At 38.2% G+C, this 144,179-nt stretch overlaps 4 protein-coding genes and 1 long non-coding RNA gene across 9 annotated transcripts; 1 reads left to right on the plus strand and 4 right to left on the minus strand.

Moving 5' to 3' along the window:
* Window positions 1-2,524: 2,524 nt before the first annotated feature.
* On the minus strand, window positions 2,525-3,977 carry LOC122040207 (protein TIFY 10b-like). Its single transcript, XM_042599550.1, has 5 exons — window positions 3,667-3,977; window positions 3,436-3,583; window positions 3,089-3,336; window positions 2,911-2,968; window positions 2,525-2,827 (listed from the first exon to the last, which is right to left on the minus strand). The coding sequence occupies exons 1-5, from the start codon at window positions 3,797-3,799 to the stop codon at window positions 2,713-2,715; spliced, it is 702 nt and encodes a 233-aa protein (XP_042455484.1). The 5' UTR covers window positions 3,800-3,977; the 3' UTR covers window positions 2,525-2,712.
* A 46,591-nt stretch (window positions 3,978-50,568) lies between these two features.
* On the minus strand, window positions 50,569-69,175 carry LOC122042886 (probable nucleoside diphosphate kinase 5). Of its 2 annotated transcripts, none has more exons than XM_042603274.1 (5): window positions 68,987-69,175; window positions 58,312-58,536; window positions 57,135-57,242; window positions 50,927-51,036; window positions 50,569-50,772 (listed from the first exon to the last, which is right to left on the minus strand). In XM_042603274.1, exons 1-5 carry the CDS (start codon window positions 69,034-69,036, stop codon window positions 50,648-50,650), a joined length of 618 nt encoding a protein of 205 aa, XP_042459208.1. In that variant the 5' UTR covers window positions 69,037-69,175; the 3' UTR covers window positions 50,569-50,647. The 2 variants fall into 2 exon arrangements, with proteins under 2 accessions (XP_042459208.1, XP_042459207.1); XM_042603273.1 differs by having other exon boundaries at window positions 58,312-58,545.
* A 17,998-nt stretch (window positions 69,176-87,173) lies between these two features.
* LOC122044170 lies at window positions 87,174-94,491 on the minus strand. Its single transcript, XM_042604702.1, has 5 exons — window positions 93,481-94,491; window positions 91,431-93,387; window positions 91,140-91,210; window positions 90,956-91,059; window positions 87,174-87,366 (listed from the first exon to the last, which is right to left on the minus strand). The coding sequence occupies exons 1-5, from the start codon at window positions 94,489-94,491 to the stop codon at window positions 87,174-87,176; spliced, it is 3,336 nt and encodes a 1,111-aa protein (XP_042460636.1).
* Window positions 94,492-103,258: 8,767 nt separating this feature from the next.
* LOC122040208 lies at window positions 103,259-106,065 on the plus strand. Of its 4 annotated transcripts, none has more exons than XR_006128549.1 (6): window positions 103,259-103,382; window positions 103,742-103,811; window positions 103,914-104,000; window positions 104,446-104,536; window positions 104,756-104,904; window positions 105,867-106,065. It is a non-coding gene; the product is annotated as an uncharacterized LOC122040208 (long non-coding RNA). The 4 variants fall into 4 exon arrangements; XR_006128547.1 differs by having other exon boundaries at window positions 103,281-103,377; XR_006128546.1 differs by having other exon boundaries at window positions 103,281-103,377; window positions 104,848-104,904.
* Window positions 106,066-126,462: 20,397 nt separating this feature from the next.
* On the minus strand, window positions 126,463-127,753 carry LOC122040209 (transcription factor bHLH167-like). The gene is made up of 3 exons (XM_042599552.1): window positions 127,446-127,753; window positions 126,998-127,321; window positions 126,463-126,912 (listed from the first exon to the last, which is right to left on the minus strand). Exons 1-3 carry the CDS (start codon window positions 127,590-127,592, stop codon window positions 126,844-126,846), a joined length of 540 nt encoding a protein of 179 aa, XP_042455486.1. The 5' UTR covers window positions 127,593-127,753; the 3' UTR covers window positions 126,463-126,843.
* Window positions 127,754-144,179: the final 16,426 nt, after the last annotated feature.

The raw sequence follows: 144,179 nt of genomic DNA on the forward strand, positions 1-144,179 counted from the left end.
AAAGATCTCCACCCTATATGGTCTTGGGGCTCAGGCGAGAGTTGTATATGATCAGGCGATGGCTCCTAGGGCCAGGGGTCGTCCCAGCACATCATCGAGTGCATCCGAATCATCTGCTAGAGTAGACGTCTTAGAACAGGAAAACGCAGATTTAAAGACTCGACTCTCGACCTTGGAGGCTGAATTTCGAGCAGAGCGGCAATCCCGATTGGATTTTGAGAAAATTGGGCGGGATATGCAGGCCTTCTTGGATCAAATGAGTGCAACGCCGCATCGTTTTGCCTCTCAGGAGACTCAAGACCCTAATAATCCTCCTGATCCATAGATTGTGATAGGTATCTTGATGTTTAACTTTTTAAGTTTTTTTTTTCACTAATGAAACTATGTCTAACATTGTATTATATCTTTTCAGGAACGTTGATGTCTATACAACACCATCATCATATAACCAAACTAGCTTTCAGGTATGTAAAATAAATTCATATTATTAAATTTAATATGTTACTCATAATTGTGAATTAGTTTATTCTTTGTTTTATTAGTAATCTATCGTATTAACATTTTTGCAGGATTGATTACTACTTGCTAGCTTAGGATTGGATTTTCTTTGCTAGATGGTGTTGCATTGTGTTTTTAAATTTCAGATGTTGTAGTACTATACAATCAGGTGTTTATGGTTGGAGATGTTTGGATATTTATCTTTGTTTTTTGATTGGATATTTAGTTTAAGTTTTGTGCTTGGATTAAGTTTTTTGTATGAATGTATTGTTATTTGGTGAGTTTTGTGTTGTTTGTATGTGATGGTTTAGATTATTATAAAATATAAACAAGGATGACTGCAAGAATAAAATTGTGCTGCTGAAATCTCTAGGTATTAGAGACGGAATTTTAAAATTTCGTCTCTAATTTCTCCATGGAAAATACTCTTATAATGATATCTAGCGACGGAACTTTAATTTTCTGTCGCTGATTGCCCTGAAATTGTTTGAAATGTCGATGCCTTGTGACGGAATATTTAAGTTCCGTCTCTAATTAGAGACGGAATATTTAAGTTTCGTCTCTAATTAGAGACGGAACATTTAAGGTCCGTCTCTAATTAGAGACGGAATTTAAATCTCGTCTCTAATTAGAGACGGAATTTAAATGTTCTGTCTCTAATTAGAGATGTAATTTTAATCAAATCAAGGAGAGGATTTAATTGTTAGCGACTGATGATTAAATTCCCGTCTCTAATATTTTAGAGACGGAATATATATTTCGTCGCTAAAGTTAGAGATGGAATATATATTCCGTTTCTAATTAGCGACGGAATTTATATTCCGTCTCTAAATACAATCATCGACACAATTTGTATCGACGCAATGATTCCGTCGCTACTCAGTCGCTAAACTAGTTTAGCGACGGAATTTTCCGTCTCTAATGCAAAATTTTTTTGTAGTGTTTAGAGACGATTGATTAAATTCTCATGGATTTAAATTTCACAGTAGAACAGTAAAATTTTTTTCCACAATTGAGTTCATTTATTTTGTTGTTGAAAATTATTTGTGTTTATATAACTCAATTTGAATTGTTCAGGTAACAAATTATATTAAATAATTCATCATTAAAGAATCACTTCTTTCTAAATTTGAAGTCGTGAGCAGCATTTAGCATGCAATCAAAACAAAGCTATAGGATAGATTTAAGCCTCATCAACTCAGACCTCATATCGTTTAAATTCAGAATCAGCCCTAGATCTGTAAAATGTTTAGATATATTACATGATGCGTACGTAAATTCTACGATCGTTTGATGAGGAACATAGGATTTTATTGAAATACCTTGAGGAAAACGTGACCTATATATTCAGAGTAGGGTGCAGGTTGTCTTTCACCATCGAAAATGAAGGGCATCTTGCATGCAAGTTAGGTGACCACATGAAGAGCTTGCCTTTACACTAAAGTAGGATATTAATGTTCTAGCAGCAGTTTTGCATGCAAGTGATCAAAACGTTGTCTCATCAACTAGATTTTGCTGCAAACGCAATCATTCTATAAATTCCTTTGCATTGGAACTTCTCTATGCTTCGTCAAAAAGCAATTTCACATAGGGACAAATGCAAGAAAAGAATCGTCTAGGTGTAGATCTCAGTACTGGATGAGTGAGTGGTTCAAGTACCTTGCCAAACTTTTTTTAAATTTTTTATTTGAAAAAATATAAAATCTGTGAGACAGACACGCTATTATTCATATCGTATTGAAAAAAAAAAGAGGCAAAAATATCACGTCCTAGTGCCTAACACCTGCTATGAACATTATACCTTGTATCGTCTTCTTTGTGCCTAGCATTTGCTTGGCTAATGGCTATGATGTCCAAATTTAAAAGCTATTCTAAAGTTATCTTTGTTCAAAATTTAGAGATTCTCAAGGATTGCACTTCATTATCACTTGACTCGTATTGAGCATCAGTGGCCCTGTTCTCAATATATGACACCGAATAAAAATTTCAAAAAATAAAAAAAGAGAATATAGTAAAATGTCCCTTCCATTGTTCATAATTTAACGGCTCGTCCTCAATGAGAAATAAGAACATTCCATCAAGAAGTTCTTACAAAAATATAGGTTATATCAAGAGAAACAGGTAGTATATAATTAATACAAGATCCATAAACGCAGAGAAATAAAGCATGAAGATGCATATATATATGAAAAAACTAAGCTCATCCTAATATAATTAATGCCTGCTATTTGCCGTGCCAAGGTTGAGCCAGGATTGGCTGGATTCAGGATCGGCCTCAATGGCTGATGCAGGAAATCCACGGATTTGATAGGGTGCCTTAGCGCAGATCCTGCAAAAGAGTGGGAAAAACGGATTTATGATGAGCAAAGACTAAGCATGCACGAGGTTTGTCAGCAAATTAAACATACACACCTGTACTTCCTCTTCTCTAAGAATCTATGCAGGGAGTTCCTTCTGGCTAAGGGCATGTCTGCAACCCATGATCAAAAAAATATATTTCATTGGGCATTCTTTTCATATTGATTTCAAAACCTTCAGATTTGCTGATCATGGCATGACCAAATGCATGATTCCAAGATTGAATAATTACCCGATTCAATGGCCATGGACAGGCTAACTTGCAACGTCGCCGCCACCGGAGCAGCAGAGGAAGCCGGTAGAGAAGTTGAGTCAAGCTTGGGATGGCAATCCGCAGTGGAGAAACAAAAGTGTTGAGCTCCAATAGTATTCACTTTGCGTGCCATATGCATCAGATTCTTGGCTTTGTCTTGTGGATAATCGTCGAAAACCAGTACTCTGCCACCATAGAAGATGGTCAGCTGTCCCTTGGGCGTCAGCCTATAACAGTTAAACAAATTTTGATCTCCTTAACCTTTTTCAACGGCCATATCATATATATGAAATGAAATACTCGAGGCACGAATTAATCCAGCTCACTTGATTTCTGAATCAAAACCATAGTTATGGGGAAAGAGATCCGTCGATTTCAGAGGCTCTCTTTTTTGATGGTTCTCAGTTTGGTCTTCTCGAGACGCACCGACTCCAGGCAGCAAGTTCATGGTCGCTGTGGGTGCCAAAGATTTACCTAAAAACGTACGCCATATGTTTAACAACTAATCTGCGTTGTTCGAGTCATAAATCTGACGAAGAAGAAGAAGAAAATCTGACCTACTGGAGCCATGGGAAGAGCGAGACCGCGGAGGCTGCCCATCTCCTTCAAGTACTGGCTCAACAACCTGCATGTCTTAGAGAATTTGGGTTTCTGTCCCTTGTTACTCACCGTCGTCCTCTGATCCACCATCTCCCCGCTAGTTCGTTCGTGACTCGATCATTTCGGTTCCAGATTCCATATATCGGCAATACCGCAGGGTTCAAGCTGATTTATGACAATAACCCTGTGGCTGATGAGAAGCAGGGCACAGTGGAAAGAGATCGGAGAGGGAGTACTCGAGAATCACGTGGATTTTTTTTTGAAGTGGAAGGGATTAAAACAATGTCCAAAAGCAAGCAGCACGTTTTGGTTGCTTTAGCAGACAGAATCCAGCAGACAATAAGGAATGGGGTGGCTGCTCCTGCTGGCTGGGCGTATAAATTTTGCCATCATCTGGTCTGGATTCACGAGTTGAATGCAAGCCAGAGGCAATTAATTAATGCAAATCTACGCATGCATAAGTTCATTATCGACTTAAAAGATTGGATTTGATTACTTTGCCAGATTAAGAATTTTCTTTTCAAATTTGGCAAATTGAGGTTTGATCATGTGTTCGATTGAATCTTAACAAAGGAAAATGTATTGAGGTATGATGTTTACTTTTATTAACACAAACCGCTCAAATCCATCAGGTCTAAGCAATGTGGGCCATCTATGTGTCTAAAGAAGATATATTGATGTGTTTGACTATTCATGCTCACATTTTATAATTGGGTGGCCGAACTTTGACGTGTAATCTATTTAATCTAAACTCCAGTTGAGTTTAGGTCAAAATTTGACAACACATAATCTATACAGTGGTAAAAGATGATTTGTCCACCCTCAACTTCTTCATAAGTCCGTCCCTATATTAACACAAAAAGATAAATCATTGATGATTATTAGTCTTGGATAGTTGACCTATATAAATTGATTGAAGGAGGTCACTCATTAATAAACAAAAATAAATTATTAAATATAAATAATATACAAATTATTTTATAAATTATATATTTATAACTAATATATTAAATTTTATAAAGGTATATTATCTATAAAAGAATCATAAATATGTTGACGCATTTATGACCCGACCTACCTTGTTTATTTGTTAATTATAAACAATTCAATCCATTTATGATCTAATTAAGTGTATTTACCTCAAGCACACTGCACATAGTTGCAAAATTATAGATATTGTATACTTTTGCCACCCGACCTTAGCCTAGACCTCTTACTGATAGAAAGACTAAAAGTAAAGACTAAATTTTCATAAGACAATCTCGTTATTAACATATATCAGAAATAAATAAAATACTACTGCATTTGATGAAGTTGGAGTTTCTCTAAAAGCTAGTTGTTTAAAGTTAGTTCTAAGTTTGTTTAAATTTTAAAAGATTGCTTAGACTTATTTGGGAGTTTGTTTATGTTGGTGAAATTGGGGAGATTGTGGTTCAATTGATTTCTAAGAATTTGACTCGAGTGGGAGGCTATAATTATATATGTAAGCATACGTAGTTGGACCGGTGACTTGAGTTGGATGGGTTCTAATGTTGATGGCAAAACCACCGATATATTTTTAAGTTTGACAAAAATTAATTTGGTATGGCTGATCTGACGTCAAATTTGCATATGCAAGATCTTGATAATAACTGTAAATGCAATTTAAAAGGTAAGGTCTTCATAAGTATAAAGCCTGGGAGGTTTAGCTCTTAGCAAAAGTCCAATAAGTCAAGGATAATAAAATGTTTGACAAGAAGTCATAGTGGTGGAACTTTCTAACAAGTGAAGACCCGATAGGTTAGGAATGATCTGGATGTTTGGCAAGAAGTCCTACAGAGTTAATTCCTCATAAGTGAAGTCCCAATAGATTAAAATGAACCAATTGTTTAACGAGAAGTTCTAGGGATGAAGCCTCCTCATATATGGAAGTCTTGGAGTTGGGACTCTTGGGAGTTTGGAGTCCTAGAAATGGATCTCTTGATAGGCTCAACCAATGCCGGAGCTAGGATTTGTAGCCTGCCCAGGCTACAAATGTCCTCCAAAGAGGCTAAAAACTCTCTTTTTCTACTTGGGAATTAAAAATCAATGCAATCAATAGATAAAATTAATACAACTTTAACTAGCACCTCGGGTTACAGCCTGGGTATCCTTAAGCCTGACTGGTTCAACACAATGTGAGATTCATCTGTGTCTGAAGAGATGTAGGCTTATTGAAGATCAGATGGTTAGCTAAAGGAGTCGTGAATAGCGCTTAACGCATGCAATTATGATTCTAATCACTCTTGCTAATTACTTCAGCAAGGTCATACAAGTTAGCACAACATAATTAAAATATACAAACAAGCAAGCATACCAAATCACTAACATAAGGCATTTATATGGTTTGATAGTCTGTAATCTCCTATCCTACGACCTATGATATGCTGGTGAATCACTCTTGTAAAGTCACTATTTTTCTCCTTCTTAATTAACTATCAAAGGTGGATAAATCTCTTACAATCTCAATGAATACAAAGGAATTACAAGGAGAATGAATAGAATAAATACAAGGCTCTAAGGGTGTTTAACCAACATAATTTCAACATCTCTTAAACTTCCAAATAAACTTCCTTTTATAGCCTTTGAATATTTTGATGTAAGTTTGTCCACCACTTAGCAGTTGACTGATCTATTGCCATAAGTTGTCTGCTCTTCTCAATTCGACCGTTTGTCACATTGCTCCCAATTGCTTTCCAAATGAACATTAGTTAACTGAAGACTTTTCAGCACTCAATTGATCCTATCCTAATCCCATCAATCGACTATCAAATTGATAGCTACAAATAAAACCATTATATGTTCACTAGCTCCTTAGACCCAATAGATCGTCTAGCGATGGAATACACATTCCAATTTAAACTCTGAATCCATTTGAGTATTATGTTTCTTAGTCACCAGTCGGCTAGTCTGCAATACCAATTGATTAATAAATCCTGATTACGACCTCTTAAGGTCGATTCTGCCTTATTAGTTGAGTCCACCCTTCTCCCCCATAAGTACAACTCATTCAACCAGTGACCCTACCTTGAAGCTCCTCTTCCTTCAGTCTCCACATCCTTGATGTATTCAAGCTCACGACTCCTATTCCTATTATCCTTAATGTCTTTGCCTTTGAAGTATGCTAGCTTCCTTCGGTTCTCATCCTTGATACCTTAATGCTCCTTGTCTTGTAGTTCCTCGGATGTGTAGGATCATTGCAATGCTAGGGCATGAAGAGCACACAGTCATTTCTCTCACGATATCATAGATGTAAGATGTAGCTAATACAAACACAATTAAATAACAACTAGAAAATGAGCAAACACACTAAACATAGAGAATACCAGATTTAACATGGTTCACAATCCTTAAGGCCGTAATGTCCATGTTTTAAGAGTCTTAGTAAAAAACCAATAATTTTCTCCTTTTCAACCTCAACCAAAGGCGGATGAACTTAGTTTCTTTTTTGTCTTACAAAGGATATAACAGTGAGAGTCAAGGGAAAATAGAAAAAAATATATATTTTACTAAGCTTGTCGCAGTAAGATGATCTCAATCTCCTTGCTGAGATGATTCTGATACAATCCTTCTCTGCATACATGAGCTGGAAGAAGGATGAAAGAGCGTTAGAGAACTAGATTTGTTGAAGAACGATCATAGGTTGTTTGAGAAATTATTTCTCATGAAAATCAGTAGTTTCGAAACTTTATGCTTACCACCATCACTCCATTGAATGTACACCTTTAGTCGACTAATATATATATCCATGATATGGTCAATATCACAAGATATATATGATATGTTTGTATCTTCAAGATCCTCATTAATCACCTCTCGTAATAACATCCAGTCGACTCCATACCAATCAATTTATTCCACAATTGACCTTTGAGTTTTCTATTTGATCCATTTGGTCTTCCGTTGAATCCCATAGTTGAGTGAGGATTCTTTTGTTTTCTCTAGAGTAGCGTTGGTGGACTTTCCGAGTCAACTTAAAAACTCTTTGTTTGCTTAGTTTTTATATTAGTTGACTTTACAAGTGACCTAGTAAGTGTTTGCCACATATAAAACTATGAATTCAAATAAAGTTGTGGTTATTGTCAACAATGACGGAGCCAGGAATAGTTTTTATATTAGTTGACTTTACAAGTGATCTAGCAACTGTTTGCCCCATATAAAACTATGAATTCAAATAAAGTTGTGGTTATTGTCATTGTCAACAATGACGGAGCCAGAATAGTAGTCCGCCCGGACTAAAAAGGTCATCTGAATGGGTCCCCGGGCTAAAAATTCTTTCTTTCCATTTGAAAATTCAAAATGCATGGTGTGAATGGGTCAAATTAACTTAATCATCAACTAGCCCCCGGAGCTACATCGCGGGTAAGCTAATGCATGGCTCTGTCATTGATTGTCAATTGATAGCATATGACCACTAATTGATGTTGGTGTCAGAGTTGACCAAATTGATGAAACTCGATTGACCAAGTTCGAGTTGACACTTATTGAGTTTTGATATTTGAGCAATTTGGTGAGCATGTTTGTGAAATTTGGTGAGCATATGTGAGCAATATGATAGTTGATTGAGTGAGATGTCAAGTAGGTCAAAGTTGATCGGATATTTGACGGTGTCGAAATCCAACAAAGAGTTGACATGAGAAGAGAAGTCCAAGTTAATAATGACTGACCAGATATTTGGCATAGATAGGGTAGTTCAAGTGGGTCATAGTTGACCACTTGATAGTCGGAAGTCGAACAGGGAGTTAGCATGAGGTGTTGAGTCTAAGTGGATCATAGAAGATCAGACGCTTGGTGTGTGATGGATGGAAGTCTAAGTAGATCATGATTAACCTGACACTTAACAGCTGGAAGTCTAACAAGGAGCCAGTAAGGGAGAAATCCAAGTGGATCATAGAGGATCAGACACTTGACATAAGATGTAAAGTTAGACACTTGGCATAAGATAAGAAGTACAAGTGGACCATGAAAAAATAAACACTTAGCAATGAAATCCTAACTGATCAACAGTGACCTGATGTTAGGCATGAAATGAGAAGTCTAAACAGAGAGTTTGGAACTAAACCACTCAATTTAACTCCTCGGGTACCAATCGATTACTAGAATCCAACAATAGATTATTGGCATTGTAGCATAAAACAGTAGGCTCCGTAATCAATTCTAGCAATCAATTGCTAGCACTTTAGCTGCAACTAAAGAGTTTGGAACTCGTTCCAGCAATAAAGTGTTCAGCTCTTAGCTAACCCACAAGCACTTCAATTGCTAAGTGTTTAGCTCCCAGTTGACTCTCTTGAACTTCACCTAATTCCCAACTAGGTTTGCCTAGTTTCCAATTAGGTTTTCCATCGTTTAGCCCCGTTAGAACTTTCATTGCTTAGTTTTCAACTATGTCTTCCACCGCCTAATCTCGCTAGGATTTCCATTGTATAGTTCCCAATTAGGTCTTTCACTACCTAGCCTCCTAGGACTTTTATTGCCTGGCTGTCAACTAGGACTTTCCTTTGTCTAGTCCCACTAGGACTTTCACTATCTAATTCTCAACTAGGACTTTCCTTTGTCTAGTTTCACTAGGACTTTTACCACCTAATTTCTAACTAGGACTTCCCTTTGTCCAATCCTCCTAGAACTTTCCACCAACCACTAAATATCTAAATTTATTTGGACTTCTACTCACTTCTAAGTTTCAAGTTAACCTTAATGTACTTGAACTTGTTCCTTAACGTACTTGAACTTGAAACTCATCTTGATCAACCCTAATGAAGTTCCTTTAAATATATTCTTCAAATTAAATCATCAAAATCTTAGAGGTCAATTACATGAACATTAAAATAAGGTGTTTGGAAAGAAAACAGATGGCAGTGTTACCAAGGTTGATCCACTAAAGGGTCATAGAACATAAGTAGGAGTCAAGGTTCTAAAACATGCAAAATCTATAATATTGTTGTGTCTATTGCTATTTTTATTAGCTTTTTATATATATTTTCACTTTGCACGATCCTAAACAATTTGATGCTTGGCATTAATTAGTCAATTGATGATAACACCAGCTGAGTAGTGTTTTACCATTAGTGGACTGCTTACTTGATTTGATTATAATGATAATATTAAGTTTACCAGTGGGATCATCAATGGACTGGTTAGCTGTTACAAGTTGACCGATGTACAACAATTGATTAGGCCGTCAAAAACATTAAGTTCTTATTTGGTCCCAAGTCAACTCAACAATTGACTCTTATTGATCAATTAATAATCGATTCCTACAATCCAACGATCAACCAATACTTTAACTATGACCAATTTTAAGTTCGATTATTGTGCCTTAAATGAGAGTCTACTCCTCACTCTCAATTTACATCGTCCTTCGGGCTTCTTTAGTGTATCATTGCTCCAAATCTCCTCGTCCACTGTCGAATATTCATGTCATCCTTCTCTAATTTCATGGACCTTGAGTAGTCTTCCCCTATGTCTTGGCCATTTGCACTAATAACTAGTAGTCATCTGTGTTTTACCTCCTCTGTGTTGGTCTAGGGACGGATTGACGGAGGCACTGAGGGCGAGCGAATTACCTTTTGCCACATGGACCTTGAGTAGTCCAATCACGAAACCATAGCTGATCCAAGTCTCCATGTGTGTTTGCATTTAAGCCCTGAAAATGGACCTTAAGCCATCGAGTCACCCAACTCTGCCCCCGCCAAGTCTTCATGTGTTAGTATTATGTCATGCATTACTTCATACACATGTTTCATCAAGATACTCCTAACTTAAACTTGCCTAAACTGTTAAAACCATGATTACTCTTGATCAATAAGGCATGATCACGCCATTAAAATTAAATAAGAATTAGTAAAAGCTTTACCTAAAATATTGTATCATAAGGATAAATTATGTGATGCTAATAAAAAGATAAATAAACTAGAATTAGTTACAAATCTAAGAACATAGTAAGTACTATAAGACGCTTAGTATTAATACATTTAGTATTAATAGATAATCATGATATTTTATCATTTAATAACAATAAGTATGGCTTAATTATTGTTAACAACTATAGTAAATTTGCTTGGGTAATTTTTTAAATCCTTATAAATTGTATTTAAAAAGTAGAAACAAAATCTGAATACCTAGAGATCATGATGGAGAATTTAAAATTATTGATTTTGATAAATTTTATAAAGATAAAGTCTATATCCATGAATTTCTTTACCTAAAACATCACAACAAAATAGTGTTAAAGAGTCTTCTCTTTGGAGATATTACCAAAGATAGGAACTTTACTGAATTTGAAAAATACCAAAATTAAATTGACTTCGAGATGACTTGAACTGATGAGCTGTTTGGGATGTCTGAGCCACCTAAAAGGTTGAATTGTCTTGTATGACCGAGCCAAGCTATGCTACCGAGTGCCTAACTGATCAAGTCCGACCTAGCCGAGTGTCGAGCTAGGTCGAGTGCCGAGGTAAGCCGAGGTAAGTCTAGTTCTTGAGAGTTGTTGAGCTAGCTAAGTGCTAAGTTGTTGAGTGCCTAAGTTGGCCGAGTTGCCGAGCTGGCTTAGTTGTCGAGCTAGCAGAGTCATCAAGTCACTGAGTTTACCGAGTCGCTAAGTGCTCGAGATGAGCTATCGAGTGCTTGAGCTAATGGTAGAGTCCAAACAAGAAGGCTACGTCCTCTTTGAATGCGAACAGGAAGGGCATATGGCCAAGCAGTGTCCAAACAAGATCAGTCTTCCTCAGCCACAGCCGATTCAGTATGGAGGCCAGCCAGCTCAGTTACATCAGATGCAGGCCGCGTTAGATGGTCCACATATCAGCCAGGGCAGATTAGAAGCTCCTCCAGCTATGACCAATGCGAGGATTTACTCACTCACCAGAGAGGACGTAGCAAATGCCTCGACAGTTGTTACAGGTCAGATTAGTATTTTTCAGCAAATAACAACTGTCTTATTCGATACTGGGGCAACCCATTCTTATATAGCCAGGGCATTCGCAAACAAGTTAGCAATACCTCCAGAGGTACTCAGTAGTCAGTTTCTGACGACATTACCTTCGGAAGAAATTATGGCATCTACGCACTGGCTCAGAGCAGTATCAGTTACTATAGTAGACAGAGAGCTCTTTTGCAATCTGATAGTGCTAGATATGACTGACTACGATGTCATCTTTGGAATGGACTTCCTGATCAGATATGGTGCTTCCATAGAGTGCCGTAAACAGAAAGTCGTATTCCAACCTGAAGCAGAAGCACAGTTTGAATACATCGGGGAACCAAGGAGAAAGGCCAAGAAGTTTCTCTCAGCTCTGAAGGCACAGAGGTTGATGGATTCAGGATGTACGGGGTTCTTAGCACACGTAGTCAGTACCAGTCACAACAGCTAGCAGAGGTCCGAGTCGTATGTGACTACCCAGCAGTCTTCCCTGAAGAGTTACCAGGCCTAGCACCAGACAGGGAGATCGAATTTGAGATAGAGCTCATCCCCGGTACAAATCCTATCTCCAAAGCACCTTACCGCATGGCTCCAGCAGAACTGAAAGAACTTCATGAGCAACTACAGGAGCTGCTTGACAAAGGCTTCATACGCCCTAGTCACTCACCATGGGGAGCACCTGTATTATTCGTGAAGAAGAAGGACGGGAGCATGCGCCTGTACATAGATTACAGAGCACTGAACCAAGTCACAATCAAGAACAGGTATCCTCTTCCCAGAATAGATGACCTGTTTGATCAGCTAAAGGGAGCAGCAGTGTTCTCTAAAATAGACCTCAGATCAGGTTATCATTAGGTGAAAGTCAAGGAAGGGGATATACCCAAGACAACATTCAGGACTAGATACGGACATTACAAGTTTGTAGTCATGCCCTTTGACATGACAAATGCTCCAGGTACTTTCATGGACCTCATAAACAGGGTATTCAGAGAATATTTAGATAAGTTCGTTATCGTGTTCATCGATGACATTCTTATCTATTCAGGAACTCAGGAAGAACACGCATAACACCTGAAAATAGTATTGCAGACCCTTCAGCAGAATCAGCTGTACGCCAAGTTCACAAAATGTGAATTTTGGCTAGGTCAGGTGTCCTTCCTGGGTCACATCATCTCAAAAGATGGTATCATGGTAGACCCCAGTAAGATAGAAGCTGTGAGCAACTGGAAAAGACCCAAGAATGCCAGTGAGATCAGAAGCTTTCTGGGATTAGCAGGTTACTACAGGAAATTCGTAGAGGACTTCTCCAGGATAGCCTCCCCACTGACAGAAAGAACAGAAAGTTTCAGTGGACCTAGGACTGTGAGAACAGTTTCAGCGAGCTGAAAAAGAGATTGACCAGTGCACCTATTCTAGCTCTACCAGAGAACACAGACAGCTTCGACATTTATAGTGATGCCTCTAAGTTGGGACTAGGAGCAGTGCTGATGCAAGATGGCAAGGTGATCGCTTACGCCTCCAGACAACTCAAGGATTATGAGAAGAACTATCCTACTCATGACCTTGAGTTTGCAGCAGTAGTATTCGCTCTCAAAATTTGGAGACATTACTTGTATATAGCTCAGTGCAGAGTGTATACAGATCATCAAAGTCTGAAGTACTTCTTCACTCAGAAGGATCTGAATATCCGACAGCGCAGATGGCTAGAGCTGGTCAAAGACTACGACATAGATATCCTCTACCACCCAGGAAAAGTGAATAGGGTAGCAGACGCCCTCAGCAGGAAGTCCAGCGCTACCCTATTATCTCTAGCAGCCATGTCACCGCCCCTACAGAAGGAGATCTCATATTTCGGTCTCGAGCTCATAGTCGGACAGCTCTCTACTATGACATTAGAGTCTACCTTGCTCGGTGACATCCAGACAGCTCAGGAGCAGGATCCTGAAATTCAGAAAATCAAGCAAGGGATAGCAGAATCAGGAGGTGGAGAGTTCAGAGTGTCCAATAGCGGGGTAGTGTACTTTGGCGACAGACTCTGTGTTCCAGATCAGGAGGAACTACGGAGGCAAATTCTAGATGAGGCTCACAAGACTCCTTATGCGATGCATCCTGGTTCCACCAAAATGTACCAAGACTTGAAGAAACGATTTTGGTGGCCTGGGATGAAGAGGGACATCGCTAGATATGTCAGCACCTGTCTGACCTGTCAGAGGGTCAAGGCAGAACATCAGAGACTAGGAGGAGTTCTACAGCCTATTCAGATTCCAGAATGGAAGTGGGAAGACATTTCTATGGATTTTATAGTGGGACTACCCAGAACCACGAATGGTTTCGACACCATCTGGGTAATAGTCGACAGGTTGACTAAATCAGCCCACTTCCTAGCTATCAGAATATCCTATTCCATGGAGCAGCTAGCTCAGTTGTATCTCAAGGAGATCGTCAGGCTGCATGGAGTCCCACGAACCATTATTTCAGACAGAGACAGTAGGTTCACCTCACACTTCTGGGAGTGTGTACAAACAGCTTTGGGCACGAAGTTAAAATTTAGCACAGCTTTCCATCCTCAGACAGATGGTCAGACGGAGCGAGTAAATCAGGTACTCGAAGATATGCTCCGAGCATGTGCCCTAGACTTCAAGGGAAGTTGGTGCAAATATCTGAGCTTAGCAGAATTTGTATACAACAACAGCTATCAGGCCACTATCGGCATGGCACCTTACGAGGCTCTCTATGGGCGGAGGTGTAGATCTCCAATCTGCTGGTATGAGAGTGGTGAACAGAAAGAACTAGAACTTCAGACAGATCTAGTGGCAGATACCACAGCAGCTATACAGCAGATCCGCCAGAGGATAGAGACAGCTCAGAGCCGCCAGAAAAGCTATGCTGATACACGACGCAGACCTTTAGAGTTCTCAGTTGGGGATTCAGTGTTCCTCAGAGTAGCTCCCATGAAGGGAGTAATGCGGTTTGGGAAAAAGGGCAAGCTAAGTCCCAGATATGTGGGACCATACCTTATCAGCAGAAGAGTGGGCAAGGTAGCATACGAGCTAGAGCTACCCCAGGAAATGTCAGCTGTCCACAATGTATTTCATGTTTCTATACTGAAGAAGCATATCCCAGATGCCACCCAGGTGATTGAGCCCCAGTCGGTACAGATCCGCGAAGATCTCAGCTATGATAGTCGGCCTATTCAGATAATAGACCGAGCAGTTAAGAAATTGCGGAACAAGGAGGTACCATTAGTCAAAGTTATTTGGTGAAATCACACAGCAGAAGAGGCAACTTGGGAGACAGAGGCCAGCATGAGACAGAAGTACCCAGAGTTATTCTAAGTTCGAGGACGAACTTTTTATAAGGTATGGGGGATTGTAATGCCCGAAAATTCTCAAAACTATATTAGAAATATTCTATAATTATTCTGGAATTTTTAGATATTTTTTCGAAATTTTTAGAGTAGCAGAAGTAGCAAAAATAAATAGAAAATGAAAACGGCCTAAGCGGGGATTGAACCCGAGACCTATGACTTAGGGATAATGCTAGTAATCAGTTGAACCCAGCAGGGCCGTGCTGAAAGGAAAGAGAACCAATAAAATTTATATTGGAGTTGGGCGAATTAATTCTTTAATATAAATAGGAAAATTAATAAGTGAGGAGAGGATTGGGATCGTGATTTCTCCTCACCCTAGCCCTCACGCGCCCCCTTCTATTCTCCCTCCTTCTCTCGGCGCCAACCACAAGGAAGCCTAGGGTTTCATCCCTAGGGCCCTAGGAGCACATTCCGGCGACGACTTTGACACGAGGACGTTCCCCTCCGCGAGAGGAATGAGAAGACGCGAGAAGATCGTCGAAAGGATCATCTCCTCCGGAAATCTAGCGATTAGAATCGTAAGAAATTACGAATAGGAGGTAAGAAACCCCTCACCTGCAGTATAAGTAGCTTTCGTTTGATTGCATGCCTTTAGTTTAGCTATATGCAGATTTTTTTTTTGGCACCCAGGGGGTGTTTAAACCCTCCTCACAGATTAGGGATCTAGATGAGCACCTCTAGATGGGCCAGACACGTTGTTCTCCTTCAGTTGGAGGCTCTAGACGTTGTCGGGTGCCTAGAGGTGGTCTCCCTATTAGAGGGGAGAGTTGGAGCACACCAAGTGTTCGACAAAATGATTAGTGTAGCTAAATATCATCTCAGATATTTTTAATAGCTCAGTTAAATGCATTAGTAGCATTTAAATCAGTATATTAGTCTAGTTTCAGCTTACATGGAACTACGGTCCAATGGGTGGGCTCCCACAGTCGCCTCTAGATTTAGATAACCTAGCTCTAGATTCAGATAACCTAGAAACAGCAAAATAAGCAATTAGTAGCTATATTCAGTATTTTATTTTCAGTGGCACTGTACTGGATTAGATATCCATTGGGTTGGGCTCCCACAGTCGTCCCTAGGTTCAGACAACCTAGTAACCCTACTAAATTCGGGACTTGCAAACCCGGGTCTAGTTAGGGATGCGCGCACAGCAAAGTACAGTTGTCGGGCCCACTAGCAACATGATTATGTATTTTCACTTATTATGATAATAGCTTTCAAACTCATAATCTAGTTATGTGATTATAGTTTAAGATCAGCACTAGTTCAGTTTTAACTCAGTTTTAGTTTCAGTTTAGTTTCTCTTAGTTGATACCATGAGATAGCTCCATGCCTAGATTTTATTATGCATGCCATGTTTCAGTGTTTATGCCATGTAACTCCAGTATGCCATGCTTTAACAAATTCAGTGCATGTTTTCAAATAGCATTCTTTAAAAACATGATTGCATCGTTGCATGTTTTTGTGAGGTAGATGGTTTCTTACTAAGCTTAAAGCTTACAGATACTATTTTTCCTTATATTGCAGATAAGGGTAAAGGAAAGATGGACTAGCAGAGGAAGCTGGAGGTCAATGCAGTGATGGTGTGTGTGGCAGGAACTTGGAATGAAGATCCTTAGGGAGTTTAGCAAATTAAGAACTTAGTTTCTTTTCTTAAGTACTTTTATGCACTTTTAGACCTTAGAATGCTTAAACCATGGAAGATTTGTTTAAATTGTTAGTAATTATGTTGGAATGCTAGTTAATAGATGCTAGAACTTATTTCCATTGATTTTAGAACTCTTATATGAGATTTTGGCACGAACTAGTGCTGAAATCAGGGTTCTGATTCGAAATCAGAACCCAGATCGGTCTACAGACCGATCAGAGTTTGGGTTGTGCCGCTGGATCGGTCAGCTAACCGATCCAGTCGCGAATAGAGAGTTGGCGTAGGTTGTGGATCGGTCAGCCGACCGATCCAGATGCGAACAGTGAGTACCGAAGCTGACTGATCGGTCAGCCGACCGATCAGTGAGTCACTGGATCGGTCTGCCGACCGATCAGTGTACTCCTGGATCAGTCGGTAGACCGATCCAGACGCATACAGAAGCGAAATAGCTTATGGATCGGTCAGCCGACCGATCCAGAGCTTCCTTCCGTGCCAGTATCAAAGCTGGATCGATCCGACAGCCCAATCGACCCATGGATCGATTGAAATGCCTGATTACAGCTAGCAGGACATCCGAGAGGCATAGATTATCTTCCCTAGCATGTGTACAACTCCTAGGTACACCTAGAATATTAGGTTCAGATTTTACAGTAATCAGTTTAGCAAAATTTTAATCAATCCAGATTTCCGCAATAGTAATTTAGCACAGCATAATGTAGCGATCGGCCTTACAGCTTAGTTAGTAGAAGGTGGGTCGTTACAGTTTAAGGAAATCATCTCTGATTTGGAATCCATGGAAGTAAAGTATGGTGAGGAAGACTTAGCCTTGATTTTACTGTGTTCGCTGCCTACTTCATATGCGACTTTCAGAGATATAATTTTATACACTCGTGATTCCATAACACTGGATGAGGTGTATGATGCTTTGCTGTCTAAGGAGAAGATGGATAAGCTCATAGGTGGATCAGAGGCAAAGAGCGAGAGTCTAGTTGCTTGAGGGAGACCTCATGAGAGAAGTTTAGGTGGTGATTCCCGGGGCAGGTTGAAGTCTAGGAACAACAAGGACAAGACGTCTCAATATTGTAAGAAGAAAGGTCACATTAAGTTAGAGTGTTACAAGCTGCAAAATAAGAACAATAGATTTGAGCAGAAGGGAAAACAGCCAGAGAAATCTTGCGTTGCTGATGTTGTTGAAGACTATAGTGATGGAGAACTTCTAGTCGCATTTGATGGCGACTCTAGATCTAGAGAGGAATGGATTTTGGATTCCGGATGTACATTTCATGTGTCCCAATCGGGACTGGTTTGCTACATATGAAATTGTCTCAAAAGGCATTGTGTTGATGGGAAACAATTCCTCTTGTAAGATGCTGGTATTGGATTAGTCAGGGTGAAGATGTTTGATGGAGTCATTCGAACCTTGGCTATGTTGGAGTGTATACTGAAAGCCTAAGCTTTTGTAAACATTTGTTTTGAATAAAGAATCACATTTGGTCAAATTATCTACATTTGTTTGTAGTTGTTCAATTAATTTATATTGTAGATAACATAGTATGTGGTGTCACATGCAGAAGATGATGTTATCAGTACCTTATAAATTATAAATAGTAGCTCACGACCAAAATGGAAAGGAACAAACCATTAGAAGGTCGTAGTGTAATTAGATATTAGTTTATCTTAACTATATAATTACACTAGTACACTTAGAGTGTATTGAGTAGGACCATTTGAGGTCATTTCTTTTATATTAATCCTAATATAATAACAAGCACATATATTTGATATTTATTTCTTTAATTTATCAATGGGTGAGATTTAGTTCGATGAATCAATAAGCCCGATAAGTTGGGAAATGATATCACTTATAGTGTGTGTTGTTGATTATAGAAGGAAATTGTGTCCTACAGATACTAGGTTGATAATGTCCCCAAGAGGAGCTCATAAGGATTGTCATGTTAAACCCTGCAGGTGGACTTAGTCCGACATAACGATAAGGTTGAGTGGTACTACTCTTGGACTACGATATTAATTAAATGAGTTGTCAGTAACTCACTTAATTAGTGGACATTGGATATCTTAAACACAGGGAGACTAACACACTCATAATAAGAAGGAGCCCAAAAATGTAATTTGGGATTGGTACGGTAGTTCAATAATAGTTCTCTAGTGGAATGAATTATTATTGATAAAATTAAGTTGTGTGTTAACACGGATGCTTAATTTTATCGGGAGACCAAAACCAATTCCTCCTCTCGGTCCCTATCGTAGCCTCTTATTTATAGAGTACTATACCTACCTATACCCACCTTCTATACCCACCTAAAGGGGGTTGGCCAAGCTAGCTTGGGAATCAAGCTAGGGCCGGCCTAAGCATGGTTTATGGGTGGCCGGCCCTAGCTTGAACCCAAGCTAGAGGGGGCCGACCCTAATGAAATAAAAAAGAATTTTAATTTTAATTTTTTCTTATGTGGAAGATATAATTTATTGGAGAGAATTAAAATTAAAATATCTCTTCTACAAAGATTAAGAAAAGAGATTAGATCTCTTTCCTTATTTGTAGATTGGAAAGATATTTTATTTTTCTTCTTTATAAATTATTCACATGTTGAAAAATAAAAATTATAGAAATTTCTTTTTATCAACCATGAAGGGATTTTGAAGAGAAATTTTATTTTTAAAATTTCCGGAAACAAATTAGGAAGTTTTAATTTGTTGATTGAAACTCTCCTAATTTGCCCCTTTTGATGTGGCCGGCCAAGACATGGAGTTTTAAGAAATTTTGTTTAATTTTTCTTAATTAATTCATGTCAAGGAAAATTAAGGAAATTTTATTGTAATTAAATTTCCTAATTTACCAAGGCTAAGGAATATAAAAGAGGGGGTTGGGGTGCCTTCATGAGACACAACCTCTATTATTTTTCTCCCTCTCTTATTCCTTGGTGTGGCTGGCCATCCTCTCCCTCTCTTCCTCTTTGTGGTGGTCGAATCCTTCATCTCCCTTGGAGCTCTTGTGGTGGCCGGATACTACTTGGAGAAAAAGAAGAAGAAGAAGGAGAGAAAGCTTGCATCCCTTGGAGCTTGGTTGGTGTTTTTTTTCTTCATCCTTGGTGAAGCTATTTTGTTTTGGCCGAACCTAGCTAGGAGGAGAAGAAGGTGCATTGGTGGTTTCTCATCTCGGAAGATCGTTGCCCACACAACGTCCGAGGTTAGAAGAGGAATACGGTAGAAGATCAAGAGGTCTTTCTAGAAGGTATAACTAGTAATTTTTCCTTTCCGCATCATACTAGTTATTTTTGGAAATAATATCAAATACAAGAGGCATGCGATTCTAGTATTTCGAATATGTTTTTTGATGTTGTGTTCTTTTGTTTTTTCTTTTCCTTGTGATTTGATTGTTCCTTTCGGTTAACCTAAAGTTATTTTAGGAAATTAAATATTAGCTTTCCATAAAAGGTTTTGTCTAGTCGGTGGTGGTTGCTCCCATATCCAAGAAGGTCATGTGCCTCGCCACGTCAGTAATGGGAACCAATTATGGAAATTAATATTTAATGGAATTAATAACTTAGGTGATTTGGATCGAACGTGTTAAGTTCCGCAGGAGATCCAAGTCAAAACCTAAAAGAACAAATAAATTAAGTTTTGGATCTAACGTGTTAAGTTCCACAGGCGATCCAAAATTTAATTTAAAAGAACACATGGTAGCTAGGAAAAGGTTCAGACCTTTGTACAAAATTTTTGTACAGTGGAACCTCTAGGTTTTCCGAGTAGCAACCAACAATTGGTATCAGAGCTAGGGTTTTGCCTCTGTGTATTTGGTATTAGTTTAATTATGCACATGTCATACATAATTTAGGCAGGATAATAGTAGGATGTACTAACTTTGTGGATGCAGGATCCAACTATTATGGCTTATAGTTTTATGTGTGTGATTGGACCCTTGGACATGTCAAGGGCATTTATATGTGTGTGCATGATTGTATTATAAAATACAGCAGGAGCTGTATTTAGTTTTATTAAGATTTTATTTTTGATCTAGATACATGTACATTCATTTTATGGAATATAGGATCAAAATTGTAAAATTCTATTTATGTCGCGGATCGAATCTTGCAAAGCGTGGAACCTTCTGAGGACCAGAGGCGCAGCGGAACAAGGAGCAAGATGGATGCAACAGCTAGACCCGGTGGCGGTGGCCAAATATGGCAGCAGCTTGGGATGACAACACACGGAGGACAACTATAGATAAAAGCCATAATAGTTGAAAATTAGATTTTCTATTTATTGCTTTTATATTGTGCTGTGTGTGCATGTTAGTATACATGTTTAGTAGGCTAGCATAGTTAAAATTCCTCATTTATAAATAACTAAGTGGGAGAGGGATTTTAAGTAAATCCCATGGTCTCCATTACTGGTTTGTAAGTGATGGAAACAAGTTTGCGCGTTAGCTCTGAGTGCCTTCCTCCATATCGGATGAGCTTGTTTGTGGATCACTAGAATAGACTTCCATTTTTGGATGACTATAGGAAGTTAATTAAGAGCGTGTGATCTTCCCCATCGGAAGGGGCATAATCTTATTAATGGACTTAGTGTCAAGTAATGGTATACACTTAGGCACATCTAATAGTATCCTCCCCATCGGAGTCACTGCTATTATTTGTGTGACCAAAGGATACCAACTATTAATTTTATTTGTCAAAAAGTTAGGTTGACAAGATAATAAAATTAATGGGTTAAAACCCTCCTTTTACAAATGTTGAATTTGTATACGTCCACACTATCGTGGCATATAAAATTCACGGTGTTTTGGGGTGTTGGTTAATTTAAAATAGTATTGTTTGAGGAATCAATATTATTCTAAATTTAGAATTCTGACCAAAAGTTATTTTTGATTCTTAGGATGACTTTCAACCCACTATCCATCATACTTCAACAGAATAGACTTACTGGACCTAATTACATAGATTGGAAAAGGAACCTGGACATTGTTCTTACTGCTGAAAGCTATAAATTTGTACTGACTGAGCCTTGCCCTGAAGCACCTACTGGTGAATCTACCCAAAAAGAGATTGAATATCATAGGAAATGGGTAAAAGCAGATGAGATGGCGCGGTGTTACATTTTGGCTTCAATGTCAAATGTATTGCAACATCAGTATCAAGATTTACCAACAGCTTATGATATTATGAACAATCTCAAGGAACTCTTTGGTCATCAGGATAGGGCTTCTAGGCAAGAAACTATGAGAAAGATAATGACAGCCACCATGCAAGAGGGTACTCCTGTAAGGGATCATATCCTAAAGATAATGGCTTATCTGAACGAGATACAGATCCTTGGAGGAGAAATTGATGGGGAAACCCAGATCGATATGATCCTCCAAACGCTACCTAGAAGTTTTGAGCAGTTCCGCCTAAATTATAATATGAATAAAAGGATTTATTCATTAGCGGAACTACTGACAGAACTTCAAGCAGCGGAAGGATTATTTTGTCACAATTCTCAAATTCACTATGCTGAAAATGGTTCTACTTCTAAACCGAGAGGAAAGAAGAAGAAGAAACAAGCTGGCTCAGCAAAGAAAGTGAATAAATCTCATAGTACAGGATTTAAAGCTGGAGTGAAGAAGCTGAAGGGCAAGTGCTTCATCTGCAAGCAGTCAGGGCATTGGAAGGCAGACTGCCCTCGTAGGAATCAGAACAACAAAGGTATATCTCATGCTCTAGTTGTTGAAACATGTTTAGCGGTGTTATCTACCAGTACCTGGTGTGTAGATACGGGAGCCACTGATCATGTCTGCAATTCCTTGTAAGGGTTCCAGGAAACCCGACGACTATCTGAAGGAGAGATTACCGTCTACATGGGCAATGCTACTAAGGTGGCAGCTGTTGTAGTGGGAGACATCTACTTATCTTTTAGTAGAAATAGAAATTTGATTTTAAGAAATTGTCTTTATGTACCCAGTTTTAGAAAGAATTTAATTTCAGTTTCTAAACTGTTTTTAGATGGATATTCAGTTTCCTTTAGTAACGATGTAGTTATTAAGAGAAATAAAGTGATTATCTGTTCTGGTGCATTAGTTGACAATTTGTATACTTTAAATCCAATTTCTCCCACAAAGCAAAACATGGAAATTTATAACTCATCTTCTAACTCAAATAAGAGAAAAGAACCTTCGGTAATGAACCAAGCATATCTTTGGCATCTAAGGCTTGGTCATATTAACTTAAGTAGGATTCAGAGGCTTATAGCCGATGGACTTTTGGGTTCATTAGAGTTGGAAAATTTTCCAACTTGTGAATCTTGCTTGGAAGGTAAAATGACCAAGAGGCCTTTCAAGGCCAAGGGGTATAGAGCCAAAGAAGTGTTAGAATTGATTCATTCTGATTTGTGTAGTCCTATGTCTGTCCAAGCAAGACGTGGTTTTGAATATTTTGTCTCTTTTATAGATGATTATTCAAGATACAGATACATTTACCTAATGCGCCGCAAGTCTGAGTGCTTTGATAAGTTCAAAGAATACAAGGCAGATGTGGAGAAACGACTAGGTAAAAGTATCAAGACACTACGATCTGATTGTGGTGGTGAATACCTCTTAGGAGAGTTTAGGAATTACTTATCAGAGGCCGGGATTCAATCCCAATTGTCTGCACCTGGAACACCCTAACAGAATGGTGTAACAGAATGAAGGAATAGGACTCTTATGGAGATGGTTAGATCGATGATGAGTTATTCAGAATTACCAAATTCGTTTTGGGGATATGCTCTGGAAACAACAGTATACGTTCTGAACTTAGTACCTTCTAAATCAGTTTCTTCTACTCCCACAGAATTGTGGAATGAGCGAAAACCCAGTCTAAGACATATTCAGATTTGGGGTAGTCCAGCACATGTGCTGAAACCAAATGCTGATAAGTTAGAATCTCGTGCAAAAGTTCGAGTGTTTGTAGGATATCCCAGAGGAACGAAAGGTGGTTTATTTTATAGTCCTAAAGACCAGAAGGTCATTGTTAGCACCAATGCCCAGTTTTTAGAAGAAGACTATATAATGGATCACAAGCTCAGAAGTAAAGTTGTTTTAGAAGAACTAAGAGAGGACACGTCTACTTTAGTACCAACAGTACAAGATGAAGTACCACAAGAGACTGCAACACGTGTCACACATGATACACAACCACAGATAGTGCCTTGTCGTAGTGGGAGGGTTGTAAGGTAGCCTGAGAGATTCATATTTTTGGGAGAGTCTTCGAACTTGATCTCGGGTAAATATGAACCTGATCCCCGGACATATGACGAAGCACTCCAAGATATAGATGCAGCATCTTGGCAAAAGGCGATGAATTCTGAAATAGAGTCTATGTACTCTAATAAGGTCTGGGAGCTTGTAGAACCACCTGATGGTGTAAAAGCCGTTGGATGCAAGTGGATCTACAAAAGGAAAAGAGGGACAGACGGGAAGGTAGAAACTTTCAAAGCAAGGCTTGTTGCGAAAGGGTACACTCAGAAAGACGGAATCGATTATGAGGAAACCTTTTCACCGGTAGCCATGCTTAAGCCTATCCGGATACTCTTATCCATTGCTGCTCATATGGATTATGAGATTTGGCAAATGGATGTCAAGACAGCTTTCCTTAATGGAAGTCTTGAAGAGAACATCCATATGAAGCAACCAGAAGGGTTCATTGAAAAAGACAAAGAGCATCTAGTATGTAAGCTCAATCGGTCCATTTATGGACTGAAGCAAGCTTCAAGATCTTGGAACATCCGGTTTAATGAAGTAATCCAGTCATATGGATTTATTCAAAGTCCGGATGAGTCTTGTGTATATAAGAAGTATAACGGAAACGTGGTGGTATTTCTTGTACTATACGTAGATGATATTTTGTTAATTGGCAACAATGTCAAGGTATTATCAAACGTAAGGGTATGGTTGTCCAAACAATTTGATATGAAGGACTTAGGAGAGTGTGCACACATTCTTGGGATCAAAGTTATAAAGGATCGCAAGAAAAGAATGTTGTGTCTGTCCCAAGCTTCATATATAGATACAGTCCTTGCTCATTTTAGCATGCAGGATTCCAAGAAAGGATTCTTACCTTTTAGGCATGGAATAGCTCTATCAAAAGAGATGTCTCCAAAGACATCAAAAGAGATAGAAGACATGAAAACGGTTCCTTATGCTTCAGCTGTAGGAAACCTTATGTATGCAATGCTATGTACGAGACCTGATATATGTTTTGCCGTGGACATGGTTAGCAGATATTAGAGTAACCCTGGACAAAGACATTGGACTGTGGTAAAGCATATATTAAAGTACCTGAGAAGGACTAGAGATTATATGCTAGTTTACCAAGCAAACGATTTACTCCCTATGTGTTACACGGATTCAGATTTCCAATCAGATAGGGACAGTAGTAAGTCTACATCAGACTATGTGTTTACTTTAGGAGGTGGAGCCATTTCATGGAGGAGTGTTAAGCAGAAATACGTTTCGGACTCAACCATGGAAGCTGAGTATGTAGCAGCCTCTGAGGCAGCTAAAGAAGCAGTATGGCTCAGGAACTTTCTAATGGACCTAGATGTGATTCCTGGTTTGCCCAAAATCATCACAATTTATTGTGATAATAGCGGTGCAGTTGTAAACTCGAAGGAACCACGAGCTCATAAGGCAAGTAAACATATAGAGCGCAAGTACCACCTGATACGAGATATCGTGAAACGAGGAGAAGTTGTCATCGCCAAGATTGCATCAGCGGATAACCTGGCAGATCCTTTCACTAAGGCCCTTCCGGCAAAAGCTTTTGATCGACATGTGGAGGGAATGGGAATCAGATGTATGGTAGAAGATATGCCAGCTTAGTCATTAGTATAAGTGGGAGATTGTTGGAATGTATACTGAAAGCCTAAGCTTTTGTAAACATTTGTTTTGAATAAAGAATCACATTTGGTCAAATTATCTACATTTGTTTATAGTTGTTCAATTAATTTATATTGTAGATAACATAGTATGTGGTGTCACATGCAGAAGATGATTTTATTAGTACCTTATAAATTATAAACAGTAGCTCACGACCAAAATGGAAAGGAACAAACCATTAGAAGGTCGTAGTGTAATTAGGTATTAGTTTATCTTAACTATATAATTACACTAGTACACTTAGAGTGTATTGAGTAAGACCATTTGAGGTCATTTCTTTTATACTGACTTTATAAAGGAACAAAGACTTTAGTTATTATGGAAGTGTGTGCTCTTAATCCTAATATAATAACAAGCACATATATTTGATATTTATTTCTTTAATTTATCAATGGGTGAGATTTAGTTCGATAAATCAATAAGCCCGATAAGTTGGGAAATGATATCACTTATAGTGTGTGTTGTTGATTATAGAAAGAAACTGTGTCCTAGAGATACTAGGTTGATAATGTCCCCAAGAGGAGCTCATAAGGATTGTCATGTTAAATCCTGCAGGTGGACTTAGTCCGACATGACGATAAGGTTGAGTGGTACTACTCTTGAACTAAGATATTAATTAAATGAGTTGTCAGTAACTCACTTAATTAGTGGACATTCGATATCTTAAACACAGGGAGACTAACACACTCACAATAAGAAGGAGCCCAAAAATGTAATTTGGGATTGGTGCGGTAGTTCAATAATAGTTCTCTAGTGGAATGAATTATTATTGATAAAATTAAGTTGTGTGTTCGGGGCGAACACGGGATGCTTAATTTTATCGGGAGACCAAAACCAATTCCTCCTCTCGGTCTCTATCGTAGTCTCTTATTTATAGAGTACTATACCCACCTGTACCCCCACCTTCTATACCCACCTAAAGGGGGTTGGCCAAGCTAGCTTGGGAATCAAGCTAGGGCCGGCCTAAGCATGGTTTATGGGTGGCCGGCCCTAGCTTGAACCCAAGCTAGAGGGGGCCGGCCGTAATGAAATAAAAAAGAATTTTAATTTTATTTTTTTCTTATGTGGAAGATATAATTTATTGGAGAGAATTAAAATTAAAATATCTCTTCTACAAAAGATTAAGAAAAGAGATTAGATCTCTTTCCTTATTTGTAGATTGGAAAGATATTTTATTTTTCTTTTTTATAAATTATTCACATGTTGAAAAGTTAAAATTATAGAAATTTCTTTTTATCAACCATGAAGGGATTTTGAAGAGAAATTTTTTAAAAAAAATTTCCGGAAACAAATTAGGAAGTTTTAATTTGTTGATTGAAACTCTCCTAATTTGCCCGTTTTGATGTGGCCGACCAAGACATGGAGTTTTAAGAAATTTTGTTTAATTTTTCTTAATTAATTCATGTCAAGGAAAATTAAAAAAAATATTGTAATTAAATTTCTTAATTTACCAAGGCTAAGGAATATAAAAGAGGGGGTTGGAGTGCCTTCATGAGACACAACCTCTATTATTTTTCTCCCTCTCTTATTCCTTGGTGTGGCCGGCCATCCTCTCCCTCTCTTCCTCTTTGTGGTGGCCAAATCCTTCATCTCCCTTGGAGCTCTTGTGGTGGCCGGATACTACTTGGAGAAGAAGAAGAAGAAGGAGAGAAAGCTTGCATCCCTTGGAGCTTGGTTGGTGTTTTTTTTCTTCATCCTTGGTGAAGCTATTTTGTTTTGGCCGAACCTAGCTAGGAGGAGAAGAAGGTGCATTGGTGGTTTCTCATCTCGGAAGATCGTTGCCCACACAACGTCCGAGGTTAGAAGAGGAATACGGTAGAAGATCAAGAGGTCTTTCTAGAAGGTATAACTAGTAATTTTTCCTTTCCGCATCATACTAGTTATTTTTGGAAATAATATCAAATACAAGAGGCATGCGATTCTAGTATTTCGAATATGTTTTTTGATGTTGTGTTCTTTTGTTTTTTCTTTTCCTTGTGATTTGATTGTTCCTTTTAGTTAACCTAAAGTTATTTTAGGAAATTAAATATTAGCTTTCCATAAAAGGTTTTGTCTAGTCGGTGGTGGTTGCTCCCATATCCAAGAAGGTCATGTGTCTCGCCACGTCAGTACTGGGAACCAATTATGGAAATTAATATTTAATGGAATTAATAACTTAGGTGATTTGGATCGAATGTGTTAAGTTCCGCAGGAGATCCAAGTCAAAACCTAAAAGAACAAATAGATTAAGTTTTGGATCAAACGTGTTAAGTTCCGTAGGCGATCCAAAATTTAATTTAAAAGAACACATGGTAGCTAGGAAAAGGTTCAGACCTTTGTACAAAATTTTTATACAGTGGAACCTCTAGGTTTTTCGAGTAGCAACCAACAGGCTAATGTAATGCACGTTCTAGATATGAAGAGAAATCTTATCTCTCTAAGTACCCTTGATTCTAAAATGTATAAGTACACTGGTGGTGGAATTCTAGAGGTCAACAGAGGATCTCTTGTAGTGATGAAGGGGATCAGAAGAGCTACTAGTTTATACGTTCTTCATGGTTGTACAGTTACAAGTGACACTGTTGTCGCTAGTTCATCTATGTTTGATTCTGATGTCATGAGACTTTGGCATATGCGTCTTGGTCACATGAGTGAGAATGGAATGATCGAATTGAGCAAACGAGGACTTCTTGGCGGTCATAGTATTACGAAGCTGAAGTTTTGTGATCAATGTGTTCTTGGGACGCATAAGAGAGTCAAGTTTTCAGTGGGCATCCACAACACAAAGGGGACACTTGATTACATACATTCTAATCTTTGGGGGCCATCGAGAGTGCCATCTAAGGGTGGCGCGTTCTACATGTTGATGATTATTAATGATTTCTCCAGGAAGGTTTCGGCATTTTTCTTGAAAAAGAAGAGTGATGTTTTAACTACTTTCAAGGAGTGGAAGATCATGATTGAGAAGTAGACAAGGAGACAAGTGAAGTGTCTTCTAATTGATAATGACTTAGAGTTTTATTCTGATGAGTTTAATGCCTTATGTAGATCTACAGGAATTGTAAGGCACAACACAGTTCGTAGCAATCCTCAACAGAATGGCATAGCAGAGAGGATGAATCAAACTTTGATGGAGGTGTGTTGTATGCATCTCAATGTTGTATGAATCAAACTTCAAGTCTTTCTGGGTCGAGACAGCTGCATATGTGTGTCATCTTGTCAACTGCTCTTGTAACGACCACCCTTCTTACTACTACTACTACTCTCTAAGGATGACCGTTACTTAACTACTAATTCTACTTAACCGGTATGATTAAAAATCACATGGAAACCCTATCGAAAAATTTCGACAGAATCTCCCCTGTACCGGTGACCATATTCAATAATACATGCAATATATACTCAGCCACAAGCGGCTGGAACACATATCAATCAATCACGCAGTATAATAAATCCAAAATAAAGAAAACAATACCACAACTCATCACACCATATCACAATTCATCTACTATGTCCTAATCACATCAGAATAACAAATACTATCTCAAATACTCCTAATATAGCAAAAGACAATGGAAACTAAAATAAAACTTCTTTCCTAGTCCCAAGGCTTCCAGAGTCCTGGCATCACACATCCTTCGAACACCTCCTTGTCGCCTTCCTTTCTATATCTTTTCCTTTCCTGTATCTGCAGTAAGAGGAAATGCAATCTATAAGCAAAATTTGCTTAGTGAGCGCTATCTAACTCACAAAATCTCGAATGTGCATGTATACGACAAGAACTAGAAACTATATGCTCTAAAAAGAAATAAAGCATAAACATAACTGCTCATGTCAAACGAATAGCAAAGAAAAGCTAAGGAATCTACTCATGTAATTCTAATAGCTAATCATGCTGCTCACCTAATAGGTAAACATGAAAAACTACTCATCTACTAGATAAACATGGTAGAATAAAGAACTAAACTTACTGATTTTTAGAACTATATGAAACTTATTTCATTTGTTCTAAACTTAATCTTTAATACTTTATGTTTATGTAAAACTCGTTTTACTTGTTCAAAAACTTATACTTATAATACTTCAAAATAATAATCAACTTCTTCTTGGGCCCGGCAACTGTACTTGCTATGCGCGCATCCCTAACTAGACCCAAGATAGCTGGTCCCGAATCTAGTAGGGTTTACTTGGTTATCTAAACCTAGGGACCGACTATGGGAGCCCAGCCCAAGGACTACTGAGAGTCCTGCATACTAGGTTATCTAAACCTAGGGACCGACTATGGGAGCCCAGCCCAAGGACTACTGAGAGTCCTGCATACTAGGTTATCTAAACCTAGGGACCGATTATGGGAGCCCAGCCCAAGAACTACTGAGAGTCCAGTACAGTACCACTGATAAAAGTAAAATACTTACTATCTTTTAATACTTCTAATATATAATGCCTTGACATTTTAATAAGCACATTGTGTGCCAAAATCCCTAAAGTCTTGACTTTGGGATCTACTTAAGGCCTTGGCCTTTTTCTTTCTTTCCTTTATCTTTCTTATACTTTTCTTATAAAAGAATGTCTCTTACAAAACTAAAATGTTTAAACAAATTTTAACACTGAAATGCTTAAACAAAAATCTGTATACAAAGCATAACATAAATCTGCATGCAAAGCTTAACAAAAATCTGCATATTAAGCTTATCTAAAATTTGCATACTAAGCTTAACAAAATCTGAATACTAAGCTTATCTAAAATCTGCAAGCAATACTTATAAAAGTCTGTATATCATACAAGCTTAAACTAAATCTAAAACTTGTTGGAATTAAAACCTTAAATCTTGCTACAACAGAGATAAAGAAAGAGAGCAAAGAATGCATGATACTCAATAATCTCTAGCTATTCCAATGCTAAACCAACAAAACTGAATCTGTTTAAGGTCACAAGCAACCTAAAAGCATAGAACTATCTTATACTAAAAAGAACTAAAAACAATTGAAACATTGCATACTATACTTGTATAAATCTGCTCATGTTATTCCAATAGCAAGGAATCTAAAAATCCGCACATGTTTAGCTAAGGGTAAATGAATTCTGCACACTAAAATGCTGCACATGCTCACAAATAACAGTAAACAAAAAGCTGTAGACTGTATTCTATCACTCTTAACTAGTTTCTTAAGGCTTCATTTCATATGTATCTTTTCTTTGTGACTTAAATTTCCACTAAACATATTTCCTGCATCTCTCTATCTTCTTTTCGTGTTTCATATCAACTAATACAAGAACACAAAGCCATCACCGAAAACCAAACACAATCATCCAAATCTGGATCAAGAGATTGAACAAAACCCTTGCGCAGAACCAGGGACAACCATTGAATCTTCCTGCTATCTTACGAAAAGAAGCGCTCATCAATACCTAAAAGGAGATATACTTGCTTCAAACTCACCCAAACTTGTCCAAGAAATCCAGCTATCAAGAAGAAGCAAGGTCCACCGCTGGAACCAAATACCAGGAACTTACCAAATTCTAACCGGAAATTCCACATCAAGGAGAAACAAATTCCACATTGAAACTCATTCTAAAACTCACCAAATTCATAACACAATTCCGAAACCAAACTATAGAAGAAGAACTTCATCAAATACGAACTTCAAATCCCAAATCTGTTTAAATATTCGGAGCCAACCCCAGGTGTCAAAACCCAAAACACTTCATGGCAGAAACTCAAACAAACAAGGAAACATCAAAACGAAATCGGAACTACTCTTACTGCAGGTGAGTGAGCAACTCACCTTGTTCTTTAACTTACAACCGAGAAGATGGCTGCTAGGGTTTCGGATAGGTGAAAGTTTCAGCTCTTCTTTGTGCCCGCGCGCTCTCCTTGCCGAGAGAAACTCGGACTTGTGAAGAATCCGCGAGGAGGGAGCTCGCCAGCCGCCGGAAAACAATCCCTAGCCGCTGCTGCGTTTCCGCCCGAGAGAAGCGCCGTCGCGTGAAGGAGGAGAAGAGAGAATCGGGTTTTCGGCCGCAGAGGAGGAAAACCTAGGTTTTCTTTTAAAACCCCGGCTTTATTATTAACTACTCCTTAAATATGTTTCTCTTCCTATTAGGTTAACAAAACGAGCGTAGCTCGGCTGGTCGGATGCGTCCGGTTAGGTCAGGTTCGACTCGAGGTCACGGGTTCGAGCCTCGCTTTCAACGGTTTTTGTCAAAATTTCTTTCTTTTTGTCTTCTTTTTGTAAACATACTAAACGATCTCCAAAAATTACATAAAAATACTCTAAAAATCTCTAGAATATTTTAAAGGTATTTCTAAATATTTTTATGGACTTTTAGAACTTGAAATAGGGAAAATTGGGTCGTTACAGCTCTCCCTCAACTACGATCGACGATCAATAAGGAAACTCCACAAGAAGTATGGTCCGGTTCTCCTTCCAGTTATTCTAACTTGAAGATTTTTGGATATCCAACCTATGCTCATGTTGAAAATGGAAAGTTGGAACCTCATTCAGTGAAGTGTGTGTTCATTGGATTCAAGCAAGGAGTGAAGGGATACAAGCTTTAGTGTTTAGAGACTAGAAAGGTCGTCATTAGTAGAGATGTCATGTTTGATGAGATTAATATACTTCATGATTCTCCATCCAAAACTCTATCAGAAACAAGCAAGCTTCAGTCAAGCATGCTGGAGGTGGAGCTTGAGGTTGAATCAGAATCTACAGTAGAGCCTACCTTGTTGGTACAGGAAGCACCAGACGATCAAACCTATATTTTAATAATGGCAAAGGATTCAAAAGTTAAGATGTCTTATTGTCTAGCAAATGTGATTGAGCTTGCAGGAAAGTCCTAGTAGATTCTAGGCAGGTGGAAAATCCTAGGGGGAGGTAACCCTAGGTCCTAGGAGCTAGTAACCCTAAGTTATGGAAAATCCTAAAGGGAGGTAACTCTAGGTTCTAAGAGGTGGTAATCCTAGGTTATGAAAAACCCTAGGGGTGACAACCTTAGGTCCTAGGGGGTGGTAACCCTAGGTGATGGAAAGTCCTAACTGCAGTTAGGCTGGTGGAAAACCCTAGGGGGTGGTAACCCTAGGTCCTAGGGGGCGGTAACCCTAGGTAATGGAAAGTCCTAGCTACGGTTAGGTAGGTGGAAAACCCTAGGGGGTGATAACCCTAGGCAGAAAGTCAAGTCAGTCTGGAGGACCGGTTTGGTAATAGGTATCTTCTCCTGAGATGAATAAGTGAGGATGCATTCCTCGTTGAGGGAACAGTAAGCGTCGGTTCGACCTAGGATTTTCGGAGGAAATCCGAAGTCAGAATCGGGTAGTCCGAAGGTTGTCAAGTTATTGATTTATATATCATTTGCTATTTTATTTAACTCTATTTTGTAGGAAACTAATAATTGTGCATGGTTAGTTTCGACTTTGATCGGTAGATCGAACCGGGGATCGGTCGATCGAACTTCTAAGCAAGTAGATAGATTTCTAGCCAGATGATCGGGTTTGACCAAAGATCAGTCGACTGACTAGTGGATATATGGTGACTGAGGTTAGGCCAGATTGATCGGATCAGACCAGATAAGCCAGCAAGGACAGTGGGATCGGTCGACCAAATGAGGACTCATCTGAAGCTGAATCTGGACGGGAATGGACTGATTCAGGCAGGATTGGTCGACCAAACCAGGGGATCGGTCAACCAATCAGCAATGAGTCAAACCTAATCCCGAGATCAGTGGATCTGGATCAGGCCCAGCTTGTCTATTTAAGGAGGGCTCGACCAATTGCTTCGACAACACAATTTCTGAGATCAAGAACAAATAACTACTGCTCTCTTCAATGCTACTCTGACAACCGATAAAAGATTTCTAATTCTATTGTTGTTGGTAACTTTGTTATATTGTACTTCAAGTTTTGTAATATTTATTCAAACTATTAGTGATTTCTCACCGAAAGCGATCAACGATCACAATCCTTAGAGTAGAAGTCGTCACAGGCTCCGAACCAAGTAAAAGAAATTGTGTTAGCATTGTTTTTGTCTTGTTCTTTATTCGGCTGCGTTACTTTGAGTTTTCTGAAATGAGTGAAAAAGTCACGAGTGCTATTTGCCCCCCCCCCCCTCTAACATGTCATCCATCTTACATACCTCAGATTCTATGGATGTTGCTAGTTCCTCCTTGCATACACCTCCACTATATTCCATTACAAGAGATATACCTCGAAGGGAAAATATCAAGGCTCCAAAGAGATTCACAGAAACTGGTTTGGTAGCTTACACTTTGAATGTGGCTAAAGAAATTGATTCTAGTGAAGAACTTGCAACGTATTCAGAGGTAGTTAGCAGCAACAACTCTAATAAGTGGATGATTGCTATGTAGAAAGAAATGGAATGACTTCACAAGAATGATACATGGGATCTAGTGAAAATATCCAAGGATAAGAAGGTTGTGAGATGCAAGTGGGTGTTTAAGATGAAAGAAGCCACACCAGGTGTCGAAGATGCTACGTACAAGTTGAGACTTGTTGCGAAAGGCTACCACTAGATTCCAAGTGTTGACTTCACTGACGTGTTCTCCCTTGTTGTGAAGCACAGTTTGGTTCATGCTTTACTTGGTATTGCGGCCTTACACGATCTTGAGCTTGAATAGTTGGATGTGAAAATTGCATTTTTACACGGAGAACTTGAGGAAGACATCTACATGCAACAACCAAAGGGTTTCATAGGAAAGGAAGATTGTGTTTATCCGCTGAAGAAGTCCCTTTATAGCTTCAAACAGTCACTAAGGCAGTGATACAAGAGGTTTGATGCTTTTATTGTTGGATCGATACACACGTGAGAAGGGGGTGAATCATGAGGTTTTTAAAAACTTGTTTTATCATTTTAAAAACATGAGTACTCACAGCGGAAAGTACTTATGAATTTGAAAATAACAAACACAAGAAAGCACGGTCGATTTACTTGGTTCAGAGCCTTCGGCAACTCCTACTCTAAGACCTAAGTCCCGCAGACCTATCGACGGGTAATCCACTAAAAGCCTCTTCTGGTACCTCCGGAAGAAGGAATTAAATACAAATAAGATCGGAGAAGTGTAACAGACTACACTTTCAGTTTGTAGAATTTAAGTACAATAAAAATCTTGTTACCGATAGGTAGGGATCAAAGTGAGAGCTTTTGTGTGTCAGTGTTGTTCTGCCAGCCACGATCAAAAGTCCTCAAAGTAGTCATTGGGTGTAATAGAGTCACAGTAGGAGCTTGGAGTAGTCAGAATCTCAAATGGTCGCATAGTAGCTCATATAGAAGGTTGTCTATGATGCTTGGTCAAGACTAACTTATATAGGCCATGGAAGGCGCCTTCCATAGGCGTGGAAGGTGCCTCCAATGGGATAAATCCTATCTTGAATAGCGCGCTCCTTATCTGCAATGATGTTCAAATTTCATCCTACGGAAGGTGCTCTCAAGGCATGGAAGGCGCCTTCCTTCACCTTGAAGGTGCCTTCAGGTATTGTTCATCCAAAGGCTTTTTGTTCCTTTTATCCTGCAAGTTGTGTTAGTTCAAATCTAAAATATTTAACCTGCAAAACAAAGTTAGTGCAATCATAATAAGAAGTAGTAATTATTTTCTATTCTCCCAGGACTAAGAACTAGTCAAGATCTCAGTTTAGGGTTCCCAAATGGACCTAAACTAGATCGACTTCTACTGTCCCCTCAACCGAGACGTGTCCTTACTAAGTTACTCTCCTCTAGTGACTTACCTTTATTTACCAGTTGTCCGATCCACAGACCCTATTGAACTTCCTGCTAGATATCTGGTCAGTCCGTCTACCTATCTAGGCTTCTCGCTAGATATTCGATCGGCCCATCGACCTATCTAGACTTCTTGCCAGATATCTAGTCGCCCGTCGACTTATCTGGACTTCCTATCAGATATTTGGTCGACTTGTTGACCTATCTGGAATTCGTCAGATTGTTAACTCCTGCACACTAGGTGAAATGGTTAGACAACAAAACACCTAACTTAACTTACTTATCATTTATCAAAACCTGAGTTAGACTGTTAGTGCAAACTATATCAACAATCTCTCCCTTTTTGATGCAATGACAACCTGGGTTAAGTTAGGAAAAAATATGCAAAATAAGTATAGAGAATGATTTTTAAGTTTATTCTTATTTTTTTTTATTCTCTAACTTAAACCCTAACCCTCCTCCTTGGGCATTCATCAAAAAACATGAGTAGATAAATGAGTCAAGAAATGTGCTTAAGTAAAGCAGTTAGTGAAAGTAATAAACTTTGGAAATATATATAAAAAAAACATTCAGGATTACTGGGGGAAAGAGATAAAGAATTTTCAACTTTTTAAAACACAAATCATTTGAAAAACTAGATTTGCAATACACTGTTTGTAAAGTAGTTTAAAAGAATTTACTAAGTGAAATCAGATTATTTTTGAACACAGTTTTAAAAGGTTTGTGAAATATAAAAAAAAACTTTTCAAAGCATTTTGAAAAATATTTTGCAGAGTATGTTAAAAATTTTCAAAGTGTATTTAAAAACTAGTGTTAAAATATTTTTCAAAGTTTTGAAGTTTGATACTGGGTTTTAAAAGTTAACATTTACTAAAGTTTTAAAGTTTAAATAACTTTTAAGAAACTTTCAAAGTAATTTTCAAATATACTAACTTTTCAAAAAAAAATAGCGTAATTGTGGTTTGGAAAGTACTTTGCAAAATATATTTCAAAAATAATAAGCTTTGAAGAATTTCAGAATAAGGAAATTTAAAGTATAATTTGAAAATATTTTCAAATTTTCTAAGAATTTATAGAATTATTTTCATCCATAGTTTCAAAAGGGTTGGCAAAAAAAAAAAAGACTTTTGTAAAAAAAAAAATATTCAAAACCTTTCCAAGGTATCAGAGGTTTTAGCAAGCTAAGGATTTTTCAAAGATTTCTTTAAAAAATATTTAAGGTAACTTTGAGGTTTAAGATTTTAAAGTTTCATAAAAATTTTGAAGTAATGCAAAACATTTAGATTTTCAAAATAAATAAGAATTTTGAACACAGTTTAACTTCAAAAATAAAGTTGACATTATTCTTCAAATATCCTCCCCCTTGACCTAATATTATTTGAAAAATGTAAACATCTAGAAATTATCCTTACAATTCTAACCGGTAGTTACTAACTAACTATCAGAAGATAGTAGTATTCACTTGGTTAGTCAAGTTAAGTAAATTTATTCAATTAGTGTTTGACTAAAATGGATTACTTAGTCTGATCACTGTAGTATTTGGTATTTTTCTTCTAGGCTTATGTTGATGCACTGATATAAGCATCTTAAGTCCAGATAATCTGCCTATGCATCTCACGTCATTCTAAGTTTAGAAATACACGATCAAGGTAGACTTATTATGTTTGTGAGATGCTCAAGTCCTAAATGTTGGACCCCGTGGTGTTTTGATGCGATCAACCAAGTTGGTTAGGTCCTGCTTTCTGTTTGATCCCTGTGTCTGAGTGTGCAGGAGCTTAGGAGCACAGGAAGTCGAGTGAAAGATGCAACTAGTGAGAAGGACGACACGGGAAGATAGCCGACGGACTCGGTGTGTCCGAAGGACGAGAGAGCTGTGGAAGAGTACACCGGTGGGCGAGAAGAACGTGTGCAACGTTTGAGGGACGTTAAGCCGGGGAGGAAAACTTCTCGAGGAGAAGGCTGAGAATTGGGTTCGGGTGAGCTCTATTCTGGTTGGCCGTAATCACCCAAAAGATCGGAACGTCGGAAGTCAAAGGAAAGGAGAAAGTAGGCTGAAAATAAAGCTCAAGGCGCCTTAAACCAGTGCTGGAGGCGCCTCCACCTTGGAGGCGCCTGAAACAGCATTGGAGGTGCCTCCACATTGGAGACGCCTTCAATCTGGTTTGAGGCGCCTCTGACTGGTCAAAATGACCGTTTGCGCTGCGGATAAAGTTTTATCCGCTGACCGAGCTGGAGGCGCCTTGAACCTTGTTGGAGGCGCCTTAGACCCTCGGGATAGATTTTCCAGGAGCTATATAAAGGCCCCTAGAGCTAGAAAATATTGAACAACTCAAGCAATCAACTGTGTAGTCTTTCCTAGCAATAGTTCTAAGCTTCCAAAGTGTAAAAGGCTTTTCCGCCTTCAAAGAAGGGGATTTTTCTAGTGTGCATTTCTCATCGCCTTTGATTAACAACCTTCTTGGTTGTAACCAGGTTAACTCCCGATCTTCTCTGCCCTTCGGTTTAGCTTTATTGTTTTAGTTATTTTATTATTTACTATTACTTTTATTTTGAGTTGAAAACTCTGAGGAGGGTATATTTTTTTTTCAGAAGCAATTAACCCCCTCTTGCCGATCTCCGCTGCACCTACACTAAATCTATAGGAACATACTTTCTATGGATTTGATCTAGACTAAGGCTAAAATTTATTTTGAAAAACTAAGGAAATGGAAATTTGTTTTTGAAAAATATAGGTAAGGATTTTTCCTTAGAATTTACAAATCATTTGAAAACTAGTTTTGAAAACAGCATGCCTAGTCTATATGAGCTTATTCAAAAATGACAAAAGTAGACAATTATATTGAGCCAGTCAATTGAGTGTACATAGTATGATAGGGTGCTAGATATAATCAGGTACTAGAAACATAGTCAAGTCTCATCATCATCGGCTAGAGGAGGTGGGGGCTGCTCAGGCACTCGCAAAGCCCGAAGAATCTGTTGAAATCCGACGATCATCTCCTCCTAAAGAGAGGAGAATCCCTCTGAGATCGACTGCCAGATCTATGCGAAAGACTCCTCAAGTTGAGCAAGTCGATCCTTGACAGATAGTGAAGTCGACAACTGAGTCGAGGTCGAGGGATGGGTTGAAGAAGGTCCAAAGAGCTCCTCAGTCATGAATGTCAGTAACTCCACTCCCTTGGCCAGAATAATAGGTGGAAAATCATTCTCGGCCTCGGCTGGAGCATTTAGCTATGGTCCTACTCTCCAAGCTAGTCCTCCATGAGCGGTGATGTCTATATGCACTAATGCAAGCTGACGCTGACTGATCTCATCATATGTGCTAAGGGAGGTGGTCGTGCCCTGGGTCATATCTACCCTTATGGTCGAGAATATATATGTCAGTATGTGACAATAGGGCATATGAACCTTTCACCTAGTGACGAGATTGGATGCATGTATGACATTCTGAAACATGTGTAATGCACTGTCGATGTCTAAACTCTGGCATAATTCATATAGAAAGAAGGAATGGGATGGCCGCATCATTGCAACATCGAGGATGTAATCGGCAGAATACAGGTGGTCAGGACTCTATATAGGACGTACTCCTGGCCTCTAAGGGAGAGTGACCTAAAGTCAGTCATAGTAGATAGTCTCTCCTCTCCCAAAAAATACATGTAAATAGTATCTAGTGTAATATGGGAGTAGAGTTTGCCAAACAGCAAATCCCTACTAGGGTAACCCAAAAATGGACATGCATTCTTCCTAAGTCCTAAACTGTCATATAATAGAGTGGGGGATAAGCTAAAGTCCTTTCCACCAACTCTGGTAGAATAAGTCAAATCATCAATTTTAACCAGATTGTTATAAAATTGGGTACACAGGTCTAGGTTTACTGAATAACTACAATAAACAAGTCTATCTAACTGATAATAGCTAATGACCTCAATGGTAGTGCATAGTACTTAGTAAAAAATGACCTACTCAGAAATCTAGACTTAAGTGCAATATATGTATGCTATAAAAAGTCTAGCCTAAGTCGCTCAGAGGGAAATCTAGCATCAGTGGATAGGGTGCTACTCGAAGTATAGGCAACATTTTGTCATTTCCGAGGAGGCATTGTTGATGTTTGGGATGAAAAAAAATGAAGAATATGGAGGAGATCGCCACCGGAAGAAGCGTGAATGAAGAAGAGAAACGCGAGCAGATTAGTCTCCGTTTGCTGTGAAAAGTTGGGTTGAAGACACCTTCATGTCGATAGAAGGCGCCTTTAGTAGATTATAGAAGGCACCTTCAGTGGCGCAATTTTTTAAAAAAATTTTTAATATTAGTTTTAATTTTAAATTTAATTTATTTGAATTTAATTTATTAGAATTTACTTTAATTTTAATTTTAATTTTAATTTTTTTAATTTTTTTAATTTTAATTTTTAATTTCTTCGTCATTTCACCCAGTCTAAATTTTCAGAAAAATGGATCCTATAATTTTGTGAAATGAGTTAAATTAAATTTTAGGATTTGATTTAACTTTGTGTTAAATTCAAGTTTAACCTTGGGTTCAACAAGTAGACATTCTTTGGATAAATTTCTAAGCTATGGTGAGTCACCTGGGCATCATTAGAGAAAACATGCGTTCGAAATTTTTTAAATAGTCCTGCCCACTGAATTTAATACAAAACTTGGTCTAACCATTTAGGATTAATAAGGGGTAGCTTCGGCTAATTCCACTAAGCCAAATACATCAGGTCGAAGTCATATCTTCCTAGACATGCATAGGCAGAGCTTCCCTAACATACTATCATCCAAAACATTTCTAGTACCGTTTATCAAGTTAAATTGTTATCCCTATTTAAGCTAGTCCTGATTACCCTACTAGGTAAACTATTATTTTGGCTGTGTCAATTAATTTGGAGTCTCCCCCTAGATTATTGAGCTTGGGTTTTAAGTTTTGGATTTATGTCAATTTGTTTTATAATTATAATAAACTTGGCTATAGTTTGAGTGTAGTTTAGCCTTTGTTGTTTTAGGTTGATTCGATTTTGTTTTATTTCTTTGGTTTGATTTTATTTCAATTTTCGAGGTTGAAATTGAGTTATTTGATTTATTTATATAGTGAATTTATTTTTAGGTACATAGTATTGATTAAGTTCTACTTGCGTGGTTAAGCACGCTTTCAGAACCCATACCTTGATTTGATTTTTATTTTGATTAACTAAAGATATAAAAGATCTGTTAGTTAAGCTAGACTTGAATCCGAGTCTGGACTTATTGTATATAGCTCTTTGTGATCCAAGTATCATGTCCATATAGTTGGATCTGGTTGTAAATTTCTCTAATAGTTGTTTTAGTTCAAGTACTTTACTTTTCAACCTGGAATTGTCCTCCTCATGTTTTGCAACTTGAGTCGGGATTTCAAGTTGAATCGGCTTAGCTGTTGAGTTTAGTTGTTCATTAAGTGATTTATATTCTTTATTTAGTTCACTTATTTGATTTTCATAAATAGTTAATTTCCTATTTAAGCATGCAATGATTTTAAAAAACTTTTTGCTTAAATTAAATTCTACCTCATCGGAACCTTCGAAAATAAGTACAAACTCGTGGCTTGATTCGGGTTCCAACCAGTCTTCCGATTCACTTTCTGATTTCAATCTATATGCGATCAGTGCGAGATAGTTGTTGTGCCATGGTTTGTCGTTGTCTGATTCCCAGCAGACGATTCATCCCAGGTCTCATTGAGGGCTTTTTTTCTTCTTGATATTCGGGTAGTCGGTCTTGTAGTTCCCCTTCTTGTTGCATCCAAAGCATGTAATGTTTGTCTTGTTGTTGGATTTAGAAGAGGAGTTTATCTTCTGCAGGTCCTTTTCGGTGAAGTTTTTCTTTCTCTTGATGAACATTTTTCTTACCTGGTTCACTAGGTATTCTTGATCATCTGAATCTAAGTCAAACTCGATTTCAGGTTCTAGTTTAGTTCGAATTTCTTTTAATGTTCTTGCAACAAGAGCAATACATTTCTCGGGTTTGGTGTTAGTCTATTCGTATTTCAATTTAAATAAATTCTTCAAAATTTTATAGGCATCTACGATGGATACCCATAGTGCATTTTGAGGAATGACATTTAGGGCATACCTGATCAAGTCTTGGTTTTCCATCTGATGGCCGATTATGTGAAGCCTGTTGAGGAAATCTTTTATCCTCGCGTGTAACTGATTGGCAGATTCTCCTTCCTACATTTTAATATTAAATAGTTTATTTAAAAATAAATCCCTTTTAGTTACCTTTGCATCGTTGGTTCCCTCGTGTAGTTCAGTGAGCTTGTCCCATAGCTCCTTCGCGTTTTCATGTGGGCTGACGTGGTTTAGCTCCTCTTTTGTTAATCCGCACTGGATTGTGTTGAGGGTCTTTAAGTCGATCTAGGTCTTCTTCTTCATTTCTGGATTCCAATTTTCCGGATCTATTGGAATTCTAGTGTTCTAGTCGATTGGCGCCTTGTATCCTTTAGTGACGCTGAACCATTGGTCGAAGTTGGTCTTTAGGTACACCTCTATTAATTTCTTCCAATATGAAAAATCATCTCAATTGAAAAGTGGTGGATGGATGGTGTTGTATCCTTCGTTTTGGGCCATTTAGAACAGAAAAGAACAACTAAAGAAGGTACCAAGACTTGATATTGGATTAGCAGCGTTTGAGAAATAAGATGAAATATCGAAGAACTTGAGTGGTGTTGCACCAATTTTGAGTTAAAACTGAACGAGAAAAACTAAAATTCATAAATAAACCGATTCTCCCTGGCTCGATTGGTGGTTGCACCAATTCAAAACAGAACCCGCTCTAATACGACTTGTTGGATCGATACACATGTGAGAGAGGGGGGGGGGGGTGAATCATGAGGTTTTCAAAAACTTGGTTTATCGTTTTAAAAACACTAGTGCGCACAACTGAAAGTACTTACAAATTTAAAAATAATAGACACAAGAAAGCACGGTCGATTTACTTGGTTCCGGAGCCTTCGACGACTCCTACTCCAAGATCTAGTTCCCGTGGACCTATAGATGGGTAATCCACTAAAGGCCTTTTCTGGTACCTCCGGAAGAGAGAATCAAATACAAAGAAGATCGGAGAAGTTTAACAGACTGCACTTTTTGTTTGTAGAATTTAAGTACAATAAAAACTTTGTTATCGACAGGTAGGGATCGAAGTGAGAGCTTTCGTGTGTCGGTGTTGTTCTGCCGGCAATGATCAGAAGTCCTCAGAGCAGTGGTCGGGCGCAGCAGTGTCGCAGCAGGAGCCTGGAGCAGTTGGAATCTCAAATGGTCTTGTAATAGCTCATATAGAAGGTCTTCTATGATGCTTGGTCGAGACTGACTTATATAGGCCATGGAAGGTGTCTTTCATAGGCATGGAAGGCGCCTCCAATGGGATAAATCCTATCTCCAATAGCGCACTCCTTATCTGCGATGATGTCCAAATTTTATCCTACGGAAGGCGCCTTCAAGGCATGGAAGGCACCTTCCATGAACAGTGAGAAGGTGCCTTCAGGTACTGTTCATCCGAAGGCTTTTTGCTCCTTTTATCCTATAAGTTGTGTTAGTCTAAATCTAAAATATTTGACCAGCAAAACAAAGTTAACACAGTCATAATAAGAAGTAGTAATTAGTTCATATCCTCCCAAGACTAGGAACATTCCAAACTTTTCAAGTAATTATTTTATGTATTTTTGTTGATATACATAATTATCTTCTTTAGTTTGTTTGATTTATAAGCCTAAGAGAAATGTTAATTCACCTACTAAACTCATTTCAAATTCTTATTCTATTAAAGTTATAAATTCTTATAAAAATTTTGAGTTTGTTAATCTAAAAATGATGTCATCTATGTATACTTGAGTTATAAAAATATCCAACTCATGGTTTTTTACGAAAAGGATTGAGTCGACTCATCCTTGATTGACTCCTTTGGATGTTAGATATGTCGATAATCTTTTGTACCAGACCCTAAGTGTTTGTTTTATACTGTATAATATTTTCTTCAATTTGAATACATGGTTAGGATGATCTATACTTAAAACCCAGGTGGTTGGCCTAAATAAACTTCTTCTTTGATTAGTTTGTTTAAGAAGGTGGATTTATAACATCCATTTGGTAGAGCTTGAATCCTTTATTTATTGCATAACTTAATAATATTCTAATAGATTCAAGTCTGGCTACTAGAGTGTAGGTTTTATCATAGTCAAGTCATTTTACTTAACTAAACTCTTTAGCTACTAGTCTTGCTTTATTTCTAATAGTTTCACCTTTTTCATTTAGTTTATTCCTAAAGTGGGTGTGGAATAGTCTTCTGTGCTACAACTATGTTTTCTCTTGTTGTGTCAAGTGACATAAGTGAGGAACTAGCTAGGTTGATTGCATAGATATTATTTTACCCAAATCTCTTAAGTTTAATGTTAAGGTTGTCTATGTGCTATATCAATTATTCAGATGATAGAAACTTAACTTTATTACTAAAAAAATCATGTAATTAATTGATACTAAGTAAATTAAACTTAAAGTGTTCAACAAGTAATACTTTTTGAATTATGAAATTAGATTCGAGTTCAATGTTACCTATTCTGATTATGTTAAGTTTGTCGTTGTTTCCAAAGGCAATCATTTCAAGGCTCTTGAATTTTAGTTTAGTGAATTTGGTGTGATCCCTAGTCATGTGTTTGGAGTATCTAATATCCAGTATCCAATTAGATTCCTAAAAAAGTAGGAGTTGTTATTAATCATTAATTAAGTTTGAGACATTAATTTTTAGTTAAGTTTAATTTATGTTTTGGATTAGGTTTAATTTTGAATTTAAGTTAAGTTTAGATTAGGTTTAATTTTAAATTAAGTTGAGTTTAGATTATGTTTAATTTTGAATTTAAGTTTAATTATTCATCTCACCTTGTCTAAGTTTTCAACCAAAGTAATATTATAATTTTTGTGAGATAAGTTAGGTTATTTTTCAAGGGCTATTTTAACTTATGATAGATTCAAGTGTAGCTTTGAGTCCACTAAGCAAGCTTCCTTGAATAAGCTTTCATGCTATGGTAAGTCGCTTGAACATCATTAGAGTAACCACGTGTTATAGACAAAACTTTTCAATTAGTCTCACTCAGAGGACTTAGTACTAAACCTTGGTATTAACAAGTTAGAACTATCCATAATTTATCTAGTCCTAGTTAACTAAGTGGGTAGGTTATGTTTTCAGGTTCCAACTAATTTGGTTCCTCCCCCTAAATCATAGAATCTTTGTTTTGTATTTATGTAATGAATTTCACTTTTTGGTACATAGTATTAATTTCATCCTATATGCTTGGTTAGGTAAGCTTTTAGAACTCATGCTTTGGTTTGCTTTTTATTTTGACTGACAAGTAAAATGAATGTTTTATTAGTTGAGCTAGATTTATATCTGAGTCCAGACTTATTATATACAGTTTTTTGGGATTCAGTTATCATATCTAGATATTTGGATCTTGTGGTGAATTTTTCTAGAAATTCTCTAAATTTCTCAACTTCACATTTCAAGATGAAATTCTTTTCCTCAAGTTTTGTAACTTGAGTTGAGTTTCCATTTTAAACTTGTTCAGTTGAGGAATTTAAGTTAAGATGTTCCTTAAGGTCATGATTTTTCTTAAACAACAATTTAACTTGTTCTTCAAATTTAGTTAATTTATTGCTTAAGTATACAATGATTTTAAAAAAACTTTGCAGTTAATTTAAATTCTATCTCATTAGATCCTTCTGAAATGGATATGGATCCATAGCTTGACTCGTACTCGGAGTCATAATCTTGATATGATTTGCTTTCTGACTCGAGTCGGTTGCCATTAGTGTGAGGTAGTTTGCTAGCTTTAGCTCCTCAATGCCTGACTCTTCTAAAGAGGACTCGTCCTAGGTGGCTTGGAGTACCTTCTTCCTTTTTGTCTTCTTGGACTTTTCTTCTTTCATATTTGGATACTCAGACTTGAAGTGACCCTTCTTGTTGTTGCATCCAAAGCATGTGATGTTCGCCTTTACATTATTGGATGTAGACTTTAATCATCTTCTGTAAATCCTTCTTGGTGAAGTTTTCCTTCTTTCTAGTGAATATCTTCCTTATCAAACTTACTAGTTGTTCTTCTTCATCTAATCCTAAGTCGGACATGTCTTTTGGCTCAGGTTTGGTTTTTCTCTTCACCTCCTTTTGAGTTAGTTTGTTCATGCAATTTTAATTCACAAAATAATTTATCTAATTTTAATTTTAAAAGATTCCTCAAAACTTTATAATCATCTACTATAGATGCCCATAGAGTATTTTGAGAAATGAGTTCAAGACATACCTTATTATATCCATGTTTTCCAACTAGTGGCTGATCAAGTGGAGTCCGTTGAGGATGCCCTTAATCCTTGCGTGCAATTAACTTATTGTTTCTCCGACCTACATTTTTATGTTAAATAAATTATTAAATAAAAAGTCATGTTTAGTTACCTTGGCATTGTTTGTACCCTCGTGTAGTTTAATTAGCTTGTCTCAAAGCTCCTTCGAATAATCAAATGGTCTAACTCGATTGAGTTCTCATTTGTCACCGACATTGTAGGGTGTTCAATGCCTTTGAGTCAACTTGGGCCTTCTCCTCATTTCTGAATTCCACTTTTCTAGGTCTAGTGACACATCTATTACATCATCTATTGAATCTGTGTACCCTCATTAAATGTTGAACCACTAATCGATGTTGGTCTTTAAGTACACCTCTATTCTCCTTTTTCAGTAAGGAAAGTCATCTTCGTTAAAGAGTGGAGGACAAGCAGTATTGTATCTCTTGCTTTGAGCCATGTAGAGAAAAAAGATCTTTTAAAAAAATATCCAAAGAAATTTTCAAGACTAAGTCTTGGGATAAGTAGTGCGATATAAAAAAAAAAAAAGATAAAGGCGAAAAATAACTCGAGTAGTTTTGCACAAATTTTGAACAATTATAGAAAAATAAAAGATTTATCAGAAGAGATGAGTGCATCAATTTTGACTTAAGGTGAAAATCTAAAAAAACCAAAAAAATGTAAGAATAAAAATTGCTCGATTGGTTGTTGCATCAATTCAAAGCGACTCTACTCTGATACCCATTATATGATCGAAATAAATGAGAGAGGGGGGGGAGGGGGAATCTCTTTTTTTTTTTTAACTTTTCTTTTTGTCTTTTTAAAATATTTTCAGAAATCGAGTACGCGGCAGAAAAATAAAAAACTACGAATTGTACAAAAGAGAAAGTGTACTTTTATTTTTACCTGGTTTGTAGTCCCAGTGACTACTACTCCAAGGCTCATGATCCCTTGGACCGTTTCAATTGAGCAAACCACTAAAATCTCTTTCAAAGAACATTCGGACAAAGAGGTCGAATACAAAAATAAGGAAAGTATGTACTACACTTTCCTATGCAATTATAATAAGAATAACAAAAAGAACAATCTTTTATTAACAATAATTTTGGTTGACAGTCGAAGCTCAAATTCGATACGTTCTTGCTGTAGTAGTTGAGCGTAGCAAAGTCGCAACAAGCAATTAGGTGAAAGCAATGTAGCAGAATTAACTTAAAAGCTTGTACATAATTGATGATGAGAGCACTAGTCGAAGACTTATTTTATAGGGTATTGGGGTGCCTCAGTATATCCAGGGCGCCTCCATGAATGTTGATCTAATTCGAGAAGTTCGACCTTTATCTACTTGGAGGTGCCCTCACTAAGGTGCCTTTAATGCCCCAACCTAAGGCACCTCCATTGATCTAGGGCGTCTCTTGCATTGAACTTTTATCCTCGAATCTTATCTTCTCTAGGGCGCCTCCAATCATCCTAGATGCCTCCAATCCTTCACTCAGGGCGGCTCTAATCAACTGAGGTGCCCTAAACATTGTTCATTCCAGCTTGATTTTTCACCTCAAGCTCCTATAAAATTGATTTAGTCCAAGTAACAAAAATACCTACAAAACAAAGTTAACACATATAATAAAAATTATGAATTAGATCTTGTCTAACACAATCAAAATCTAGTCTTGGTCTCAACTTAGATTTTCAAAATGGATATAAATTGCACCAACGCTTATAGTCTCATTGGGACTTTGGGACTTGTCCTCACTGAATCTTTCTCCTCCAGTTGCTTACTTTCACTTACAATTTACAAACTTACTTGATGTATGATCCACCAAGTCTTCCTGCCAAATGCCTCAACTAGATTTTAGCCAATGGTCAGGTCATGTTAGCCCAACCGGACTTCCTACCAAATATCAAGTTCTCTTTGACCTATCTGGGCTTATCTAGTCCTCCTGACCTAATTGGACTTCAGCCTTGTGTCCACTCTTTTAGACTCGTTAAGTCTTTCATCTTGCACACTTGATCCACATATTACAAAATAAATAATCTAATTTTAATATTTTGTCATGCATCAAAATCTGAATTTAATAATTATTGTTGACTACATGAACAATTAGTACACAGGAGACTGCCTTGGTGACTACCTTGATGATAGGAGTTGCTTTTGTGAGAAGTCGCAGTAGCATTTGTTCTTCACATGCAATCCAATCAAGCAGCTATGGAAGAGAATCAGATGTTGGTTGCAGATAAGAATATTTCTCCTCCAATTACTTACTTTCACTTATCATTTATAGACTTACTTGATGTATGGCCCATCAAGTCTTGCTACCAAATGCCTCAATTGGATTTCAGCCAATGGTCAGGTCATGTTAGCCCAACTGGACTTCCTACCAAATATCAAGTTCTCTTTGACCTATCTGGGCTTATCTAGTCCTCTTGACCAAACTGGGCTTCAGCCTTGTGTCTACTCTTTTAGACCCGTTAAGTCTTTCAACCTGCACACTTGATCCGCATATTAGAAAATATATAATCTAATTTTAACTTTTTATCATGCATCAAAATCCGAGTTTGATAATTAATGTTAACTACACCAACAGGTAGTCAGCCCCGGTCCTTCGACTTAGGAGGCCCGGGGCGAAAAAATAAAATGAGGTCTAAAATAAATTTTTAATAATATACAATTCATCTACAACGATTTTTTCTAGTATTTCTATTTACAAAATTGTTATAATATTATCAGTTTCAAGATTTTTCAAAATGTCTTTCTCAATACATAAAATTGTGAATCCAGTTAATTTTTCTTGCGACATTGGCGATCTCATATATGTTTTCAATAATTTTAATTTTAAAAAACTCCTTTCATCCGATGCTACCATAACAGGCATAGTCAAGTTGAAAGCGCATAGCCGGGACACTAACCCCAGGCAATGACACCCCGAGGATCGAACTCTGGACTTTTCGGCCACGAAACCATGCGCCCCCAGCTATGCTACGCCCTAGGGACAACATGCATAGTCAACAAGATTCTATAAGTAATTGCAACATTTGGATAACAATTTATACTTTGAACAAATTCAAGAATATCAACTGTAGATATTACTACATTTGTAATATTTTTTAATTCGATAAATAATTCATCTAACTTAACATCTGATGAGTTAGAGTAGATTTTAGATTGACACAACATTTTCACAATTCATCATCGTCCAAATTTCTTAACATTTTTGAATCAAATATATTTTCAAAAGTTTTCATTTGCTCAAATCTACATTTTAAAGAAGCAAACGTCATGCCCACAATCACAACAAAATAATCAATTCTAAAAGACTCTGGTAGTGAAATTTCATCGTCCTCTCTTTCATTAAATTATTTTTTCCTAAAAATATATGATGCAAGACTTTTAGTAATAGTCAAACTTGCAACAAAACCATCATTCCTATACTTTTCAAAAAAATAAGATTATGCCTTCCAATTGTTTCATGGGAGCCCCAAATCCCTAATTTTTCATTTATTTACCACTTTACAAATTGCAACCTAAAAGGAAAAAAGAAAAAGACAATACCAAAATGTTCTAAAATATGAATTTGGGTCCATCCACCCAAGGCCCCAACTACATACCTAAAATACATAATATTAAAAAAAAAATTTGGGTCCTCCCAAATTCTGGGTCCAGGGCCATCGTCCAATATCGTCCTCCTCCAAGATCGGCCCTGCAGGTAGTACACAGGAGACTGCCTACCAAGGATAGGACGGACTATCGTGATGATAGGAGTTGCTTTTGTGAGAAGTCACAGTAGCATGTGTTCTGGAGTTGCTTTTGTGAGAAGTCACAGCAGCATGTGTTCTTCACATGTGACCCAATCAATTGTGGTAAAAAAAAAGATGAATATGTTCGTCCTTAGTGCCTCCGTCAATCCATCCCAGAATCAACATAGAGGAGATAAATCATGGACGGCTACTAGCCTTTAGAATAATGACTAGCACATGAGAGAGATATTTAACTAGACTTTGTCGAGATTCGAACCCCAGATCTCATTATGACAACATCTCATGTCATTAGACTCATCCGAGGGGACACATGGGATCCAATCAAGCAATTATGGAGGAGACAGGAGACATAGATGCTGAGAATTTTCGAACTCCACTATCGTGGGACCAACAATTTGATGAAGGCGCGGCACCTTAACATTTCATCCATAATCCACTATGTATAGATCACAAGAAATTATTCTGTGTTCGAGGATACTAGATTTGATGTAGAGATGATTCTAAAATAAATTACAAATTCATATATATCAGGACATCTACTTAGATATCATACTTCATCAGACATAAGTAGCTATTATTTGTTTTTCATAAAAAATATCAAATATTGTATTTGATGAAAATAATAATGTCACTCTAATAAAAAAGAAAGATGTAAAATGGAAACTTAATAAAAAAAATAATAATTACAAGTAAAGAAGAATATATAAAAAAAATCTGAAAAGAAATAACAGAAAACAATCAAGAAAATTTAAGAGCAGCCGCAACACTTAAAATGAATCCTAAACATCTTGCAGAACAAGTTATAAATCATATAAATTATGGAATAAATACAAGATCTTTCCGAAATCAAGTTAACAAATTTTCTTTTATGTCACAAATAGAACCAAAAACAAATAACATATCACTTGATCAAAATTAAATTATAGTAAAGCTGGAAGAATTAATCCAATTTAAAAGAAATCAAATATCAAAATTAATCCATATAACTTAAAAAGACTTAATTATGTTGAAACTATACTAACATGTTTAATATCAATACATATGCTTTAGCATTTGCTACATAAAAATTGATTAAAATCTACCAAATAGATATAAAATTTAAATTTTAAATGATTATATTAAACATAATGAATATATAGAATATCCTAAAAATGCATAAAAAAAAAAAAAAACCCAATATAACTTAAAATAAGTATCTTGTGCTTTATCAATTACTTAGTATCTAAGAAATTTAAGAAACTAATACATTTAAAAAAATTCAGAGTTCATCATGCTCAACAGTTATATGTGGCAAAAGGCGATTCGTTTGCCTCCGATGCTCCCACCAATCCGTCTCTAGACCAATATAAAGCTCAACAGCAGCAGCAGCAGCAGCACCAGCACCTGCATGAAGAAGAGAATTCAGATTATCATTATTTAAGAACGTCAGTGAATCCAAAGGTACCAATTAATTTTTAAAAACAGATGGAGAATTAATAAATTTCTGTTAAGGAAATTGAAACATATGCACAATTAGCCAGTATTAAGTAGAACAAACCAGCTGAGATATCTCCGAAGAAAAATAAAATTTCTCTGGCAGCAGCTAAAGCCGAATCTGAACCATGAACACAATTTCTCTGAGCACTTGATCCGCACATAGCCCTAATGCTGAAAATTGAACTTAAAGTAAGACGACAATCTTTTGAAACTTAAGTTAGGAATTAGAATTTGGCATGGCAAATGATGAGATAAAAAAGATGGTTAAGCATGTTGACATTTCATGACTATATGGATTCTTAACCGATTATGTGAAGAGGAGTCTTGGCGCAACAATAAAATTGTTACCATGTGACCAAAAAGTCACGGTTTGAATCCTGAAAACAACCTCTTGCAAAAAGCAGGGTAAAGCTGCATACAATGGATCCTTCCCCAGGATCCCACATGACGGGAGCTTCATACACCGGACTACCCTTTTTATAGGGTTAATGTTTAAATATGTCACTTTTAACAAATTTATCATATACTTCAAAAATAACTAATTCATCACATATTTTGTGACTTGTAATAAACACATTACGTTTTGTTAAAAATAGCTAATCTAACCTACCATGTACCATATAAAAACCTAATAAACTTTTCACCCAACAAAATCTTGTTTAGGAATATGTCAATTGATGATACAGAAAAATATCGATATAACATAGCAAAGGCATATTTAGAAGGATGATTAGGTATAGCATAGTAAATAACGTAGGATACTTCATGAATTAACAGTTGTTAACAAAATTTTACCATTATAATAGATTTATTAAAAGCTGTAAAGTACAAGAAAACGAAAAAAAAAAGTAAAAGTATCTCATTTGGTGGATGGTTCTAGTAAGTACATATCATGGGGCAAACAATAAACTAAGATAGAGAGAAATGTATCAGAATGCATAGTGTTAGAATTCACAGCTCTTCTATTTGATGATGAACTCAAATTTTTTGGTAGGCAATTTGATTCGGTTGAGCCAAATTGTGGTTAGTAATAACAGGCCAACCAAGAAGTTATTAATAAAAAGTGTTGAGATCGCACCGCAACAATAGCGAAGAATCACCAAGAAGAAAATCGAAGAAGAATCAGAAGAAAAGAGAAGAGAGAAGAAAAGAGAAGAGAGACGAAAAGATTTTATCGTGATTCAACAGTGTGCCTACTCCACAAAACAGCCAAGAAGCTCTATTAGAATTTTCTCTACATTCTTTTAGGGTTACAATAATCTTATTTATACAACCCAAAACACCTTACATGGTATTTTAGACCCAAAATACCATGTATTATATGAAATCTAGAAAATCCCGCAATTTTCTCGACGTCTCCAGAATGGGGCACGATTGTGCCTCGACCATGCCCTAGGCTGTCCCAAACGAGGCACGGCTAGGCGCCCTAGGCTGCTTTTCCTGAATGAGGCACAGCCATGACATAGGTTGTTTTCCCAGATAGGGCACGGCCAGACCGTGCCCTGACTTGCTCGTTCCAACATATCCAGACACGGGTCGACCGTTCCCACCGAGCACGATTAGACCATACCCTATGCCACGACCGTGTTTCTTCAAGCTCATCGAAGACCCGAAGTCGTCATGCCCTGGCCTTGCTTCCCAACACAGTCGTGCCCGGCTTCAACTCCATATGAGTTATTTCGAACAATCTCTAGCTTGATGAATATCCACTCCTTTAGAGAAACACAAGCATCTGAGAAGACTTCCACCAAGAACGTTGAGTTAGGTTGCAATCCTCTAGCAACTAGAGAAACATATACACAAGCATCTGAGAAGACTTCCACCAAGAACACCGAGTTAGGCTGCAATCCTCTAGCAACTAAAGAAATAGATCAAGTTCAAGCAATGCTTGAACTTTTTTATGGTAACTAACTTTATGAACGTATATGCAAGTACAATCTCCCCGGAAGAAATCAACTCTCTGATCTTGTGAAACCTCACATCAATATATCTGGTTCTTGCATGATACACCTGATTCTTCACCAAATAGATAGCACTCTAGTTATCACAATATAACCTAACTCCACCTTTGTTGAAAACTCAATTCTCCGATTAACCTTCTAAGTCATAACTCTTCCTTGGCTGCTTCAGCTACTGTCATGTATTATGACTTAATGATGTACAATGAAACTATAGGTTATATCATGACTTCCAACAAATATGTCCTCCCACCACAGTAAACACATATCTGATAGTAAATCTTCTGTCATTCATATCTCCTACATAGTTTGCATTCACATATCATGTAATTGAAATATCCCCTGTTGTATGTTAAACTCAATGTCATATTCTGTAGTATTTCTCAAGTATTTAAAAATCCATTTAACTGCATCCCAATATCGTCGACCAGGATTTGAAAGAAACTTACTATACTAACAGCTTGCGCCAAATCAAGTCTTGTACAACCATAGCATATATCAAACAACCAACTACACTGACATAGAGAACTTTTGACATGTCTTGGATCTTTTTATCTGTGTGGACTGTATAAGAGATAATTTGAAATGATGCGCTAGAGGTGTACTTATAGTCTATCCAACACCTTCTCAACATGGCTCCACTGAGATAGCCATAATCTCCCAAAGACTCTTTCTCTCTATATCTCCATCCCAAGAATTTTCTTGACTACACTGAAATCCTTCATGTCAAATTCCTTGTAAGTAGGTTCTTTAATTTGATGACTTCATACTCTTCGCAGCAATCAACATGTCATCCATATATAGTAACAGGAAGATGAGTGAATCGTCGTTAAGACTCCTCACGTAAATACAGCAGTCATACTCACATCTTGTGTACCAATTTTGAACCATTTAGGAGTTAAAATGCTTGTACCACTGTCTTGGAGATTGTTTTAGCCCATAAAGTGACTACTTCAACTTTCAAACTAAGTACTCCTGTCCAGGCTGACAAAAATCTTGTAGTTATGACATATAAATTTGCTCTTCCAAATCACCATGAAGAAATGTTGTTTTCACATTCTTTTGCTCCAATTGCAAATTATGATGTGCTACCAAGGCCAACACCTGTATGATAGATGTATGTCTGACCATCGAAGAAAATATCTCATCATAGTCAATTCCCTTCCTCTATGAATAGCCTTTTGCTACTAGCCGAGCCTTGAACTTCCCTTCCTCCTTTTCTCAGAAAGCTTCTTTCTTCTTATACATGTTATAATCCTCTTCCCTTCAAGAAGTTTAGTTTGTATGCAATGACTCTATCTCCTTTGTCATAGCACTCATCCACTTATCCTTCTTTGAGCTGTGTACCACATCCTGAAAAGTTGTAGGATATCCGCTACTAGTGAGAAGTGCATAAGATACCAAGTCCTCAAAATCATACCTCGTATATGGTTTGATTATATGCTCTATGTGCTTTGAACTATCACCATCAAAATCATGGATTCCTAGCTCCACTTGTACAACATCCTTGTTGTTGTTGTTTTCTGGGATTTGCCTCTCTTCCCCTTGAGTACCACATCTTTGATGACCACCTTGTTTACCTTCGAATTCCAAAGCTTGAAGTCTTTCACCCCTTTTTGATAACCCAAAAAGATTTACTGTCTACACTTTGCGTCCAATTTTGATCTATCTTCACTAGAAACGTGCAGGTAGGCTGGATATCCAAACACTCTCAGATTAGAGTAATCAACTGAATTTCCCATCCATACCTCCTTTGCTACTTTGTCATCTAGTGCTGCCCTTGGTGATCGACTGATCAAGAAGCACATCATGTTTACTGTCTCTACCCAAAAGTTCTTCGCAAGACACCTGAGACATCAAGCTCTTTCCTTTTTGCTACACCATTTCACTGTGGTGTCCTATAAACTGTGAAGTGTCTCTGTGGTGTCCTATAAACTGTGAAGTGTCTCTTGATACCTTGCTACTCACAAAATTACTGGAACTTTATCCGATCTCTTCCAATCTGGTTCTCTATATTTTTCCACATCTTGAGCTATGACAAAATTTTTCTAACTCGTGACTCATGAATTACACCCAGACTTTTTGTGAGTAGTCGCCAATGAAACAATATATAAAAGTCCACCACGAGGTGTTGCACTGGTAAGTCCTAGAGATTTGTATAAACATAGTCGAGAATGTCCTCCGTCTTATGTGTGGTTGTCTTGAATTGTACTCTACTTTGTTTTCCAAAAACACAATATTTGCAAAACTCAATCTTGCACGTCTTGACACCTTTCAATAAATTTCTTTTATGAAGTTCTAGTATTCCACACTCATTCATGTAACTTAGCCGCATATGCCACAAGAGTGTTCCCTGCTAGTTTATGTCATTTCATCACCGTCAGAGTACCTTTATTGATCTTCATTACTCCGCTTGCAGATTTGTAAATACAACCACTACCATCCAAGTGTGCCCAATGAAATACAGTTCTTCCTCACATCTAGTACATATCTAACATTATTCAACGTCTTGACTACACTATCAAATATTTTGATTCTGACATTCTCTATTACAATGACTCTGCAAAATGCATTGTTACCCATCAGAATAGAACCAGAATTCACCAATTTGTAAGTGTCGAATCAATCTTTGTTAGGTGTCATGTGATAAGAACATGCTGAATCCAAGATCCAAGATTCTATTAATTGCTCTAAACTGACGAAACTGAAAGTATATTGTCATCGTCACTCTCTAAATTTTCTTCTTCCACTATGTTTACAGACTTCAATGAACTATCTTTACTCTCTACATTTGCTTTCTTACTCTCTGGACAATCTCTTTTAATATGGCCATTCACCCCGCACTTGTAACACGTGATCACCTTCTTCTTTCTCGATTTAGATCAGGTCTTATTATCATTGCCCGACCCATATTGAGTCTTGCTCCTGCCACGTTCTTGATTACCTCACCACAAGTCCTTCACCTTGCGAATTCTCATTGCTAGCTTTCTTCTGCTAATGAAAACCCAACAACGCCCTTGTGACCTCCTCCAGCTTGAGGATTTCCTTTCGCCACATCATAAATGTAACCAAATTCTCGTATGTAGGAGACGACGGTAGACACCTTGTATTCATCTTCGATCTTCACATCAACTCGTTTCAGATCACTTACAATTTGATTGAAAACATTGATCTATGCCCTCTGTCATCTTAAGCCAAACAACTTTTGCTTAAGGTAGAGCTTGTTCGTCAACGACTTGGACATGTAACGACCTTCTAGTTTCTACCAAACTAACACTGGTGATCGTCGCCACCGCCTTTGCCTATAGTTCCTCCCAATCTGGCCTTTCCATCACTTCGGGTTTCTTTTTGTCTAATGCCTTCACCATACCTTCGCACCAACAAATCCTTAATCCTCCTCTACCATAATCTAAAATTTCTAGTTCCGTCGAACTTCACCATGTCGAATTTTATAACAGAGAACCAGACATAATGCCTTGACTCTGATACCACTTATTGAGATTGCAGCACAACAATAGTGAAGAACTACGAAGAAGAATATAAAGATCGAAAGAAAAGAGAGATGAAAAGATTTTACCATGGTTCAGGGGTGTGTCTACTCCACAAAATGGCCAAGAAGCTCTATTAGAATTTTCTCTACATTCTTTTAAGGTTACAATGATCTTAATTATACAACCCAAAAACCCTACATGTTATTTTAGACCCAAAATATCATGTATTACACGAAATCTAGAAAATCCCACAATTTTTCCAGCATCTCCCGATCGAGGCACGACCGTACCCTAGGCTGCTTTTCTTGAATGAGGCATGGCTAGTTCGTGCCATAGCCATGTCCTAGGCTGCTTTTCTCGGACAGGGAATGGTCAAGCCATCCCCCTAGGCACGTCCGTGCCTTGGCTTGCCAGCTCCAACAGATCTGGACACGGTAGCATAGCCATGCCCGACACCACGACCATGTTTCTCCGAGCTCGTTGAAGACCCGAAGCCATCACACCCTGGCCTTGCTTCCCAACACGGTCGTGCTCGGCTTCACTCCATACGAGCCATCTCTAACAAAAAGGCAATAGGAAGTGGATAACAATACTTTTCTCAGCCATTCTTCTAGTGGATAAATTAAAGAATCGAGTAATAGGGAATTACTAGTAGGTGATCAAGAGAGAAGATAATAGGAAGATTGGTGTAACTTTTCATTAGCTTGCATCTCATCAAATATCCAATAAGCTAATCTAGTTTTACAATAAATGCCTATCATTATAAGTTGACATGATCAATTTCTTTTGAAGCTGAAGTTTAGTTTTAAGAATAATCTACCTGTGTGGGTGGGAAACTCTAGCTTTGCCTGCATCTGTTGGACCAATCAGAGCACGCCATTCTGAGATACCATTAGTCTTCTCAATAACCATAGCAAGCACTGGACCACTAAAGATTAATATCAAATTATACAGTGAAATATTGGCAAAATGATAACCATAATGTATTTAGGTACAATCACAAAAGGAAAATTGGATTGCTAGTGTTCAAACATCTTTAGAGAATCAAATGACCCTGGTTGAAAAGAATTAAGAGGAAATTTGAAGCCATGAGAAACAGCACATGAGCATGCTAAGGACAAGTCAGTGATAGTAAATTATTTATATACTCAGAAGTATCTACTCATGTATGAACAAGTGGTAAAAGGCGATTCGCTCGCCCCCAGCGCCTCCTTCAGCCCGCCCCAGGACCAACACGAAGGAGGTAAATCACAATAACTGGAGAAGCTAGTGCGCAGGGGAAGAGATATCTCTTCAGGACCAAGGAATTACGCCCTGACTACCCGGAAATTCAAACCCACGCTCTCAATTGGCAAGCTTCTACGTACTAACCACTCTAGCTAAGCCCGTGGGGGCTACTCATGTATGAACAAGAACTAGCACTGTGTTGGTTGCTATATGTCCCAATTAATAATTAATTTAATATGGGAGGAAAAGGATGCAACTAGGAAAGAAAAATTCAATCATAAATAGAAAAAACTGATGCATGAGAATTAAATATGTATTTGGTTCCAGTGAACTAACAAAACCTACTACGAAACTGAACAAAAAAACAATTCACAAAGATTGGAAGATATGAAGTGACAAATCAAAGTAGTAGAGCGAAAGATGAGAAATTAGACATAAATTGCATTTCAAATCATCAACAAAGGAACATGACTGGAACTCCGTTTTTGCAGAAGTGGTCAATGTAATAAGTGATTAAAGCTCAGCACTTAAGTGCTTTCAGAACTGAGAATGTTCCAACTGCATCCATCAATCTCTCAGGTAGAAGCTTTTATGTTTGAAATGCATGCTTGACAACTTAAAATAATAAACTAAAATGCAGCATTATGTTCCTTTCGGGATAAATACTTTATTCAATGAAAACAATTAATAGTCGTGGAACAAAAAGAGGAGAAAATGTTTCAATTCTTATAGGCGGCATACAGTGGCTTGAATTCTTTACAATTAAATACCTTGTCATATACTCAACAAGATTTGGGAAGAAGCTCTTTGCTGAATGTTCGGAGTAGAAAAGTGTTGCATTTTCCACAACAAGTTGGACCATCAACTCTTGGACAATGAAGAATCCATTTTCCAAAATTACCTGTTTTATCCTATCTGTGAAGTTCCCGTAGATTCCATCTGGTTTTATCATAGCCAAAGTTCTTTCCCCTTTTAAAGCCATGAAGCTGGTGGACCTAAAATTACTCAAAAAAATGCAAGTTCCATGTTGATACAGACACCAACAAGCTATATATTAAAATATAGTTATACACAAAGACCAATTAGATTAAGAACTACTACAATAGTTCTTGACACAATATCTCATCAGAAATGAAAAACAATGTCCTCTGTTAAGGAGGGGAAAAAAGAACTATAAGAAAGAAGGTAAGGCAAATATTAGTAATAATTACATAAACAAGAGTCTAATTACTAATATTTGTTTTACCTTCTTTCTTATTTTGCAAAAAGATGGAAGATTTTAGACGTAACAATACATTGAAGTAGAAGAGGAATCAAAATCCCAAACAAGAAGAAAACCACAAATAGGCAAACAAGTAATTATTGATGGACGAGCTCCCTGCATAAATAAGCTTAAAACCTAAAACAATGACAAACATCCAAACATATATCCCTTTCTAAGTTAGAAAGTAACCATGAGAACAAATTGGTTATCAAATCCTCAATCCCTACCTCTAAGACTGATAGCCAAGTATGGGCATCCAGATTGTTTGTTTAGAGTCAAAACTCATACCTCAGTGTCAAGCAGGACACTAGGAACGTGCAGGGTGCTCCATGATTCAGTATAGAGGAGTCACCACCTGTCTTCTATGCCCAACTGTAGGCACTATGGGAGTGATTATATTAAAATGAAGTTTCCTTTCAAATAGCAACTAGCAAGTCATCATGGAGTTGAATGGGCTCTGGACTGTTTTCAACAAAAATGAAAAATGAAAACTATGTCCACAAACAATAGAGGGACAAGGGGGGCAAGATTAATTTAGCCAGATGGTTGGGGAAAACACAACTTGATGTTGACCAAGATTGAACTTTGTCTTTGTCAAATTATCCAGATTCTAAAATATTAAAATATACATGTGCATAATCCACAACTTGATGTTCGGCAAGCTTGACCTTTGTCTTTGTCAAATCATCCCAATCCTAAAATATTAAAATATACAACATGTGCATATTCCACAATAGAGGACTCAATTACAGACTTCTGAATGATAAATCTGAAAACAATATTCAGAGTGAAAGTTAAGGAGCTATGAATCCGAGCAAAAAAACTTTCTTTTCAATGGAAAATATATCTGTTCAACCTAATTGAAGAGCCAATTGATAATACCCTCAGTTCAAGTGACACCCAAACCAGTCCAGACATGCTAAAGTGTCAACTCCAACCATTGTTCCACAAAAAAACCTCAACAGATGTCACTATACACTTGTCAGACATAAAAGACAACAAATTAAAAGGGCAGCCCGATACACAAAATTTCTGCCAAAGCAAGTCCCAAGGAAGGATCGGACCACATTATGTCGTTTGTACACAGTCTAATTCTGCATTGAGTCTCCATGGCTCGAACTCGTGACCAACAAGTCACACAGCAACAACTTTACCGTTGCGCCAAGGCTTCCCTTCAAAAGACATAACAAAATAAATCACATATGAATCTCCTACACCAATGAATGCTCATGTGTCATTAAAATGAAGACTCTGACCTATATACCCTAGCCATAGAAACTTGCATTAAGGCACAGAAAGTCCACTAAGACAACAATTGGCATACAATTCGAAACATAGCCCCATTTGTCAAGTAGGTCACCTTGAGGCTTTGCTCAGCAACCCCATATATCCCCTTATTTAAAAGAATTGTGTATGAGTCTCCACATCTGTCCCCCTTTTTTGACCTCAAATCTTTGTCTAACATAAGCATAGAAATGCAATTTCACTAGGACATTCTCAACATTCTCTTTTTCTTGGCAAATCCAAGTATCTCTCCTACTTTCTCTTACCACAATGAGATATCGCAATAGCAATCCAAACCTTGCCTGAGACTAGGATGAATATTGAGGTGTTATTAAATGATCATATAATATATTTGTCAACTTAAATTGACCCACGAGTTTTACACCAATAGGGCTCGACTTATGCATTGTCAACTGAGAAAGTTGCTAGGTAGAATCTGTCTTAATTTTAATTATTTATTAAGATAGGGTGTCTACTCTTAAAGCTAAAAAAGATTCACTAATATTACGAATAGATGGATTTCACAGTCTAATATTTCTATCGCATATTAGCTATATTTGAATTTTTACTAAGTAATGATTGTGTGATTATATAGATACTCACTCGGGGAAGCATATTATCTTGCAAACCTTTGGATCCTTGTTTGGTGTGTATTCAAGGTGGGTGAATTGACTTCTTAATTTCTTATTAATGAACCATTGTATATGAATTCAATCGTGAAAAAAAATTATATCTATATTAGACCAGCATCAGAAATTTTCTAAAAGTAGGTGCATAACTTTACAAGACAGTCATTTCTGTATTCTCATAATTTATTCTTCTGTTATAGAATGGATAATTCTGATTTGACCTATACTTCAATTTGTAATAAGTCTAGCCATGTTAAGCCAAATTAGATCAGATGTCATTTTTGTTGGATGTGTACTTAGTTTATTCCCTATTAGCATCTTAACTATCCTTGTAGAACTCATTGCATTAAACCAAAGCTATATAAGAGGGATGTTTGATGCATTGAATAAAAATATAGGAGAGGAGAAAAAGAAGAAATTTAATTTCATCCAATTATTTCATTTTATTTCCAACCAAATGAATAGAGGGAAAAGAAATTTGATAAAATGACATTATTTTCTTCTTTTTGGTTATGTGCAAATAAGCAAAATGGGTGAAAGTGGTGGAAGTCTTTTCTTTTCCATACTTAAAATTGCTTAGTTTCTCTCCTGCATCCTATCCCTTAAATAGTCACGGCATAATGTGGTTGACCACATTTGTTGCAAATCAAAAGTTCTGGTTTAGTTTTGATGTTTCCGAAAAAAAGGGCTGGATTTGTTAGTGTTGGCTTGAAGCATGCCATATGTCTAGGGTATTCAGTTTCCTGTGGAGACGGGAAATAGCTAAGGGAAAATATGGAAAAAATGGATACCAGAAGAATTTTGTAATTTATGATTCTTTGGAGGGAAGGCAAGAGTGCAGGAAAGTTTAGTTTCTTAAAATTGATTGTTTAAATCATTAAAAAAAACAATTGAATAGATTTATCAAAAAAAAATCTCAGTCAATTATCTGAACAGTTATACCAATGCTTTTGTCCGATTGGCACAACCATCAAGAAGTTAGTGAAACTTTTCCATAGCCTCTTCTTTCCATCAGTCTTTGACCAAGGAAAATTTTAAGGATTTATTAAATTACTCAAATCTCTACGACATTTCAAATTTTTTTTGTAGTTATAATGTAAATTATAAAATACATATCATGGATTGAAATATCGAGCCGTGCCGCCCGAAACGGGCAGTATTTACCGTTCCGGCACAGGATCGGCACCGGTACATATCGGCACCGCGACCGCGAGTCTGTTGCGAGGTTGCGACAGCCTCATGAGGTCACGGAGGGTGCCACAACCTCGCAACGACCCTTCGTCCCCTATGAAGGGCCTCATGGCTGGCCTCTGCCGGGGTGCGGCGGCTGCCCTCCACCGGGGCGCAACGGTTGCTACACCTCTAAGGTAGCCCTCCACGAGGGGCATGGAGGGTGCATGGTCCCCACGGCGGCCGCCCGCAGGCTCATGGGCTTACGGAGAAGAAAAAGAAAATAAATTAAACGGAAACTTAGAATAATAATTTCAATCAACTCCCAGCTATGAATATGATAATCTAAATATGCCTCAGGGGAAATGGTGCAGCAGCAGGACACCTTCTTAGTTTCCTAGGCATTCAAAGATCGAATCTCAACCTCAACGAACTAACGAATGAGTTTCCCTTAATGGATAGTAGACCTAAGAATATTAAACTGATGGACCGTCCGTTGTGAGCACTTCCTAATTTGCCCTGATGGCCGATGGGAAACTTCCGTGAGGCCGAGCCGCTCACCCCAGGATTAGTCAGCGTAAGGTGGATACCTGGTGTCAATTGAGATAATCTAAATAGGCTTTATCAAAGCCTAATAAAATTATCCCATTAATTTAATGTATATTTTATTTATTTATTTTATTTTTAAAAATATATAATAAATTATTTATTTATCTATTTACTATATAGAGATGGAATGATTTCGTATTTTTTATTTTTTAAAAAATTATTTTATTTTTACTTTTTGTAGTTTAAGTTTTTTAATATTTAGATTAAATTTTTTTATTTTAAACTAACATATCTATATTTAAAAAATACCGAAACCATATCGGCACTGCAAATACAATACCGAAACCGTATCATTCTGGTCATAAATCGAAACTTTAATACAGCTTGAGATTTTAAACCATCCCTATATATAATTTAATATATTGCAATAAGTATTTATTTTAAAAAAACGAATACATGATACTTAGGGGGTGTTTGGTTGATGGGTTTGGGAATGAGGGAATGGAATGATAGTAAAAGATAGTGTTTGGATTGTGGATTTGGGAATGACATTTTGGGAATGATTACTAGATTTATGGGAATCAACCAAACTCATATAACTTGATGGGTTTCATTTTCATTCCTATTCCCATTTCATCCTACTATCAAACTCATACCCATAGTGATTCCCATCATTTAACCAAACGCCCCCTTAATCAACAACAACAATCAAATCTTTATCCCACTAAATGGGGTTGACTATATGAATTCTCCTACACCATTGAGTTCAATCTCCTACTATATTCTCATCTATATTTAAATGAATTTTATCTATTATTACTATTCAAATCTTCTTTGATCTCCCCCTGCTCGATTAATATGCATATTTGTCGTTCTCTTATATCGCCTAATTGAAGTATTTATTAGTCGGCATCGCCTAATTGAAGTATTTATTAGTCGGCTAAGTACGTATCTATATCATCTTAAATGCATCTCTCAATCTTAACATCCTCATCTCTGCGACTCTCATCTATTTCTCGAGTGTTCACTTCATAACCCAACATTCAACTTCATATAACATAATAGGTGTAATCACTTTTTGTAAAACTTCCATTTAAGCTTTAAAAGTACCCTACGATCACAAAAAAACACATAACACCCTCCTCCATTTCAATTATTCTACTTGTATCTTATGTAAAACAAATCTATCAACCACTCCATCATTTTACAAAAAACGATCCTAGATACTTAAAACTTTCAATTACACATAACTTGTCATCTCTTATCTTAACAATTGTTTTATTACGTTTACTATTACAAAACTTAAATTTCATATAGTTTGTCTTTACTAAGTCTAAAATCTTTCACTTCTAATGTCTCCCTCTAAAATTCAAACTTAGTATTTACTTTTTTACGTATCTCGTAGACCAAAACAATGTCATCTATAAACAACATGTATCATCATAATGTGTGTTGGAAATATTTAGTGAATTCATCCATAACTAGTGTAAAAAAATAGATTAGAGTGGATCCTTGATGTAACTCTATTTTTATAGAAAATGGTTAGATTAATCCGCTTGGAGTCTTCACTCTTGTCATTGCATCCTCATGCATGTTCTTAATTATTTTAATATATGTTATGCTAATATCTTTCTTTTCTAAATTCTCTAGATAATTTTCCTTAAAACTCTTTCATAAGTTTTTTCTAGGTTAATAAATACTATGTATATTTTTTTTGATATTTTTTAATTAGTTGTCTGAGAAAATATATAACTTTCATCGTCAACCATTCAAGCATGAATCTCCTTAATTTTTTTGTATCACTCTTCCCAAAGTGTCATGGTATGGTTCATTAGCTTAATATTCATATAATTTGCACAATTTTGTACATATCTTTTCTTTTTATATAAGGAACTAAAGTATTTACTCTTTAGCATTTTCTTCATTTTCAATATCAAGCTAAATAATTTTGTAAGTCATTCAATATACTACTTCCCTAGGCACTTCCATGTTTATATTGGAATATTTAATCCAACTATTTTTTCATTTTTCATCTCATTTAATGCATATACTATCTTGAAATTTGAATTCTCTAATAAAAAATTAAATTTTTATACTTCTATAACCTACTTGAATTTCCTAAACCCTAACCTAGACCTATTAGTGCATGGAACACCACATGATTGAATCTACATTTTGATATATGGCAAAAGAATTTAAAATTAGGTTATGTGTGATTTGTTGTGTATGTCAAGTGTGCAAAACTTATGAAAGATTTGGTAGGTCAGATGACCAAATACCAAGCAAGAAGGAAAAACCCTAATGGGTTAGTAGGATTGGACACTAGGCAGTGAAAGTCTTGATTAGAGAGGAAAGCAAGAGGCAGAAGCCCTGATGGGTCCAGGAGATGGGACATCAGACAACAGAAGTCTTAATGGATCAATAGGCAGACAGCTGGACCAGATATCTAACAAGGTAAGTCTTGGGTAACTAGACAAGCGAAGCTCAGAGAGACCACATGGAAGGTGATGAGGAGAGAATCTCTTTTCTAGGACGAGGGTAGTCTTGTAGGTAGGTGCAAGCTTGATGGAGAAACCACTCGGTGTTTCGAAGTCAAGATGGACAATTGTGATTGTTCAAAGCTTAGTTCTAGTTATATATGTCTTGTGGATTAACTTTGTGTTGCAGGAAGCTAACTAAAGTTGACCAATCAAACTTGGAAGGTCTAAGCGATGGAATCATGTCCGAGCAAGCTGATGTTCCAAATGATCAGAAGCGATCTGGGCAACTTGATGCCCAAAATGAGTCTTCAGTCAAATAAAAGATGACTTGGAGGACCACGTTATGGTTCAAGCGACCGAAAGCAGATTCCAACCGCATGATGACCAAGTCATAAGGATAAGACTTGACACATAAGCTTCTGGGAGATCAAAAGTGACTTCCAAACAACAAAAGATAAGTACTGTTGAATGAGTAGAAGATACAGGCTGAGCTAGGGGTACCCGAAAGGGTCTTCTAGGCACCCGGAGCACTAGTATAATTAGGGGTAGATGGGGGGCCTCTCAACATCATCAATTCAAAATATCTAATACTTATTATGTTGTTCCAAAGTGTGTTGCCCGGTTAAAGTTCCCATTAGGCAACCTTGCTTCTAGTTTGAAATTTTTATTTGTTGTCTAATTCTTTCTATCTAACTTGTATTTGATTATTGTTCTCATATCATATATATCTCATCAAATATTTGTAAAGATTTCTCCACCTCTAGAAGAGTTTTGTTAAAGGAGAAGATTAGAGAGATTATTCAAGACTGATCCACCTAATGGATTAATACATCGTGGATGTAACAACCCTGGGGGTTGTGAAGTACATTAAATCGACGTGTCCATTTTAATTTCCACTGCATTATACTCTGTGTTTAATAGTGTTCTAAAAATCGTCCTAGGCGGCCGCCTAGGCGCTAGGCGCCAGCCGCACTGAAAACATGCTAGTTGGCCAGCCTAGATGCCTAGGCGGGATTAGGCAATCCTAAGCGCCGACTAATCAATCAAATTGTCTAGGCGCCGCGGAAATAGTGCGGGGTTTTCATGATTATGATTTTTTTTTTGGTTTGGACTTTTAAATTTAAAGCCCTATTAAAAAAAACTGAAATGTAACATTGAGTTTGTGTCCGATGATGATATTGAATTTGTGTCTGATGAAAAATAAGTTGTTGAAAATTATGGAAAAGAAGTAAAATAAATTTGTGATATTTTATTAGTTGTGTAATTTTGAACTCATTTTAAATTTGATGTTATTGTTTTGGAGTTATAGAATGTGATTTATTATGTAATTTATGTTGATACCGTGGAATCCGCCTAGCGACCCCTAGTCCTTGCCTAGGTGACATAGGCACTAAGTGTTGGTCTAATGCTGAACTTGCACCTAGAGAATTTTAGAACCTATTTTTAGTAGTGTTCTAAAAATCGAATTAGGCGGCCGTCTAAGTGTTGCCTAGACGCCAGGCGCCAGCCAACTGCACCAAAAACATGTTGGTCGGCCAGCATAGACGGCCTAAGCGCCTAGGCAAGATTAGGCAACTCTAGGCGCCAACTAATCGGTCCAATCATCTAGGCGTCATGGAAATAGTACAGGGTTTTCATGATTTATTTTAGTTTGGCCTTTTAAATTTAAAACCCAATTAAAAAAAAAACTAAAACGTAATCTTAAGTTTGTGTCAGATGATATTATTGAGTTTGTTTCCGATGAAAAATAAATTGTTGAAAATTATGGAGAAGAAGTAGAATAAGTTTGTGAGATTTTATTAGTTCTATAATTTTGAACTCATTTTAAATTTGATGTTATTATGTTGGAGTTATAAAATGTGATTTATTATGTAATTTATGTTGATATCGTGGAATCTGCCTAGCGACGCCTAGTCCCTGCCTAGGCGGCCTAGGCACTAGGCACTATCTGGTGGACGACTAGCGCCTAGCAAATTTTAGAACCTTGGTGTTTAGTAGTGTTCTAAAAATTGGCATAGGTGGTCACCTAGATGCTAGGCGCCAGCCAGCCGCACTAAAAACATGCTAGTTGGCCAGCTTAGGCGGGATTAGGCGGCCCTAGGCACTGACTAATCGGTTGAATCATCTAGACACCGCGGAAATAGTGCAGGGTTTTCATGATTTTTTTAGTTTGGACTTTTAAATTTAAAGCCCAATTAAAAAAACTAAAATGTAACCATTGAGTTTGTGGCCGATGATGATATTGAGTTTGTGTCAAATGAAAAATAAGTTGTTAAAAATTATGGAGAAGAAGTAGAATAAATTTTTGATATTTTATTAGTTGTGTAATTTTGAACTCATTTTAAATTTGATGTTATTATGTTGGAGTTATAGAATGTAATTTATTATGTAATTTTTTGTTGATACCGTGGAATCCACCTAGCAACGCCTAGTCCTCACCTAGGCGGCCTAGGCACTAGGCGCTGGTTTAGCGCTCGACGCCCGACTAGCTCCTAGCGAATTTTAAAACCTCGATTAACACGTTGGCTGAGAAAGGGATATTCTTGTGTATGTTGGGTATGCATCCCCCACACGTCTAAACGATTATCCTACCTCCTCCTAAAAGTCTGACTGCTCCTACAAAGTTCCGATCCTATAGCCATTTGCCCTTCCTACCTTGTCTCGACTCTTGAGTCTCTGCGTACTAGTATTTGCTAAGAATGACCTCTTCTACTATCACCGAGACTATTTGGCCTATCTTCTCCGCCCTTAGTGAGGATGGCTGGAGGTTGTCGTGTAATAGATAAAATCTTTGGATCTTCACGATTACCTCTTCCCATATTCTCCATCTCAACAATGTCATTTGATGTTGCTGAAAAACTCAGCAACTGCAATTTCAAGGAACAACAAGGAGAGGTTTGGAAATGTTGAATCCATACCAAAGAGAGACTTCCTCGTAGGCCCCTCTTCCCTATTTAGAGCATTCGCTCAATCCCATCCTCTCAGAAGGATCTGATTTCTTCGGGCACGCCCACTTATTTCGCGATGTGGCCCTATCCTTTGATAATATTATATTCCTATCTCCCAATACTAGCGGGATGCCCTAATAGGCATTACTTAAGGTGGCCTGGCCCTCACCTACGAGTCCCCTTTGGATCAAGACCTCCCAAGCTGAGACCTTTCAAGGCCTCGAGGATGAGATCCCTTTATGTCGAGACCTTCTGAGGCCTTTGGGTTGAGACCCCTCTAGGGCAAACATTTCGAGACCTTACCAGGGAGACCCCTCGAGACCTCTAGGCTGAGATCCCTACGGGTCCAGACTCACCCTATGCTTCGAGCTATCTATGTCCCTTGACTTCCCTGGCTTGCTGCAATGTGCATCCCAACTTATATAGTTTCATTTACTAATTAGAAACTTACTCAACTGAGTCCTTAACTATTTAAGCTAAATAAGTTCAAAAGTAGAAAGAGCAGCCTTACTCTACCACTACACTCGATTTGGTCAAGACGAATCTCTTTTTGTTTTCTAAGATACTAGATTGACTCTAAGAAGAACATAATATTTTGATGTTGATCTACTATGCGGAACTCTCCGACTGCTCGTAGTTTGTTGCAAAGAAACAAGTAGCAAAGCTTGACTCTGCCGATCCCCCTTTGAGTGAGAGCGAGTGGAAGTCTAGCGCATAGCACCTTCTCTGAACTTGAGTTTCGTATGTATAGGATAGCTAGCCCAACCAGCACACTTAGATAGTTGGCGTAATGATATAGGAGATCCCTTCGTAAAGCATTCTTAAGAGTACTCCAAGTAGTTCCATTGCATCTCTTTCACTGAACCCTCTCCATCACCACCAATACTCGCAATGGACCACAAAGAGTACTACTCGTAGCTCCATCGTACTAACAAACTGTTTATTGTATGTAGAGCAAGATTAAAAAAAATGAAATCTTTATGAAATCACAAATTCAACACATCAGAAACTATTTAAAGTTCATCCAATGCAGCAATAAAGGTCATAATGGAAAACGACTATGACAATTGACCTTGTCACGCTCGATTTGTTTACGGTAGTTCAAGTTTGAGTAGGCTTACTGAAAGCAGAGAACGATGGTGAAGACGAGGAAGGGTGGGAACCTTCTCATCGGGAGTGGGAGACGGCAGATCAGGGTAGATCGTTGAACTTCGCCTTTCAGAGGAAGGGTGCGGGCAGAACAAGAGGCAGAGAGGGCGCAGCCGTTTCAGGTCGTCGGCGTCCATGAGTTTGTTTTACAAAGCCCGAATGTGATCAAGATACGGTGAAATGGATGGATCCATATGGGACTGGGGACCAGAATCGTAACTAATCCTGGACGTCCAAGCATTCGAGGGAACCAAATCCACCCCGTCCAGTTGACGATCATTTATCAATTCTTGCTCTGAATTTTTGGGGAGCACAAATTCAGTAATTCGGATGTGTAAGGCATCTTTGAGATGAATTTAGATCGTCCGATCGACAACAAAATATGGAGATCGAGAAATTTCGAGACAGAGGATCCGAATTACAAATTCAGTCGTTCATTTTATTTTTAAAAAAATAATAATTGAAACGGTCCTTTTTTTTTATTTTTTTTTAGTTATCAATCCGATTTATAAAAAAAATGTATTGATCATTCAGACAAATTAAAAAATATTAATTATCAGCCCAGTATCAATCTATGTTAAAAAAAATTATTTATTAATTAGTCTAAATCAATACTTAAATATTAGAAAAGAATTAAATATTCTAAAAGAAATTGTGAAAGTGCTCTAAAAGGACCTCTTATCCTTCTTCTCATCAAACGACAATTTCAATACAACGCATTATTTTATTTTATTTTATTTTATCTTTAAAAATTTTTATTTTAATACTTTAACTTTATTTAAAATTATTATAACATATAACAGTTTAAATTATTTATAGTAAGTTTGATCAAAATTAAATTGAAATGATTTTAATTAAATTAGAGTAATTTTAATCAAGTTGAAAAAAATGAATAATAATATTCCACATATAGTAACTTTGATGAAATAAGAATAATTTTATTTTACATTGTAATAATTTTAACTAAACTTATTAAATACAAAAAAAATGGTATTTTTAAGATAAAATAAGATAGGTCATTATTTTGATATTTTTCAAATTGAGATTATCTTTTAGCTATAATAAAGGACGTCTATTGGTAGATAATTAGTATTAATGGGGAACCAACTTCAAATTTTGAAATTTTTTTACAATATTGTACGTGTAAGGTAGAAAGTTGTAATTTGATGAGTGAAAATAATAACTAGTTTGTAATTTTCTTTATAAAAAATTAAAGTGAAATGACTATATTCGCCCCAATCAATGTGAATTATCCAAATAGTTTTTCTAAAATTAATTTCAATTTTTAGAAGTTAAATTAGAATAAATAAGTTCAAACTTTCAAAATTATTTTAAAGACTTAAAATAAAATTTTCAACAATTCAAAATGTGCATGGCAATTACACTAGAGTAGCAACTCGATCAAGCTTAATTTGTGTTTCAAATTACTCACAGCTCGATCTGATTTAGGTCACTGTGTTCAACATAACTTGATGAGGGTTAGCTCATGTCATATCAGGCACAACTTCTCTCAGGACAGACAAGAGTGGTGGCTCGACCTTTTGATCTAATTAAACATGGCGAAGGAACTAATCATCCTCCGCCGAACATAGATCGATGTTGGACGATACTTTATCCTCTCAGAACGGTCTAGTGACTAGCACATGATTTATTACCACTATAACGACTGGAGTTCGAATCTCGGCATAACCGAGGTAAATGATTCCCTCATGTACTTGTCACTATTCCAAAAATTAGTAGTCATTCATGATTTACTTCCTCCGTATTGACCTTGGGACGGATTGACGGGACTACTAGGGATGAGCATAGTCACATTTTACCACCATGTTAGGTGATACTTCAATCTGACCCTCGTACAAAAGAGATGAAGGGATAGTTTTAAAAGTCAAAAACTTCCAAAAAATCAAAATATCCCTATTTAAAATAAAATAATTAATTTATAAGGTATTTTGGTCAATTTTAGTCTAAAAATACTAGGTAACCCTTAAACAAATTAAAAACGTATATTTTCCTTATAAACATCCTCAGTTTCATCTCTCATTCATTATCCAAATAACTTTCATTCTCTCGTTCACATAATCACAATTCATTTCCTCATCACTTTCTAAACTCACATCCCTTCTAATTTTATTACTAATTTCTACCATTTCAATACTTACTATTTAGTCTCTCTAGTTAATCCTTATAATTTCTCATGGGAGATGGATCGTAATCATAGCACTATTGTGACAAAGCATCTTTTCATAAAAAAGGAGTTTCTCGTAGGCTAGCGCGCGAAAAAGGAAGGTTGTGATCGACCTCGGACAATTGATTTATCTATAAAATTTATTCACTTTGATTAATCAGATAATTCATATGGTCAACTATGAATAGAGCAGAGCATTCTGTGATTGAAAATAGCAATTAGATCGATCATAAATAATGGTCTGGTCGATCATGAACCAAGAGGGGGCGGAAGCAAGCTCGTCAGAGTGAATGACATAGCTACACAAAGAATTTGCTTTCTCTTGTTAATTGTTTAGCAAGGGCACACACATTGAGATAAATAGATAACTAAAACATAATAAGAAAATATAATTATTTATTTGGCTCATAATCTCTTAGGGTTGTCATATCCAAGGCCTATGCACATGTCATCTATCTTTCTCATCTTCGATAGCATGTTAGAGGTAGAGAAATCTCTTACGACGTTTGAGAATAAAATATGAGGAAATAGAAAAAAGAATACTATAATTTCAACTTTGGTCATAGTTGTGTGTTACTTTGAACACAAGCTCCTTGTCTCCTTTTATAGCCATTGGTCAAGTGCTAACATGACAAATTCAGTTGCCCGAAAATTGCTGACGTGGTAGGTTGATCTCATCCATAAAGAGGTCTTCCCTACATCGTTTTTGTTGACATGTCATCCTTTTAATTACCTGAACTCCCTTCTTGTCAACTAAAACCCGATCAACTCAAATCTCTACTTTGGATAGTCTTCCACATGACATCCAGCCGTCTGATCCTACTCTCCAATAGCCTGATCTCGTTAACATTGAATTTGCATTGTTGGATCAATTTCCATGTGGCTTTCGACACCCGATCCAAATTCGACGATAACCTATCCAAAATGGATAATAGATATCATTGTGCATTGATGGATCAATTTCCATGTGGCTTTCGACACCCGATCCAAATTCGACGATAACCTATCCAAAATGGATAATAGATATCATTGTGCATTGATTGACCAAATTTGTTAGTTCAGTTGATCAAAATAATCAAGGACTCTGAAGTCACTGACATAGCAACTGTCTAGTCAGTCAAACTATTTCCTACTTCAACTAGACATGATCAGGGAGGCTTATAACGTTGAGGGAATTGTGGAGACCACGTGGTGTATCTAGGTCATGATCAATATGAATTTTGGTTAGTCTGAGTCAAGATAAAATTTGGGCTAAATTGGTCTAACTCAAGGTGAGTACAGGTCAAGTTGGATTGATGTTGATGCAAGAAATGTCATATAATCGAACTTAAGTTTTGATATTGACAAAAGGTCAAAGTTAAGTCTTGTTGCATTCTAACGTGTTGATCAAACTTGTAGGAGAGTCCTAGTTGAAGCTAGATAAAAAAAGTCTTAGTTGAGCATAAGTAGGGAAATCTTGGTCAGAAGGACTAGGCAAGAAAGTCATGGTTGGAGGGACTAGGCAGAAAGACTTCGCAGATCGAGGAAATCAGGAGACGAAGCCCTAGGGTCGAGGACATATAGTCCAAACAGGTCAAGTAGACCAATGTTTGACATCAGATAAACTCTCCCGAATAGAGTAGTGAGTACGTGCTCTCAGAAAGAGAGCAGTAGGTGTTAGTCAAACCTAAGATTTCATGGGAAACCTAAAGTTGAGACCGAACAACTCGAAGAGTTGTCAATCATAATCTTATTATATCTGTGCTAATACACTGTGATACAAGAAGCAAATTATGAGAGCTGACAGAAAAAAGGAGGTCCAATCACCCTAATCAGTTCCAGGCAAGGATAAATATGGTGCAGATAGCTTCGATAAGGTGCTGTCATGTTAGCTGTGTTGGAGTGTATACTAAAAGCCTAGCTTTTGTATATACATTTATAAGAATCGCATTGGTCAAGTGTCTACATTTGTATATACCAAATGTAGATGCTCAATTAATTTATATTGTAGATAACATGGTGTGTGGTGTCACACACAGAGGATCATGTTATCAGTACCTTATAAATTATAAACAGTAGCTCATGACCAAGATGGAAAGGAACAAACCATTGGAAGGTCGTAGTGTAATTAGGTATTAGTTTATCTTAACTATATAATTACACTAGTACACTTAGAGTGTATTGAGTAGGACCATTAGAGGTCGTTTCTTTTATACTGACTTTATAAAGGAACAAAGACCTCAATTATTATGGAAGTGTGTGCTCTTAATCCTAATATAATAACAAGCACATATATTTGATATTTATTTCTTTAATTTATCAATGGGTGAGATTTAGTTCGATAAATCAATAAGTCCGATAAGTTGGGAAATGATATCACTTATAGTGTGTGTTGTTGATTATAGAAGGAAACTGTGTCCTAGTGATCTAGGTTGATAATGTCCCCAAGAGGAGCTCATAAAGATTGTCATGTTAAACCCTGCAGGTGGACTTAGTCTGATATGACGATAAGGTTGAGTGGTACTATTCTTGGACTAAGATATTAATTAAATGAGTTGTCAGTAACTCACTTAATTAGTGGGCATTCGACATCTTAAACATAGGGAGACTAACACACTCATAATAAGAAGGAGCCCAAAATGTAATTTGGGATTGGTGCGGTAGTTCAATAATAGTTCTTTAGTGGAATGAATTATTATTGATGAAATTAAGTTGTGTGTTCGGGGCGAACACGGGAAGCTTAATTTCATCGGGAGACCAAAACCAATTCTTCCTCTCGGTCCCTATCGTAGCCTCTTGTATATAGAGATTTATACCCACCACATACCCACCTTCTTACCCAACCAATAGGGGCCGGTCAAGTCTAATGCTATGTTTACTCTAGAGTGTGGATGAGGAAAAGAAAGGAATCAACGATAGAAAGTTATCATTGGAGGAAGAGAAAAGAAAGGGTGAAGAAATCTTTTCCTTTGCACAATTGTTTACCTTGATAGAGGAAGGAGAATACTTGTGATGTAATTTTGTAAATAAAAAAGGATGCATGCGTCATTTTTTTGGTACATAGTATAATTTTGTAAGTTAAAAAGGCTACATGCGTCATTTTTTTTGTTATATGGTGTAATTTTGTGAATGCAAAAGGGGTACATGCGTCATTTTTTTCCCATCCGCTGCTTTCCGTCCGATTTTGAGGTGATCGATTTTGACTCCAAAATTATCCGCTGATGGATTGCGTTACTTTTCCTTCGAAAAATTTTAATGAAGTAAACGACGGAAATTTTTCCACCGTGGAAACTTTTCCTTAATTTTACTTTCCACTCTCCCAAGTAAACAGAGCCTAAAGGTTGAGCCTTAAGGTGGCCGGCCAATAGCTTGGAGCCCAAGCTTAGGTGGCCAGCCACATCATATTAAAAAGGATTTTTTATTAAAATTATTTCTTATGTGGATATCATGGTTTTAAAAGAGAGTTTGAAATTTAAATCTTTCCTTTTATAGTTTTCTACAAAAGATTAAGAAAAGATTTGAAATCTTTCCTTATTTGTAGATTGAAAGGTAGATTTTAATTTTGAGAAAACTTTCCTTTTTTAACCATGTTCATGATTTAAAAGAGAGTTTAAAAATTATATATTCTCTTTTATAAGTTTCTACAAAAGATTAAGAAAAGATTTGATATTTTTCCTTATTTTTAGATTGAAAGGAGATTTTAATTTTTAGAGATAACTTTCCTTTTGGAAATCATCCACATTTAAAAGAAATATTTTAATTTATAAAATTTCCTTTTTATAATCCACGGGAAAAATTATTGGAGAAATTTTTATAAATTTCCGGAGACAAATTAGGAAGTTTTAATTCTTGTGTTAATTAAAACTTTCCTTATTTTGGAGATTAGTGGTCGGCCATTATTTTAATGAGAAGAAAATTATTTTTTAATTAAAATAAATTTTCCTTTTCATGGCAAAAGAATTAAGTTTTTATTAAAATTTCCTTATTTGCCAAGACCAAGGATTATAAAAGAGGAGGTAGAGGTGCCTTCATGGTAAACAACTCTATTCTTTTCTTCCTCTCTTTTCTTCCTTGGTGTGGCCGGCCCCTCCTCTTTTCTCTCCTCTCCTTATTGTGGCCGAATCTTCCTTGTTGGTGGAGTTGCTTTGGTGGACGGATCAAGCAAGGAGAAGAAGGAGAGAAAGGAAGCCTAGTCTCTAGCATCCTTTGGAGCTTGGTGGTGGTGGCCGAACCTCATCCTCTCTTGGAGTCTTGTGGTGGCCGAACCTTGCAAGGAAGAAGAAGGTGCTTGGTGGTTCTCATCTCGGAAGATCGTTACTCACACAACGTCCGAGGTTAGAAGAGGAATACGGTAGAAGATCAAGAGGTTATTTTTGCTTACAAAGAAAGGTATAACTAGTAATTATTTTTCGCACCATACTAGTTTTCTTTGTATAGTTATTTATGGAAATACCAAACACAAGAGGCATATGATTCTAGAGTTTTCGAAATAGTTTTTTTTTCGAGTTTGTGTTTTCTTCTTTTTCGAATTTGTGATTCGATTATTCTTTTTGGTTAACCTAGAGTTATTTAAGGAAATAAATATTAGCTTTCCTTAAAAGGCTTTGCCTAGGCGGTGGTGGTTGCTCCCATATCCAAGAAGGTCATGTGCCTCGCCATGCAGTCCTGGAAGCCAATTTTGGAAATTAATATTTATGGAATTAATAACTTAGGTAGATTTGAATCAATAGTGTTAAGTTCCGCTTGCGATTCAAATCTAAACCATTAAGAACAGATAAGTTAAATTTGGAATCAATGATGTTAAGTTCCGTCTGCGATTTCTAATTTAACTTCTAAAGAACACAATAGGTTATTTAAGGAAAGGTTCGACACTAGTACAAAAAAATTTTGTACAGTGGAACCGGTATGTTTTCCTAGGACTAACCAACAAGCTGGTTAGGCATCTAAAAAGGATCCATGCACTTGGATTTCCTGAGTTAGCATCGAAGTAGAATCAGTGCTAGAGGCGCCTGGATCGCCCTATAAAAGAAGGCTCAAATAGCACCTTAATGATAATCTTTCTAACACTTCAATTGCTTTGTTACACTTTCGAAACTCCAACACTTTGCTGCACTTAAGCCTCAACAACATGACAATAATAATAATAATAATATTATTATTATTATTATTGATCCGGTGGTAAGAATCCGGAACCCCATAACGAGGGGTCAACACCACGGGGAGGTCAAAGGGCCCAGTAGCCCGCCGGAGAAGGACGAGCCGACCGGATTTGGAAGAAAGGGACATCTGGTAGTAAAAGGCACCCTGGTAAGGACCAGGGTTCCGACGCTCAATGAGACAGTACATAATGACCGAGCGGAGGGACGTGCCGCCCGGCCGACGCAGGGAATTAAGGCCGTCCGGACGCCGTTCTTCGCCCGGTCAGCCGGGCGATGTGTAAAGGAAGGGAACACCCTCTAACAGCCGTCAAGTCGCATGGCTACGTCATACTCCCAGTCTGGTAACGGGGTGTCCTATTGTCCCATCGAAGACATGCTCGGACTGTAGCAGTATGGTGTCAGGTAAGCTCTCTGACAAGTGCATACCGAAGTATGGGTTGCTGACACGTCTACACCTCGGTGAACGTGCATTAGTTCTCTCCTCGCTCTATAAATAGAGCCTCTTACTTCGCCACCGGTACGCGCAAGAAACATCTCTGGAGCCACCCTTTTACACTGTTTGCTTGCCTGACTTGAGCGTCGGAGGGTCGCCGCCGGGAACCTTTCCCGGCCCGACTTCTGTGCAGGTTCGCCGGAGCTTCGCGTGACCCGACGGAGGCCTACGCCATCGACTAGAAGCGCGCCACGTGCCCAGCGTCCTTTGGTTCGGCGATTCAGACAGGATCAATTTGGCGCCATCTGTGGGAACGCTCCTGCATCCGATCGGAAATAATGGACGAGGCTGGACGACAACACATGGTGACGCTTTCAAACGAGAAACTCGATGCTCTGATCGAGACAAGGGCCGCCAAGCTCGTAGAGCAAAAACAGAAAGCTGCATCCGAGCGGCCGGAGCAGCAAGCAACATCAGCATCTGGTGGCCAAGCGGAAGCACCACCTGCCACCGTCGCATTTCATCGGGCCCTGTTCCGCACCCCTGAAGCCGTACCAACTCACAGAGATAGGGGGTCTTCTTCGGATGAAATGCCTAGACGAGATGACAGGAAGGGGAAAGCCCCCCGAGCGGACGCCTCGCCCGAGCGGATCAATCGCCAATTTTCAGAGGCTATTCTACGAGACCCTTTGCCCAAGCACTACATGCCTCCGACGATCGGCGAGTATAATGGGACAACCGACCCGGATGATCACCTGGGTAAGTTTGATAATACGGCAACCCTCCATCAATACACAGATGGAGTAAAGTGCCGAGTTTTTCTCACCACTCTCTCGGGATCGGCTCAACGGTGGTTCCGGAGGCTGCCGGACGGATCCATCACCAGCTTCAAGGACTTCCAGACGGCCTTCCTCCACCACTTCGCCAGCAGTCGGCACTATCAAAAAACGAGCATGAGCCTGTTCGCCATCAAGCAAGAGGCCCAGGAATCGCTTCGAGCTTACATCCAGCGATTCAACCAAGTAGCGATGGACATTCCAACGGCCACCTCGGAAACCATGATGAACGCCTTCACACAAGGCCTAGTGGATGGAGATTTCTTCCGATCGCTCATCCGAAAGCCGCCCCGGGATTATGATCACATGCTACATCGGGCTAACGAGTACATCAACATGGAAGAAGCACAGGCGGCCAGGAAAAAAGAAACTCCAGCCGAGCGGCCTCCTCAGTCCGAACGGAAACAACATACCGCTCATCAGTTGCCCAGAGGGCCAAGGGCTGAAGCAATCCGATCCCCCCACGTCAGGTCACATGTGCAAGAGGTAGCCGCTGCTCGGCCCAAGCCAAAAAAGAGATGGACCCCAATGTACTGCTCCTTCCACCGCACAGATACGCACAACACAAGGGATTGTCGAAGTCTTCCCTTCGTGGCTCATCCTGTACCTCGGAATGCTGGACGACGGTCTCCCTCAGTCGACAGGCGACAGAGAACTCAGGAAGCCGATCGAACGCAAGCTGACAGGCCACGGCAACATTATCCCGATCGGCATCGCTCTCCAAGGCAAGAGAATCACCGAGCGTCCAGAGAACGGTCTCGACCGTCCGTTCAGGAAGAAGAAAATAGAAGCAATACTTCCCGAGGCGAGATCAACGTTATTGCTGGCGGGCCGACCGGAGGAGACTCCAACCGAGCTAGAAAGGCAAGCGCCCGGCAGCTCCAGATTCATGCAGTCGGCTGTAGCCGAGAACGAACGGAAGGACCCAAAATTAGTTTCGGGCCCGGGGACTTAGAAGGAGTTGAAATACCCCACGACGATGCTCTGCTCGTCAAAGCGGTAATAGCCAATTACACTATTCACCGCGTATTTGTTGACACAGGGAGCTCAGTCAACATCATATTCAAGAGGGCGTTCGATCAGCTGCAAATTGATCGAGCCGAGCTGCTACCTATGATGACTCCGCTCTACGGGTTCACGGGTAACGAAGTCCAGCCGGTCGGCCAGATCCGGCTGGCTACCTCGCTGGGAGAAGAGCCATCCGGCTGGCTACCTCGCTGGGAGAAGAGCCACTCAGGAGGACGAGAACAATAAACTTCGTGGTGGTTGACTCTCCCTCGTCCTACAACGTCATTTTGGGACGACCGGCGCTTAGCGAATTCCGGACGGTTGTCTCAACTTTTCATCAGAAGATCAAGTTCCCCGTGGAGGACCAAGTGGGAGAAGTACGAGGAGACCAGCTAGCAGCTCGGCGATGTTACATCGAGATGGTCCGAGCAGAGGCCAATTCTGCTCGGAAAACGCCCCGGGTCGAGGTAAACGCCATCACCGAAAAGCCACCCACTTTAATTTATGAGGAAAAAGAGGAAGTGCAGATTCATCCAACCCGGTCGGAGGCCACAACCTTTATTGCGTCCGATCTGGGGGAGAAGCAGAAAGAGGAGCTGATCCAATGCCTCAGAAGAAATCATGATGTCTTCGTCTGGTCGACACATGAGCTGCCCGGAATTTCGCCGAGCATCGCGCAGCACGAATTACATGTCCGACCGGACGCTCGGCCGGTCAAGCAAAGAAAAAGAGATTTCAGCACCGAGTAGAATTCCATCATCCGGGCGGAGGTGGAAAAGCTTCTGGAAGCCGGTCATATACGCGAGGTGTAGTTCCCGAGCTGGCTGGCGAACGTAGTATTAGTCTCCAAGCCAGGCAACAAATGGAGAGTGTGCATAGATTTTCGAGATCTTAACAAGGCTTGCCCGAAAGATTTTTATCCTCTGCCCCGGATAGATCAGCTGGTGGACTCTACGGCCGGCTGCGAATTGATTTGTATGCTCGACGCCTACCAGGGCTATCACCAAGTGCCGCTCGCCAGTGAAGATCAATAAAAAGTCAGCTTCGTGACGGCCGACGACACTTATTGCTATAATGTGATGTCATTCGGATTGAAGAATGCTGGAGCCACATATCAGCGCTTGATGAATAAGGTATTCAGAGAGCAGATCGGGCGGAACCTAGAAGTTTATGTGGACGACATTCTAATTAAGTCCGTCTGAGCGGCTGACCTCTTCAAGGACATGGAAGAAACCTTCCGAACGCTGCGCAGGTATGGAGTCAAGTTGAATCCTCAGAAGTGCCTGTTCGGAGCGAAAGGAGGACGTTTCTTGGGATACATAGTGACCGAGCGGGGCATCGAAGCCAATCCCAGCAAGGTGAAAGCTCTACAAGATATGCCACCTCCAAGAAATACGAGGGAAGTGCAGCGTTTGACCGGTCGGATAACCGCTTTGTCCATATTCATCTCCAAAACCGCCGACCGGAGCTTCCCTTTCTTCAAAATTTTGCGCAAGGCCACTAAGTTTCAATGGGATGAAGAATGCGATCGGGCGTTCGAAGACTTGAAGATGTATCTGAACTCTCTCCCGGTATTAGCCAAACCGACGGCGGGTGAGCCACTTTATATGTATTTGTCTTCAACCGAGCATGCGATCGGCTCAGCTTTAGTAAGGTCGAGCGGAGAAGAGCCTGTATATTTTCTTAGTCACATTTTAAAAGATGCTGAATCTCGCTACACTGGGCTCGAAAAGCTAGCATTCGCTCTGGTCCTCGCTGCTCGGCGCCTTCGCCCATACTTCCTGGCGCACACAATCGTTGTCAAAACCAATAGCCCGCTCGGACGTGTGCTACTAAATCCAGAGGCATCCGGACGGCTCATCAAATGGACGACAGAGCTGAGTGAATTTGACATCCAATATCAGCCCTGCTCGGCTATCAAAGCTCAATCCTTGGCCGATTTTGTGACTGAGGTGCAGAGGCCGGAGCCGGAAGCTATGTGGAGAATATATGTAGATGGATCATCCACTCGGCTCGGAAGCGGGATCGGAATATTGCTGCTCTCTCCTCAAGAAGAAAAGATGCACTTATCCGTCTGGCTGGATTACAAAGCTACCAACAATGAGGCAGAGTATGAGGCCCTCATAGCTGGCTTGCAGGCTGCCCGGCATGTGGGAGCCGGTCGGGTAATCCTCCACTCGGATTCGCAATTGGCTGCTCAACAGCTCTCTGGCACCTTCGAAATCAATAGCGCTCGGCTTAAGCTCTACGCTGAAGCCTTTGAGAAGCTCAAAACTGATTTTAAAGAAGTTGTTGTCCATAAGATACCCAGAGCAGAAAATCAAGCAGCCGATGAACTGGCCAAGCTCGCGAGCTCAATAACGTCGGTCACCATTCAGCAGCCAATTGAAAAAGTACTGTTGGTGGCGCACGTCGACCGAATGGAGGGCCTTACATTTCCAAGCGATTGGCGGACACCCATCATAGAATTCCTCCGCTCGGGCGCTGCACCATCCAATGCGTATGAAGCCCGGTTGCTAAGAAGGAGGGCCGGTCGGTTCACACTTATCGGCGATCAACTTTACAAGAAAGCTTTCTCGCGCCCGTTGTTGAAATGCGTGAGCTCGGAGGACTCGGCTTACATCCTCCAGGAAGTGCATCAAGGATCATGCGGGGGGCATCCGGGCGGACGCTCGTTAGCCAAGAAGATCCTCTTGGCCGGGTATTTTTGGCCAACTTTGCAAGCAGACGCCGCTCGGACAGTATCTACATGCCTTTCGTGCCAGAAATATCACAACTTCTCCCACCGACCGGCCGAAGAAATGAAGGCATCCACCGTTTCATGCCCGTTCGATCAATGGGGAATGGATATTGTCGGTCCATTTCCGATGGCGACCGGGCAGAGGAGATTTTTGCTAATGGCGGTCGACTATTTTTCCAAGTGGGTGGAAGCCGAACCGCTGGCGAAGATCACCGAGCAGATGGTCAAAAAATTTATCTGGCAACACATCATCTGTCGGTTCGGCATCCCTCGCCGATTGGTTTCCGACAATGGGCGGCAATTCACAGGCAAGGTGCTAGAGAACTGGTGCAAAAGTTACGGCATCGAGCAACATTTCATGTCCGTGGCCTATCCCCAGAGCAATAGTCAAGCCGAAGTAGCCAATCGGGAAATTCTTCGTATTCTGCGCGCTCGGCTCGACCATTTAGGAGGGAGTTGGCCGGATGAAGTGCCGGGCGTCTTGTGGGTCATCCGAACGACGCCGAAGGAAGGGACGGGGGCCACACCGTTCCATTTGGTGTATGGCGGCGAGGCAGTCATTCCGGTTGAAGTCGACGTTGAGTCCGTCCGGATCCAGAGCTATGATGATGGGAACGCCGAGCGGAGGAACATAGAGCTGGATTTGGTCGAAGAGGAGCGAGCTAGGGCGTCTGTGCGACTGATGGCATACCGGCAGCGGATGAAGCAGAACTACAACCGCCGAGTAATCCCCAGATCATTCCAGGTCAGCGATCTCGTCTGGAAGAAAGTCAAGCCTGTCGGCGACGTCGGCAAGCTTGAAGCTCCCTGGGCGGGTCCCTTCAAGGTTATTGAAAAACTCCGCTCGGGCGCTTACTACTTGGAGGATGAGGACGGGCGGCAGCTGGATCGACCGTGGAGTGCAAATCATCTCTAGCCCTATCGAGCTGGATGAAAGGTGCACGATTGTAATTTATTCTGGTGTATACGCTAGTCGCCTATGTACTTGTAATACAGGAAGCAAAAAGATGCACACACATTGAGCATTCTCTGCCGAACGGCTTACTGCGTGAAGACCCCTTGCCGTTCGGCCTGGGCATATAACTCATCCGAGCCAAGCGCTCGAATAGCGAGGCCCCCGAGCCGATCGGCCGGGAGGTTTATATCCGAGCTGGGAGCTTGAGAACGAAGGCCCCCGAGCCGATCGGCCGGGAGGGTTATATATTTAAACTCGTAAGCGAATGACCCGTGCTGTTCGGCCGAGCATAAATATTGTTCGAGCGCAGGATATGATACGAAGGCCAAGGTCGCTCGGCCTGGTAAGGAGTTAGCCTTGAAAGGCCGACGAGCCCCGTCGTTAAAGATCGAGAGCCGCACCGACCGGCTATAAATATCCGCGCCGTCGAGCTCCGACGTTAAATATCGAGAGATGAGCCGGCGTCTATAAACGTCCGAGCGGAAGGCCGACAAGCCCCGTTGTTAAAGATCGAGAGCCGCGCCGACCGGCTATAAATATCCGCGCCGTCGAGCTCCGACGTTAAATATCGAGAGACGAGCCGGCGTCTATAAACGTCCGAGCGGAAGGCCGACGAGCCCCGTCGTTAAAGATCGAGAGTCGCGCCGACCGGCTATAAATATCCGCGCCGTCGAGCTCCGACGTTAAATATCGAGAGACGAGCCGGCGTATAAGCGTCCGAGCGGAAGGCCGATGAGCCCGTCGTTAAAGATCGAGAGCCGGCCGACAGACCATCGAGCTCCGGCGTTAAATATCGAGAGACGAGCCGGCGTCATAAACGTCCGAGCGGAAGGCCGACGAGCCCGTCGTTAAAGATCGAGAGCCGCGCCGACCGCTATAAATATCCGCGCCGTCGACGTTAAATATCGCGAGACGAGCCGGCGTCTATAAATGTCCGGGCGGAGGCCGACGAGCCCGTCGTTAAAGATCGAGCCGCGCCGACCGCTATAAATATCCGCACCGTCCGAACTCCGACGCGTTAAATATCGAGAGCGAGCGGCGTCATAAACGTCCGGCGGAAGGCCGAGCCCGTCGTTAAAGATCGAGAGCCGCGCCGACCGGCTATAAATATCCGCGCCGTCGAGCTCCGACGTTAAATATCGAGAGACAAGCCAGCGTCTATAAACGTCCGAGCGGAAGGCCGACGAGTCCCGTCGTTAAAGATCGAGAGCCGCGCCGACCGGCTATAAATATCCGCGCCGTCGAGCTCCGACGTTAAATATCGAGAGACGAGCCGGCGTCTATAAACGTCCGAGCGGAAGGCCGACGAGCCCCGTCGTTAAAGATCGAGAGCCGCGCCGACCGGCTATAAATATCCGACGTTAAATATCGAGAGACGAGCCGGCGTCTATAAATGTCCGAGCGGAAGGCTGACGAGCCCCGTCGTTAAAGATTGAGAGCCGCGCCGACCGGCTATAAATATCCGCACCGTCGAGCTCCGACGTTAAATATCGAGAGATGAGCCGGCGCCTATAAACGTCCGAGCGGCTCGCATGCGAAAATCCAGCGAAAACCTCTTTGAGGTGAAGCGCGAAGCAAAAGATGGTTAATCGGAATGGAGAAGGCAAACAAGCGACGTCTGCGCGCTGAGCGGCTGCTCAGTCGCATGATGAAAGACATTAAAGACAGTTCATGTCTGGCATAGCGAGGTTCCGAGCGGAAGAGTTTTAAAGAACACATAGTCGTGATGGGGGAAAAATTTCTTGCTAAAATAAAAAGTGAAAGGAACAGAAGATTATCTATTATGCAAGCCAAAAAAGTCATTACAGAGATAAGCCGGGCCGAACGGCGGGAATAAAAAAAAGTTTATAAAAACGCTCTTCACACATTAAAATCAAAAAGAGCGTCGGGGATGGTGTCCATCACGCTCGCTAGATCCTCGGGGGGGGGGGGGGGGGGGGTGGTCAGCTCGGCAGGCAGGTGACCTTTGGTCTTCAGATAGCCCACCGCCGCCTTGATCACCTCCTCGAACGTGAGGGATATCTTGTCGGTGAACTTCTCTCCGAAGTCTTCCGAGCGGAGGAACGCCTTCCTCACTTCGTCCGAGCGGGCTGACTCCCCCTCTTTGTATTCCTTGAGCGTGGCGTGAGCTGCGTCACTGGCGGCTTGGAGCTCTTTCAAGTCTCCATCGAATCTTTGGAGATCCGCCGAGCGACTCTCCTTCTCGGTGGTCAGCAAGGCGTCCAAATCTTTGATGCGTTGCTCCAGCCCCCTGATCTCCACCTTCATCCGGTCCATATCATCGATGGCCTGGAGCTTCCGGGTGGTCGCCGTCTTGATATCTTTATCTCGTTGCTTGATCATCGCTTCAAGCCGGACGACCTTGCTCGCCAAATCGTTAGCCCTTTTCCGTTCGACATCCAGTAGTTTTTTGGCCTTCTCCAGAGCGGCCGTCGACTGCCCGTTGCCCCCCGCAGCTTTTTTCAACTCGTCTTCCAGTTCGGCCAATCGATCGCTAATAGCGATCTGCTCCACCCAGTTCTGCCAGCAAATGTGCGCAGGTTAAAAACATAATTCGAATATGCAAACAAAGAAAGGAGAACCTACCCCGGTGGCCTGTTGTAGGTTGCTGTCACCGAGCTGCCCGGGAGTCATCTTGGCTATTCGACGCCGAGCATCTATCCAAGCTTGTGCAAGAGGGCCCGTCAGAGTAATCTGCTGCTCGGGGACCACTGGCCGATCAGCAGCAGCCATGTACGCATCTGAGGGGAGGCGCAGAACGGTCTTTATTAAATTCGAGCCGCTCGGCTCACTCTGGGAAGCACCGGCCTTGCCGGTGGACGAGGAAGGAAGCTCGCCCAAACGCCTGATACGGCGCAAAGTTCTTGAAGGGCTGGAGGACGGCACCTCCGAGCTGGCCCTCGGAGAACCCTGAGGGGTCGGGGTACTCTCGAGGGAAACCGTCCTGGACAGCACCGGTGCATCCGCGCCCCGCTCGGGTTGTGGCTCATCAAGTGTAGAGGCAGGTGCGGATTCTGGTCGTCGACGTTTCCGAGTGCGTAGCGGCACATCATCATCCGAACGGTCCTCCACCACAGCTTCGGTAGGAGGTTCTATGTCGCCCGCAGCCTCATCAGGAGGGGCAGGGGCGTCTGAAGCTTCAGGGACAGTTGGTGTCCCCGCACCTTCTTCGCCGGCCGGATCAGCCGGAGCAAGGCCCCGTTCGGCGGCCTCCTTGCTCGTCACCGCCTCAATCTGAGCGGCCTTCAATTTGAGCCTCTCGGTAGCTTTGGCTCGCCACATGACTTCAGTTGCAGAAGCAGAAAATAAATCAGTTAGAACATAATAAAAGGGGAGATAAGGGAACTTACTCATGCTACAGGGCAGATCGGCTGGGGTAGAAGACAAGCCGAATATATGCATTACTCCCGGAAGGAACATCTTGTCAATATGATAGCGCTGACCGACTAGCCGCTCGGCTGCATAGAGATAGTCTGCGTCGCCTCTAAACTTGCCGAGCTCCGGTTGCGCGGGCATAGCCGTCTGCCACTTGGTGCGGAAAGTTGGCCGCTCGGGAAAACGTATATAGAAAAAATGCTCCTTCCAATGTTTGTTGGAGCTCGGCATATGATCAAAAAGGACGAAGCCTATCCTAGACTGGAAAACAAAGGTACCCCACTCGGCTTGCTTGGGATAGTAGAAATAGTGGAAAATTTTTGGGGTTAAGGGGATGTCGTTCAGTTTGAACAAAACTATCACTGCGCTCAGCAGCCTAATAGAGTTAGGAACCACTTGGCCGAGCGGAATGCGAAAATAGTTGCAAACTTCTAAGAAAAACTTAGGAGGTGGAAAACGCAGTCCGGCTAGGAATTGGTCTCGGAAGAAAAGAACAGTGCCGGACGGCGGTTCATGAGGCCGATCGGCCGGCGTGGCTAGCACTATTTGATGGTCGGTCGGCAGGTCGTAAGTCCGAACGAGACGCAATGCGTCTTCCTCGTCAAAACGGCTCTCCATGGTCGTATACCACAGACCCGGAGCGCCGCCGGCCGACTGCGAGGTGCTGGTCATGATCGAAAGACAAGAATGCGGGATAAAAAAGGAGGGTTCAAGCAGAGAATGGAGGGAAACCAACTGAAGGGGACGAATAACAGAAAGAAGAAAACGTCGAGAGCAAGAAAAAGGGTCTTACAAGCGAGGGAGATGGTCAGAAGAAGCCGTATAGTCGTCGGAAAGCCTGAGCACAAGGTTGCCGGCGAAAGAAGGAGCAGCAGGGTGTCTGGAAATGAGGAGGATGAAATGCGGCGAGGAACATGGGTCGGGACCTTTATATGGACGGCCGCCATTATTGTCCACCGTCCGATCCAGGTCACGGATACCCAGATCATCATCCAGCCGTTCATTTCGAACGGCGGCTGTCCCGTCCGAAGTGACGCCACCGCCATACGCTGACAAGCACACGATCGCCACGTGTCAACGGGATACTGGCCGCATTTAATGAGCTCCCCTTATCGTGCGCATTGCACGTGATAAATAGTGGGGGGGGGGGGGGGGGGCATTGGACATGGATTCCGAGAGAAGCACAAGGCACGGACAAGACACTGCCGAACGGATGAGCATCCTTATGCCTGGCCGAGCGGACTAATGCAAGGGTCATTGCTCAGTCAGATCGGCAGTCCAGTCAGTCGGACTTCGCCTCCTTCGACTAGACTCGAGGGGGAGGCAAGTGATCCGGTGGTAAGAATCCGGAACCCTATAACGAGGGGTCAACACCACGGGGAGGTCAAAGGGCCCAGTAGCCCGCCGGAGAAGGACGAGCCGACCGGATTTGGAAGAAAGGGACATCTGGTAGTAAAAGGCACCTTGGTAAGGACCAGGGTTCCGACGCTCAATGAGACAGTACATAATGACCGAACGGAGGGACGTGCCGCCCGACCGACGGGGGCAGGCCGTTCTTCGCCTTATATTCGCCGACCGCCTGGGTGACCTTGAACCGTTCGGCCAGCATGAAGACGAGTGCGGCGTCGATATTGTCGATCGACTGGCGATAGCCGGTCAGCACGGTGTCGGACATGCTCGGACTGTAGCAGTATGGTGTCAGGTAAGCTCTCTGACAAGTGCATACCGAAGTATGGGTTGCTGACACGTCTACACCTCGGTGAACGTGCATTAGTTCTCTCCTCGCTCTATAAATAGAGCCTCTTACTTCGCCGTCGGTACGCGCAAGAAACATCTCTGGAGCCACCCTTTTACACTGTTTGCTTGCCTGACTTGAGCGTCGGAGGGTCGCCGCTGGGAACCTTTCCCGGCCCGACTTCTGTGCAGGTTCGCCGGAGCTTCGCGTGACCCGACGGAGGCCTACGCCATCGACTAGAAGCGCGTCACGTGCCCAGCGTCCTTTGGTTCGGCGATTCGGACAATTATTATTATTATTATTTAAACTCTATTATATTTTACTATATTTTCATGTTTATATATATATATATATATTGTTTTTTATGTGTTTTCAATTTTTAATTTTTTAAAGTTTTTTTTAAAATTTTCTACTTTTTTATTTTTTTATTTTTTAGGGGGTTTTAATTTTTTAGGGTTTTTTTTACATTTTTCTATTTTAATTTTTTTTAATGTTTTTTAACATTTTTTATTATTTTTCTTTTTAAAATTTTTTATGTTTTTCTATTTTTTATTTTTTATGTTTTTTTGTATTTTTTAAATTTTTTAATGTTTTTTATATTTTTTTCTATTTTTTTGTTTTTTAAATTTTTTAATTTTTTAATTTTTTTTTTCTATTTTTTATGTTTTTTTGTATTTTTTTTAATTTTTAATGTTTTTTCTTTTTTTTTAAAGTTTTTTTACCATTCTTTATTTTTTTATGATTTTTTATTTTTTAAAAAAAATTTTAGCCTTTTTTATTTTTTTTATTTTATTTTTTATATTTTTCATTTTTTTCTATAAATTTTACTTTTTTTCACATTTTTCTTTTATCCGAGGGTATTTTGGGTAAAAAATATTCGATACCCCGGAATCAAGAAAAACCTCAGTTTTCCGAGGTTTTTCGATTCCTGGTTGCATGCCCCTTTTGCTGACGTGTCGGACATGGAACATTACTCGGGAATCATCGATTATCTAAACCAAACAGGTTTTTTATTGATAACCTTGGATGGATAACCAAGATTATCAAGGATAACCCCCAACCAAACGCACCTTAAGGGTCAGTAGGATTGTTATCAAACCCGATTTTTGTAAAAGAAACAGATTACTAGTGAGTGCCTAACAAAAGTAGTCAAACTGACTATGGGTCTTGAAGTAGCTAGTAGCCACAAGGCTACGAATCAGGTAAAAATCACCGTATCTTTGTCTTTTCTATTTACTTTTCGTTGTACGACTTTAGTTTTTCAATCGAATTCTAAACACATACGAAGCGTGCTATTCACTCCTCTCTAGCTCTTTCCCGATCCAACAACTGGTTCTCCCGAGTTCATGTCCAGTAGGAGTTAAGTTCAAGTCGGTCTACCTCATGAGGAGCTTGGATTAGGTTGGACTGTTCTTATTGGGCTAACTCATCAGGCTAGTTGAACTCTCATCAGTTATAGAATTAAAGAGTCGCTAGTTACAGGGAAGACAATGGTTACCTGGAGGCACCTGGTACATGCTAGCATCGTGATTAATAATTAAGCCAATAAAAAAAAATGCACCGATTAATTACAAAGGTACGTCCATCAGATACCTTGTGTGCCTCTTCCCTCTCTATATATAGGTAATAGTGTCAACACAGAAGGTATGCAAATCTTAAAGCTTCATCATATTTTACTTTTATATTTTCTCCTTCAATTATTTTTCCTCATGTCTAACTTGAGCATCGGGGCCAAGCCAAGATACGTCATGACTCCCTTCCTGATCTCCTTCTAAGTTCTTTTAGTCATCGTCATCGTCATCACCGAAAGTTGACTCAATAGGAACAACCTGCCAGCGCGATCCTGCAGAAGCTGACCTGACAAAAGACGATCCGCCAGAGGTTGACCAACCAGAGTTCAACCCGATAAGAGCTGATTCGATAGGAGTTAATTTTACCTATCCCTTAATCTCAGATAGGATCACCTGTCAATGATCTAATTCATGTAGGAAACTACTGCTATTTGGACCGGAATTGACTTAACTTTTGAAGCAAATTAATTGAATTAGCAGGCAGATTCAGTTTAGCTTTAAAAAACTGCTTCTGTTTTCCTCATTCTGATAGTATGGCAGAACTACGAGCAAAGAGACTGAATGAAATATAGAATTTACATGGCTGGTCTATAGATGAGCGCACCAGCCATACTTTACTCGAGATTAATGGTTTCAAGAAGGCATACTTTAGTTCAGGTATTTGGGCATCTCTTTAGCTGCATGCGACGAAAGTGTGGATTTCTAATTATAGTACTCTCCTAGACTAGACGTTGTTGAACTGGTTATAATTAAGTTAAACGGATCTAGCTTGGAATACGATAGGGGATGAGCACATATCAAAAGATGCTATATCTTTAAAATTTAGAGGTTAATTTATAGTATTAAATACAAAATAAAATTTTAAATATGTACGGAATGCACAATAACATTGTTAGGATATTATTTTTCTCTGTATATAGATTTATTATCCTGAAGATTATACGCCGTACACACCTCGAACAAATTTTTCATACTGTTACAAAGTTGAAGCTTCACGGACACAATAAATAAGACACCCATACACATTGGAGGACATTTTGAAAATACTGAAATTTGAAGCTCATGGTGTAAAGAAGATAAAATCTGGGAATAAATGAAATTCATGTGTCAATAGAATCCACATTTCAAAAGTTTCTAAAATCAATTAATGACAACTGCGGAAAAGCATAGATGAAATGGATCAGCCGTCAATCTAAAAGAAGCAATAAAATGAGAACCCCGAGTAACATGAGCTTTTATTTCACCAACCTGATGTAATTTTCAGATTAAGACTGCAGTTTAGCCAGGAAAAATCCTTGATTGTAGGGAGATGAGAAAACTTAACAATGAGGAGACAACGCTAAAGACTGATCCGGGCCAGGAAAAGACCTGGAGTAGTTTAATATAACATTGTCAAACTATTTGGAGTTGAGATGACTGAGTTCAAATCATCCGCAATATCTCTGTTCCGGTGTCCCCTGACTGATCGGATAGGCAAGATTATATTTTAAGGATGTCTTGTACATCACGAGAATACCATACACATTTTAAGAATGACATAACTATCCGATCAACAAAAGGATACAGGATAAAATTACTTTGGGACAGAGAATTCGAACTAAAGATGAACACCCTTATTAGATGACCCATTACCTTAATATTGACTTTTTTTTATATATAATTTAGATATATAATTATTCAAACCAATTCATTCTAGAAATAACCAATCCAACCTTATAAAATTTTCCACCGACCACTGACCACTAAAATAAAACACCGTTGTCCGCTTAACTTTATAGTAGATATAACAGGATAATCAAGTTAACAAAATGCTTATGATCATTTTATTCTGTCAATTTCCCTCAAGTTCTATATATGCTCTATGAGCTATCGGAGTATTACATCTACTAGTTTATCAACCGTCCAATAGGCTTCCACAATAATCTTGAAATTGATTGAAATAATCTCCCAAATTACTTCACTAACATGAAAAGAAGATTGATAACAATGAACAAATCAATTATCTCGGCCCATATGAAGTGTAACATAGCAGAATCTAGCATCTGTTGACTGCCATCAGAATCTAGCATCTATTGGTATCCAACCAAGATCGTAACACCAAAAATGTCAAACGACCACATGTAAAGAGCTTAACATCAGTGCCAAATACGCATGTCCAGTTTCCAGCTGACTGAGCAAAAGGATTGGGTCGTGCACAATCTAGACTAAACTGGAACAAAGCTGTCATGTAAAGGTTTAACAGCCTACAAAAAGACCATACTAACATCATAAGTCTTACATTCAGTAATCTAACAAAGAAGGTGATGCAACAGATCCACCACTTACACTTGATAAGTCAACTTTCAACAGCCAAAATAAAGCAGGTGGTGATAAACACGACATCGATTAATTACTGATGCTAAAGCTAAAACAGGTTAGAAAAACTTGTTAAGTTAGGTACCAGAAGCAGCCCCATCTATCAAAGTTTTAACTTTCTTCAGGAGACCCTCCATGTCACCCACAAGATTTTCCCTTGCATCAGGCTTCATCATATCTGATGGCCCAGTCTCCTTCTCTGACGAACAAATCAGTGTAGATATCATCCTTTCTAGACTATCTCTTATGTAAGGAAGTGGAGGGATCGGATGAGAAGAACATGCATTTAGAAGTGGAGGCATCGGATGCGGAGAACATGCATTTGGAAGTGGAGGCATTGGTTGCGGAGAACATGCATTTAGAAGTGGAGGGATTGGATGAGAACATACAATTGGAGGAAGATAATGAAGACGATAACTAGTATAAGGTGGTGCAAAGACACCATTCTTGTCTGAGCTATTGAAGGCTTTCTCTGCATCAGTGCTTTTGGCAAACACAATTCGAGCACTGTTAGTTTCTTTCAGTAACTCTGTTTCTGATTCTATTACAACACCAAACTTGCAGAATGCGGAAACAAGTTCATTTTGGGAGGGCAGAGAAACTCCTGGGGAAAAAGTTAAGAGAAGAGCTCCAGGGTAACTGCAAAAATATTCACCATCCTTCCTCTGCAGCACAGCATTGTTTGTCTCCAACCCATGGGCAATGTCCTTACAATTAACTATAGATACAGGATTGGCAAGTTTGCTCTTCTTCTTCTTCCTACCAGATTTGCTTTCTTGACAACCCTCTGAAACATTAAGGGCAGACTCTTCAGTTTTTTTTCCTTTGTGCACCGTCTTGCCTTTGTTCATCCTTTTTCCAACATCAGTTGGTTGCAAAGAATCAACATTATTAGGGAACAGAACCACACTCTCTTCAGTAGCTCCATCTTTGCTATTTATGTTTTCATGCACATCTTCTATAACATTTATAACTTGAGTATCCACATTGGCAGACACTACAATGTTAGTTTCATCCATTTGGATCCTTTTATTCAGCCCAGCTTTGCCATGTTCAGAATGACTAATTGATTCAGGGATAAAACCTATCCCGACCTCTGGACTAGCATTCTTTCTCTTTTTCGATTTAACAGCAGATTTCTGCACTTCAGAGCTATCATTGAAGGTTACCTCATTTGAACTTAAACCAGCCTGTGCCTCTTTCCTCTCTTTCTTTTTCCCTGTAGAATTTTGGGCTTCAGTGCTATCATTGACAGTACCCTGTTTTGAACTAGAATCTAGTTCCATCTCAGAATTATCAGCATCCTTTCTCTTTTTCTGTTTACCAGTGGACTTTTGGGCTTCAGAGATATCATTGATAGTTTCATGTTTTGCACTTGAAACTGTTTCTACCACTGATATAGGCATATCCTTTCTCTTTTTTTGTTTCCCTTTGGACTTTTCAACTTCAGAGTTATCATTGAAAGTTAACTGCTTTGGATTCGACCCTGTTTCTATCTCTAATTTAGCAGCATTCTTCCCCTTCTTCTGTTTCCCTGCAAGTTTTCCAACTGCAGAGCAATCATTGACAATGGCCTGTTTGGGAGATCCAATGTCATCATCACAGGTTTCACTCTGATGCTTCTGGTAACTTAGGAAGCCAGATCCACTAGAATACATCAAACTTCTGTATTTCATGAAGAAGCTTTTGATCATCAACTCAGCTGATGGTTTCTTCTTAAAATGTAGTGGATTGATAACCGTGGAGAGGAACTCTGAGAATATGTCTTTAATTAATATGCCTTCCATACTGAGTTCAGGCTTACCAGTATCCTCTTCCTGCCCATAGTTACAAAACGACAAGGTTGCAGAGTGTCTAGTGGTGGAGGTGTCAACAGCCTTCCTTTGTGATTTCACCTCAGCAACTGGTGAGTCCAAAGACTTGGTATGTGAAGCCAAACAAGTGTAAGGAGGTGAAAGGTACTTGCTCTTTTTTCTCTCCCGTCTATTTGAGAAGGTTTCTTCTTTGGTGTTGGAGGTTTCTTCATTGGCTTCAACACGACACTCATCGACATCAATTTTATCATTCTCAAGCTTCATTGGTTTCTTTATTTTCTTTGCCTTCTTCTTTACCTTAATCTCATCATCATCACTAACTTCAACAGTATCCAAATCCATTCCAGCAATGAGCGCTGCTATGCTCCTTCTCTTCTGGCTCTTATGTGAATTTTCCTCAGATTTCTTAGTGCTTTTTTGAATACCAGTTCCACTGATCCAACACTCATCATCTCCCTCTCCATTTCCATCACCCAAGTCCCCAGGTGGTACATCAAGGTCGATCTTGTCCACCAACTCCATTGTTGTGCGACGATGATGGTACCCAGGCGAACAATCAGTCCACCCCTTTCCAAAAGCAATCACCCAACTCTTAAGAGCTAGAACTTGGAGCACATCAGCCGCGGTAACATCACAAGCCACCTTACAAAGATGCTCAAGGAACTCCGACGGGCGGAGATTTTTAACAGGAAGTCCAGTGAGAGGACTTGCAGCATACTTGGGTAGGTTCTCCTGCGGAATACAAAGGCAAGTCAGCTCTGACTGAAGGCGCCGCCCAATCTCATCCAGGGCAACCACGACGGATCCTACGAAGCTACCAGACTTGCTCTGCTTAAGCATGCGATGGAAATCATGAGAAAATGGCTTAAGGTGAGCCGGTTCGCACCAGGAAAAGGTGTCGCTACCAAAGAAGAAGACGAGGATGGCCGAACCACCACTCCTGTAAGCTTTCGTGGCGACTTCAGGAGCATCAGAAGGATCGAAAACCAGCGCCGGCCACCAGGGATGACTCCTGGTCTTCACCCACACGAAATCGCCGATGGAGAAAGGGGAAGCACCCGGCGATCCGGCTGCAGCAAACCCTAGTACCGTAACTTGGTCGACGGAATGTACATCCACCTCGGGTTTAGGTTCGGATCCGGAGATGTCTACTGGGGTTGGATATAGTACCTCGGAGGAGTCGCCATGCCCATCCCCCTCGAGAGATGTCCTACAATCGGAGGGTGGTGGATCGGATTGAGACTGAGATAGTCGGGAAGAGTCTGGGAGTTGGGCTGGTGGTATAGGTGGAGACTCTCCGGCGATAGGATCGTCGGCAGATAGGGTTTCCATTCGTGGGAGATCGAAATGTCGAAAGGAAAGAAAAGGAGAGAAGCGCAGAGTGGGAGGAGATGGTTAATTGGAGATGTGGAAGGGGTTTAAGGGGAAAACGACGGGCGGTTCCACGGCTGACGGGAGGAAGGGTAAAGCTGTAAAATGGATAGGGCCGCTTTTTGAGACGGTCCAGCTTAATCAGTGTCAGACTGTCAGATCGAATGCAGGGTTTGTGTGACCCGTGAATCTGATCAGGTCTGAATTGGACCGTGCTTTTAGTACAGAATCGGACTAGCACAACTACGGGTCGAATTTAATTTATTTTATAAATTTATAATATTATAAATATTAAATATTTTATGTATTTTAAAAAATACAATTTAAATATATTTTAATTAATTAAATTTTAGCAAAATTTTACATGTTTTCCTTTTCATTTTTAGATTTTTTTTGTTAATTTATCTTTTTTTTTTAATTCAAAATATTATGTGCTATAAATGGATAGTATAGACTATGTATGTGTCATGTAGAACAAACATATCCTAGCGTATTGCAAAATAATATATAAAATAAGGTGGTACTTCTCTGAAGATGGTTAACACAATGAAGATGATTTTTCTCTGATTGATATTACTCTTGGCTGAATCACTAAAGTGACTAGCATAACGAAAGTGATTCTTTTCCGAAAGTTAAGTTCGTGAGATAAATGAATGACGTGTTTGTGTTGATACTGAATAGTCATGACCGCTCTGATCGTGCTAAGATCCGATGAATCAAAGTTGCTGCCGAGATTATACCATTCACGTAATAAAAGTAACTATTTTATCTTGATAGAGTAGAATAATATGTATACAATATTCGCTTGGATCTTTGAAGGGATCATTTTTCCGTTACGTATGTTATTGATTTTTCACAAAAGATCCCTATAGCGGTATCAAAGCTGCTTGCGAATATGTATATATCATTTTAGTTCTGTTTTATATGTGATATAGAGGAAGAATATGTCATCAAATACAAACATGACATACATCAACATATATACATAATAAGTAACGTGACATGATTATGGTATGTTACATACTACGATCTTCTTAAGTCAATGAGAAGATCGAAAGGTTAACCTAGGGAATTGCATCTTTTCCAAGTATTTTCTTGGTTGTTGTATGTTGTTGGTCTTCTCCTTTTTCCATCGTAGTCAGTAAACTAGTATTATTCTTAATTGTACATTACAATTAAAAGAAACTCCGAGTTACATTCGAGAGTAGTCTATTTTTTACAATTGGAAGTATAAAGGTTAAAAGCACGACTCGTAGATCGTTTTATGAATTACAACATACACACACGCAATCATCTAATCACATTGGGGTAAGGGGTTATAATCATGCACCATGGCATAAATCATTCGTAATAGATCTATGAAATAAAATTTATTATGATTCTAAACAACGATTTATGAGACACAACCTTAGAATGAGTTGCTGCCCTTTGTCCATCAAGATGAACCTGAGACCCTCAGAGCCTCAATCCTTGCCATTCTAAACATGAGTTGCTTTCCACGTTTGGAGCAACCAGCGAGTTGCTATTCAAAATTATTGTCCACGTATCAATTAGAAAACTTTGCTAATTGGAGCAAAAACAACAATTGTTATCCACGTTTGGAGCAAAACAAACGTCTAGTAGCAACATAAATTACTGCTCAACATCCATACAATCGTGAAAATCATAATAAACACATATTCTTCATCTATATCACATATAAAATAGAACTAAAATGATGTATAAGTATTCACAAGTGGCTCTAATACCACTGTAGGGATCTTTTGCACAAAATAATAACATACACAGTGGAAAAACGATCCCTCCATAGATCCATACAAATATAGTATACACGTTTTTACTACTCTATCAAATGGAATAGTTATCATTGTTACATGAACAAAATAATCCCTACAACAACTTAACTTTGTAGATCTCAGCGTGATTAGAACTTCCATGCCTCTACAGTATCCACACGAACATGCCCTTTGTTCGTCACACGAGCTCAGTATTCGGAGAAGCACCAACTATGTTGTGCTAGCAACAACCACAAGTGGTATTCGGCAAAGAGAAGAAGAAGAGGAAGAAGAAGATAAAGAGTCTTACAAAAATTTCACTCAAAAGGGCTTTTTGTATTCATCCAATGAATACCAAAGGTTTTTTTCCTTTTGGTCTTCTTCCATTAATGATGAATTAATCTCCATTAATCTTCTTAATGGGTTAGATTTAGTATATTGAATTAATCATTATCCAATAAGTCATTAACCTAATAATCCAATGAGTTTAACCCATTAATCCAATGAGTCTAATCCGAATTTATTTGAGTCTAACTCAATGAGTCAAATTCGAATTAGACTTAACCATATAATCTTAGGGTTCATCATATTTTAGTTAAACTAAAATATACTCATCTCCAAACTAACATGTTCTTAGTATGTGACCTAATAGGTTCTCCTAACGTTGACAATGTATCTAAAATAATATTTTAGATAATAAATAGTGAGTGACATCTAGCAATGCATCATTGTCGTCCAAGTGATAAGAATGTTGAGATCTGACCTAACCTTTCTGTGTCTATTATATTATATAACTTGGTCCTTCTATCCTCGATATCTAGATTGATCGATGAAACATAAACCGTATTATTCTCTTATTGATCTTTGTATTTCTTAATCTCCAAGTAGATTCACTTAACTAAATGAGCTCAATATCTCATATTGACTTATTTGAGCATGACTATATATTTTAGTAGTCCTACTTAATTAAGGGTTCCACAGATATCAATTTCATCATATGAAAGAGATAGATCCTATCTATATCAGTCACATCCTTCTGCATAATTTATTACATACCCACTTTGACCTCCACCTCTACTTGACTATTGACCAAGACCTTTAATCGAGCCATGCCACATATGGATTCTCATATTCATACATCATCATTCTTTCAAATTATTTCTTGTTAAGACAATTGTAGAATATCAATTAGATTCAATTAATTATTCTTTAATCATGTGCTCCTCTACAAAAGGTTATTACATAGCAAAAAATAAATAAAACAAACAAGTCCAACAAGGTCACAATTTCTGCAAAGGTAAAATCCGTTATCCTAGCCTCAAAAAAAAAAAAAAAAAAAACACGATTGTCTCATGCCATTGGGAGGGAGTAAATTAGGTACATAGTTGGCCCCTGTGTGGGAGGGCATACTCCAAGGTGGTGAAACCTCTGGAAATTGATCCTTGCCCATTTCAACAGCGCTGCCACATGACAACTAACTGTGCTACGCCCTAGGGGCAACCAACAAAGTCATAATTGATTAGACACTTGACAATAATGAAGGTCATGAAGGATTAGATGTCACACATAAGGTGGAAGTCTTAATAGGTCATGGAGGATTGGATGACAACACATGATGAAAGTTTTAGCAAGCAAAAAGGTTAAATGTTAGACAAGTGAAGTCTGAGAAAGGCCTTGGCATAGTGGAAGTTCTAGCAAGCAGGAAATGCTAAATTCTAGGTAAGTAAAGTCCACGAAGGGTTATGATAAGGCTGAAAGCCCTAGAGAAAATAATTCTATGCAATGGAAGTTGTAATAAGTTAAGGTCGATCTGTACTAGACATATGAGGACATCTCAGAGATTTGGGATCTCTTGGCATGAGAGAATTTAGTATGAATAGTATTTTTAGCACCATAAATAGTATTTTTAACATTGAAAATAATATCAATCTATCAGTTAACTAGATGAAAAGTACTTTCAAGATGAATAGTATGTTTAATATAAATAGTATTTTATTATAAAAATGAAATAGAAGGTTATTCAGTTGACTTGGTAGTTGAGTGATGGTGTTTTCCAACATAAACAATGTGTTCAGCCAAAAATATAAGTACCGAGGATTTTGATGTGATCAACCAAGTCAAATTAGGCAATGCATATTTGATTTCTTGTGTCTGAGTATGCAAGGACTTAGTAACACAAGAAGTCGAGCGAAAGACACAACATATAAGAAGAATGACATGAGAATTGAGTCAACGGATTCGATATATCCAAAAGACGAGAAACTACAGAAGAGTACACCGGTGGAGCAAGAAGGGCGTGCACGACACTTTCGAGGGATGAGAAGCCAACGGAAGACTACTCGAGGAGAAGGTCGAAGTTGAGTTCGGGTGATCTCAACTTTGGAAGGCCGGAGCATCACCCAAGCAACAAGAGAAGAAGCAAACGACTAGAGAAGGCACCAGACAATTAGCAGTTGGCTGACTAGTCCAAGTGCCCAGACCATCTAGTCCCGGCATCCGGACCACCAAGGTGCCAAACAACTGCCTTGTCATAGTAGATCACTTTTCAGATCCACATCAGCAATGGTTCAAGCGTCCCGACATGAAAAAATTCTATCTTCTAGCCATTGCATCGAGATAGAGTTTGTCTCACTAGAGGCGCTTGAATCGCCAACCAGGGGCTCGAAGTTCGCCACATCAGCAACGAATACACTTGACTAGAATACTATAAATAGAGATATGGTTCACTTAGTTTAGACACAACACTTTCTATACTTCAAATTTCTTACTCTGTCTTTCATAGTTGTACTTCCAATGCTTGTACGAGACTTCTCCACCTCCAAGGATTTGCTCATAGAAGGAGATAGTAGTGAGTTTCATTGTCTTGGAGTAGCAATCTTCTGATTACAAACCAAGTAAATTCGATTATCTCGTACCTTCCTTTTATTTTGTTTTAATTTATTTAAGTGTTTGTCTAATTTTAGTTGAAAGAACAGGAAAGACATTTTTGTAATTTCAAGAAATTCATTCCCCTCTTGTCGGGCACACGGGACTAACAAGTAATATCAGAGCGAGGACGCTTTAGAAGGATTAACTATCGACCGAAACACACAAGAAATGGTCGGACCAAATATCTACCCGCCTAAGTTCGAGGGGAAGTTCGCGACATGGAAAAAGAAAATTGAGATATTTTTTAAAATTGATTTTGTTTTATTATCAATAATAAAATATGGTTTTATAGCACCTAAAGATTAGCAAGGAGCCGATAAAGAAGAATACCTATAAACAAAAACGGAGTAAGTCGACCTCGTGGCAAGTGGCAAAGCATAATTCCATCTACTAAGTATTCTACCACCACAAGAAGTTAACTGGATTGGAGCCAACGAGTCAGTCAAAGAGCTCTGGGAGAAATATCTGAAGTTACACGAAGGGACCTCGGAGACCAAACTTGCAAACCGAGATCTGCTCTGGAACCAATTTAGTAACCTCAAAATAGAAGAAGATGAAACAGTCACACATCTACATTCGAGGATCAAGGAATTGATCACCAGACTTACAAATCTCAAAGAAATGGTAACAAACTGAGATTCATTAAGATACGCTTTAAATATATTTCCGAGAACATCCGAGTGGATATCTATAGTCGACTCCTTTTATATCTTTAAGGATCTCGAGGTAAGTACATTAAAAAATTTTATTTTTTACTTTTGAACTTCACAAATCAAGATGTGCAAGCTTAAAAAATAAAGAATAAAAGACAACTCAAAACCTAGCATTAAAATCTAATTAGAAAGGCAAACCAGATTCAGACACATCACTCAATGAAGATGAAGTTGCATTTATGGTAAGAAAGTTTAGTAAATTCCTTAAGTCTAACAAGTTTAACAAGTCGTAGGCTAAGAAACTTTTATAAAGCAAATAAAAGGTGCGGTGCTATAATTGTCACGAAGAATGACACATCAAGGATAACTGTCCAAAACTGAAAGAGAATGACAAGAACAAAAGACTAATCCAAACAAAATATAAGAACCTAAAAGTGACGTGGGATGAATCTTCATTATCAAAGTCAGAAATTGAAGCCTACGTCGGACTTGCAATTATGGCAAGTCACCAAGAAGTAAACGATGAAGCAAACTCATCCAAAATGAGTATCGAGAACATCGACGAAGGGAGAGCTACTTTAGAAGAAGGCAGCAATAAAAGGGGAGAGTCGAACAACAAAACTGACACGGTAAGTAAAGTACACACTCTACCTCCTGATTAATTGTATAAATTTGTCAAATTACTCTCTAGAAGTTCTTGTAAAATAGAAATAAAAAATGCACAACTAGAAATGGAAAATTTAGAATTAAAAATTATTTTAGCAAAATCATATCTACTAGAAGAATTGGTTACAATCAAAAATAAAAATAAAAAATTAAAAGAACAAATAGAATTATTAAAAAAGAATGATGCATGCCTAAATTCAAGTAGTTTTCAAAATTCAAATTTTAAAAATTATGGTAGGCTTAATTGGTATTTTAGATATCATAGGTATTATAAAAATTTATTCCTAGAAAATATTTTATTAATCCAGTATGTAGGATAGGAACCTATCTTAGATTCTAAACTCATGTATAATTTATTTTTTTAATTGATTTACTAGATTGAAATTGTCTTATTTAAAAAAATATGTTTTGCAAACTTACTCTTAGTATATTTTGTTCAAAATTTTTACAGTCACAAGACATTAAATTCTCTGTTAGAATTAATTTTCTCAAAAAATTTTAACCATTAATTAATTTTCTACGAATTTTTTATTAAAATATTAATTTTTAATATTAAAAATTCTTAAAAAGTTAATCTTTGAAAATTTAATTTCTATACATATATACTTTCTATTTTACATACTTTTAAACAGTTGTAAGATTTTTTGAGCAAAAAATCTATTTTTCAAGTATTTTCCTTTGCAAATACATTCTTCTATATAAAATAATTAATTTTCATTAATATTAGTCTTATTTTTTTTGTGCAAACTTTAACTCAATATTGGATAAGTATGTTTAATAGTGAAAAAAATTCAGAATTTTTTAAAGATTAAAAATAATTTTAAAATTATTTATTTTAAAACTAATTTTTAAATTATAAAAATTTAGAATTTTCAAAAAATAATTCCCATAATTTTTTTAAGTATTAGTTACTATTTATGTAACCCTTAGAAAATTTCTCCAATTTTTTTGATGACTATTCTTATTTTTAATGTGATCAAAATGGAAGAAATAAGATTAAGTGTGAGGAGGAATAATTTTTTCTAATTTATTGCATTGCATCGTATTTATTAAATGCATTTCATTTAATTTTGCATACATTTTACATAATTATGTATTTTACTATTATTTTACTATTTTGGTTTAATCCTAACTTAACTTGGGTTGATCCACATAAAAAATGGGAAGATTGTAAGTACTCAGGGTTTGATATGATCAACCAAGTCAAACTATATAGAATCGAAAGCGCTAAAGGAGGTGAATAGCACTCGTGACTTTTTATGTTTTTCAAGAACATTCAAGAGAAATAATAGGCAGCAAAAATAGAAAGTAAAGGCAAAAGGAAAACACAACGCTAACACGACCAAGTTTTACTTAGTTCGGAACCTATGACGACTCTTACTCCAAGGCCTGCATGTGAGAGTGCTTTCGTTGGATAATCACTAATCAATCGAAGGATATAAATACAATTTCGATTGAATACAAGTCACTTGAAAAATAAAAAACACCGACGACTTGGAGAAAGAGATCTTAAACGTCGTTATCGTCGGAGCAACCTTTGGGCGTCGTAGAGACATTTTCAGAGTAGCGAGTGGGAGAGGAAGTTGTTTCAATTGATGTGTGTTGAAGTTGTTGGTTAAACCCTCCTTTTATAACCTCATCCGGGAACTTGGAGTGTGTTGATGTGGTGAGCTCTTATCAAAACTTCATCCTGGAAGTTTATCCATGTCCAAGTGCCCGGGCCCCCTCCAGGCGCCTAGATTGCTAACATGAGTTGGCTAGTCGTTGTACTCCAACTCAGCATGATGATGAGAATTTACTTGTCCGTGCGCCTGGAGTAACTCTGGGTGCTTAGACTGTCAGGGTACCTGGCCAGACACCCGCCCGGGGCTCTCCCTCATCAAAGCTTACTTGGGCGCCTAGAGGAACTCTGGGCGCCTGGGCAAGCTCTGGGCACCTAGAACCTTGTTTCCAGTCAACTCTTGCTTTCGACCACCTGCACCACAGAGTTAGAAAGACAAGTAATAACATAAAAAAGTAAAGTGGTTTTCGGTAGTTTTCGGACTGTCCGATCCTGACTTTGAGTTTCACTAAAACTCTAGGTCCGACCGACGCTACTGTTCCCACTTCGGGGAACACATCCTCACCTATTTCTCTTAGGAGAGTTTATCTTTTACAAACAGTCCTCCAGATCGTCTAGACTTTTGCATAGCATCCGAGACCTTAGGACTATCACCTAGTGTTCTCAACTCTAGGATTTTCCACTTGGTGTCTGCGACCCCCAGAATTTCTCCTAATATCCTCGACCCTAGGATTTTGTCTGATATCCTTTGTCTGATATCCTCGACCTGCCAAGTCTTTGCCCAATCTCATAAATCAGGACTTCATTGTCTAATCACATTAGGACTTTCTACCTTTTGCCTAGCCTTAACTAGGACTTTCACTTTCACTATAAGAAAATCTGCAATCAACAATAGTTAAAAGATAACGATTTTAACAAAAATCGTTGTCTTTTTGCTATTTTTTAATAAAGACAACAGTTTTAGAAAAATTATTGTCTTTTAGTGTTGTTTGGAGGGGCTACGACAATGAATTTTAAAACCGTTGTATTTAACTATTGTTATAAGGGTTACGATAACGTTTTTTCTAATCGTTGTCTTTTTCAACTTTTTTTAGTTTCAAGACAACAGATATTTTGATTAAAATATTAATTTCCTAATAAGTCCCGAGGGTGAAAAAACTCTCCTTTGTCAAAGACTCACCTCCTTCATCAAATACTCACCTTCATCACCCTCGACGCTTCTCCGGCAACCGACGATGAGGCATTCAACTCCCGCAACTTGACGGTGAGGTGCTCGACCCTTCACTACGACTACTCTCACGTTCGACTCCCGCTGTGACATGTTTTGATTTGTTTATTATGGTGGCGATTTGAAAAGTTATAATTGCACAAATATCCATTTTTGTTGGGTTTAGTTTCTACAAATCTAAATCTGGAGTGATCTTCACTTTTTTTTCTTTGTCAATGGCATCATTGCTGAGAGTGTAGCACTAGAGGCTTGTTGTCTACAACCTAGGTCACGTTATTTCACCTTATTTTTCCTGTGGAGAAGAGATTTAGAGGAAAAAGAGACATATTTGGCTTTTGAGTGGGTTCTAGTTAGATTTAGTGTCGTGAAGTCTAAATCTTGCAACATCTCAACTTTGCAGTTATGCCTTGACTAGGAGTGAAAGATGAGGAAGCACGGATGACAACTTCCTTAATTAGCATCCTCTCCAGGTCTCTATATAATTTCTTTTATTTTTCCTCTTATTATTTATTTCCTTATGGTTTAGTTGCGATTCATCTAATCCCTTCATTTTTTTGTTGGACTATGTGCAGGTGATAGTGATAGCTATTTTTCTTGCTCTCAAGTTTGCTTTCTATGTGTTCTTTGTTCCTTTAGTTAGGAAGAGGCTAGCTGTTTCAGTAAGTGGTATTGGGGTTTTACACTCCTCTAGTATGTTATTCTTCTCATGAATTGTTCATTTCTTTGTCTTCTTACCGCGTGATTGATCTCTCAAATCTCACATCTCTGTCTATTTTTTTTAGTCCTGTTGTTTCAATCAATTGCATTATTAAAATTAGTTATGAGCAATTTGATCCTCATGTTCTAATTATAACAAATTTTAACAAAAAACTTTTCCAGTGTATTCATAAACATTAAGTTACAAGCTACATTTTTAATCATTAATTGTTGCGAGATTCTCTTCATATTCTAAAATGATTAATTTGACAGTAGCAACTACAATATTAATAGAAGAATGATGTTTGTTGTCGCATTTCGTTTCCAAGCTATCAAATTAAGATATGACATTGGCAAGTTCATCTATCTTTAGAATTGGAACTAAAATTATCTTTGGATTAATTTTAGGCATGCTAATCGGATTCGTCACAAAATATCATTAGGAGAAGTTTCTAATGAAGTGGTTTTCAAGTTGCCGAGAGTATCTCAATAGTTGAGGGTGAGTCCTAATTCTTTTACTAATCTCTTATCTTCCACTTTACTAACTACTTTTAAGTGCAAGTGGCCACTTTTCTATATGTACTTTTTATTTTGCGAATCTTTATTTATATTACATTTTGTATAAGAGATTTGTTTGTAGCTTTTCCCTTTCATATTTAGATAAATAGCTTCACTTTTTCAAGAATTCCTTTTCTAATTCTGGTTTTTTGTTCTACAGGCTCCCCTTTAATTGTGCTTTGTAACTTTGAATCATTTCAGTAGTCTTGACTACAATTAAGATTCTAATAGTGTTAATTATATTCCGTCTAGTAGATGGTAAGGGCACATAAGAATAAAGCAATAGCTCACCATCTTGGCCAGCTGAAGGTTATTTCTCTTATCTTCCTTTCTTCTTAAACTTGATTATTCCCCTTAGTTCATCTTTCACTTCATTAATGTCATTAATTTTGTCTGGCCATTTATGACCGCTCTCGATAATTTTCATGTTTGTATGTGCTGGCCACTCTAAAAGTTGGGTTCATTTTGAAGCCTGAGATTATATATTTTTTTGTTGAACAAGATAATGAGTGGAAGTAGCACCCAATGCACTTGTCTTTTTTTTGTTGATACCATCTCAATTCATTAAATCTTAATTAAACAAGCCTGACAATTACATAATATAATACCTAGGCTATAAGGGAGAAGTAACACCTGTGGATATAAATATTTTACTTGTAAAACATGATACTTTTGCCATCAATGAATCTCACTTTCTTTTGCCATTGATATCTTAGCTTTTGAAAAAAAAAATCATTATTTTTCACAAAAAATGCAGAACCTTGCATTAAGGAGTGAGAGAGGTTAGCATCGTAAAGATATGAGCTCAAAATAGATGCACTCATGATGATTCTTTCTCAATATAGGCGAATGAAATGTGAATTTTACATCATTGCTTTTTACAAGTAAAAAAAATGGTAATGATATAGCCATGTGTAAAGTAGTTAAAATCTCTCTTGGTTAAAATAATAGTCCCTGGATATGATCCCCTAGACATGTATTAACTTAGTAACTTTTTTGATATACATCATCAATTTCAATGCTAATGCCATGTGTACTGGCTTAAAGCTCCACTTGAATTGGATGATAGTTCTCAAATAATATCCTATGGGCTATGGATGATAGTTCTTAAATAATATCACAACTCCAAATTTCTATAAGCAGGATAAGATTTATTTACTAAGCTATCTTTTGTTTTCTCTTTATCATGTTGTTTGCTTATAAATTTTCCTTTTTATATTCCTATCCTATTAAGTTTTATACATCTAATACTATGGTTTTCAATGGTCTAGAGTTGGAGAAGAACACTTGCACAGGACTCGAGTTGCAGCTAGAGTTCACTGGAGTTTGTACACTTGAGTTGGACAAGCAGATATTGTTATATTTATGGAGTTAAATTGCAATCATAGCCTTTTATTCAATAACTTTGTAGATTAGAGTTTGTAGACTGGAGTTGAACTTCAAACTCTGTTGTAGACTTAAGTTTCTATATTGTATTTTATCTGGAGTTTCTCTATTATACTTTATCTAGAGTTTGACACTTTATGTTTTGTGAAATTATTAGTGTACATTTGTGTGTTCGTGAAATCATTAGTGTCTGATTATGTATTTGTGGTGTTTAAATGTTATCAATGCTTTAAAAACCATTACGAAATTGTTGTCTTTGATAAAGGACAACATTTTATAAACATTGCAAAGTTGTTGTCTTAGGTATAAAACAACAATAGTTTAAAAACATTGCAGAACCGTTGTTTATCACAATGTCTATCACGATAAAGGACAACAATCTTTAAACATTACAAAACTGTTGTTGTTAGACAACGATTTTAAAAATAATTATCGTTTAGAGGAATATTTAACAACACCATCAGTTACAACAGTTTTAGAAGGACAAAGACACCTGATAAAATTCATTGTTTTTTAGCTTTTTTGTTATAGTGTTTGCCTAAGATCACTTAGGACTTTCCTTCACACTTAGTTCAACTTGTTAGATCACAACACAACCTAATTTTGAACTTTTGCTAATATCAAAACACAGGTTCGATTAGCTAATACTTTCAACACCAACAAGTTAGACTCTACGTATTTGATATCTTGCGTCTGAGTGTGCAAGGACTTAGGAATGCAGAAAGTCAACCTGAAGACACAACAAATGAGAAGGATGGCATGAGAATCGAGTCAATGGGCTCAGTGCATCTGAGGGATAAGAAGCTAAGGAAGAGTACAACAGTGGAGCTAGAAGGATGCGTGCGATACTTCCGAGGGACGAGAAGTCGGGGCGGAATACTGCTTGAGGAGAAAGCCGGAGTTAGGTTCGAGTGAGCTCAAATCTGGAAGGCCGGAACATTACCTAAGCGACAGGAGAAGAACCCAGTGACTGGAAAAGGCACCAGATAGTCAGCAACTAGTTGACTGGTCCAGGCGCCCTGACCATCTAGTCTAGGCGCCCGAACCACCAGGGTACTGAACAGGTGCCAAGTCATAGTGGATCACTTTTCGGGTCCATGTCAGCAACGATCCAGGCACCCGGATATGAAAAAAATTCTATCTTCCAACTGTTGCGAAGTCATTACGTGGAGATAGAGTTTGCCTTGCTGGAAGCGCCCGGATCACCATTCAGGCGCCTGGAGTCCTCCACGTCAGCAACGGATAAACTTGAGTAGAGTAGTATAAATAGAGCTTTGGTTTACTTAGTTTAGACACAACACTTTCTGTAATTCAAATTTCTTACTTTGTCTTTCATAGTTGTACTTTCAACACTTGTAAGAGATTTCTCCACATTCACTCGTAGAAGAAGATAGTAGTGACCTTATATCATCTTGGAGTAGCAATCTTCTAATTACAAACCAAGCAAATCTAGTAGTCTCATACCTTCCTTTTATTTCGTTTAACTTATTTAAGTGTTTATCTAATTCCAATCGGAAGAACAAGGAGGGTTATTTTTGTAATTTTAGGTAATTCACCCTCTTTTGTCAGCCCCACAGAACCAACAAAAAATAAACAAAAGGTTATTCATTTGACTCAGGTAGTTGATTGATAAATTTTGGGACAAAATAGAAGGTTATTCAGTCAACTACTAGAATCGACTGATGTTTTCCCAGAATGTTCAAAAGTTAACTTGGGAAGATGACTCAATAAAGCATAATCAACTGATGAACTACAAATAGTCATCTAATGGTTATTTCATAAAGTGATTAATGAGAATCCCGAAGATGCGGACTTTTCATTTCTTATGATATCGATCATATCAATCACAATAGCTAATTGATGATATGCAAATAGTTGACTAGTAGCAATGAAGATAATGTAGGATCAAAATTGACGTTATAGGAGATGAATAATATGATGAATTTTACTAGCTAAAAATAATTAAAAAGAATACTCAAAGTAGGATAACGGAAATAAAAATAACTTAGCACAAGTTTATCAAGTGAAGCAAGACAATGTAAGCATGAAAGGGACTTAACTAAAATATTGAGCATACAAGACTTGTATAATAGTTTATCAACCAAAGTAGAAATCGACACATATAATAATTATAACATATGATTCTTATTTTTAATTTCTCCTTTTTAGAAAGCCTCTAGAGATGGAGAAATTAAGCATAAAAACAAATAATATAGCAACAATACTAATAAAAGAATATATGCTTAGTGTTGCCGATTAGAATTGAAGCACAAAGTTGTAGCGTGTCGTTGTTGCAGCACAAAAAGCACAAGAGCACTAAGAGCACAAGTATAGTTGAAAAGAATTAATAGGGATGATTTGAAAGTTCTACCTCAAGGCCCTTTATATAGCACTCCTTATGTTGATAGTGTGGCAAGCTCGAGTTGACTGGAACCTCTCCAGTCACTTGTAAGCTATTGACGTGGTTGCAATGTCTATCTAATACATAATGTTGTCCATGTTCTCCGATCGCCAGGAGGATGGTCAAATTTGATCTTGACCCGCCTCGATTGGATCACTAGATAACATCTTCTACTGGTCACTTGTATGCTTCAGTCATCTGTACGCTCCAGTCGCCCCGACCTAACTATGGTCGCATGGACTCTCCAACTTCATTCATCGAGAGTTATTACCAACCAATCATTCGAATTCCTTCTAGTCATCTGGAACCGTCAAACTTTGCTTCCCTATAATTATTACACATAATAAGTATGATAGAATATCTTAAGTTACTTGCACTTATATGCCTAGATGTTCAGCTTCGGGCTGAACCATCTAGTGTGAGTTGTCAAGTTTCAGCTATATTCCACTTGGACTTGATTACTAAGCTTTTAGTTTTTAGCTGACTCCACTTAAACTTGTTTTTCAAGCCCTCAACTCCTAGCTAGCTCCACTTCAACTTGATTCACCTAGTTCCCAACTAGGACTTTTTTGCTTGGTTTCCAATCAAGACTTAGCTCCTACCAGATTCCCAATAAAGACTTCAGTTGATTATTTCCACTAGGACTTAGTTAGTGTCTGGTTCCCAATCAGGACTTGTACCACCTAGCCTCACTAGAACTTTCACCGTCTAGTTCCCAACCAAGAGTTGCATTGCCTATTCTCGCTAGGACTTAACTTTTGTCTAGTTCCCAACCAGGATTTGTCCACTTGTCAAATTTCCTACACCGACATACTTGACACAACTTCGTTAGATCCTCAATAGGCTAACTTTAAACTTAATCATACATCAAACTTAGGTTTGATGTTGTGCTCCCAAGACCAATAGATAAAAGGTTACGGTTTACTCATCTCATAAAGAAAAAGGTTTTGTTAGATCTGTTCAAAGGAGCTCTAAGGCAATTGTTGATGCATTCCATGACCATAAGAGAACAAATCTAAAGCAGCCCAAGCGATCAAGCTGTAAGTACCCCATGGTGGTTTTGATATGATCAACTACATCAAATTAGACTCTGCGTATTTGATATCTTGTGTCTAAATATGCAAGGACTTAGGAATGTAAAAAGTTAAGCAGAAGATGTGGCATATAAGAAGGATGGCACAAGAAGTGACGGGTTCAGTGCATCCGAGGGATGAAAAGCTGCGAAAGAGTACGCCGGTGGAGCGAGAAGGATGCATGCGACGTTTCCAAGGGATGAGAAACTGGAGCGGAAGACTACTCTAGGAGAATGTCAGAGTTGGGTTCTAGTGAACTCAACTTTAGAAAGCTGGAGGATCACCCAAACAACAGGAGATGAAGCCATCGATCGGAGAAGGTGTCGGACGAATCAGCACTGGGTTGACTGGTTCGTGCACCCGGATCAACTAGTCCGAGTTCCCAAACCACCTAGTCCAAGCGCTCGTACCATCTAGTCCGAGCGCCCGTACCATCTAGTCCGAGCGCCCGTACCACCAGGGTGCTGAACAAGCACCTCGTCACAGTGGATTACTCTTCGGGTTCACGTCAACAACAGTCTAGACGCCCAAAGATGGTCCAAGCACCAGGACATGAAAAATTCCATCTTTCAGCCATTACAAAATCATTGTGCAGAGATAAACTTTGCCACGCTAGAGGCACTCGGATCACCATCTAGGCACCCAGAGTCTGCCACATCAGCAACAGATAAGTTCAACTAGAGCACTATAAATAGAGTCATGGTTCACTTAGTTTCAAAAAATAACACTTGTATTACTTCTTCGATTTCTATTTTAGTGTTCATACTTCAACTTTTGTACGAGGCTTCTTCGCGTACATCAAAGGAGAACTTTGTTACTGCTTTGAACACCTTAGATTAACAACCTCCCAGTTGTAACCAAGTAAAATCCGGTAGCCTTTTGTTTATGCAATTTATTTTTGATTTTCTAACAAGTGTTTTCTAATCAAAGTCAAAAGTTGTGAGAAGGGTATATTTCTAACTAACAGGCAATCCCCCCCTCTTGCTGGTCGCATGGGCCAACAAGTGGTATCAGAGTGAGGATGCTTCAGAAAGACTCACCGCTGATTGAAACATATAAGAAATGGTTAGACCAAGTACCTACCGGCCTAAGTTTGAGGGGGAGTTCACGACATAGAAAAAGAAAATGGAAGTATTTTTCAAAATAGATTTTAATTTATTATTAATAATGAAATATAGTTTTGTAGCACCTAAAGATCAACAAAGATCTGATAATGAAGAATACCTGTGGACAAAAAAGGAGCAAGTCGACTTCGTGGTAAATGACAAAGCAGAATTCCATCTTCTAAGCGTTCTACCACCACGAGAAGTCAATCAGATTGGAGCCTACAAGTTAATCAAAAAGCTCTTGAAAAAATTCTTGGAGTTACACGAAGGGACCTCGGAGGTGAAATTCGCAAGATGGGATCTACTTCGGAACTAGCTCAACAACCTCCGAATAAAAGAAGGTGAAACAATCACTCATCTACACTCAATGATCAAGGAACTGATCACTGGACTCATGAATCTCAGAGAAATAGTAACAAATATAGATTCATTAAGGTAAGCTTTAAATGCATTCCCTAGAACAACCGAGTGGACATCCATAATTGACTCCTTTTATATCTCTAAGGACCTCAAGGTAAGTGTACATTAGAAAATCTATTTTCTACTTTTGAATTTCATGAATCAAGATGTGCAGACTTAAAAAAATAAAAAAGAAAAGATAGCTCAAAACCTAGCACTGAGAGCTAACCAGAAAGGTGAACCAGATTCAGACACATCACTCGATGAAGATGAAACTGCATTTATGGTAAGAAAGTTCAGTAAATTCTTTGTGTAACAAGTATAATAAGTCGCATGCTGAGAAACTTCCATGAAACAAACTAAAGGTGGGATGCTATAATTGCCAAGAAGAATGACACATCAAGGGCAACTGCCCAAAATTAAAGGAGAAGAACAAGAACAAAAGACCAACCCGAATGAAACACAAGAACCTAAGGGTGCGTTTGATTCAAGTCATCATATATAACCTTGGTTATGTGATTACCAGGTAATCACATAACCAAGGTTATGGGGAATAAAACATAGTCAAATATTGTTTGGTTCAACGTAGGTAATGCAACAAAAACTTGTTTGTTTGAAGGTTTTAATGAATATCCTAGTTTAATATTTTACCGTATTACCCTCAGTTACAAAACTAACTATACATATTATTATTATTATTATTATTTATTTTTAAATATTTTTTACTTTTCTTTTTCCTGTATATTTTTTTACTTTTTAATGTGTTTTTTTAATGTTTTTATATTTTTTATATTATTTATATTTATTTTTTTTATTTTTTTTACATTTTTTTAATTTAATTTTTAATTTAATTTTTTTTATTTTTTAAATTTTTTAAAATTTTAAAATTGTTATAAATTTTTTATTTTTTTTTTAACTTTTTTATTTTTTTTAAAATTTTTAAATTTTTATTTTTAAAATTTATATTTTTAAATTTTTTTTATTATTTTTTTTTAAAATAAATTTTAAAATTTTAAATTTTTTTAAACATTTTTTTTATTTTTTTACATTTTTTAATATTTTTTTTTACATTTTTTCTCTTTTTTTTCATGCTTTTTCTTATCGGAGGGTATTTTTTGTAAAAAAAATTCGTTAACCCCGGAATCAAGAAAAACCTTAGTTTTCTGAGGTTTTCCGATTCCGGGCTGCATGACCCTTTTGCTGACGTGTTGGGCATGGAATATTACTCGGGAATCATCGAATGCCTAAACCAAACAAAATTTTTGTTGATAACCTTGGATGGATAACCAAGGTTATCAAGAATAACCCCGAACCAAACGTACCCTTAAGGTGACGTGAGACGAATCGTCATTATCAGAGTTAGAAATTGAAGTCTATGCTGGACTTGCACTGATGACAAGTCACCAAGAAGATGACAAAACAAGTTCATTCGAAATGAGCATAGAGAGCTTCAACGAAGGAGGAGTTACTTTAGAGGAAAGCAACAATGAAGGGGGAGACTTGGATAACAAGATCAACAAGATAAGTGAGGTATGATCTCTACCTCTCGATAAATTATATAAATTTGTTAAAATGCTTTCTAAAAATTCTTATCAATTAGAAATAGAAAATAAAAAATTCGAAAAGAAAAATTTAGAATTAAAAGTTATTTTAGAAAAATCATGTCCACTAGATGAATTGGATAAAGTCAAAAATAAAAATGAAAAACTAAAAGAACACCTAGAGTTATTGAAAAAGAATGTTGCATGCTTAAATTCAAGTTCTTTTCAAAATTTAAATTTTAGAAATCATGATAAACTTAATTGATATTTTAAGATACCATAATGGTCAAATTGCAAAGGTATCATAAAAATTAATTTTTAAAAACTATCTTATTAATCTAGTAGATAAGAACCTATATTGAACTCCAAAATCATGTATAACTTAAATTCTTTTTAAATTTGATTGATTTACTATATCGGAATTGCTTTACTTAAAAAAAATATTTTTTTTTACAAACTTACTATTAGTAGTTTTTTGTTCAAAATTTTTACAGTCACAGTACAATAAATTATTTGTTAGAATAAATAATTTTAAAATTTTCTGATCGTTAATTAATTTTATACCAATTTTTATCAAAATATTAATTTTTAATATTAAACATTGTTAAAAAAATTAATCTTTAAAAATTTAATTTTTCTACAGATATATTTTCTATTTTACATAGTATAAAAAATTACATGATTTTTCGAGCTCAAAATCTATGTTTTAAATATTTTCCTTTATAGATACATCTTTCTGCATAAAATAATTAATTTTTACTAATATTAATGTTATTTTTTTGTAAAATTTTATCTCGACATTGGATAAGTATGTTTAACTGTGACAAAAAAATTTCAAAATTTTTGAAAATTTAAAACTAATTCTAAAATTATTTCTTCAAAAACTAGTTTTAAATCATAAAAATTGAAAATTTCGAAAACTAATTTCCACAATCTTTCTAAAAGTTAGTAACTGTGTATGAAACTCTTAGAAATTTTCCCTAATTTTTCGATGATTACCCCTATTTTTAATGTGATCAAAGGGAGACAAATAAGATTAAGTCTAGGGGAGGAATAACTTTTATTGCATTGCATATTTATTAACTACATTTTCATACTTATTTATTTTACTATTTTAGTTTAGCCCTAACTTAATTTGGGTTGATTCACGTAAAAAAGGGGGAGATTGTAAATACTCTGTAATGGTTTTTATATGATCAACCAAGTCAAGTTAGACTCTGCGTATTTAATATCTTGCGTCTAAGTGTGCAGGGACTTAGGAATGCAAGAAGTCAAACGGAAGACGCGACGTATGAGAAGGATGACACGGAAATCAAGTCGACGGGCTCGGTGCATCCAAGGGACGAGAAGCTACAGAAGAGTACGCCGGTGGAGCGAGAAGGATGCGTGCGGCGTTTTCGAGGGACAAGAACCCGGAGCGAAGACTGCTCAAGGAAAAGACTGGAATTGCATTCGAATGAGCTCAACTCTGGAAGGCCGGAGGATCACCCAACTGGCAGGAGATGAAGCTAGCGACTGAAGAAGGCGTCGAACGAGTCAGCACTGGGCTGACTCATCCAGGCGCTCGGACTAATAGGGTGTCAAATAGGTGCCTCGTTGCAATGGATCACTCTTTGGGTCCACGTCAGCAACAGTTCGAGCACCCGAAGATGGTTCAGGCGCCTAGACATGAAAAGTTCTATCTTTCAGTCGTTGTAAAGCCGTTACACGGAGATAAACTTTGCCACGTTGGAGGCGCCCAAATCACCATCCAAGCGCCCGAAGTCTGCCACATCAACAACGGATAAGTTTGACTAGAGCACTATAAATAGAGTCTATTGGTGCAGCGGGGCCAGCAAGAGGGGGTGAATTACCTACAATAGAAAAAAATAACCCCTTCTCGTTCTTTTGATTTAATTAGTAGTATAATAAAAATAACAATAATAAAAGACATAACTGTTGGTGTGGGTAGCACTAACGGTCTAACCTAGGTTTTGATGAATGACAAATAGGTTAAGTTAGTTTTGTTGTTATCTGACACTTTGATTGAGTGTGCAGGAGAAGTCCAGACAGGTCGACGGGCTGACCGGATGTCTGGCACGAAGTCCAGCTAGGTCAACGGGCTGACCGGATAGCTGGCGAGAAGTCCAAGCAGGTCGACGGGCTGACCGGATGCTTGGCGAGAAGTCCAGCTAGGTCGACGGGCTGACCGGATAGCTGGCGAGAAGTCCAGACGGGTCGACGGGCTGACTGGACGTCTGGCAGGTAAGTAAGGTAAGTCACTGGAGGGGAGTGACTGCGAGGACGCGTTCCCGGGAAGGGAATATTAGGCGTCGATCCGACTTAGATCCATTTTGGATATCTAAGTCGAGATCGTGACTAGATTCCGGTCTCGGAAAGACGGAATCTAAGTCATACTATTTGTGCTAATTCATACTATTATAAAATGTGCTAACAATCTATGTTGCAGGCTATATATTGCCTCGGACTAACTTTGTTTTGCAGGAAAAGGGAGTTTTCTGGAACAAAGTGGTCTGGGCGCCCGGAGGGGATCCGAGCGCCCTGAGGTCCGGGCGCCCGGAAGGGATCCGGGCGCCCGGAAGGCAAATTATATCCAGCCAAGTCGTCGCCACGTGGAGCATCACAGTTTGAGCAGCTACGTCACATTCCAGGCGCCCGGAAGGAATGCAGGCGCCCGGAACAACATATAAAAGAAGCCCCAGGCAGGAGCTTCAAGGAATCGATCATCAATCTGAGAACTCTTCTACTGCTGGTCATGCTGCTCTGCTGCGACGCCAACAAAGCTCCGACAAAGTACTCCTTCAGTTTTTAGTTAAATTCCTTGTCGGTATTACTTTGTTTCATTAGCATTTCCTGTATTCATCTTGTAATTATATTCGAATTGCTAGTGATTGCCCAACGAAAGTGGTCAAGGACCACGGGCCTTAGAGTAGGAGTCGTCACAGGCTCCGAACGAAGTAAAAACAACTGTGTTCATTTACTTTTCCGCTGCGCTTATACTTTGTATTTTCAAATCGATATTCACCCCCCCTCTATCGAATCTAACGGTCCTACAAGTGGTATCAGAGCAGGTACCACTTTGATTTGGTGCAACCACCAATCAGACTGGGGGTGAAATTTTTTGTTTCCTTTTTTTCCTCGGTCTTCAGTTTTACACTTAAACTCAAAACTGGTTTATCATTTTTTTAATATTTTTTGTTGTAATTAAATCTAAATTGGTGCAACACCAATCTAGATTTTTCTTCTATTCTCTCTTCCCGCACTACTAATCCAAGACCAAGTCTTGGGATTCTTTTTCGGTTATTTATCTGTGTACAGGATGTCCCAACAAGAAGGCTTCAGCACAGTACGACCTCCACTCTTCAACGGGGACGATTTTCCGTACTAGAAGAAGCGCATGGAGGTCTACCTCAAAACATACTTCGACAAGTGGATGAGCGTTACGAGACCCTACAAAATTCCAGCAGACACTTCCGGGAATATACTGGATCCTGAAGACTGGACAGCTGATTTGAAAAAGAAAGCGTCAACAGAAAATAAAGCAATCAACACTCTACAGTGCGGATTAACAAGAGATGAACTAAACAGAGTCGGTCCACACAAAAACGCTAAAGAGCTGTGGGACAAATTGATCGAGCTTCACGAGGGAACGAGCGACGCCAAGGTAACCAAACGAGACTTGCTCTTAAATAAAATTTTTAATATAAAAATGCAGGAAGGTGAAACGGCGAATCAGCTCCACGCGAGGATCAAGGATATCCTCAACGGGCTTCATGCGATAGGCCACCAGATGGAAAATAGAGACTTAATAAGGTACGCATTAAATGCTTTTCCACGTAATAGTTTATGGGCATCAATAGTAGATGCCTACAAAATTTCTAAAAATCTTTCCAAGTTAAAGTTAGATGAGCTTTTCTGTGAATTAGAATTACATGAACAAACTAATGCTGGAGCCGAGAAAGGTATAGCCTTATTTGCAGGTTCCACCAAAGAAAAGAAAAGCAAGCCTGAATTTGAAGAAGATTCCGACCAAGATTCTGAAGACGAAGAACACCTGGTGAACTTGGTAAGAAAAATATTCACCAGGAGAAAAAGGAGCTTCAGCAAAAAGGATCTTCAAAAGATCAGTTCTCCCTCAGAACAAAAGAACGTGACTTGCTACGGCTGCAATAAAAAGGGACACTACAAGAACGAATGCCCAAAACTGAAGTTCGACAAATCAAAGCCAACCAAAAAGAAGGCACTCAAAGCAACGTGGGACGACTCCTCGGACGAATCGGAGGAAGAAGAGCAGAAACATCAGAGCCACCTCGCACTGATGGCCCGCGAAGACGAAACAGAAGACGAGTCGGAAGATGAAGACGGGTCTGAACCCGAAACAAGCCACGAGTCCGTACTCGTTTCCGAAGGCCCGAATGAGGTAAATTTTAATTTAAACAAAAATTTTTTTAGAATTATTTCCTGTTTAAATAGTAAATTAACTAAAATAGAAAATGAAAACAAATCACTTCTTGAGGAAAATCAAAACCTCAAGGAACAAATCAAAATTTCAAATCCAACTCAAGATCTAACACTTGAGAAGGAGAATTTATCACTAAAAAATGAGATTAACAATTTAAAAGAAATGTTAGAAAAATTCACAACAAGATCAAAAAATCTTGACTTAATCCTGAACAATAAAAAAGCATGTTATAATAAAACCGGACTCGGATACAAGTCAAACTCAAATAAAACTTTTAAGTCATTAATAACTCAATACAAATCAACTAATCAAGCTTGGGTTCCAAAAGCGTGTCTGACCACGCAAATAGGACTTAATCAATATTATATACCTAAAGAAAAAATACATTATATAAAATCGAATAAACCAACCAAAATCCAAAATACAAACCTAAATCAAATTCAAAATCTAAACACTTTAAAAATCAACAAAATTATCACCAAGTTAACCATAACTATAAAAAGAATCGACACAAACCTAAAACCAAAATTTAAATTAATAGCCAATAATTCAGGGGGAGGCTCCAGAATAGCTGGCACCTCCAAAACTAACTTACCCGACAGGGTAACCCAAAACAAACTAACCTGGCAGGGTAATTAGGATTAGAGGCCAAGTTTAACTTGAATCATGGTACTGGTGAAATTTCTGGATGATAGTACGTTAGGGAAGCTTGGGCATCGCATGTCTAGAAAGATATGGCTTCGATCTGGTGCATTTGCCAAGTGGAACTGACCGAAGCTACCCTCAAATGGATCCTAATTAGTTAGACCAAGATTTAGTACTAAGCTCCGTGGATAGGACTATTCGGAAAATCTCGAAAGGTTGGTTACTTCTAATGACGTCCATGTGACTCACCAAGCTTAGAAATTTATCCGAAATATGCCTATTTGTGGAGACCAAAGCTAAATCTGAATCTAACACAAGTTAAACCAAAACTCCATAAGAAAAAAAAAAAATCTAATTTCATCTCACAAAATCATAGGATTCCCTGATTGATAATATAGATCGGGTGAGATGAATAAGGTTCAAAATTTTAATTTTAAAACTTAAAAATTACTTTCAAAATTTTAATTTTAAAACTTAAAAATTAATTTCAAAATTTTAATTTTAAACTTAAAAATTAATTTCAAAATTTTAAACTTAAAAGTTAATTTCAAAATTTTAATTTTAAACTTAAAAATTAATTTCAAAATTTTAATTTTAAACTTAAAAATTAATCTCAAAATTTTAATTTTAAACTTAAAAATTAATTTCAAAATTTTAAAACTTAAAAATTAATTTCAAAATTTGAAACTTAAAAGTTAATTTCAAAATTTTAATTTTAAAACTTAAAAATTAATTTCAAAATTTTAAACTTAAAAGTTAATTTCAAAATTTTAATTTTAAACTTAAAAATTAATTTCAAAATTTTAAACTTAAAAGTTAATTTCAAAATTTTAATTTTAAACTTAAAACTTTTAATTTTAAAACTTAAAAATTAATTTCAAAATTTTAATTTTAAACTTAAAAGTTAATTTCAAAATTTTAAACTTAAAAATTAATTTCAAAATTTTAATTTTAAAAATTAATTTCAAAATTTTAAACTTAAAAGTTAATTTCAAAATTTTACTTTTAAACTTAAAAATTAATCTCAAAATTTTAATTTTAAACTTAAAAATTAATTTCAAAATTTTAAAACTTAAATATTAATTTCAAAATTTTAAACTTAAAAGTTAATTTCAAAATTTTAATTTTAAACTTAAAAATTAATTTCAAAATTTTAATTTTAAACTTAAAAATTAATCTCAAAATTTTAATTTTAAACATAAAAATTAATTTCAAAATTTTAAAACTTAAAAATTAATTTCAAAATTTTAAACTTAAAAGTTAATTTCAAAATTTTAATTTTCAAACTTAAAAATTAATTTCAAAATTTTAATTTTAAAACTTAAAAATTAATTTCAAAATTTTCAACTTAAAAGTTAATTTCAAAATTTTAATTTTAAACTTAAAAATTAATTTCAAAATTTTAAACTTAAAAGTTAATTTCAAAATTTTAATTTTAAACTTAAAAATTTTAATTTTAAAACTTAAAAATTAATTTCAAAATTTTAATTTTAAACTTAAAAGTTAATTTCAAAATTTTAAACTTAAAAATTAATTTCAAAATTTTAATTTTAAAAATTAATTTCAAAATTTTAAACTTAAAAGTTAATTTCAAAATTTTAATTTTAAACTTAAAAATTAATTTCAAAATTTTAATTTTAAACTTAAAAATTAATCTCAAATTTTTAATTTTAAACTTAAAAATTAATTTCAAAATTTTAAAACTTAAATATTAATTTCAAAATTTTAAACTTAAATGTTAATTTCAAAATTTTAATTTTAAAACTTAAAAATTAATTTCAAAATTTTAATTTTAAAACTTAAAAATTAATTTCAAAATTTTAACTTAAAAGTTAATTTCAAAATTTTTATTTTAAACTTAAAAATTTTAATTTTAAAACTTAAAAATTAATTTCAAAATTTTAATTTTAAACTTAAAAATTAATTTCAAAATTTTAAACTTAAAAATTAATTTCAAAATTTTAATTTTAAAAATTAATTTCAAAATTTTAAACTTAAAAGTTAATTTCAAAATTTTAATTTTAAACTTAAAAATTAATTTCAAAATTTTAAACTTAAAAGTTAATTTCAAAATTTTAATTTTAAACTTAAAAATTTTAATTTTAAAACTTAAAAATTAATTTCAAAATTTTAATTTTAAACTTAAAAATTAATTTCAAAATTTTAAACTTAAAAATTAATTTCAAAATTTTAAACTTAAAAGTTAATTTCAAAATTTTAATTTTAAACTTAAAAATTAATTTCAAAATTTTAAACTTAAAAGTTAATTTCAAAATTTTAATTTTAAACTTAAAAATTAATTTCAAAATTTTAAACTTAAAAGTTAATTTCAAAATTTTAATTTTAAAACTTAAAAATTAATTTGAAAATTTTAATTTTAAACTTAAAAATTAATTTCAAAATTTTAAACTTAAAAGTTAATTTCAAAATTTTAATTTGAAACTTAAAAATTAATTTCAAAATTTAAATTTTAAACTTAAAAATTAATTTCAAAATTTTAATTTTGAACGTAAAAATTAATTTCAAAATTTTAAACTTAAAAGTTAATTTCAAAATTTTAATTTCAAACTTAAAAATTAATTTCAAAATTTTAATAAAGCCATTTATAAAGCCATTAGGTCTACCTGCATAGATAGGTCATTCTTTCTAGAGTCATGTCCCTCCGTTTTAGAGGTTATAGAACACTATAACTTAAGGAACATTGTCGAATGTACCAGTCCAATAAACATAAGTCTGTGTGCCAAATTTTGCAATAACTTAGTGAGACGATCTCACCTATACCACTAGGGCAGCAGGCACTGATATCACATTTTCCCCTACGACTATCCGAGAGTTTTTAGAGTTGCGTCCATCTACTTGTTCCTTTTTGTGCTATCCTCCCAGGGATCTACCATTCGGAGATCCCTACTCACATATTACTCTCGATACGATTTATTCGTATTTTTTTGGGGGGAGAGCGAGATCCCACTGTGACACAGTTTAGGTCGGTAGAACTTCAGGTCCAGGACTACGCTCTTTATAGGGTTTTAGTCCTTTGCATTTTACCACTGACTACTCGGGACATCGCTGTGATGCGCCCATTAGTCATAGGTTAGATATTGACATCAGCCTACATATCTTCTCCACCATTATCTACTCGGCTGGATTCGTGACTGATAGACGAGTCCATATACCATTTGGTCACATTCTCACAACCTATATGTCCTCGTTGCACATTGATGTCACTAGAGGAGACATTGCCCATATGACCGAGTTCGATGTTATAGCAGCTCGGAACTTCTCCCTAGCTGGTGTCCAGATAGATAGAGATGACGGGACTATGTCTTGGCGGAGGGGGGGCACAGCACCAGCCTGATCCAGACACACAGGTGGACGAGTTCATGCTCGCACTATTTCCAGAGGAAGCCGCACCGGCTCCACCACCGCCCCGAGCTCGTGCACCACGTCACGCTCCCCGCACTCTAGCCGACCGTATGACCGGACTAGAGAGAGCTATGACAAGTCTCCAGCAGGAGAACTCTGATTTTCATCGGGACATCCGGCGAGAGGTGGCCGAGTTACGAGCTGCCGGGGATACCCGACACACTGAGCTGATGGCCCTTCTCCGATCCTTGGGATCTGGACCACCCCCTTCATCATCTCAGTAGATCTAGTTATGACTCATTTCTGTAGCTACACTACCTGTAAAATATTTTGGATCCATCTAGTGATATTTCAGACTTACATTGTTTATGTTCTATCTTGATAGACTAGGATTTTTCAAAAATACTTTCAAAAATGGTTTTATCAAATTATAAGTTAAACTTGTTTGTTTTCAAAACTTTCCATTTTTAGATTTTCAAAAACAGTTTTTGGCCTTAGACTAGTTTTGAATCCTTAGAAAACATGAACCCATAGGACTAGTTTTTGAGCATCTCACCAACACCTTAGGTTTACCTTGCTTGTGTTTGACAAACATAGAAAGGGGTGAGATGCATAGACAATTGTCTGGACTTAAGATGCTTATTTCAGTGCATCAGCATAAGTCTGGACGTTAAATACAACTCGGATATTAATCAGATTAAGTTCACCAGTCAAGTCAAACACTGACTGATTATAATCAACTTAATCTGACTAACCAAGTGAAAGCTACTATCTTCTGATAGTTAGTTAGTACCTAATTGGTTAGACAACTGGTTAAATTTAAGTATCAAGTTCAGGGGGAGAAATTAATTAAAATTCTGTGTGTTTAAAAAAAATGCTTTTTAAAATTAATCTATGTTTGAACATTAGTTTACAAAAAGTTAAATTTAACTAAGTGTTTGAAAAACGTGGAAGTTTAATTCCACCTAATTTTCAAACCTGATTTAAAAAGTTGACTATTGAAAATTAAACTTTCCAAATTTAACTTTTATCAAATCAGCCTTAAAAATTTATTTTGGCAAATTTAATCTTACTTAATTTTTGCTTTGTTTTGAAAAATTGAAGTTGAAAATTTACCTTTTGAAAAATAAATGTTACTTAAACCGAAAAAAAAAAATTTTGAAAAGTTGAAAAACCTGATTTAAAATTTTACACGCTTGAAAAGTTAAAACTTGATCAACTTTAAATTTATACTTTTCAAAATTCAACTTGTCTCCCCCAAGTCAACTTGATTTTTTTTACTTTGATTTTTTACTTTGAATGTTGAACCAAACTCAGATATTTTTCAAGATCAGCTGTTTTATAGTAACTCTACACTTTGTTTACCCTTGTTTTTTTTTGATGAATGCCAAAGGGGGAGGGTTAGGCGGTTAAGTTAGATAAACCAAATTGAAAACACTAAAACTAACTTTAAAACCGATGTACCTGTTTTTTGAGTTCTTTCACTAACTTAACCAGGTTGTCATTCCATCAAAAAGGGGGAGATTGTTGGTGCGGGTAGCACTAACGGTCTAACCTAGGTTTTGATGAATGACAAATAGGTTAAGTTAGTTTTGTTGTTATCTGACACTTTGATTGAGTGTGCAGGAGAAGTCCAGACAGGTCGACGGGCTGATCGGATGTCTGGCACGAAGTCCAGCTAGGTCGACGGGCTGACCGGATAGCTGGCGAGAAGTCCAAGCAGGTCGACGGGCTGACTGGATGCTTGGCGAGAAGTCCAGCTAGGTCGACGGGCTGACCGGATAGCTGGCGAGAAGTCCAGACAGGTCGACGGGCTGACCGGACGTCTGGCAGGTAAGTAAGGTAAGTCACTGGAGGGGAGTGACTGCAAGGACGCGTTCCCGGGAAGGGAATATTAGGCGTCGATCCGACTTAGATCCATTTCGGATATCTAAGTCGAGATCGTGACTAGATTCCGGTCTCGGAAAGACGGAATCTAAGTCATATTATTTGTGCTAATTCATACTATTATAAAATGTGCTAACAATCTATGTTGCAGGTTATATATTGCCTCGGACTAACTTTGTTTTGCAGGAAAAGGGAATTTTCTGGAACAAAGTGGTCCGGGCGCCCGGAAGGCAAATTATATCCAGCCAAGTCGTCGCCACGTGGAGCATCACGGTTTGAGCAGCTACGTCACATTCCAGGCACCCGGAAGGAATCCAGGCGCCCGGAACAACATATAAAAGAAGCCCCAGGCAGGAGCTTCAAGGAATCGATCATCAATCTGAGAACTCTTCTACTGCTGGTCCTGCTGCTCTGCTGCGACGCCAACAAAGCTCCGACAAAGTACTCCTTCGGTTTTTAGTTAAATTCCTTGTCGGTATTACTTTGTTTCATTAGCATTTCCTGTATTCATCTTGTAATTATATTCGAATTGCTAGTGATTGCCCAACGAAAGTGGTCAAGGACCACGGGCCTTCGAGTAGGAGTCGTCACAGACTCCGAACGAAGTAAAAACAACTGTGTTCATTTACTTTTCCGCTGCGCTTATACTTTGTATTTTCGAATCGATATTCACCCCCCCTTCTATCGAATCTAACGGTCCTACAATAACAACTTAAAAAGAGTCGGCAAAAGGTCAAAATTTTACCTGGTTATAACATAGGTGGTTGTTAATCCAAGGCATTAAAAAGCACTAAAAGATCTCGTCCGTTAAAGGTGGAGAAGTCTTTTACACACGTTCACAGCTCAAGAATGACTAGGAAAGTTAATACAGAAGTTTTTTATAGCTCCAGGAGTCTTTTTATAACTCCTGGAAAATCTCATCTGAGGGTTGAAGGCGCCTTCAATAGGCTGGAAAGTGCCTCCAACGTGGCAAGCTCTATCCGTGCAAAGATAAAAGTCTATCTTCGATAACAGTTACTGCTTATTCAGTCTAAGGCGTCTCCAAAGAGTTGAAAGCGCCTTCCAAAAAGTCGCAAGGGCGCCTTCCAAAAAGGCGTGAGGGCGCCTTCAACGGGTTGAAGGCGCCTTCGACCAGAAAGGCGCGAGGGTGCCTCCAACATCATTGGAGGCGCCTCCAGCAACTCCATAGCTCTCTGTTTGCTCTTCCGCTGCTCCGATCGTCTAGGTGATTTCGTCCATCTAAAATTGGGCTCACTCGGACACAACTCCAGGCTTCTCATCGAGTAGCCTTCCTTCTCGGCTTCTCATCCCTCAGACCGCCGGGCACGTCCTTCTCGTCCGTCGATGTACTCTTCCGCAACATCTCATCCTTTGAATGTACCGAGTCTGTCGACTCCCTTCCCGTGTCATCTTTCTCATTAGCTGCGTCTTCCACTTGACTTCTTATGTTCCTAAGTTCCTGCACACTTAGACACAATGATCAAAACACAATAGGACATAACTAAATTTTATTGACCACATCAAAACTACCCCTGGGTACTAACAGAGTCATGGTTCACTTAGTTTAAAAAAACAACACTTGTATTACTTCTTCGATTTATGTTTTAGTGTTCATACTTCAATTTCTGTAAGAAGTTTCTCTGCTTACATCAAAGGAGAACTTTGTTAGTGCTTTCAACATCTTAGATTAACAACCTCCCCGACTGTAACCAAGTAAAATCCGATAACCTTTTTTTATGCAATTTATTTATGATTTTCTAACAAGTATTTTCTAATCAAAGTCGAAAGTTGTGAGAAGGGTATATTTCTAACTAGCAAGTAATTCATCCCCTCTTACCGGCCACATGGGACTAACACAAGCAAGCAATACTTCATTCATTTAATTCTTTTTATTGTATAACTTTATTTCTACTTGCATTTGTTGTGCTTCTTGTATTTGTTATAAGAACAAATTTTGTTAGAATTATTTCTGCTTGCAGAAGGTGTCTGACAAGGAGAAAGATATTAGATTTGTGGTGAGACACATAGACTGTGCAGTAACACTATGGCGAGTTGTGAATCATGTAAATCAAGGTGTTGTGTGCTTGCACCTTTTGTTATATTTTTTTATTTTTTCAAAATGTAACAATTTAGACAAGAATGATCGCCAAAAATAAAATATAAATATAAATATGTTTTTCACCCTTTAACGACACAATCAGTTGAACAAGTGATATTAAATCAGGGAAGCTTTGAAGAAGCTTGCAAGCACAACAATAGAGGGAAGAAGAAGTTAGAGTCGATGGACCTTCGAGACGGGTTAGAATTTGACATTCGAGTATCACAACCATTCGGGTACGGAGGATTTGATGAATGGAAGTCCAGAATGGACTTCTTCCTACAAGTGAACATTAAACATTGGTTCTCTTTGAAAGAAAGTTCTGAAACCTCGAAAGAAAAGAATGGACTAATGGTCAAATTGAGAGATCCAAAGTGAACAACAAGGCAAAAAAATTATTAATCAATATTTTGCAACTTTTATGTAGAATAGGTACATACAAAAATGCGGATGAAGCTAACAAAGCTCCATGAAGATCCTTCACTAGAACAAAAGGAGGAGCCAAAGGGAAAGAGAAATGTGGCTCAAAAGCACAAGCAATATTCTGAGGTTTAGAGGTGATCAACCTCTAAAGAAGAAGTCGGGGAATAATCCATCTCATCATTTGAGAGTGAGGAGGAAAGGCCTATGACCCCAATACAAGAAAAGCCCTCTGTTCCCAAAGAAAATGAGGACCTACCATCTACTCCTATAAGTTATGATAACTAGGAGAGTATTATCCTTACTAGGATTGAAGAATCTACACCTGAAGATGTACCAGTTTTAGTTAATAAAAATATATTGTGTGCTTTCAGTGTAGGGAACTAGAACCCAAAAATAAGTGTCCCATCTTAACAAAAGAAAAGACTCAAGTGACACAGCCAACAATTAGTCCAATATGTACAACAACTACAATATGACACCTTGTCGGCACAATCGGTCCAACAATAACTACAACATAGCACCTTGTTGGCCTAAGTACACAAGTCTCATACACCTTAACTCCTCAATTCAATATAAAAGGAGAGGCCATCAAGATGACGATTCCATCTTTTGTCATAGAAAAACCTCAAGCACAAACTAGGCCAGTATGTTGGCACCTTTTTGGAGCTAAGTAGACAACGTCATTCTACCACCTTGAGCTCTCCATTGCAATTTTAAACCATAATTAGACATGGCCAATGATCACTACAGGGCCCTCCACAATCTACCTTTTCAATTCATAGCTTGTAATGACTCAATGGTTAACATGAAGTGACATGGAGGAGATTAAGAAGGATCGTATCGTCTTTGGGATTTAGAATGTCTATAAATACTAAAATATGTCCACTATAGAGATCTACACTTTATTATTTGTCAGACAACTCTAACGCCCAACGCTCTCTAACGTATGCTCTGTTACATACAGGACAACTTTCCTTTCTCATAGTATCATCCACCCCAGCCTTCAGAGCACTTGTAGATTCCTATATAACCCTTTTAGGAGTCAACTCACAAGTATTACAATATATCAAGATGACAACGCTTATAGAAACATAAGATCGCTACAGATATATTAATTATAGGAGAATAACATTGTGTAATAAAAAAGGGAGTTTTTTTTTAATTTTGCCCAAAATAGAAAGAAAAACATTCTAGTATTGGGAGTCATCAAGCGACACGTACCGTAGATTCCAGATGGTTTTTCTAGCTATAAAGACGTACGAATTGTCTTAATCAGAAGCCTCCTTGGCAAGTTGCTTCCTGAAGCTTCCCAACTCTTCCTAACGATGAATCCAAGAAAGTCGTCACGAAATGCTTCACCGCGCCTCAGAATGAAGAAAGTAGAGATCGGCTAAAATAACTACATCGGTACAATTCGCTGCACGCAGTTGTAATATTTTGACAGAATACGTAAACTCGTAATAGCTAATTAACCAACTCCTTCAATCTCTGAGTGACCCTTGAAGCATCCAACCCAATTCTGGAGCTGACGGCCTGCAGACAACAAGGCTTGCAGCCAATTAGGATGCATCTGTTGCGGCAAAGAGACCACAAGAGACTCGTGGCTAATTGTACTAACCTGTGAATGGATTATATGGAAGATCTTGTCCCCCACAACCGAGAAGTTCGCATTCACAACTTTAGCTCCTTCTTCCTCGAGAACACTGATCACCTCGTGGAACAAAAACCTTTTGCTCACACGGCTTATCACGATCAGTACCTCCAAGTTCACATCGTTGCATCTTACTTCGACAATTGGCAGTCCAAAGTCGATGCCCACGTCCGTGCTCCTCATTTTACTCACCTGCAGCAGCCTTCTTTGCTTCAAAATTTCAATCCTTTCTCGAAGGATTTTGATATAAGATGTTGCATCTTCCAAGTTGTCTTGCTGCGTCAAAACATCCTAGAAGATTGCAGGAAGCTTAATTTTATATATTTACCAAGTTAACTAATTGTATATATACGCTAGCTATGGAAGCTTTTGAAACAAAGGAGATAAATGAATGCGTGTAGACGTAGATTATGACCTTGTGAATGTTTCTGTGTTCTTTAGGGATGATGGAGGAAAGCTTGGAGCACAACTTCTTCATATGCGTTCTCCTGTTTTTCTCCACTGTCTTCCTCTCCACCTTACGAACACTGGTTCCATGGCTGCCAATGTTGTTCACCTTCATGCTCGCTTCTCTCTGCCCCTCTCTCTCTCTGTAGGATATGTGTTGAGCAAACTCGTTGTCAAATTTAATTCATATAGACATGAGATAGAAAGAAAAGAGGAAGAACGCGAAGGGATCTGCGTGTCTCAATCAACTGTCATTCAAGTCTGCAGGGAGGAAGAAGAGAACAGATGATGAGACGTCTTCCTCCTAATTAACTTTTGCAAGTTTAGATTGAGACAAGACACAATCTGGAAATGTAGCAGCATTTCACAAAACGACAATTTTTCGGCAAATTCTTAAAAGACGCACATTAAATTCAGGATTCGCAAAATACGTACGAATGTTTCATTATTTTCAAAAGATATATTAAATTATAATTTTATAGATATGTAACTTCTCATTTTTTTACTTTTTTCCTTTTCTCCTAAATTAAATTAATAATAACTTACCAAAACAGCACACGCTAAAATTTTGAATTGATCGCACACTATTAAAAAAACAAATTAGTAAAATCGCAACGAAATAATTCGTTGCATTTAGTATGAATTAAATTATATAATCACTAAGTTTAACGACAGAATATAAAATCGTTGATAAATTTAAAAAAATAAAATTATTATTAAAACACTACAATATTAGCAACGAAATATTTCGTTGCTAAACATAGATGATTAACGATGAAAATAAACAAATAATGTCACCAAACACAGATTAAAGACGCACTATATTTGTTAATTATTAAAGGGCACAACTTTTTTTAATTTTACTCTAAACCAAATCTGATTTTGTTCCCCTTTTTTTTCTCCTTATATGCAACATCTTTTTCTCTTTCCTCTTGTCTCTTTTCTTTCCTCTTTATTTTTTTCATTCATGTGACAAAAGATGATTCGCTCATCCTCAGTACCTTCACCAACTCGTTTCTAGATCAACACGGAGGATGTAAATCACGAGTGACAACTAGTCATTAATGCAAGTGGCTAAGGCATGAGAGAAGTATGCTCGGACACGCCAAATTTCGACCTCAAGACCTCATGTATCTATATATAGTATGTATCTATATATAGATATATAGTGTTGGACTCCTTACAGTCTCAGAAATTCACAAAGCTTAAAATGAGTCCAATCGGATTTTTCTAGGTCTATCAATGGATTTTGACCAAAATTCACTACTTAAATAGGTTCGATTGAACCCATTTCAGGTCATGTATATTTCTGAGACTATAAAGAGTTCAACAATGTCCTCCATTACTTATTTTGGCTTCTCCAGAAGTGTTAAAATATCAATGGAAGACTTTAAATCCCAACGTAAGCCAATCTTATCAGACTTATGTTGGGATTTAAAGTTGATTCTTCCAATAACATTTTAACACCTCCAGAAAAGTCAAAATAAGCAATGGAGGGTACCGTTGAACTCTTTGCAAATTCAGAAATCCAGAGAATCTAAAATTGGTCAAATCAAACCTATTTAGGTTCATTAGTGGGTTTCGATCAAAATCCACTAATAGACCTAGATAGATCTTATTGGACCCATTTTTAGGTCATGTGGATTATTAAGGCTGCAAGGATTCCAATGATACTGATAAACTCAAATTTTGTTGTGAAATGAGTATCAAAAGATTCAGTGATCGAATTCATTCTACACTAATGTATCATAGAGATGACTCGGGTCATCTCTCAACGAATATAGCAATGATGGTATCTCAGGATTGATTTGTTATTACTTTTGGATTTTTGATATGAAAATGGGATTTTTGGGTTTTGTTGAGTTCTTAAACTAGAAAATGAAATAGCAAGACAAGTATGAAACTAAATCTAATGCCATAAAAGAAATCCTATCTATCAATTAATCATAAACCCACAGCATACTGTCACCCTATGCTATGGATTACAACATTAGCCGATCAGCTCAGATATTGGAAACTGAACAAGAGTGAAACAAGAACAAACCAAATTGCAAAGGATTGGATACTCAATGGATCGTAAATATGAAATAGATTTAAACTTCTAACCTAACATTTCAGATCTTTGCAACCGGATAGTACCAAAACAGAAACAAATTCAGATTTAAGCACTTATGAACTGAACATGAATTTAAGAATAGATCCAAAACTCTATCTAACTAAACTAATTCAAGTCTATGAACTAAACAGTAAAGAAAATCGACACTCGACTGGAAATTGCAAGAACAGAGATGTAGAAATCAAAGGAGGAAAATGATGAACCAAGGTGAGCTAGGAATCCCCAAGCACTCACTGATCTTGACCAAGATGTCAAGATATTACAATCGGTGAAGAATCGATTAGCTCAGATATGCAGATACAGTGAATGAAACAGAAGTACAGAATCAGAAGAGGAAACAAAATGAATTGCCTCTCACCATTTTATTGTGGTCATAGCTTCACAGGAAGAAGATCGCCGGCCGGAAGGAGAGGGAATCAGGATCAAACCTCTAGATTGCTCCACTTCTCAACTTCTTCTTCTTCGCTCAGGAATCACGACCAAGCTAGAGATCAGATGGTTGAAGTGGCATCGCCGACAATAGAGAGGATGATGATCGAAGGAAGGGAAGCGCCCTTGACCTCACCTGCTCACCGGCGGTGGAAAGAAACGGGATTACCAGAGCAACTCGCTCCCACCTCTATTTTGACGTGAGAGAAATTGACGAAGGAAACGACACTGTAGCTTCTCCCTTTTAAATCAGATCTGAGATCTGAACGGACAACTGAGATTTCTCTAGATCAATCCAATGGTGGAAGTTGCCCAAAATCTAATCCAAAGGTGCTAATCTTCATCAAGGGTCCTAATCTAACCTCTCTTAGCCTGGATAGACCAGATCTTCAATGGATGGTTTAGATCTCTCATGATCTTGATGAGCAATCTAAATTGATTCTTGATTGGCTCTTTTCTATTAGCCCTAGATTTGAGTCTAAATCTGGTCTGATCTGATCGAGCCCTTGCCTTTTGATGCCTAAAAAGATCATATTCGAATATTAGCACCAAATATAGTAATAATGAGATAGTTTGCAATTAAGTCCAAGAATAAATGTAATTCATGAATTGCAATGTAAATATGAGTTTAACATATGAGAAGATCATAAAAGCATGCATTTATGAATCAAAATATTATGACCAAAATGATGGTTATCAATACCCTCTATTACTTAATTCGGCATCCCTGAAGATGTTAACATGTTATTAGAAGAATCGGCTTTAAATCTCAAAGTGGGTCTGATATGATTCATATCAAGCCCATGTTGGGCATTTCATATCAGGCCCAATGTTGGCCTAATATGAAATCATATCAGGCCTACATTAAAATTTAAAGTCGATTCTTCCAATAATATTTTAACACATTTGGAGAAGTCGAAATAAGTAATGGAGGGCATCGTTGAACTCCTTATAGCCTCAAAAATCCACAAGATCTCAAATGGGTCCAATCGGATCTGTCTAGGTCCATTAGTGAGTTTTGATAAAAAAAACTTAATGATGGACCTAGATAGGTCAGATTGGATTCATTTCAGGTTCTGAGATTGTAAAGACTCTAACGGTATCCTCTATTGTTTATTTCGGCTTCTCCGAAGGTATTAAAATCTTATTGTAAGAATCGACTTTATATCCCAATATAGGTCTAATATGAATCATATTAGGCTCACGTTGGATCTAATATGAACAAAAATCACTAATGGATCTAAACAAGTCTGATTTGATCCATTTTAGGTCTTGTGAATTTATAAGGCTGCAAGGAGTCCAGCGGTGCCCTCTATTGCTTATTTCAACTTCTCTAATGGTGTTAAAATGTTATTGGAAGAATCAACTCTAAATCCCAACATGGGTCTGATATAGAATCATATCAAGATCAACATGGTTTGATATGGAATTATATTAGGCACGTGTTGGGATTTAAAGTTGTTTCTTTCAATAACATTTTAACACCTCTAGAGATACCGAAATAAGCAATAGATAGCACCGTTAGACTCCTTGTAGCTCCAAAAATCTATAGAACCTAAAATAAATCTAGTCAGATCTGTCTAAGTTCATTAAAGGATTTTAACTGAAATCTACTGATGAACTTAGATAAGTTTGATTATGTTAGGGTTTCGGAGATGCACATTTTAAATTTTGTTTCCTAAACATGTAGCGGAAGAATAATAACTTTCTAAATTATTACAACATGCATCACACACTGTTGATGCGGGAAGCATCCGACGATCAAACCTTAGTTTTGATAATGGCAAAAGGGATTCAAAGTTAAGTTTAATTGTTATCTAATGTGCTTGAATGAGCTTTTCAAGAAAGTCCTAACTGCGGTGAGGCAAGTGGAAAATCCTAGGGGATGATAACCCTAGGTTATAGAGGGTGGTAACCCTATGTGGAAAGCCTTGGTGGGTTGAGGTCTTCGGGCAAAAGTCCTAGAGTCGAGGACTCTAGGTGAAAATTCCGGTGGCACGGATCGGGTGGAAAGACTGGGTGGGTCATGAAGCGGACATCCAGCAGAAAGTCCTGAAGACTCGGGCGCTGGGCAAAAGTCCAGTCAATCTGAAGGATCGAACTGGCAACAGGTATACTCTCCTGAGTGGAGTAGGTGAAGACGCGTTCCCCGGAAGAGGGAACAGTAGATGTCGGTTCGACCTAGGGTTCCCGGTCGAAAATCTGAAGTCAGAACCGGACAGTCTGGAGACTGTCAAATATTTCATTTACTGTATTTATATCATGCTAACTTTGTCTTGCAGGGTATGTGTGTGGTCTATGGACTAACATATTTTGCAGGGACTAAAGTGCACATCATGCCTCGGATGAACAGTACCCGAGACGCCCTCATGGAGCTTAAGGCGCCTCGGGTGCAAGGGAGAAGAAGTCTGCGTAGCAAGCTTGGAGTCACCCTCGAGGGAGGCTAAGGCACCTTGGATGCTAGGCTTGAGGCGCCTCCATGGAGCATTGAAGGCGCCTCCAGGCAGGATAAGCAATAGGTGTTGGTCCCTTTGGAGGCCGGAAAGAGGGGAGGGGTGAATTGCCCTACAAAATAAAACTCGAACCTTTCTCGGATTTCAACTATATAATGAACACTTGTAATAAATAAATAAATAAAAGAGACTAAGTAAAGAAAATCAAACACCAGAGTTTTACTTGGTTTGCAATCAGGGGATTGCTAATCCAAGGAATGTAAGCGCACTATCCGATTCTCCTCTGGGCGGAGTAGCCTCTTTACAACGTTGACAACACAAATGAAAAGAACAGAATTGAAAGCACAGAAAGAATTGATTACAAGTTAGTTGTTTTGAATGTACGGATCAGTACTTTATTTATAGTACTGGTCCGGGTGCCTGGAAGGGGTTCCGGGCGCCCCCGGGGGGATAAATTTTATCCCCCAACAGTCAGCTCGCGATCAGCTTCGATATGGTCAAATATGAACCCCCGGGCGCCCGGACCTGTCAAGTCAACAAAGTTGACTCTGGTCCAGGCTCTTTGCTCCGGTTCAGCTCGTCTCAGTTCAGCTCGTCTTGGTCCAGGTCTGTTCGCTCCGGCTCCGCTAGCTTGGGTGATCTCGGCCTTCCGGAATAGGGCTCACCCGAACCCATGTTCCGGCCTTCTCCTCGAGCAACCTTCCTTCCCGGTTTCTCGTCCCTCGAACGCCGCGCACATTCTTCTCGTCCACCGGTGTACTCTTCCGCGATCACCTCGTCCCTCGGACGCACCAAGCCCGTCGGCTCTCTCCCCGTGCGGTCCTTCTCGCTAGCCGCGTCTTCCGCTCGACTTCCTGTGTTCCTAAGCTCCTGCACACTTAGACACAAGGGTTAAACAAACGCATGACCTAACTTAGCTTGTTTGATCACATCAAAACACCTTGGGGTTCCAACAATCTCCCCCTTTTTGATGTGAGCAACCCAAGTTAAGTTAGGGTAACCATATGCAATAAGAACGATTTATATTCAAATAAGTCCAAATATTTTTCAATTGAAAAATTATATTACCTCCCCCTAGACTTAACATACTTCTCCCCCTTTGATCACATAAAAATGGGGTTATAAACAAGTCTAAGGTAAATTAAAAAAACTTTGAGTGTAAAAATATGTCTAAGTAAAGACACTCTTCAGAATTTTTCTTTCGAGAAAAATTTAAGTAAAATATTTTTCAGATAAAAACAGTCATAAGTGTTAAAAAAAATTTTAAGTTTGAAACTTATCTCAACATTCCTAAAAAAAATTTTCTAAAAAAATTCTAAGTTAATATTCATAAGAAACAATTCTAAGTCAATTTTAAGAAAAATTATGAGGCAATATTATCATAAAAAAAATTCTAAGATAACTTAAAAATTTCTAAGTCAATTTTCATAAAAATTTCTAAGATAATAAAAAATTTCTAAGTTAAAAAATTTTTTTAAATATTTTCTAACACAAATTGAATAACTCTTTTAAAGCATTAAGTAATTTAAATTAATGCTTTTTCAGTTAGTCAATTAAACTTTTCATTTCGATACTTGGCTCCCAGGTCGTGGCGAGGCACTAGGCCTTCTTGGTTATTGGAGCAACAACCACTTCCTTAGACAAAACCTCATAAAGAAATTAGTTGTTTAATTTCCTTGCTGAAAATGCTAAGTCTGATTTTAATTTTAAATTAAATAGGTTTTTGGAACCCAATAGAGGTTCCTACCTACAGGGTTAACCAAGTATTTCCTAGGTATATAGATTTTTGATATATTTCTAATTTGACTTTGATGAAATCTATAATACCAATTTAAACCTCTATAATTTCTAAAAGTAGAAATATTTGAACTATTAGATTTTTTTAATCTTTCTATTTCTTCTTTTAGTTTTTCATTTTCAATTTTCAATTTTTCAAAATCCTCTATAAGACATGATTTTGCCAAAATTCTCTTTGTTTCTAAAATTTCATTTTCTAATTTGGCATTTTTATTTTCTAATTTATACATGGATTTAGTCATAGCTTTGATACCAAAGTAAAGTTCATCAGGGGGTAAGAGGCATACCTCACTTACTATATCAGACTTTAAGCCTGAATCTCCCCCTGCTTCGCTACTTCCATCTGAGGTCGCTCCCCCTTCATCGATGCTGGGTTCTGATGTACTTTGTCCTTCGTGGCTTGCCATCAGTGCAATCCCCGCATATTCTTGAGCTTCTGATTCAGATGAAGAAGTGTCATCCCAAGTTGCTTTTAGGTTGTGTTTCTTGGGTGTCTTCATTTTGACCTTCTTGAGTTCTGGGCAGTCTTCCCTTAGGTGTCCCTCCTTCTGACACTGGTAGCACCGTACCTTTCTTCTACCTTGATTCTTTTTATTCTGCATTTTAAATTTATTAGATCTAAAAAACTTTTTAAAGTTTCTTACCATGTACGCTTCTTGATCGTCTTCGGAGTCTGACTCGGGTTCATCCTTGTTGGTTGCGTTCAGTGCCATAGTCTGGGTTGTGTCCTTTGATATCTCTGCATATCTAGTTTCGTGTAATTCAAGGGTAGAAAACAACTCTTCTAAAGTACTTACCTCCAGGTCTTTTGAGATGTAGTAAGCATCGACGATTGATGTCCACTCCGAAGTTCTTGGAAATGCGTTGAGCGCGTAGCGTATAGTGTCCCGGATTGTTACCATTTCACCAAGGTTTTCGAGACCAGTAACTAGTTCTTTTACCTTTGCATGTAGACCGGCTACTTTCTCACCTTTCTCCAGACGGATATTCATCAGTTTGTTGCGGAGGATGTCCCTTCTAGCGAGCTTTGCTTCGGACGTTCCTTCGTGGAGTTCCAAGAACTTCTCCCAAAGTTCTTTAGCAGATAAATAGTTTCCGATGCGGTTGACCTCTTGAGGCGGTAACACGCTCAGCAGGTGATGTTCCGCACGGCTGTTTGCTACTGACTCATTCTGCTCCTTCTTTGTCCAATCGCTCTCTTCTTTTTCTTTTCCATCTTTATCTATTGGAGCTACACAACCATATTTCATGATAAAACGAATTTCAAAATCTGTTTTTAGGAATATCTCCATACGACGCTTCCAGTCTGCGAAGTTCCCCTCGAATTTTGGTGGGACGATACTTGGACCGGTCATCTTGTTGCTTCGATCGGCGGTTAGTCCTCCTGAAGCACCTCGCTCTGATACCACTTGTTGGTCCCTTTGGAGGCCGACAAGAGGGGAGGGGTGAATTGCCCTACAAAATAAAACTCGAACCTTTCTCGGATTTCAACTATATAATGAACACTTGTAATAAATAAATAAAAGAGACTAAGTAAAGAAAATCAAACACCAGAGTTTTACTTGGTTTGCAATCAGGGGATTGCTAATCCAAAGAATATAAGCGCACTATCTGATTCTCCTCTGGGCGGAGTAGCCTCTTTACAAGGTTGACAGCACAAATGAAAAGAACAGAATTGAAAGCACAGAAAGAATTGATTACAAGTTAGTTGTTTTGAATGTACGGATCAGTACTTTATTTATAGTACTGGTGGGGGGGGGGGATAAATTTTATCCCCCAACGGTCAGCTCGCGATCAGCTTCGATCTGGTCAAATATGAACCCCCAGGCGCCCGGAATTGATCCGGGCGCCCGGACCTGTCAAGTCAACAAAGTTGACTATGGTCCAGGCTCTTTGCTCCAATTCAGCTCGTCTCAGTTCAGCTCGTCTTGGTCCGGGTCTGTTCGCTCCGGCTCCGCTAGCTTGGGTGATCTCGGCCTTCCGGAATAGGGCTCACCCGAACCCATGTTCCGGCCTTCTCCTCGAGCAGCCTTCCTTCCCGGTTTCTCGTCCCTCGAACGCCGCGCACGTTCTTCTCGTCCACCGGTGTACTCTTCCGCGGTCACCTCATCCCTCGGACGCACCGAGCCCGTCGGCTCTCTCCCCGTGCGGTCCTTCTTGCTAGCCGCGTCTTCCGCTCGACTTCCTGTGTTCCTAAGCTCCTGCACACTTAGACACAAGGGTTAAACAAACGCATGACCTAACTTAGCTTGTTTGATCACATCAAAACACCTTGGGGTTCCAACAATAGGCAGCGGAGGCTTATCGCAGCTCAGGAAGAGGGATAGAACTTCACCTTTGAGGCGCCTCCATGAGGACTTGGAGGCGCCCTCAACAGCCTATTTAAGGCCACTTCGACCAACAGCTCAATAAATCAAGCATCAAGCAATCTGTCTACAACCAGCTGCTAATGAGAAGTTCCGACAAACCTACAACTTCGCATTAAATAATTTACTAAATTGTGTAAACGCGGGATACTTACAGCGGGGTCAAGCCCTTCGGAAATGGATATGGATCTGTGGCTTCTCTCAGACTCAGCTTCTGATTCGTCCTCGCTTCTGGATTCGTTGATGTAGTCTCGGGCTGTCATCGCGAGAAAACTCGTCTGTTCGAGTTCTTCGTCGTCGGATTCTTCCAAGGATGACTCGTCCCAGGTCACCTTAAGAGCCTGCTTTTTCCGTTGCTGCTTCTTTGCATCCTTTTGATTTGGGCAGTTGGCTTTGATGTGCCCCTTCTGATTGCAACCGTAGCATGTCACTTCGAATTTTACCTTTGACTTCGGTTGAGCCTCCTTGGATTGAATTCCCTTCTTGAGGTCCTTCTTGTTGAAGCCTTTCTTTTTATTGTAGAGTTTCCTTACTAAGTTAAGAAGTTCAGTTGTAAGTTCATCATCTTCATCGTCTGAGTCAGGTTCTTCTCCTGACTCTGGTTCGGTTCTGCACTTTGATCTCGGTTCACGTGTTCTGCTACTACCTACACCAAAGCTATACCCTTCTCGACTGGGCGTGCATTAGTCTGCTGATGCAATTAAAATTAAGAGAAGAGTTCATCTAATTTAATTGAAGATAAGTCCTTAGATACCTTGTACGTATCTACCTTTGATGCCCACAAGGTATTCCTAGGAAAGGCATTGAGTGCATACCTTATTACGTCTCTGTTCTCCACTTTCTGTCCTATTGCATGGAGTTCATTCAGCAGGTCTTGAATTCCGGTGTGCAGCTGGCTTGCTGTCTCTCCTTCCTGCATTTTGATATTATATAATTTATTGAAAAGCAAATCTCATTTACTTATCTTGGTGTCTGATGTACCCTCGTGTAGTTCGATTAGCTTTTCTCATAGCTCTTTTGCACTTGAGAAGGGTCTTACTCTGTTGAGTTCCTCCTTTGTCAGACCACACTGGAATATGCAGGTTGCCTTTGCGTATGCTTCTACTTTCTTGATTATGTTTGCGTCCCAGTTCTCGTAAGGTGTCGGTTTGCCAGCGCCGTCAAGTGGGAGTTTGAGGCTTATCTTGGTGATCATCCAGACTTCAAACTAGGTTTGCATGTACGACTCTATTCGGCCTTTCCAGTAATCGAAGTCTTCGCTAGAGAAGAGAGGGGGACGGACTGTGTTGTAGCCTTCTTGTTGGGCCATTGAAAAACTTGCACACACAAAAACAAAAAGATTTGTTCCAAGACTTGGTCTTGGATTAGTAGTGCGGGATGTATAAAAAAAACTAACTCGAGTGGTGTTGCACCAACTTCGAGAAAAAGTCGATTCGAACGAAGAAAATAGATCGGAATATAGCAATTATACTAATTCCGATCGACTTTGAAAAACTGAAAATACCAAGAAAAATTGCTTGATTGGTGGTTGCACCAAATCAAAACTACCCCGCACTGATACCAATTGTTGAATCGAAAAGAATTTAGATATCTCCACAATGGTATGATATTATCCACTTTGGGCCTAAGCCCTCATGGTTTTGCTCTTGAGCTATACCCATAAGGCCTCATTCCAATGGAGATATCTTTTCTCTTATAAACTCATAATCTTTCCCATGTGTTTTCAATGTGGGACTATATTTGCAACCTTACAACTGATGGATCGAAAGCGCTAGAGGGGGGGGGGGGGGGGGGGTAAAAGCTTGTTCAGAAATAACGCAGCGGAAAAGTAAATAAAGTAGACACGAAGGATTTACTTCGTTCGGAGCCTGTGACGACTCCTACTCGAAGGCCCGCGATCCTTGATCGCTTCCAGTGGGCAACAACTATAATTCGTAAAATCTATTACACGCTAAGTACAATTCAAGCAGAAAAGAATATTGTACCGACAATAAAAAGAATAAAGCTGGAGCTCCGAATTGTCGTTACAGCACTTCTGAGTCGAGACGTTAGCAGCTTGTCGCATGGAGAATGCTTAGAAGATGGTTGTTTCTAAAGCTGCACCTCAACCCTCCTTTTATATGAGGTTCCGGGCGCCTGGGGCCTTTCCGGGCGCCTGGAATGTGACGTGGCCAGCCAACTTGGTTGCTCCACGTGGTGAAGTCGCGCAGGGGATAAAAGTTGGTCCCGGGCGCCCGGACCTCCTTTTTCCAGGAGCCGCTTCTCCTGCAAAACAAGGTTAGAGTTAGCACCAACCTAGATATGATAAGTAAAGAATTGACAGTCTTAGACTGTCCGAGTCTGACTTCAATTTCCAACCGAAAACCCTAGGTCGACCCGACGCCTCATTCCCTCACCGGGAAGCGTCCTCACCTACTCCACTCGGAGAATTACGATGCCGTCCGGTCCTCCGGACCGACTGGACTTTCTTCCTGGGTTACCACCCCCTAGGACCTAGGGTTACCGCCCCCTAGGGTTTTTCTCCACCTAGGGTTACCGCCCCCTAGGACCTAAGGTTACCGCTCCTTAGGGTTTTCCTCCACCTAGGGTTACTGCCCCCTAGGACCTAAGGTTACCACCCCTTAGGATTTTTCCCCTGCCTAACCGCAGCTAGGACTTTCCTGAAACATTCATTCAAACATGTTAGATCACACACTAACTTAACTTTGAATCCTTTGCCATTATCAAAACTAAGGTTCGATCGTCGGATGCTTCCCGCACCAACAATCTCCCCCTTTTTGATAATGGCAACCGAAATTCAATGTTAAGTAAAAAATATGCAGTTATGTATAAGCACAAGAACCAAGATAAGCATAAACATAGCTCCCCCTTAATATAAGTTATTCTCTTTGAATTTTTTACTAATAGCCATAGCTCCCCCTTAATACAAGCTCCCTTTAAAATATTTTCTTTGAATTTCTCTACTCTCCCCCATTGCCATATATCAAAAATGAGTTAACTTAACTTTTCAAGACAGAATTTAGCAGAAAACATTTTAACTTAGGCAAGGAGCAAGTGAAAGGCAACACCTTAGAATTGATTTTGCTTGAAGAGATATAGCAAAAAGGAGCTCTTTTTAACTTAGTGTATTTTGAGGAGTTTCCAAAATTTTCACAGGAAAATTTTCAAAACACAATTTTCAACTTCAGAAATTTTCAAACAAAATTTTCAACTTCAGAAATTTTCAAACAAAATTTTCAACTTCAAAAATTTTCAAACAAAATTTTCAACTTCAGAAATTTTCTAACAAAATTTTCAACTTCAGAAATTTTCTAACAAAATTTTCAACTTCAGAAATTTTCAAACAAGATTTTCAACTTCAAAAATTTTCTGGAAAAAAATATTCAGGTTTTTAAAGAAAATTTCCAAGGAAAATTTTTAACTTAAAAAAAATTTCAAAGTTTTAAATAATTTTCTAAAATTTTTTTTTTAACTTAACGAATTTTCGAAAATGTTTCAGCTTAAATAACTTTCTAACAAAAAAAATTTTCAAAGTAGAGGACACTTGAAAGTTTTAAATTTGGAGAAAGTTTTTGAGAAGGCTGCTTAAGGCATGTTTTTGAAATGAATTTCAAGAATACTTAAGGCAAAGGAGAAGCGATAACCTTATTTTTTAATAGCTTGCCATTTGTTTTAGTAAGGTATCAGAGCCCTAAAGTCCAAGCATGAGTCAAGATTTGTTTTGATCAGGTATCAGATCCCTTAAGTACAGACATGCTTAAACTTATTATTTCCTTCACCAACTGTCTAACTGTTTAGCTACTTGCTGATTGCCTAGAGGGCAACAGTGTTCACTTGGTTAGTCAAGTCAAGTCAATTGATCCAGTTAGATTTGACTAAGGATGGAAGACTTGATTTGATTACTTTTAATCACGTATTTAACGCCCAGACTCATATTGATGCACAGAAATAAGCATTCTCGAGTCCAGGCTGTACCCTATGCATCTCACACTGTTCTATGTTTTACAAACACAATCAAGGTAAACCTAGGTGTTTGTGAGATGCTCTGGCTGAGTTCTGGGGGAACATGATTTCTAGGGGAAATCCTAGGCTAAATCCAACTTTTGAAAGTCTAGTAAAGTAGGGATTTGAAAAATCAAAGTTTGCCTAGAATTTCAAAAATGTGATTAAAAGACTGATCTATTAGATTAAGGTATAGTCAATCAAGTCTGAAGTAAAACAGTCTATTAGATTAAACAGTCGACATAGATAAAAGAGTCATAATAGAGCTGCTACATGCTGTACTAGAGTCATAATAGAGCTACAGTCGGAGCTACTGAGATGATGAGGGAGGTGGTCCGGAACCCAGCGACCGGAGTAGTGTCAGGAGCTCAGTGTGACGAGCCCAATCGTCCTCTCGTAGATCTCGGCGCAGGTCGGAGAGCTCCTGCCGTACGTCTCGTCGTAAGTCAGAGACCTCCTGTCGGACCTCTCATCGAAGATCGGAGACCTCTCGTCGCATGGCCTGATGAAAGTCGGAGCTCTCATTCTGGAGACTCGACATAGCCCTCTCTAGTCCGGAAACTCGATCAGCTAGAGTGCGGGGAGCTGGGTGTGGTGCTCGAGGTGGTGGTGGGGCAGGAGCAGCCTCCTCAGGAAATAGTGCCAACATGAACTCATCTTGCTCTGCCTCCCCCGCCTGCTGGTGCTGTGCCCCCCTACGCCAGGACATGGTACCCTCATCGTCTATATGGATATTTGCTAGGGAAAAGTTCCTAGCTCCTATGATGTCAAACTCGGTCATGTGGCGGATGTCACCTCCGGTGACATCAATGTGCAATGAGGACATGTAAGCTGTCAGAATGTGACAGTAAGGCATATGTACTCGTCTGCTGGTCACGTATCCAGCTGCGTAAATAATAGTGGAAAAGATGTGTAGGCTGATGTCTATGTCTAACCTATGACACAGGGCATAGAGAAGAAAGGAGTGAAATGGACGCATCACCGCAATGTCGTGAGTGGTCAGCGGTAGAATACAAAGCACTAGAACCCTATAAAGGGCGTAGTCTTGAATTCTAAGGTTAACTGACCTAAACTGGGTCTCAGTGGGATCACGCTGGTCCTCAAAGAAATACAAATAGATCGTATCGAGGGTAATATGTGAGTAGGGATCTCCAAAAGGTAGCTCCCTAGGAGGATAGCATAAAAAGGTGCAGGGTGACTCTCGTAATCCTAGAAACTCACGAATGGTAGTGGGAGATAATGTGATATCTGTGCTAGCTGCCCTAGTGGTATAGGTGAAGTCGTCTACTTTTACTAGGTTGTTGTAAAATTCGGCACATAAACTTATGTTTATTGGGCTGGTGCACTCAACAAGGTTTCACAACCTATAGTGGTTATAGCCTCGGTGACTGGAATACAAGAGCGTAGAAAGAACGATCTATCTATACATTTGGTTCTAATGGTCATGTAATTTGTTGACATAAACTTAATCCTAAGTTCGTCGGTGGGAAACCTAGGGTCAATGTTAGGTGTAGAGGGCCCAGCACCAGATTTAGAACGCTTCCTAAATTTCAAACTAATATTACACTAAGAAATAAACAAGCATTATAAGAAATAAAGTTTAGGAGGGGATAGACATTTTACCGAGGAGCCATTGTAGGAAATTTTAGAACTGACGACCTCGGTTGAGTCACGACTCCATATCAACCGCGAAAAATTTAAATTTTGAAAGTCTTCGCAGGGAAGCCAAAAAGCTTAAGGAAGACTTGAAGGTGCAAGGGTAGGGGGCGCCCCCTGCCCCCTATATATAAGGGAGTCCGGGCGCCCGGGGTCGTGTGAGGCGGGGCGCCCGGGTTCTCTGTGGGCGCCTTGAGTCTGAATACCGGGGGCGCCCGCCCCCGATTTTTGACCCTTGTTTGTTCATTTTTTTTTAATGTTTTAATTAACTTAAAAACGTTTAAGTTAATTTGATTTTAAACATGTTTAACTTAACTTACGTAAGATTTAAAATTTAGTTTGCTTAGTCATCTCACCCGATCTATGTTTTCAATCAGGGGCTCCTATTATTCTGTGAGATGAATTAGTTCAATTTATAGGATTTTGTTTAACTTTATGTTAGATTCGGGTTTAGCTTTGGGTTCAACAAGTAAGCGTTCTTTGGATAAACTTCTGGGCTATGGTGAGTCACAAGGAGCTCATTAAAGTAACCATGCCTTCGAGGTTTCCCAAATAGTCCTACCCATTGAGCTTAATACTAAACCTTGGTCTAACTAGTTAGGATCCATTTAAGGGTAGCTTCGGTTAGTTCCACTTGGCCAAATGCACCAGGTCGAAGCCATATCTTCCTAGACATGCGATGCCCAAGTTTTCCCAACGTACTATCATCCAAAAACTTCACCAGTACTGTGCTTCAAGTTAAAATTTAACCCTTTTTAATCTATCCTTATTTACCCATCCGGGTAATCTACTCTTGTTTACCCATTTCGGGTAGATTAAGTTCGATTACCCTGTCGGGTAAATAGATTTCGGAGTTGCCAGCTATTCTGGACCCTCCTTCAATTTGAGTTTTAAATTTATTTTGAATTTTGAATTTTGATTTTTATTTTGAATTTTGAATTTTAAGTTTTAGATTTATTTTGAATTTTGAATTTTGAGTTTTAGATTTATTTTAAATTTTGATTTTGAGTTTTAGATTTATTTTGAATTTTAAGTTTTGAGTTTTAGGTTTATTTTGAATTTTGAATTTTGAGTTTTATTTTGAATTTTGAATTTTGAGTTTTAGATTTATTTTGAATTTTGAGTTTTAGATTTATTTTGAATTTTGAATTTTGAATTTTGAGTTTTATTTTGAATTTTGAATTTTAAGTTTTAGATTTATTTTGAATTTTGAATTTTGAGTTTTAGATTTATTTTGAATTTTGATTTTAAGTTTTAGATTTATTTTGAATTTTAAGTTTTGAGTTTTAGATTTATTTTGAATTCTGAATTTTGAGTTTTATTTTGAATTTTGAATTTTGAATTTTGAATTTTGAGTTTTAGATTTATTTTGAATTTTGAGTTTTAGATTTATTTTGAATTTTGAATTTTAAGTTTTAGATTTATTTCAAATTTTTAAATTTGAGTTTTAGATTAATTTCGAATTTTTAAATTTGAGTTTTAGATTAATTTCGAATTTTTATTGTTTTGGCTCCCCCTGGATCATAGCCTCGATAAGGTTTATTGAGGTAATGTATTTGATCCTTAGGAACCCAATAATGTCCAAGTCCAACTTGATTGATCAGGTTGGACTTGGCAACCCATGCTTGGACCATTTTTCTATTTGGTTTGTTTATTAAGGATAGGTAAGATTTATATTTCTTTTTATATCCTAGTCCAGTTCGATTGTAGATTGCCCTTTGTGTTCCAAGAATCAAGTCAAGATTCTTGGATCCCAAGGAGAATCGTTCTAGGGTAGTTTTCAAATCCTTTACCTGACTTTTCAGATTGGAATTCTCTTCCTCAAGTTTTTGAACTTGAGTTGAGGTTCCAGTCTGAACTTGATCAGTTAAGGATTCGTTGTT

The sequence above is a fragment of the Zingiber officinale genome, chromosome 2A (genome assembly GCF_018446385.1).
Source record: "Zingiber officinale cultivar Zhangliang chromosome 2A, Zo_v1.1, whole genome shotgun sequence".
In the NCBI taxonomy this organism is placed as follows: Eukaryota; Viridiplantae; Streptophyta; class Magnoliopsida; order Zingiberales; family Zingiberaceae; genus Zingiber; species Zingiber officinale.

Excerpts from the sequence above, each read along its gene's own strand:
- LOC122040207 (XM_042599550.1), bottom strand. The coding sequence starts at position 3,799 with ATGGTGGATCAGAGGACGACGGTGAGTAACAAGGGACAGAAACCCAAA. Across the intron at positions 3,337-3,435 it reads GGTTTTGATTCAGAAATCAA|GCTGACGCCCAAGGGACAGC; the intron begins GTGAGCTGGATT and ends TAACTGTTATAG. Across the intron at positions 2,969-3,088 it reads GTCCATGGCCATTGAATCGG|ACATGCCCTTAGCCAGAAGG; the intron begins GTAATTATTCAA and ends CATGGGTTGCAG.
- LOC122042886 (XM_042603273.1), bottom strand. The coding sequence starts at position 69,036 with ATGAGAAGGTTCCCACCCTTCCTCGTCTTCACCATCGTTCTCTGCTTT. Across the intron at positions 57,243-58,311 it reads CTTGTTGAGTATATGACAAG|TGGTCCAGTGCTTGCTATGG; the intron begins GTATTTAATTGT and ends ATTAATCTTTAG. Across the intron at positions 51,037-57,134 it reads AGAGTTTCCCACCCACACAG|CATTAGGGCTATGTGCGGAT; the intron begins GTAGATTATTCT and ends TTCAATTTTCAG.
- LOC122044170 (XM_042604702.1), bottom strand. The coding sequence starts at position 94,491 with ATGGAAACCCTATCTGCCGACGATCCTATCGCCGGAGAGTCTCCACCT. Across the intron at positions 91,211-91,430 it reads GATAGATGGGGCTGCTTCTG|CTTTGTTCCAGTTTAGTCTA; the intron begins GTACCTAACTTA and ends TTTACATGACAG. Across the intron at positions 87,367-90,955 it reads GTTATCAATCTTCTTTTCAT|TCCGAGCATGTCCGACACCG; the intron begins GTTAGTGAAGTA and ends ATACTGCTACAG.
- LOC122040209 (XM_042599552.1), bottom strand. The coding sequence starts at position 127,592 with ATGAAGGTGAACAACATTGGCAGCCATGGAACCAGTGTTCGTAAGGTG. Across the intron at positions 127,322-127,445 it reads AACACAGAAACATTCACAAG|GATGTTTTGACGCAGCAAGA; the intron begins GTCATAATCTAC and ends GCAATCTTCTAG. Across the intron at positions 126,913-126,997 it reads TCCATATAATCCATTCACAG|GCCGTCAGCTCCAGAATTGG; the intron begins GTTAGTACAATT and ends TGTTGTCTGCAG.